This window comes from Furipterus horrens, unplaced genomic scaffold (assembly GCF_987537825.1).
Source record: "Furipterus horrens unplaced genomic scaffold, mFurHor1.1.pri manual_scaffold_5, whole genome shotgun sequence".
NCBI classification, from domain to species: domain Eukaryota; kingdom Metazoa; phylum Chordata; class Mammalia; order Chiroptera; family Furipteridae; genus Furipterus; species Furipterus horrens.
In genome coordinates, this window is record NW_028327175.1 from 70731273 (window position 1) to 70875451 (window position 144179).

The following is a 144179-nucleotide window of genomic DNA, read 5'->3' on the forward strand; positions in this document are numbered from 1 at the left end:
TTCTCAGCAGCTGATGTATACCTCATGATTTTTAACTGCCACATGTGGGTATGGGGCCAGCCTGTTCTGTGTCTTGGTCCCTCCTACCAGTCTTGAGGTGGCTTTGTCTGCATATCCTTAGTTGTGATACTTCTGTTCAGCCAGATTTCAGAATGGTTTTGTATGAAAGTAGTTCTTCGGTTTAGTTATAATTTTGATGTGTTTCTGGGTGGTTGCAAGTACCATGTTTACCTACTCCAGCATCTTGACCAGAAGCCCTACATTGGTTTTCTCCTAAGTTTACATTTGTGAAAACCTGAGGATTCTCATGCTAATACCATGTTTTGATTATTTATTACTCTGTAACAAAGTATCCTGAAAGCACATGACTTAAAACAATCACTTCATTTTGCCAATGATGTTGGGTCATAAATTTAGTAATAATTAGTCTGGATGCCTAGTCTCTGATGGATATACCTTCTTGGGGGTGTCTGGGTCTAGAGACTCTACTTCTAAATCTGACTCCTTTGTAGTCTGGTATTTTTCTTTTACTTTCCACAAGATAAATCGTTATCTAAAGTTCTTCCTGGGGATTAGTTTTCTTAGAACATCACAACTTTAGGATATTTTTGACTTCTTCAAGTGTGTGGCTCAAGGATCTCAGACATCAAATTAACATCTGTCAGTCCTCTGAATTCCTAAACCAGGATATGGCATCATATTCCTTCTGCCACATTCTATCGGTCAAAGCAATTTCAGTCTACCCCAGAGTCAAGGCAAGGGCCAAAAAAATAGACTCCCACCTTTTGGTGGGAATAGAGTCAAAAGATCTGTGGCAAACTTTCATTTGAGATATATAAATGTTTCATGCATTTTTTATAATATAAAAACACACTTAATTTTTTTTTTTTTATTTCTTAGTTTTGCCTTCTCTATTTGAAACCAGTGCTGCATTGGTTAACATATGGCTGACCTTACCCTTTCTAATGAGAAAGCTTCAAAAACTCATTCCCCAAATGCTAGTACAAACATTATCCTGGCAAAAAGTCCCCTGAATTTTTCTCTCTGATATACATAACCTAAGCTGCATTGACTTGTTCTTCCAGCACAGAAAACATTACAGTAAACAAGGGATTTGAATTTAGATATTTATCCAGCTTCTCTGAATCCTGGGCTCTTTTTTTGCCTCAGTCCTTTGCCAGGAGTTCTGCTGGTCTTTTATGCTTTGCTCCCCACCTCCCCTAAGCTAACATGCAGTTCCTGGTGAATTAGAGGCATTCTGGACTGAAGCAGAGATTGTAGCTTAAAGGTAAAATTAGTTCTACAAACCGAATAGATTTCGCTGTTCATCAAAATATGCAGTTGCAGTTGGAGGCTTAAAAACATAAACACACACACACACACACACACACACACACACACTAAAAAAGAAAAAGAAGCTAAAGAGTCAAGTTTTCATGTATGGAAGACTCTAAACACTCCATACTTTTATGTACCACTTAGTCTGTGGTCATTCCTGCATTTGGGCTTTGCTCATTTCTTGAAATGTATTCTCTCTACTCTCATTTTTCAGTTCTTATGTATGTTGAACATTCTTAATGAGAGCTGTAGTAAGCTATCATTATTCTTTTTGTGTTTAAGTATTTGCTCCTTTAGTCTCAGCTTCTCAAATATCATTCATGTTGTCCATGATCCATTTAAGGATAATAGTAAAATGACAGAGAGTGCTAGTCAGTATCATAGCGTACCATCCTTCAGAGGGTTCTTGAAAACTACATAAGAGAGAATTTTATATACTGATATATAAAATATCCTCACAGTATATATATGTCTTGCTATCCTACATTATAATATTTTAGAGAAAATTGCATTCTCATGATTTGCTTGGGTGGTGCACATTTTCTGATCCTGTAGCGTTGGTGTGCTGTGCCTTTTTTTTGGATGTTGTCAACCTGTGCTAATTGAAATGTTTATAAAATGCTGATTCTGAAATATTGCAGCTTAACAGTTCAATAGTTCTTTAATGGGCCCTCTGTTTTATTAATAAAATGATTTATAGAAATATTTAATCTCACTGATTTACCATTAGTATTAATGAGTCTAGTTATTAAGCACTCTATTTCCAAAGGCTATGAAAACAGGCCTGGCAAATGTGGAGTATTTTGCGATGAGTTATTTGTGCTGAGATAGAATCAATGCTGTAGGAAGCTTATTTCTCAAGTGGAACAACATTATTTATGAACATGTAACTTGATGACTCTTTCTGTGATTTCCATACCATTGTTTTCTTATTTACAAGAAATTTAATAGCAATTATGAAAACCATCCCACAGATCTTTTAAAGACACTTAGATGATATATAAATATATTTTTTATATTAATTAAACTAAGCTCTGACAGTAAACCATTTAAAAATACTTAAACTGATCCTTGCAGAATACACAAGTTTATCCTTTAGAGAAACCACATTTGTATTTCCTATAGTCTATTATAAATATTTGAGGTGGGTATTACTATTTACCTAGAGAGTTTTCTTTAAATAACAAACTGAACCCACAAAAAATATTTGTGTTCATCTAAGACAATTTTTTCATATTTAAATATTGCAGATTTTATGGGCAGAATTTACTTAGATACCTTAAGTATATTTATGTGACATATCTTCAAAACGTGATGGCACATTTCAGCTCCCTAAAAAAGATGGATGTTGAGATTCTTTTTTCTGCTTTGCCAATCTTAAACAAAACTATTTTAATTAGCTATTTTGGATAATTAAGAAAATGATTTTTTTAGATTTCACCTTAAATCATTGATAATGTTAGAAATGTTGGTGCCTCTTTGAGATTTTAGTAGCTATTAGAACTCCAAGTTTGTTAAAACACGTGAAATTACGGAGAAGAGGGAGTAAAAATATGTCTTTAGCTAGAAGCTGTCAAAAATGAGGTCTCAAACTATTCAACAGCTCAAAATGGCTTAAAATGGCTTTCCTGCTATTATTTTCTCCTTCCACCTTGTAATGTTGATGTATGAAATGTCATAATAAGGAACTGGCATCATCCAGAGACATAAAATACCAACATTATGTGGTTTAGCCCAGTGAAATGGTATATTTCCTGTTTCTCTTGTTCTGTTTCCTCCTTGGAGCAGAATCTGTCTTTGTATTATTTGGCAGCATATGGATATGATTTATGTTGGAGAGTTTGATGATTAACCAGAAACTTGGATTTTATGAAAATCCCTTTCTATTAGCTAAGCAAAAATGTCCTTAGCTTTTTCGTACAAATAAATTAGTGGTAACCCATGATTTTATGGCTAAGTTTGATTTCAACGTTTTTATTCATATTTAGAAAAGTATGTAGAAAAAGTTATCTGATTCTTTGGCCTTAGTTCAAAGAAATGAGATATGATTCAGGTAATTTTTGGAGAAGACAATTGTACATCTTCAAATTTGCTTTGCTTTCTAGTTATTCCAAGCTACTCAAATTAAGGGAACAATGTAAGTTTTCAAAATTTATTTTTTGCTAGCATTGTAAAGGAACTCTACAAAGACAGTTGCCTGTGTAGTTTCAAATTTATCTGAAGCAATCAAAAGGGCAAAAGAGTTTTAAAATTGCCAATAGTTATTGTAGAAAGGGATCAAAATGTACCCAACATTCTTAGGGGCCTATTGTGATAAAAATAAAATGAGGAATCACAAGAAAATTTGAAACCTGAACAAATATAAATTAGTGTAGTGCCTTTGTGAATCTATGTATGAGAGAAAGATCTATAAAATAACAGAAAAATAGAAACAACTTAGACAGACTCTGAATAATATAAAGTCAGAATTTTTAGACAAACCCCAAATTGACATTTGTTGGTATAATTTTTTTTTTTTTTTGGATAAAATTCTTGACATTTACTTTTCTTTTTTCTACTTACACAGAATGTGGTTAAAAGGAGAACCTGCATGGTGCCACATACAAAATCAAATAAAACTAAACAAAAAATACATTGAAAGTAGAATAAGTAGTAGTAATTTAAGGTCATATTGGTTGGCTCTGGTTTTAATTTATAGAAAGATAAGAAATATAGATCTATGATTTTTTATCTTCAGTTCTATAAAGAAAAGCTCTATTATAACTTATTTTGTTATAAATCCTGACTTGAACCTACAGAAGTCTAGTTAGAGACTTGTTTGTCCCATTTAATGTGAATGTTCATAAATTTTTTCTGAGGAAACATTAAGGTTCTGTGTTATAAATAGTATATGTACCTTATTATAGTCCCCTGGCTGGTTTGGCTCAGTGGATTGAGCGTCGGCCTGCGAGCTAAGTGTCGCTGGTTCGATCTTCCAGTCAGGGCACATCAGAGAAGGAAAACTCTGACTCCAAAAAACCTCCGCTGCCTTGCGGCATACCTCTTCAGGGGAAAGGCTAAGGGAGTAAACCCCGACAGAAAATCCGGAGCCGGAGTCCCTAAGGCGGTTTGACGTTGTAGTCAACACCGGCAACTCCTGCGGCGCACCTGAAGCCAAGCTGTATTGACTCCGTCTTTCCCTTGGACCCTTCAGCTGCGAAGAGAGGGGGGGTCTGCTGCATGGGCAACAGCAGACCCTCCATATCACCCTGCCCAGGCTCTGTAGCTTCAGCTTCACTGGAGAGGACACTCCAGCGTCATCGCAAGATGTCGATTCAACACGGGAGGAGACAGATACCGTGTCACTCCCGAGTCGGACTGCACAGCCATTCTCGGCGGTGCAGATAGTTAAGAAGCTACACCATCGTCTCTCGAGACGGACGGCTGCCGCCGACGACGACCTTATTATACTTCTGAAATAATGAATCCAAGTTCTGAAACAGTTGCCCCAAGAATCATAACTTGAATGTAATTAAACTTTATGCTTTATGTTAAGAAAATTTTCTCTTTGTTCTTAACATCAGCTTTTATTGTGTTTGAGGGGTTCTGATTGTGTGAATCTGGAAACCATGACATGAGTTTAAAGCTGAAGAAGAATGATTAGTCAGCCCATGCTTCCTAAGGGACATGTTTTCTTTTATTATTTTCTTTTAAAGGAAATAAAACGTAGAGTTTCAGAACATGAGCTTTAGAGGCAGACTGACTTGAGTTTGGATATCAGTGCTTTATTATCCAGTGACTTTGAGCACATGATTTTTGACTTTATAAACCTCTGCTATCCTCTCTGTGAAATAGTGATAAAAAGAAAATTATATTCCTTGTAGGTTTGATATAATTGCAATGAAATATTGCATGAGAGAATTTAGGGCAGTGCCTGGTTCTTATATGCATTTAATGAATAGCTATCATCACAATAAATAAATGTGGTGTAAATCAGAACAAAGATATTTTAATGCATCCAAGATGAATAAAATTGTAATGCTGAATAACCTCTAAAACTATTTTCTAAAATAGGTATTTTTATGATTGCCTTCTGAAACAAAAATCTGAATGCTCCTTCACCTTTTAACCTGTGGTAATTATGCTTAAAACTTTAAGCATGTCTTAAATTGCTCATTCTGGGAAGGACAAAAAACTGATATGATGAAAAACCTGTACTATTGAGTAGGATTGCAGGTTGCAGAGGATGCAAACTGTAATGGTTTCCAGTTTAGAAACTCCAGAGGCCACGATTCCCCCAAATCCCTGACTGTGATTAAGCTAAGTTTCAGTAAAAGTGGCTGATTCTTGTCACAACTAGTCATAACTCTCAGTGAGAAAAATCAAGTGAAAATTAAACAAATCATTTGCTGAGTAATTTATTCATAGATATTTTGAATCCAGAAAGGCCATACAGAATTAAATAATGTAATACAGCCATCACTTTATTTTATGTATGGGAGAACAAGAACCAAACATACTAATTTGTTTACCTATTATGACATAGATAATAAATAGCAGAAATAAGCCTAAAAGTTTTCCAAGCTAGCTTTCCACCCTTTCCACAGTAAAACTCTAAATGTATTATTTTTTTAAATGTGTAAATTATAGACAATGTGACATCACAAGAATAAAATAAATGTTATTATTTGATATACGGACAGTTTTTTATTGTAGCTTTGTGATGGCAGATATCATTGTTCATAAATGTAGTTTGTCATGCTAGAACCCTCTAGCAATGCCGCACATGGAAATACTTTACATTTGGTCTACTTGCTTTATATCTCAGCCTGCTTTTATAAGTCAAAAGACAGAAGTAATAGAAAAACCAATACCACGCACTCCAAACATTAAATTTTCTGTTCTCCTAAAAAGATGTCAATAGAATACTTAGATATTAAAATGTTTTAAAATTACACAAAGAAAATACCAAAAGATCAAAATAGCATGTTTTGTTAAATAGATATACAGTAAGGGATGCGTGCATTTTAGCATCCAAACAAATAATAGTTTCTCCAATATATTAGACAAAAAGTTAGATTTCTTTTACTATTTTTAACCTATAAAAGTAGTACTTTCACATGGTTCAATTGAATATATGAGCAAAGTGTTGTCTGTGAACCTTTCTGCCAGAACTTCTAAATAGACTTATTATAGCATATCAGGTATTATAATATGGTGAAGTGAATTTCATTTCAAGGTTCTTTTACATGGACTAAAGTTCTGAAAACAAAAAATCAAAATACATTTTGTGTTTAAAATAACTGTTTAACATGCTCTAAAATAATATAAACCTACTTCTTCAAGTGTTGTGAAAGGACAAAACTATTATCAGATTCTACCTAAATTCCCCAAAATACTAAATCTGTGCAGTATAATGATGATATATCCTATCAGATGCTTTTTGTAGACAATGTTATATCAGCATTATAGCCATGCAAAATTCATCTTTTTAAATATTTTTCAAAACTATACAATAAAGATATTTGTCATATAAAAAATGCAATGCTACTACTCTGCCTCAGCAAAAACATGCAGTAAGCTCTTGAGACCATGGACAGATTAAAAAAATCAATGTACATGTTGCTATTTGTGTGTTTTTCTGTGTAGATTTTATAGCTTCTACAACTCTTTCTTTATAATCCTCAGATAAGGGATTGTGTTGTTATTAAAAGGATTTTTGCGACGTTCCTGAAATGAAATAGGTGGCCTACAAATGCATGACAATTGTAGCAGCATGAGCATAAGGGGACTCGGTAATGCTGAGTGTATTCCAACAACAAGCTATCTCTTAATGAAATCCCTGGGAGTAGTTCCCTCCTCCCCAAAAATTGCAATAAGAAAAATGAACAGAAGTTTTATAGCTTTTATACACAACCTTTAATATGTAAATAGGAAAGATTTTTAAACCAAACTGAAGATGCAAAATAAATTGCAGCAATTTAAAACTATTTTCCCATGAGGCTCCCTTGAACTAATTATGTGTCTGACATTGTCACATAATTTATCACAATGATCAATAATCTCTAATTCACTTATCTGTCTTTCCTGCTAGAGTATTAGTTTATAGAGGACAGGTTTCATCTCTGATTCAACATGATGTATTTCTAATCCCAAACATAATATTTATATATATAATATTTAGTATTTATAGAATGAATTGAATGCATAAATATGTTAGTATTATATTTCAACAATAATACATGTGTATAAATTTGAGTGTGTAAGTATCTTTTTCTATCACCAGAATTGATTCTTTTGAGAAATGATGGTCTGGCTTATTGGTGTGATTTATTGCTTTTCTTTCCCTGTTTAAGAACATATGAATAGTAGATTTGAAACTAGCAGCAATAAAAACCATTTCAATTTTATATTATAAACAGAAAAGCAGAGCTTTTGACCATTTTTGTAATGATACTGTTACTCCTTATTCCTGACAGGTGTAGTGAGCTGGAAAAATAATAAAAGACACAGAGGACCACTAAAAAAATTAAACAATTTGATAAATCAAGGTTTTCAGAAATATATTTAGAAGTCTATTGGCCTTTTGTAACTGTGGCTGTCCTTTAAATATTAATTTTCTTGCTGGAATTTGAAGTTATATTTACAAAAATGTCAGAGTGCATGTGGCAATAATATTCAATGGGAAATTATTTCTGATCATCTTGGTTAAAATTATTTCAGGACATATTTTTAATGAACTTTATCATTTAATTTTATAATTATTTGCATTTGTTTTCAATGATTCTCTATCCCTGTACCAAGCTTTAGTATGAAATATTGCTCAAAGTATGTGAACCTTTATTTAATTCAATTAATTATTTTGAGAGTACATGAAAAAATGAAGTTAAAACTCTAAAGTAAAATGTCTTTAAATTTGAATCCTATTTGGATTGTCTAATTTTTACTATTATAGCATAATAAAGACTACCATAGGCTCAGTAATTTGTTCTCTGTTTCTGTTTTTGAGCTCTCATTAATACCAGTAATATAATTTTTTATAAACTTCATATGAAATAAGCAAAAATTCTTTGCCTTAGTAGTGAGATAAGGTACACATTTATCTTTTCTATTACATATGATAAATTTGGGTTCATTTTTTTTACATCCTAGTAATTTCTTTGAAAGTAGCTACACTCTCATAAAACTCTGAACCCATATAAGATAATATGAGTAAGGTATATCCCAAAATTTAATATGTTAATAATTCTTCACTTAAAATACTGAAATTCAAATTAATTTGTTTCACAAAACTTGTCCCCACCATCTCTTTTCTTTTTCTTAATTTAATTTTGATGATGTCTCTACAGATTTGGTTCAACAAATTTGAACTGAATTCTGTAACTCTCTTGGCAATGAAGTTAATTTTTGAATATTTGATTCCCTCAAGCAATAATTTCATAGACATAATTGCAATTAACCACACCTATGCTATTAATATTGAAGTTAATTTTATATTATTAGTCCAAGTAAAATAGTTCACTGAGTTAAAGAACTCAAGGATTCCTGCAAAACAAAATAGTGTTCATAGATGTCCATAAAAATCTTTATGTTCATTGAAGTTGAAAAAGATAGTTTATAAATTTTCTTTTTTAATTGAAAAAATTGTGGTTCAATAATGGTAAATGACTGGCAGAACCAGAGCTGTGTGTCGTTTTCATTAGGGCGCTCATTTTTCCATCCAGTAAGTGTTAAATATGTTACTGTTTTTCTGATAGATGCTAATCAATATACTTTTCGCATATGGGATTTTGAAAATATAATACTATACAGTTGTTTATTGATTTAAAAATATCTAATGTGCCTATTTGTCTCTTTATTATAACAATATTTATTAAGATTGTTATATTCATATATCAAATGATATTATTTTCATTTTTAGTTTAAATATTTACAATATCATCTATCAAGCCTCCCTTTTTATATTCAATTTTAATATACAATCACCATCATATACATTTATTCTCTTTCACTGGAAATGTTGTTACACATATTTTTAAATGCCCATTGTCCTTTCTTGGTTCACTTCAGTTTCTATAGACAGACATCACCATTTTCAGGTGAAATGCACACAAGAACTTGTATTCCTGAATTTCGAAAATCAAAGATCCTGCCATTTGACTTGACAGAGACTCTATATAAGCTGTCACTTACATTCAGACTTTTACTCTCCTTCTAGACCAACTCTTAAGGCTTTGAAAATATAAGAATATGTGGTTCTGTTTTCTAGTAGCTTATCAATGCCTGCACACTTGTGGAGCAAGACCGTAATTGTAAGTTTTGAGAATTTTTAAGGTGCTTAAAATGCAAATATTTCTTTTATTTTAGTCAACAATATTCCTTCTGAAATAGTATCTAAACTATAAGCCTTAAAATTAGTGAGGATGGCTTTGAAATCAATGTAAACATATATCCCTTTTAACACAGAGAAAAAAATAATATGGTGAAAAAATAAATTAGCGGTCTTTGGATACATATTGTTCCTTCATTCTGACATGTATTTCTGAGATTTCTGACTTAGGTAAGGAGATTTTTATAAGATGGTTTTATTTAAAGTTTCTGTAGTAAAATAAAATGTACATAGTTTTCTCAATATGTTAATTTCTCTGGACTGCTGTAACAAAGTACCACATACTGATCGTATAGAACAATAGAAAATATTTTTCTATCTTAGTTCATGAGCCAGAAGTCTGAAATCCAAACTTCAGTATGGCTGGTTCCTCCTGGAGGCTCTGAATGAGAATCTGTTTTATGACTCTCTGCTAGCTTCAGATGGTCAGTGGCAATTCCTGACATTCATTGGCTTGTACCTGCATCACTCTAATCTCTGCCACCTTTGTCACATAGCCTTTCTCTTTGTGTGTCTCTATGTATCTGTCCTTATGAGAAAACTAGTCCTTGGATTTAGAGCCCACCCTAATCCAATTTGACTTTAACTGACTACATCTGCAAAGATCTTATTTCCGAATAAGATCACAGTCTGAGATTCTGGGTGGACAAAATTTTAGAGAATGGTGGACATTGTTTATTTGGGCTTTCTACCAGAAAGTTTTGTAATTATTGATGGTATAACCATGTGGAACTTGGTACCAGTTAATTAAATATGCTACTCTGTATTCTGGGATGTGTTGTAATATGTTAGAGCATTGGTGTTTCTGTTTGTAAACATGGAAAATAATAATTTCCAAATACATTATAGGTCTTAATTTTATCACGCAAAACAGGAATTTATAACTATTTGGGACTAATGATATTTAATAAAAATATGAATATCATTAGGGGAACTTAATATGTATATCATTAGCGTAAGAACAATGATCATGTTTGCTAATAATCTGTTGTGTCATCTTCTTATCTAAAAACTGTGTGATTTGTATACACAAAGAGGATGAACTAGGATTATACATCAAAAAGCAGTAGACTATGGGTGAGTTTGATCTATGTACATATTTTATTTGGCCAGCAAAATGATTTGATTGCCTTTACACAAGATTTGTACTCTCCATTTAATCACAGTCCTTATCCCTTCTTAAAATTTCATATTTAGAACCCTAGAGATTCCTGAATGCATCTGAGTTTGTGCCTCTACAGTTTTCTGACTATATAGTCTCATAATTCCTAAATCACAGATTACTTTAACAATGATCAAGTCATGTTCTATGACTAGTTTATTACATTAAAATATGTTATGAATTCATCTGACTCTTTAAAGAACAGTTTTTTAATAGGTATAAAATATAATTATACTGCAATCTCTTTCTTACTGCTTAAAGTACCATTATGTAGTAAATGGACATCTGCATTTAGCTTTTTAGCATGATTTCTAGGTTATTTCTTTGAGAGGATAAAACCAATTCAGCTCCTGTCAATGGACCTTAGTAGTCACAATTACCTGGGCCCAAGGACACTCGTGTAAATCAAATGTTTATTTCATCTCTGTAAGGTGCCATGAAAACAACAATAAGCTATCTGCCCATATCTCAGCTTCGTGAAGACAAAGTGCATTGGAATCTTCTTTTTTATGTCATTGGCATTCTGCTCACTAGAGAAATTTCTATTCAGGAGTATTTTTACTGCCAATATCTGTCTTTCTTTGCTGTTTTCAAAGTAATATCCAGTACTAGGAAAAGTCTTAATTAGGTCTGACACACAGGCCAGTAGTTAGATATCTATACTCTAAATACTAATATAATAGAATATCTTAATTATAGATAGGTTTTACATATAAAGTTAATCTAAGACATAGAATTCTCCTTTAAGGAAGGAATGAGTCCTGCATTCCATAAAAGGTGCTTGGGATCTAACAGAAGAGGGAGATGGCTATAAAAATATTTATTAAATTATAGGTGTGGCAAGTGATATAATGAAAATTGTTATTAAAGAGAAGACCTTTTCTAGGTAGAGGGCTTAAAAGAAGCTTCTCTGAAAAAGCACAATAACTTAAAATTTTGATTTAAGCAGAGAGCACATGCTCAATTTTTTTTTTAATTTTAAATTTTTGGTTTTTCAATTACAGTTGTCCCATTTTTGCCCCACATGCTCAATTATAGGGATGAAGAATCTGGGAGTCACCCTCTGTATCTCAGACTTCTTGTCACTGAGCCTTTTGATTGCCTGTGTCCTTGAAGGTTGTGGTAAAGTTTGACACTAGGTAAGAAACTACTGATTATGATGTCTGTCTTCTAACTCCATGATAGAATAAAATCAATTCCTTTCTGGAAATAGATATCATAATCCTGAACCTCTACAATATTTTATACACAATATCCAACATTCAAACCAAATTATCAGGCATGTTAAAAGACAGAGATGATTGAAAAAAAAACAAAAGGGGAAATTTTTATACAGATGTATAGGAAATATATGTATCTACACATTATATAATAATGACATAAAAATAAAGTTTTTTGAATATCTTTAAGAAAATTTATATGACATGATGAATTATTTTACAAGAGAATTGGGAAGATAAAATACTGAAATTCAGTGAGCAATACGTGAACTTTATAATTGAAGACTCAAGTGAAAAGAGATGATTAGTGACTGGAATGTGTATTGGTAAACGTTAGCCAGGCTGCAGTAAGAGGAAAAGAAATTATAGAAACTCAAGAAAAGAGCAGAATAAATTCGGAATCCATGAACAAAATTACACACACAGAAACACACCCAACATTTTTGATAAATGTAAATAAAGGAGAACGAGAATTGGGTACGTCATAATGAAAACTTAAGATAGAGAGAAAAATCTTAAAAGCAGCCAAAGAAAAAGCACAAATTAACTTTAAAGATACAACAGAAAGAATGACTAGATGACCTTTCCATAAAGTAAAAGTAGAAGGAAGTGGGCTATCTTGCAGAGTTCTAAAAGAAGATAACCACTAGTGTAGAATTGTGTTGAGGGAAATGTTTTTTCAAAAGTGAGTTAAAGAGAAACATTTTTTTCTGACAAGGAAGAAGAATGAGTGAATTTGTCATAAGCAACTAGTACTAAAAGGAATACTTAAGAATGTACTTGAGGAAGAAGGAAGATGTTTCTAGAAAGAAGCATGAAAATGCAGAATGAGGTAAACAGACTTGCAAAGGGTAAACAAGATAACTTAAAAAGATACATTGGTAGAATGAAAGACTAATGATAACATTTTATGAAATTTAAAATATATATACAATCAAGTTCATTAATTTCCTGCAAAAGATAAAAGGTAAATAGATGTAAAAGGTTCTAAGGTTTTAGCATTGCTTTAGAAATGGTAAAAATTTTAACTTAGAATAGATGCTAATACATCAAGAATATGTGGTAATTGCGTGTCTACCCACTGAAACAATTATAAACTATACCTAAAACTTAATAGATAAGAAAGATGAAGAAATATTAATAAAAAAAATCAAGGTAGAAGAGAACAGAATTAAGAACAGTTAGGATAAACAAAAAGCAAATAGTAAAATGATAGCAGTAAAATCAGTAATTACAACAAATATAACTATACTATACATGCCAATACAAAGATAAATATTGTTAGTCCTCTAAATGTAGTATACTGCTTAAAATAAAATTAAAATTTTATTGAATACTGGGATATAAGAAAGTCTAGATACATAGGAATTCCATAAATATTTAGATATTGAGCAATACACTTCCAAATATTCCAAGTCTTTATAATGAGAACATATTTATATGTTTAACCTAGTGCTCATATAAAACACATCAAAATTAGTGAAATGAACTAACACCATACTTCAAAAAATTTTATATTGTTCAGTGGATTTATTAGAAACAAAAATGTTAAAAATCAATTATCTAAATATATATCTTAATGAATTAGGAAAAAGGTTAAGAAATCACCTCTCCTTAATATAGAAGGAAACTTTAAAAATAAGTGCAAAAATACATAAAATGAAACAAATGCACAAGGTAGAAAATCAACAATGAATAAGTTAAAAAAAAATAATAAAAGTGATCAACCCCTGAAATCATAAAGGAGATATCACTAAACTGTTTGAAGAAGCCAAAAAGAAAAATAGATATTATGGATACTATTTTACTAATTAACTAAAATCTAGATGGAATAGAAGACTCATATAAACACAACTTGTCAAAACAGAATTAAGCAGGAATAAGAAATTTGCATAGTGATATACATAGAAAAGCTATGAAACACATAATAGAAAACTTTCACACAAGGAAAGATGATTTTTTTCAGAGAAATTTTTCTAAACATATTAGCCTAAACCTAGATGACTTTTACAGTGGATTTTTATAGTGAAGAAATAATGCTAATTTAGAAAAAAAAAAAACTAAAAAGAAAAACTTTAGAAGAGGAAGAATTTTATAACTCATTTTATAAGCCAACATACCCTTGATTCCAAATGTTAACAATATAGAAGATAATAAAATTATTGGCCAGTCTTTCAATAAATAGCTATAAAAAGTCTTGGAAATTTAGCTATTTGAAATTAACAATATAAGAAAAAGAAAACACCTCAAATGAAGTTAAATTTATTCTTAAAGAACAATATTAATTTAACATTTGAAAAAATAAACCAATTTAGTTTTTTACATTTATAAAAACAAGGTGAAAAATTTATTTTATTATATTCACTAAGCATTTGTGATACAACAAACACATTCTTCTAGAAACTTAGAAGTAAAAGAACATTTTCTGCAGGTGATATTTGCTAAATTTATAGCAAACATCCTACTCTATAATCTTTCCCCTGAGATTGGAATTGAGAGCAGAATGCCCAAAGATCCCAATTCTATTGAACAGGCCCTGGCAGCCATGGTAACATTTTAAAGGAGCGAGATTAAAGGCTGGAAAAACAAACTTTGAGGTTCTAAGAGTAATCTTCGTAAAAAAAAAAAAAAAAAAAAAAAAATCCCAACCTGATTAAATCATTCCCTTGTTCAAAACCACTCAGTGGATAAAAATTAAGCTGCTTAGCCCATTGTGCAAGGCCACTCATGACCTGGTAATCATTTACTTCTCTTGACCCTCTAATCAAACCCTCATCCTCTGTCATCTAGCCAGGTACACTGAAGAGAAGTTAAAGCAGCTGGAGTGGGATCCACTCCTGTGACTACCCTGGGTACACTGTCAGTGGAGGGAGAGAAGGCAGACAAACCAGGCTAAACTTAGCAACATGATTACTGGGCCTCAGAAAAATGACCAGATAATATTTATGAAAGAAGGCCTTTTATTTGTGAAATGTTTTTAACATTAGACGTTCTTGTTTGAGTATTGTTTATATTATAGTAATAAAAATGCAGAATCTATGTTTTTGTGATTCATCCTCCCTAAAAAAGGTCTTACAAACTAGAGTATAAAATGAAGATTTTGCATAAATTAACCTCTCTCTATGAGGTAGGTAATGACCTATGTAACTCACTTCATGACTTTGTCTACACTGGGTCAGAAAGTGCACTTTTAGTGCAGGGATGGAGAATTTGGGGACCTACCATCAATGTTCCAGGCCTGTCTGCTTGACTGAGTCTCTTTATGTTCTGGAAAGATTTCATGAAGCTTGATAATGGCTAGGATCTCTGATTTCTATCAGAATTGTTCTGCCAACCAATCTATTATGTTAGTTTACCGCCCTTTACTCATTCATTGTAGGTGCTGTTCTTAACACTTAGGACATGTTATTAACACAATAGAGACGATCTTTGCTATTTTTTCATGGATCTTTAATCTAGAGGTGAAAATAAACAAGTTAGTGTTAGAATTTCAAGTGGTGTTAAATATCAGAAGATAATTAGTACTTGTGGCAAGGAATATATTAGATATGTACAACAGTAAATTGACATTTTAAATAATGACTTTTGAGCAAGTATTTCAATAATGCTCATGTGAGATACTTAAAATGATATGAATGAGGAATGAAAGAGGTAATAATTACAGGGCATTTGGCAAAGCTCTAATGAATATGGCATGAAAGAGTATTCAAATCTAATTCTGGGATTTTAGATTGAGCAATTGTGTAAATGGTAAGATTATTAATTGAAAGTAGTAGGTTTAAAATGAATCATGTTTGGGATTGAAGGAAGATTACAAGTTATTTGACACTGAGTTTGAGATACTTAACCATCATATGAGAGATCTTAAGTAAGAACTTGGATATATGTGTCAGGGGAGTATTCTGATCTGAAGTTATTAATTTAAGAGTCATCAGCATATATATATATATATAATCTAAAGCAATGAGCTGGATAAAATTAATCAGATACTAATGTTTAGATGAACAAGGGAGTAAGACCAAGGACTGAGTGCTGGGTCATTCTAATATTTAAAATATGAGAAAAAAATAAGGGATTATTTGACAACAAAAAATAGACATGTTTTAAAGAGGGAGATAAATTATGACAAGTTACTGAAAATTTTAATGGAGGAGAAGGAATAATTACACTTGGCAAATTGAATGTTGGTGACCTTGCAGAGTTGTTTTAAAAGAACCCTGAGAAAAACTGTGTACTGTAATTTGAATATGATCAAAAGAAAATGGGAGGTGAAACTGAGAAGGAATTAAATAAGTATTCCTTTAGGTATAAAGAGCTGCAGAGAAGTGAAGTAGCCGTTGAGGAGACCACTTGCATTATGTCTATATGCAAATAAAAATGATCCCTTGAAGTAGGAATGTTGTCAATAGATTAGAGAAGGGGAACATTAAGAGAACAAACAGCCTTCTGTTCAGAATAATTGGAGTGAGATCCAAGATCCAAGTTAGTGTTTAGATTTAAGAGAGAAAGGACTGTTGTTGGTCAACATTCACTAGAGAAAAATTCAACATAAGGAAAGACATACATGTACACTTGTTCGTAGGAAAATAAGGTAGATATCCTCTGAACACCTTAATTTTATAAGATAATTAGGGAACAAAGTCATGATTTGAGAGGAAGAAGTATACTAGGGTACTGTGAAAGATTGCGGCGGCGGCAGCCGTCCGTCTTGAGAGACGATGGTGTAGCTTCTTAAGAGTCTATCTGCACGGCCGAGAATGGCTGTGCAGTCCGACTCGGGAGTGACATGGTATCTGTCTCCTCCCGTGTTGAATCGACATCTTGCGATGACGCTGAAGCTACAGAGCCTGGGCAGGGTGATATGGAGGGCCAGCTGTTGCCCATGCAGCAGACCCCCCCCTGTGAAAGATTAGTGACAGAAGAAAAAGCACTTAAGTAATGCTTTGGTTAGACAGAACATTTCCTGGGGAACTCTTAGTGTTGCTAGCTAGTGCTGAGGACTGATTTGAGATTGGGATGATAAAATAAAGTGGAAACAATAATCTTATTTGCATATTGTCTTATATGGTATAGGCAGGGAATCAGAAAAATCTGGTCAAACCAGAATTGTCTTTGTCAGCAGAATGCAATAGAGGAAGACAGGTGTAAGGAAGCAAAGTGTTGGAAGGATTGAATTGAAAAGTCATCAAGATAAGGAGACAATGAGAACATGAAGGTGGTTCTGGACAAAGAAAATATTGTAGGGTTATTAGACACAGATGTTGTAAATGACTGGATGCAATCAGGGCAATAAAGTGATCTAAGAAATGATAACTTAACAGTCAAGGAGTAGGATAATTGTTATAAAGATTTTAGGTCTGGAACAAGGATTCTCTAACAGGGCACCACTGGTATTTCAGAGTGGAAAATTCTCCATTGTGTGTAATTTACCAGCACATTGTAGACTAGTTAGCTTCCTTGGCCCCAACACACCAGTTGCCACAAGAATCCCTCCATTACACTACTTAAATACCATTAACATATGTTCAAACCCCTTCTGAGGTTATGTTTCAGGTGAAACTTCTGGTGTATGGACATGGTGATCCTCTGGATCCACCTCATAGGAGTGGAGTCACTTGGGACTACTTCCCTTCTTAGGTTGCCTGCACTATTTCGCATCCATGTCTATTAACTATTAGCATTAAAATGTTAAGAACCAAATCTGTCTTTTCTGTTTTATGTCTAGTACAATGTCTAATCCACAGAAGTCACTCAGTGGTATTATGAATAAGTTTAAAGAATGATTGTACATGTTTACCCTTTTCACTTCTAAGTTTTGCTGCAAATCCTGCAAATGCTTTTTCATGAATGATTGGATAATTTATTTTCTTAATGAGGAGTTAATAACTGTATAATTTCTAATTTTTAAAGCTAAAGAGACTCTTTTCTCTCTTTTTACCTAATGTAGACCTCAAAGTATATTGGTCTTTATCCATACAGTTAATTTTTTTGTAAAGTTAAGTGCTTTCAGATGAACATGTGCTCTCTTTCACACGTCCCAATTATTCCCTGTTTCTTTACACCTGTCCTGCTTCATTCATTTCCATCACCTCTATGGCCCTTGTAGGTATTTGTGTTTGAGATTCTTGTTATAGTCTAATCTCAGTTTATATTATACTTACATTTGGCTTAACTGCAAAGAATATCTGATACATTGTGGACACAAAATAGTATTAATTGTAAATACCATCCATGTTATTTTATTTATTTTTCTTAAAAATAAGAAAACACCTAATAGAATACTACTTAAATTCCAGATGCACAGAAATATGTGTGCTTAATTAAAAAAAGATCTTTTGCTACAGTGCACAACACTTAAATGCTTGACATATTTTATTTTTAAACTACAGTTTCTAATTTTTATGACTATATCTTCTAAAGACTTCAACATATTAAATATGCATTAGAGATGTTATTAACTATAGTTTGCTTTTTAATAAGAACATATTTTTAAATTCTTTGAATGTACCTAAATTCCATAAATTAGAATAACTTGGATTTTCAACATCTATTACTTTTAGATTTTCTTAAATTTATTTTACTTTATTAAGCTATAATCAGGTTCTATCTTGCTGATTTCTATTCTAAGTCTAAAATATTACAAGAATAAAAAAGCATAAGATCTATGTAATTCAATATATATTACAATATAACAATGTATCCTGATAGGCTTATCTAATAGGGTAAGTTTTGCAATATGAATCCCAACAATGTTTCACAAAATACATTTGATAAAGTAAAAGGAGATTCAGGGTGAAAAGGAAGACAGAAAAAAACATTAAGTTTTAATCTCACACAATGTTTTAATTTTTACTCAATGTTTTTAAGATGTTATTTTAGGTGCTTTGTATGTGGTTATGCAGTTCTGTTTCCAACCCAGATTTTTAAAGAGTTTTTTAAAATTTAAGTCATAAAATTATTCTCTAATTAATTAATGGAAAAAATGAATAAAGTGATTTAAACCAATATGAACTTGTATGAAATTACACTAATTATTGAAATAACTTTGGAATAAAATAAAATTACCCATGTAGTAGGCAATGAATTTATACTTAGTATCACCATGACTTCACAGGTATTATATTAGCCACAAAGGAACTCTTGGGAGCAATCCAAACTTAGTAAAAATGGACAGAAACACTATTTTAAAAGGCACATGGAGCCAAGTATCTGGCATGTAACCCTGATTCAGTCTACAGTAATGTGTCAGTATTTATCTGCTATTTTTATAGATAAGAATTGTATTTTTGCCTCTATTTTTAGTCTTCTTTCTTTCTCAAAGAAAGCTAAATTTTAGAACTGGGCTAGTTTCTTTCTCCTCTCTCTCTCTCTCTCAAAACAAACAAACAAACAACAAAGAAACAAAACAAAAACAAAACAAAGAAAAAAACTATTTTTAGGCTTCAGGTATTTGTGTCATTAAACCCATGTGACAAAACCTATCCTGAAGGGACGCATGACTGACAAAATGGTTTTCAAACTGTGAGATGTAGGTATTTCTTTATTTTAGAATAATACAACAATCAAGTCTCAAAATCGTCTCAAAGTGACTGCCTGCCAGGCTTTAAGCACACAACCCCTTAAAGATATCCCTTGATAGTCAGGGATTGCTGTCTGCCCTAACAAAGGGGCTCTTCGCAAAAGATTCTCCCAGTTTATGGGACTTTGGGAGCCACAGCTTTGGGCTCTGTAGGAGTAGAAGGTTGATTGTCTGCCATACCAGATAGGCCTGGACTTCCCCTGGCAACAGCATGGCCCTGCCTAGGCAAGCACTGTGGCATGCAGGAGTGCCAGGAAACTCCCACAAGGCTGAAGGCTAGGGCACCAGGAGCCAGGCTGGCAACTGTGGCTGCCAGCATCAAACAGTTGATGGTAAGCCACTGCTGCAAAGAAATCTTATGAAAATTTGTAAAAATATCTGTATTTGAAACATCTCTGTACCATCAAGTAATTTTTACATAACCTCTGGATCATCAAATAGCCAGAAGAAATCAAAGTACTCTGGATTAGGGTTGAGAATTAACTAGTCTTACAAGAAGCATACCTGAATTCCTGTTATACAATATTATTCTTTTAATATTAGCTACTATTACTGAACATGCATCAAATGTCGAATTCTATAGCAAGTGCCTTATATACATTACATTTTGTATTCTTTACAATTTCCTAGGCAAGACAATATGCAATTTAAAGGTTGGGAAATTGAAGTTAAGACAGGTTAAGGCACTTGCTCAGGGTCAAGATTAGTAGGTAGAAGAGCTGGAATTTGAATGCAGGTTTTCTAATACCAAAACTGCTGCATCATCCTGCTTTTCTATAGGCTTTACACTTTTTATTCTAATTCTTAGGGCTCATTGGAGGCTTATAAGATTTTCTATATTGTTCTAGAATTCTAAGTCTAGGTTTATTAAGGAGATTTGGACTAGAATTAAAATGAGTCCTGATAAAACTTTTCAATAATTCTTGAAACATCAAGGATGCTGGGTTTGTATTACTCAGGATTATTTTCTTTTAACTCTTCTTAACGTTGGATATGCCTGCCAATGTTTCCATATCATGTGTCATGGTTAGACATTAGAAAAATCAATTATTTAAAAGAAAGATTTAGAAAAATGTGGTACAATTAAATTTATCTGATAACTGACTTTAATAATGACATGAAAAGGTATTTGGAATTTACATTATGTTCATATAATACTATCTACCCACAGAAAATATTGACTACATAAAAAACATGGACATAATCTATATCATGAATATATATACATATAGCTATATAATTTTCACTACTTTGGGTGACAACTGTCATATGTATTAAGAGAGATATGAGGCTGAGAAGCCCTGCTAGGACACAGACACACAGACACATATCATGGCCCAGGGAAATTTCTAGTTTTCTCTTCCAGAATACTAAGTTAAATAAAGTGTATGTTTTTTGAGAAAGTTAATTTTATTGTGGAAGATATTTTTTATAAGGATATGATAGTTCACTTATTCATTTCTTAGTCTAAACATGTCTTTTACAGTACATCTTTATTCATTTTTTAAATATATGTAAATGAAATGTAATAAAGAACATGCACAGGAAACAAACAAATAAAAAGTGCCATCACCTGTACACCCAAAGAAATATACATCAACGTTTCCAGGCATCAGTTACTTCCACACCATGACACTTAACGATGAAGGAAAAACACAAATGTAATAAATATAATAAATATTTGCGTGTTTCTAGATCCTAAATCAATTAGGATTCTGTATTCTGCTATCCACCAGAATTATTTGTTAATGAAATGATGACAGGAAATTATAAAATAAAGGCAGCAACGCTTTATTCAGAGATAATTTCTCTAATCTCTTCACCTTGTGTTGAGCAGCTGAGAGACCATATGCGTGCCACTGAGAAGAAAAACTGTGAAAAGATAGACAAATGGCATAAAACAGAACCCCCCCTTTTCTTCCCTCTTACCATGCCAGTTCCAATTACTTCTCTACCTCATGGTTTTTGCACACATTTCCTATCTGCTTTGAACTCTCACTTCCCTCCTGTTAATTCTTTCATATCTGCATGATGCATCACTTTTGAGAGAAGTTGTGCCTACTGCTCCCAGTCTACACCAACGTCTCTATTGCATATTTTCATAGAGCTGTGAAAATTTTCTTCAGAGCTCTTTATCTGAGTCTGTAAGCTGGATATTCACTGATGTGATTATTTGAATATCTTCCTCACTTCCCTAGGAGAATAAAGACTATGCCTATTAATTTTTATCTACTTTATTCATATCACCAACATCATGTCAGGCACATTGGTTGTCAATCAATCATCCTTGATTGAATTAATACATTAATGAATGATCTAATCTCTTGTCTATATAAAAAAATTAAAGAAAAACTACCCAAATTATATGTGAGAATTTATATACTCATAGTTTAGAATATACTTTTTTTCTCTTTCTGGAATATTATTGTACTTATTCTTTAAGAGTCAGATTAAATATTATCAATACTATGCTTTTGTGAAATATATTTTTATTACCTAGGAAGTTTTGGTTGCTTCTTCCCCAGGAGCTTATGTTTTTGATCATCCTGTTATTCCTGTCATCTGCCTTGAGAGACAGTCACATCTCAAAACGAGAGACATACAGAAAAAACCTGAACCCAATCTATGCCTTGAACCCGAGCTACTCCAAGCAATACAAGAGCAAGAATAATAACCACATGTTATCATAAAACCACTGAAAATTTAGTCGTTTATTAAAAAACACTCTTGTAGAAATTGCTGTCTAATAGAGCTGTTAACACTTTAATATAGCCACACAAAGTATTCAAATCTGGTTTATACTAGTTGTTAATTCAAATACATATGAATAATTATTTGCCCATATTTTACAGGTACAGAAATATTTGGTGTTATACAATGAAATATACGCTAAAGTCATTTTAAAGTGATTAGAACAAATTTAAACTGAAAACTTTTTGAAAATTGGACAAATCTCTTTCCTTTGTTTCCCAATGGAACTTCAAAACTAATTATCCAAGCGCTTTCTAAACTCAAGTCAAAAAGAAAGGACTGTTTAGAAAATATGTTTTACTTTTAGTGATAACATAGACTTAGTGACAGATATTTAGAATTATTAGTCACTGTATTCAAGGCTATTTGATATCACATACAGCCAAGGTTCTGTAAGATCTAGGTTTTGCATGGCAGATTTTTTCTTTAACTAATCCAACTAATACTGTCTCTGCATAAACATTAAATTAAATCTAAGACAAAAACGTGTCATATAAAATGTTCTCAGTGGCATGCATTTAGTAAAAAAAAAGTCTGATTTCCATTTATGGTAAAAAATGTTTTGGTAAATAAGGTCTGGGTCCTTGGTGGGCATTAAGTAGTCATGGTATTGTGAAAAAGTATGATGCCACATTGATGTGGGTGAGATTGGAATGGAGGAATCCCCCATAAATGACTCCATACCACATACTCTGGATTAATTGGGATGGGGTGTGTGCCACTTACCTCTGTTCTCGGGTCATGAGCTAGGAGCCCGTAGCCATCAGCACTCACAAGAATATAGGCTTATGCTAAGGATCTTTCACCTTAGGCATTTATCATTTGTCTATTCTGATATAGCTTATTATTCATTTATTCATTTCTCATAGGCTTGACGTATCAGCAGTTTGATTATTAACTGCTGTATTGTACCTTATATCAGTCACATTTGTATTCTTAACAGTGGGCAGGATTGAAAATGGATGAGCATTCTTTAACTAGTGTGTGTTTGAGGGTATGGTAGTCTGATTTCCTACTGCTATCATCAACCTAAGATGAAGGAAAGATTGAATTGAAGTAATAGTAGCATGTCCCTCAATGATCAAAGTTTAGTTGCTAAGATCATATCTTCCAATTCAAACTGGTATTTAATACCCTTTAGTGACTAGGAATGAAGAAATCAGAACATCAAAAAAGAGAGATTGTATTAACTTTGGCTGATATTTTTTATTTCACCTTTAAGAGGGATGCAGATAAGTACTTTCCTTTCAGGCGTGAAGGAGAGGTATGTGGGAGTGTGTGTAGGGGTGAGGGAAGAAATTAAGAAACTGAAAAAGAGGAGTGGCTTAGCAGTTTCTCTTGCATATATTTTTCATAGTGTCTTTAGGAACTGTACAAGGTAATAAGTTTCTTTATTTTCTTTATTTAAAACAACTTATTTTCTACTAGACAGTCATATGCATTTACAAATATTGTTCTAAGTAAGCAGTACATAGTAGAAAGATGTCTGGCTTCAAATACTTGTGATTTCTTTAATATCCAGTGTCCTTAGGTTCACACCAAAACCACTTTTGGTCTCTCTTTTTTTTTTTTTAATCTACTACACGAGGAAGTGGCATTATAAACTTTCTCTAAGTCTCTTTTGTTACTGGGAGTCCAGCATTTTAGTCCCTCTGTGCATACTGATCCAAAGAAAGGTGCAAGCAAGAGTTTGCAGTATAGAAAGAAAAATAGCTTAATATTGAATTGAGCAATCTAGTGCGTGGGGAGCTAGTGCTTTGAAGATCCTACCCCATAATGGCATGTAAATTACAGATCATACACCATGTGTTAGGGGGTTTAGGGTCATTCTGGGAGCTGGTTGGTCTGAGGTGATTTAAGTGAAATAATTCATTCCTTAAGGTCTTGAGGATGGCTCTGAGGTCTGTTCTGTTTAATGGGAAATTAGCTGGGGGTGGGGGTTGTTATTCCACTTTAGGTCATGACTTAGGTTAAGATGTTATCCTTGCGACCATTAGTCACATCCAGGCTACTGTCTTCTTCTGCCTTGGGGGTTGCCTTGGGGGAAAAGCTAGGTCTATCATATATGTTGAGGGGGGGAGGAGAGGGAGAGGGAGAGAGAGAGAGAATGATTTCTAGAACTATGATTTAGAGCTAATTCTAATCAAAATCATAAAGACCCTCGGTTTCATTTCCAATTCTACCATTCCCCAAAGCCAACCAAATTTTAGCTCAAATTATTTAAATAGAGGCTACATAGCTTAGATATTTGGATTTCATTGGCGTCTTAAGTCAAATACCTCAAGTTACTTAAAAGATTAGGAGAGTCATCAATGTAAATAATTTTACAATAGTAACCAGATTTAATTTAAAAAATATGGTTGAAATGACCAGATAATTAAGTGGGTAATTATACACAGAAATAATGACATATTTTTAGAGCTAAACTGTATTTCAAAAACTAACAGTGTCCCCTGGCTGGTGTGGCTTGGTGGATTGAGCACCAGCATGTGAACCAAAGGGTCTCCAGTTCAATTCCCAGTCAGAGCACATGCCTGGGTTGTGGGCCAGGTCCTCATTTGGGGGTGTGTAAGAGTCAACTGCACATTGATGTTTCTCGCCCTTTCTCCCTCCCTTCTTCTCTCTCTAAAAATAAATAAATGAAGTCTTAAAAAAAAAATAACAGTGCATTCTGGAAATAGACTAATATACTTAAACACAAGTAGGGAAACATCAATGTAGTATATGTGCTATGTAAGTACAGTATCAATACCTTTCTTGGAATTTCTGAGATTATATAAAGAAATTATAACTGATATGAACATTTCAGGGACAAATGGGTTATGCTTCTACAAAGGAATTAGTGACAGAATCATTTTACCAGTTTGACTCATACCCATAAAATAACTTCAGGAATTAATAGTTCACCATAAATCTCTATAATGATTACAGGTATGTGTAGAATTTGTTAGTTTGTAGACTCCATGACCTTATATCAGGCACAGAGCTCTAAAAACCCTTGGATTTCCTAAGTGATGAGACAGACTTAAAGGTATCCTTTGTTATGTTAATTAGGAAAATTTCAGAGAGCCCCAAGGGATGGGGGCTGGTTACCAGAGAAGCCAACCACGTGATTAGAAGTTTGAAGCATTCAGGTCCACCCACTTTACATCCATAGAGGAGAGAAGGGTTGGTAGTTTGGTCAATTGCCAACAACCAGTGATTTTTTTTTTTTTTAATTTATCAATTTATTTTTAACAAGGTTACTTTATTTAATTTTAATTTTATTTTATTTATCTGTTTTTAGAGAGGGGAAAGGAGAAAGAAAGGGACAGAAACATCAATGTGCAGTTGCCTCTCACACACCCCCAGCTGGGGACCTGGCGTGCAACCTAGTCATGGAATCAAACCAGCGACACTTGGTTCACAGGCTGACGTTCAATCCACTGAGCCATAGCAGCCAAGGCTCTGGCCAGTGATTTAATTAATCATGCTTGTGCAATGAGGCTGCATTAAAAATGTAAACATGCAGGATTCAGAAAGCATCTTGGTTACTGAACAAGTGGAGATGTGGGGAGACTAATGCACCTGGAAAGAACATGGAAGCTCTGTACTGTTTCCTACATATCTTAGCCTATCTATCTCTTCCATCTGGCTGCTTCTGTATTATATTATTTTGTAATATAAACTGGCAATTGATTAAGTTAAATGTTTCTCTGAGTTCTGTGAGCCACTCTAGTAAATTAACCAAACCTAAGGAGGGGGCCATGGAAACTCTCCATCTACTGCCGGGGGTCAGAAGCACAGGGAACAGGCACCCTGGGCCTGTGACTGGTGTCTAAAGTGGGGGAAGGGTGGCAGCCTTGTAGGACTGAATCCTTAAGCTGTGGAATCTGATCCCATCTCCAGGTAAATAGTGTCAGAATGGGTTAAATCATAGGACACCCAGTTTGTGTCCTGAGAATTGCCTGTTTGTATGGGGAAGCCTCCCCTGTCCCCCCATTACATACACATGGAATTTGGTGAGTAGAGTAAGAGTCCCCTTACTCACAAAATAGACAAAAATTTTCATTTTGCTGCCAATAGACCACTCTGTCTAAAAGTTGCTTCTAGTTGTCTTTCAGCATTTGTGCCCTGTCTGTGGCGATTATGGGCATTATCTTATTTTAAAACTGAAGAAATTTTGAGTCAACTTTGTTCTTATTCCAGGACTTACTTTGATTTTTGTAAATAAAATAAAGTCAAAATTTTGAAGTGCTGAAGAAGAGCTGTCCAAGGTTTTTGATTTTGACTGTCCCTTCATTTTGTTTCTGTTCCTATGTTCTATTTTAAAATATTACCCATGCTTTTTTGAAGGCAGATTTATTTCCAATACTCTCCAAGTCACTTTCTCCCTCTTTCTCCCTCTCTCTCTTACACACATACACACACACTCCCCTCATGTAGTTTATTAGAAAATTCTGTTGGCTTTATCTTTAAAATATACCTTGTATCATTATTCTTCCTTACGATTTTTTTCTGATTATTTCTCACCGTTTATTGTATTATCCTCTTAACTAGTCTCCCTGCTTTCACTTTTTCCTCCATTGTGTAATATATACATACACAGAGGTCAGATCATGCCGCTTTGTTCAAGATCTTATAGCGCCTCAGATTTTCTTCTCAGGTTAAGGGCCAAAAGCATTATAATGGCCCATAAAGCCCCCCCACCCCCACCCCACTGCCCCATAATCTGCTCAGAACTCTGAAAGCAGGCAGTGTGAATGTCTTTACATCATTGGAGTTAGTATTAATAGTGATCACTAATTCCTATTTTTTACATCCTTTGGGACAGGTATCTCTATTTTCTAACAGAAGCATGATAGAGCATGTAAACACAGTTTCTGGACAAAGATAAATTTATCATGGAAATTTGACAAATTAAAGAAGCCTATATTTGCAATTATGAAATTTATTATTGGAAAGTGAAAGGCAGTTCTGGATATAAGTTGCATAGTAGTCACAGGTAATTAAATATACTGTTTTCCTTTCCCCCAAGAAAAATAAATAAATTATCAGTACAAGATATCTTTAGAATCTTAAAGGTCTATTTGATCTAGTATCTCATATAACAGATAAAAATTTTCTCATATTTTTCTTCACCTGAAATCTATAAAATTGGACTATTATGAATGGTAATATATGCATGTTTGAGCTTTTCATAATTAAGAACAGTACATAAATGGTAAGATATTTAAATTTTAAAAGCTTCAAGAAATAGTTGAAAAGATGAATTTGGTTTAATATAGTTAAAGCAAACATTCAAAGATCTGGTCAGAGACCAACTAACTTTTATATATATGTTCAACTGAAAGATTAGTTCTGAGGCAAATTACCCTATAGGAAGGCTTGACTTTACTAGAAAAGAATACTTTGTTCAGTCTATCCAAATATTTTTGAAAGTAAATTCGCAAATTTACTATTGCTCTTCTTACAACACTTTTGATTTTTCATGACAAGTGTTATCTCTTGATAATGAGCCGAGGAAATAAAATATGTAGTAATAGAGTGTGACAGGAAATTGATTAATTATATTTCAAATACGTCAGCAAGATACTATATCTAAATTAAACCTAAGTTACTAAGAAGTGAGGAAAATTTTTTAAAATATGTGAAATTATATGAGAGTCAGTTTTACAATGTAAAATGATCTAAGATAGGAAGATACTTTTCTTAAGAGGAAAAAAAAGTCCTAAATTAAAATGATCTATTTGCTAAACTTATATATTTTTTGTCAGTCTTTAAGTTGGTTAAGTGAGTTTTAAACTGAATCACACATATCATCCATTAAATCACAATGGTTGTACTCAACTGTGTTTTAGGTCTCAACTTAAAACCTCAAATGTCCTGTAGACTAGGTAAGTTACCATGTGCTTTCTCATAACACTATATACAGTACAGTAAAAATGGCGGTGCCTTGATGCTATATTGCTATTTGGTAATTAATTCCTATGTTCTTCCTTCCACTCTGTTTCCCCTGTGCTTTTCCACATTGCTCTATAAGACCATAGGCTCTCAGCATTAAGAGAGCTTCTGGGTGAATTCAATGGGGAATGTCTCAATATATTTCTCCACTGGAACTATTTCCAGTATGTATGACTTAAATTATTAGGGATGTGTCGTAAAAATATAATTCTGCTAAATCCAGTCTCACACCTCATACCCATTATGGTGTAAAGTCAGACACAGGTACACACACATGCACACAGAACAGATAGTGTAAAAATTTAAATATACTTAAAATTAAACATGCATATATAAAGAACTTCTCTTGAATGGTTTTTTTGAACACCTTTGTTTTCTTTCCTCTCACCCGTACCTATTTTCTTGTGCCCTTTCATAGTGAAAATGCATTGACCAAAATGTGAATACTTCATATTTGCATATAATTTTATTTCCAAAAATTGTTTTGATGAATTGATGAATTTTTCTACACATTTTCACATTACATTTAAATATATATGATTTATAAAGTCTAGTTACTATTTTATATTCTATGAATATGTAAAACATAAACTTGTTTTTTAAGTTGATATTTGGGTTTTAAGCACACAGACACAGACATGCACATAAACTTTTTTACATTTTGTTAAGTCCTTCTACTTTTGACTATGTTTTTCCAATGTATTTTTCATGTTTCCAAAACTGTTAGTAATGACAAGTGCAATATCATAGGCAGATCACCTGTAGATGTGTCTTGGCATAATTTGTTCAACTGCATCCACATGCCTTTTTATTTCATTATTTTAAAAATATTTCCCAATATCAACTATGTGCTAGTAAAGGTGCCAGATGATGTTTATATAGTCATAAACAAGACAACTCTGGTTTCTACCCTCACAGAGTCAGTCTCTAATTTGCATGAAAACATGGAATAAGCAATTACATACATAAAAGATAATAGGTGTTATGATGAAAAAGTGTACAATGTTATCAGGAAACATAATAATAATTCACCTAGTCTACAGGATATTTAATGTTTTAAGCTGAGATCTAAAATATATTAGAATATGACCATTACAATTTAATAGATAATGTTCAATTTATTCACTTAGCATGTTTTAGCATCCAGTATACTACATATCTTACATGTAGTAGACAGTAAAAAAAAATTATGGAAAAAATAATGGATGAATAAAAGAGTTTGGAAGGTGTAGAAGCTTTTTAGTTAGATAGGTACAAGGTCATAGAGAAAACCAAAACTATGAAGGATTGAATGTGAGAGGATACAGAGGAAAAACTTTCAGCATTACTAGGTGAAGAATGAAGAAATAAAGAGATAGATGATGGGTAGATTCTCAAGGATTTATAAGTCATTTAGAACACACTGAAGTTACCTAAACAAAACATTTATCAAATGTTATTTCAGAAAAATCACTGCTCAGTGAAAGATAGTTTGGAGAGGCCACATCTAGTGGAAGAGGTGCTCTAAAACACTGTAAAGGTCATCTAGCTGAGCTCCAATGGTGCTTCAGAAAAGTAAGAAATGTGGTTATATTGCTGAAATACTGGATTAGATACATGTCATGATAGACTTTAGTTATTGATTAATTGTAATAAATGTGGGAGAGGATGACATCATCAATGATGGTTCCTATGTGCTTAGAAAATGAAGATAACAGTGGTAGTTTGGGGAAAAGCAAGCCCACACATGAAGAATATGAGATGCCTGTGTGGTATCCATGTGAAGGTGTCCAGTTGACAAATGAAAATAAAGAATTTGTATAAGATATCAATTTTCTGTTACTTAAAATGATAGCATATATCTCCAAGATGTGAAGGGTAGAATTTATCTAGGGATTTTAATGTCCAATCTGTAGAGAAGTAATCGACTATTTTAGCTGAGAAGACATTTCTGAGGATTTTGCTCTCAAAGAGGCTGGAAATTTTAGGCTGTTGGTAATAGTGGCTGAAGAGTTGGGTCATGGAATTGAAACCTGATAGCTAAGTAAGAAGAGAGAGGAGAAAGTGGAGAAACTAATTGAATGTTCTCCTGAGTCAAAAACAGCACTTATGAGTAACTGAACCATGATATGAAGGAAGCATTGCTATTATTCTAGGCCAATTAAGAGATAATGTGTAGGTTTAAATTATTTTTTTTGAAAAATTGAGAGTAAATGTATGATCCTGTGTCAGTACCTACAGAGACCTGTACTGGTGCTGTGCATATAATTTCTTGGAAGTAACCAGGGTGCAAAATAGGCCTTATTATCTTGTTTATCTTTTCTTTTTAAACATCAAACCAGGGAAGTGGATTTATTAACAAATTATGCTAAGTAGGTGAGAAATAACAAATGGCCAGCATCTCTCCTCTGGATATACTTGACAATGAGGCCAAAGAATCTGCAAGCAATTGGGGGATTATTTTAGTGTAGAAATGATTCTCTTAGGACAAATACAAATTCCTGTATATTCTGTGATACATGGTCATTACATATATTTTCACTTTTATCTTAATCCTGGGCCAAAAAGAAAAAAAAATATGATAGGGCTTTTTGGCTTGATTAACCACAGACTTATTTTTATTTATACAATAAGAAATAACATTATATTATCTATTCAAGAGAACAATAAATTGACAAGGCTGTTTTATGGTCCACAGACTTTAAAAAGTATCATTGATATAATTTTTGGCTTATTAACAAAAAATACCTATTGTATAATAAATTAAATGGGGACTCTTTTTCTACGTAGGCAATGTTGCTTTTGACAGATAGGTAAACTCAGTTTAAGGGGACAATATTGTTATCTCTGTGCACAGTTCTCTAAGATGAATTCCTTGCTGATATAAATGATTTCTATCTCCTTTAGAAACACAGGCATTATGGGCTAGATAAATGTTTGCATTCAGCAGCTTTAGGTAGTGGAATATTATATTTAGTTTTAAATTAATTTAATTTAATATTAAATTTACTTAACTTTCTTCAAGATAAGCAAAAGTTCAGGACTATAAATGCCTACTTTGCTAGAGAGATAATTGACTGTATCGCTGAGAAATCAATTCTGAGATTTTAGTTACAGTGAGAATGAAGATTCTGAAACAAAGAAGATATGGAAAAACCCTACTTAGTGTTGTCAAAACAGAATGAATTGTACAAATTCACAGTCTATTGTGGAGCAAGGGATGATTTTCTGGAAATGTCCATGAGGGTCTGAGCTTATTTATGCTAAATTATACCTCATTATAATTTTAGTGTACCACTTAAGCCTTCCAAATTTCATATGTCATAGAGAATTCAGGGAGAGGCCAATGTATATCTAGCTAGGTAAACTTAGTCAAGAAATAATCAATTTGCCCTGACCAGGTAGCTCAATTGGTTAGAGCATTGTTCCAATATACCAAGGTTGCAGGTTCGATCTCTGGTGAGGACACATACAGCAATCAGTTGATGAATGAATAAATAAGTGAAACAGCAAATTGAAGCTTCTCTCTCTAAAATCAATAAGTAAAAAATATTTAAAAAGCAATCTATTTTATTCCATGTAAATATGTGTATTTACCTGTCTTCGAAATACTGCCTGTTGTCGTAATCATAAAGAGGAGATGGTTGCATTAATAATTTAAACAATGACTTTACCCTATCACATATTTTTTTAAAAAGTATTTTAAAGCTTTAGATGATACTGTCAGTATGATAATAGGCCTCCTTGTTAACCTGACATATGATTTTACAATATTATATATGTTCCATTTTCTTTTTTTAAATTTTATTTTTCACTAAAGAAAATTATGATTTCAGAACTGTGCAACCCAAGAATATAAACTCCAACAGCATCTGGCTTTTAAAATTTAAATTAAAATTAAATTCAATTAAGAATTTAATTCCTCAGTCACTCTAGCCAAATTTCAAGTACTTAATAGCCACATTTGGCTACAGGCTATATTACAGAACATTTTTATCACTCTAGAAAGTTTTATTGGACAACGTTGTCACGGGAAGAGTTAAACTGAAAACACTTTCATATTAAACTATGTGATCACTATTAAAGAACTACATTATCATGGTTATTTTCCAATAAAGCACTAACATGTATTAATGAAAGTTACATTGGTTGAAAATTCAGAATACATTTTTACAGAGACAAAAACAAAATTTACAGTTGTAGCTTAGATTCTCAGTCTAATCCTCATAGTCTATTTAATTCGAATAGTCACTGAGATGTGTTAACCATTAATAGTAGGACTCTCAAGTCTCTCTGAGCTTTTCAGGTTTTTAGCAGTTTGTAAGGAGTGGGACTATATATACCACTGACAAATCTCTAAATATAAAACTGTTTATACAAGGAAGCAGTAAATAATCCAACATATAATTCAGTCTGATAAGATTTATAGATTTATATACTAGGTTTAAATGTAACTAACAGGGATGAAATTTCCCCAAAACTCCATAATTACAGTAGACTGTATTGTGAAAGAAGACAACAATATGCACCCTCTATTTATTTATTTATTTATTTATTTATTTATTTTTAATGTAACCTTTCCTCTCCCTATCAAATGTGGAATCCATCTTCTTCACTCTTAAACATGGGCTGACTAGGTTGACCAACATTGCAGATTTTCCCAGAATGCCCTGGTTTTTATCATTGAACATTCTGTGTCCCAGAAAATACCCTGGCCTCAGGCAGAGGGGTGTTTAGTGAAGACAGCTATTTCTATGACTTCTTTTGAGGAATAGAATTCTGTATAAGTAAGCACCTGCATAACTTCTAGATGGAGGAGATCTGTAACTTCTGCCTTTGTTGCCTGGAATACTTTTTCTTATATTTTGTTGCCATGCTGTGAGAATATCAAAGCCACATTATGAGGCCCACATGGAGGAGAACAGAGGCCCCGGGACAACAGCCCCTAATATCGTAACCAGCAGCTCATCTGAACAGGCAGCCTTATAAATGAGGCCATTTTGGAAATTTCAGCCACTAAGTGCCCCAGATGACACCACATTAAATAAAAAAGAACAGCTTGGTCCACCCACAGAATTAGGAGAGAGAATTCATGATGGCTATTGTTTTATCTTCCAAATTTTGGGATGGATTATTATGCAGCAATGGATAATTGAAAGAAAAGGTCAGCAAGTACTTAGAGGTAAATGTCTAAACATTAAATACTGTGTGTGGTAGAAAATATACTGGACTTGCAATCACTATGTTGATTTTAAGCTCTAGATCAAAATTTGCTAGGTGAGGGATTTTGTACAAATCACTTATTCTAATTTTCCTATCAATAAACTGGAGGTTGCAATGTTTTACAAAATGTTGGGAATTGTCAAATAAGAGGATGCATATGAGAAAACTTTAAACCACAAAACACTGCACAAAATACAAGATGATTTTACTGTAGCAATCATAAATGAACAAGCTAGTTATCCTGTTAGTAAATTTAATTATAACAATACGCTTGTTTAGGATATGAATGTTATTAAAGAGGAGCAATTACATAGACGTGAAAGTTGTAATTGGCAATCATAATACCTTATTAGTAAAATTTTTGACTTCTATCCCAGTAGGGAAGAAAAGCAACAAATCCTATTTCTAGGTTAGCTAAGTATACTAAGGTACTTTGTACTGTGTCAAGAAATAGCCCTAATGTTCACTGAGAACCCAGAAAACTACTTTAGATCTCATACGATTTCTCCATGTTATATTTCCGCATGGATCTTTAGTTTTGCTCTTTTCAAGTTTCAAAGTTTACTTTTGCTTCACCGGTAAATTCTCATTAGTTTTTCTGTTTTTGTTCATCTTCTTTACGACATGGGTAATGTCAAGAGGATAACTTACATAAAAAATCACACAGCTTCTAATTCCTATGATGAGAGAGGAAAAAAACTGATTGTCTTGGCAGAAGGGGCCGTAGGATAATAGTTGAAAAGGGAGTGTTTTGTATTAAAGAGATTTAATGAACATGAGATCTGAAATCAGTTGAGTTTTTTATTAGTCACAAGAATTCTTTTTTATTGTTCTTTTTGGTTAATATATGAAATACTGAGTCATGAAAAATTTAATAGAAAATGCAATAAGCCTTTGAGAAAAGGGTAATCTTCTAACGCCCTAGTCTTTTTACAGAAATGATTATAAAAATAGATCACAAGAAAACCATAATGCTTTATGTGTCAGAGTATATAACATGGAAGATATAAGGCTGAGTCTTAGACAAACATATTCTTTTTATCTTTTTCATGACTAGTGTAATGCTGGGGCATTTTTAAACTTGTTATTGAGGGTCCATTAAATTTCTCTGCTGAACTGGAGAAAGGAAAATTACACACACGAGGTTTTTTAACAGGTTTTATGTCTAACAGCTTTGACACTATCCCACTGATTTTTGTCCCTGCTCTGATGGGCAGCCTTGAGAAGAGCCCGTTGTCTGGAGTCTAATGTCACAGCAATTAAATTCCCACAGGAAGCAGCAGCTTTAGGAGATGTGATTAGATTGGAGACACTGATGCTTGTTTTGATTTTGAAAATGCATCATCGATCAAGGCTACTGATTTCAGCAACAGCTCTAGCTGAGTGGGGGGTGGGGTGTGGGGGCTTAGCTTCTGGCTTTATATTTAACTTCAGGAAAAATGAAGTCTTCCTCTGCTTGTCAAGGCTTTCCTCTGAACACGGCCAATGCCTTTAACAGATAATCCCCCAAAGGTCAAATAACCTTTATTTCCCAGAGATTGTGTTGATCTTTTTTTTTTTTCTCTCATTGTGACCTCAGAACAAACCTATTTATTTTACATCCGACAGTCAGACGGTGAGAAAACAAAGAGGGTCTTAGCTTTTTTCCAGGACTTGTTGGAATGCTTTTTGTTGTTGTTATTAAGCTCCCCCTGCCCTGCAGCAATAGTACTTTGTGTTTATCTATGTGTGTGTGTGCATATGTGATATTATTATTAGTTCAAGCCATATCATGTGAATTGTAAGTATTTCATTAAAGTTAAGTTATTTAAAAACAAAGGACAACATCATTGATATTAGACTTCCAGTCAAGACTAAATAATTAGCAAGTTTGTAGTTAACAGACAAGACTTTCTCCAGTCACCATTTTAGAGTAGTTTCTCCTCTCCCATAAGCACCAACCCCTAAAACTCCTAAGATATACTTCAATGGCTGCACATTTAAAAATGAAATTGAATGATTCCACTCATAAAATTGGATACACGATGTTTTTATTAACACAGAACTGCCCCCTAATACAAATGCCTCTACAAGTTAAGCATCATTTATTAAAATTAATTGGCAGAGTAACACATATAATGAATATGCATATAATGTAATTGTGGAACCAAGTTAACTAATTTATGCTGTTGACAATCCCCTAGCTTTCCTCTAAAAATTATCCATTTACTTTTACTGCCAAATTATCTATCCTAAGATTGATGAGTCTTTCAATATTATTTCAACATTATTTTGGAAACAGGCCTCAAAAAGTTAAAAACTCCTTTTTTTTTTTTTTGCTTCCATAATAAAAAATGTTGAAGAAAGTATAAAATAAATCAGGTCTTATTATTAATATTTATATTGCATTGAAATATATATTCTTCATTACCTGTAAGCTTCATCTCAAAAAACAAAAAGTACTTTAGAATTAGGATAATTCAGTGATCAAGTGTGTATATTATTGATCTATACAGATATGGATTCAGTACCTGGCTCTGCCATCAAGTTTTGTTATTTTGGAAAATATTCTTAATCTCATTAATGCTCATTGCCTAAACTGCAAATGGGGATTATACAATAATAATACTTAATCCACAGGATTATTGTGAGGGTATAATTAGATAATGTATATGCATCACTGTACTTGAGCGAATGATACATCATAGGAAGGCAGTAAATATTTCTGGCTGCTGGGCTAGTATACAAGTGTAATTATAATAAACAATGTCTTTAAATTTTACTTCACTATAATAACTAATCCTTGCTCATTTATTTATAAATGTTTTCTTGTGTACCAACTGTGAGTTGGTAATATACTGGATGCTTATATTAAAAATTAAATTAAATTAGGAACAAAGAGTTTCAGATGGGGCAAAGAAAAATGATGCATACACATACACATGCACATGCACATACACATGCACATACACATACACACACCTAACCACAGAGGAGCACTGAAGAGCTTCACTAGGTATTGCAGCAATGTCAAGGAAGATAACACAAGGAAGATGACACAAAGTGTCACACAAAGTGATCAGGGCTCCTATACATTCCAAACATGTGATGACAAGCTATGTCACAGAGGACGGGGAGTTATGGATCCCTGAGACTGACTTGGAAGTATGTTTAAGACAGAGGCTATCAAAACACAGAGGTGGGAAACGGAATAGTGTGGGACTGTAAGTAAAAGCATGAGACAGAGAGTGTAATGGTCAAGAACTGGAGAGATAGGCAAGGGCTAGTCACTGAGGACCTTAAATGTCCTGTTAAGATGCTCTGACATTGTTCTCTGGGTTATGGGTAGCTAATAAGCAATGGAGAGATGATGTCAAACTTTGCATTTTAAATAAGTTATTATAGCAACAGTAGAATGGAGACATTTATAAGGACCTTTGAGAACTTAAGTCTGGTTTTTTAGTCTTTGTTGCAGAAGATCATTTAGGTCAAGAACTTGAGTCAAATAAAGAGGTTAGATTAATGTTTCGGTCCCATTTTTTGAAGGGAGCTAATACAGATGCCCCTTTCTTTCATAGCACACATTACCATGACTGCTCCTCTTACTCATCAGATGCTACTCCTATTTTACCTCATCCAGCTCTATAATTTTAATGATGCCACTGCAAAAAAAAAAAAAGTTTTTGGTTTTTGTTTTTTAAATTTCTAAGACTCGTCTTGAAGTGCATTGATATTACCTTATTGCAACCTAGCTGCAATTAGAGGTGACTATTTCTGGAGCAGGGAGGTTTTCCTCTGTGTCTTATCTATTACAGAAGAAGAATCCTTTGCAGCCACAGTTGACTTCAGGGAGTAGATTTTAATAATAAAAGAAGATGTGAATGTTCCATTTATGCTGGTCAATAACAAGTCAGATTTAGAAGATAAAAGGCAGGTTTCTGTAGAAAAGGCAAAACCAGAGCCAGTCTGTGGAATGCTAACTATGTGGACACATCTGCTAAAATGCAAGCTAATCATGACAAAGTATTTTTTGATTAAATGAGGGAAATTCAAGTCAGAGAGATGGAAAACATCTTTTGGAGGTGGGAGAGTGAAATAGAGTTTATTGTGGCTCTGATTATATACATGTGAGATGTGCCTGGCCAGGCTAGCTGGGCTCATGTGTTTTGTTCAATACTGTAAATGCATCCATGGCCAGGAAGTGCCTGCACCAGCTGTTTAGTCCAGCTTCTGCCTGGGTTCCCAGCACCATGGGGCTCTTGCCTGCCTTCTTCTTGGTGCCTTTGGCCTTCATCTCCCTCTGACACTCCTTGAATTTCGTCTGAGGCAGATTGACTCCCACTTCCAGCTCTTGGTATACAGGCGTCCCTGTTGGTTTTGCCCAAATCTGGTCTTGGCTCTGTATTCCAGAGACTATGACTTACAATCATTATTCGTGCACACAAAATTAAGCAGCACATTTGTAAACAATGAGAGTTCCAACCAGAGGAGAAAGAGACTAAGGATTTTGTGTCCTGAAGGAAAAAAAATCAGAATTAAGTGAGTTGATAATGGGAATCATTAAGGTTGCACTGATAATGAAAATGAGACTCATTCATCAAAACACGGAGAAGTCATTTCAACATATGGTCAGGAAGCTCTCATGGGTATAAGTATAAAGTTTTGATCAATTCTAAGCATTTATTTTTTCAACTACTCAGTATACATTAGTTTCCAATGATATTTACCATGTGTAAAAATGAACAGAATTAAGAGACATAGCTAATAATCTCAGGATTAATAATCTTAGGATTCTGTGAGAACTTTACCTCTTGGATTTAAAAGATAAAAAAGTCAACATATAGAATACATATATCAAATCAATATACAATCCTGAAATAGTGACAATGTGAATTGTGTGATATTGTTGAATATTTTGTCTGTTATTCAAAAAAGGTATCCAATAATACTAGAGCTATCATCTATGCTTGTGTTAGTTTATGCCAATCTGGTTAGTTTTCTTCCAGAATATCATCCCATATACCACATTGAAAAAGATGCTACATCATATATACACTCAATATATGAGGGGTGCACCCCAAAATGGAATTTATTTATTAAAATTGTGTATATATTCTTACATGTTTAAACTTCAGTTAATTTCAAAGTACTCTCTATTTGATGAAATATACCTATCAAGACTTTTTTTTCACTTCTCAAGACAATTTTTGAACTCATTAATTTTGATGCCTTTTAGTACTTCTGCTGTTTTTTGTTTCACCTCTTCCACGTCAGCAAAAATGTTTACCTTTGAGGACTTTTTTCAAATAGGGAAACAAAAAAAATTGCTCGGGGTGAGACTGGGTGCATAGGGAAGGTGGTGCATGGTGGTCATGGTGTTTTGGGTCAAAACTGCTGAACACTCAGCATGGTTTGAGCAAGTGCACTTGTAAATCACTCATCATGAAATGGGAAAAGGTATTAAAAGAGTCTCCAAAAAAAATCCACAGAAGCCGAAGACAGCTTCTCACAGCAACACCAGCTGGCATGCTAATGTAGAGGGGTTCCTAGAAAGCTCACTTAGCAGAGGGAGCCTGAATTACAAGAGGCCTGTCTTCCACAAGATAATTCCTTTTTTAGTGGGTACCTCCTCATACACACACACATATACGCATATATACATTAACAATCTCAATATATAAATACTCAAATGTGTGTTTATGTGTGTACATACTCTGTGAGGACAATGGAGTCTAGTCAGGCTCCCTCACCCCGGATGCTCAGGCTGTTTAGAGAAAATAATTAGAATCGCATGTGTAGCACACTTTCAGTTATATATAAGCATTGTTGTCATGTTTTGGCTAGTAGCTGGCTTTGTCTATGCATAACATAAAAGGGGAAGGAATCCCCATGGGAGTGTTGGCACAGTGAGTTGGGGTGCGGCGAGCAGCAGGGGCTGCGTGCTGAGCCACGGGAGCATGGCTGGTGGCCTGCTCATGGTCCAGAGCAAGCTCAAGAGTGGAGGGCAAGTGAGAATGCTATAACGTCTGCAATAAAGGAACTGTCAGACTCCAACTTTGCCTTGCATATTCTTCCGATTTCCGGACAAAGAGAATCTGCATTAAGTTCTGTGACATATATATACATATACAAATGCAAATATATTGACAATTTTTTCAAATAGCATGCCTTTCAAATTAAGATATTTTGTAAACAAAAAACATCTTTAAGAAATGTTTAACTTCTTAATAGAGTGAAGAGGAAACAAAAGTATATTCAAACTACTGGGTTATTTCTCATGAATTGGGAATATTGATGTTATTTAGATACAGTAGAAGATGTACTACCCTGAAATTTAGGAGAAACATATAAGAAGGCAGTGAAGTCTTTATTAACAAATAAAACTATTAAATAGAATGCATCTGCAGGTATAAGATGGTTTCATTATGTTGACTAGCAACTTCTGCAAAAGCAAAATTAATTTTTCCGTTTGGGCATGTGGAGACAATTAACTCAATACATTATTTGAAATTTAAAAAAGAATGGCTAAAGGAGACACTGACTTCCATCTCATTGTTGCTTCTTTTGGGTATTATCTGCTATGTTTTTATTGAAATTTAGATGATATTAATTTTTATTTAAATGTCATAGTAATTTTTTAAAATACAGGTCATGTTTTACATCAAGAAAAAAAAGAAAAAAGGAAGGGAGAAGGAGAGAGGGAGGAAGGAGTTAGAAAGGAGGGAGAGAAATTAAAGGAAAGAGAAAAAAGAGATAAAAATATGAAGATAACATTTTTCAATAAATAACATTTAATTGGAATGCACATGTTTTTATGTAAGTACTGTATCACAGAAAAAATACTGTAAGCTTAAGTATAATCTCAAAATGTCAGGAGAACTGATTAATTTTGTTCTCATTCCCATTTTCTTAACATTCTTTGTCTTCAGAGTGGATAAATGCAGTGTCACTCTGGGTTCGCTTGGCAATCTTAAAATTGTCATGAGAATGGATTGGGTGCCATTTTCTCTTCTTGTTACAATCTTTGTCATGAGCTCTCACAGACCTTTTAATGCTTGATATGCTCTCATTCTCATTACATATTCTCAGTCCCATAACAAAGATTACAATGAAAGAAGAAAATGTCATAAAATTAATCCATTCTCATAACAGTCTGTAACGAGGGCAGAAAATTGAGCAAAATTAATCCATTCTCATAACAATCTGAAGATTGTAATGAGAACAGAAAATGGCATGAAATTTATCCTTCTTGTGACAATCTTTAAATTGTAACAGGGCAGAAATGGGATACAAGATTAACAAGCCCTTGGGACAAAGGCTCTAACTAGAACTGAAAATCATACAAAATTAATTTGTGTGTGTGTGTGTGTGTGTGTGTGTGTGTGTGTGTGTGTGTGTGTTTGACAAAGGCCTGACAGCCTGAAATTATAATGCCTGGTTCTATTGGGATGTCATAATAAAATCGGTAACTATAATAATTTGCCTTAAAATGCTAGCGCCTGACACCTTTGGTAAGATGGTGAATTAAAAAGCAATATGAATGTTCACTCTTCAGATAGACCCTGAGGGCAAAGCTGTTTTAGTAAGTAAGATTGTAAAGAAAGTGGGATTTGTTACTGAATTCATGAATTCATGAATAGCCCATTTGTTTTTCAAAAACTTTAAAAATCTCTTAAAATGACTAACAAAATATATTTAGCCTAATGTTCAGTGGTAGTTGTGTGACCACAAATCTTAATACATCTGTATGCAAAACTGATCCATGTATCTGTGTGTGTTTGAAAAACAGTTTACTATTGTGACGTTTCCATTAACAAGCATCAGTGGTCAAGTTTCCAGTTGTTTGTTTTACACTAACTTTTTAAAATAGTTTACCTAAGTATAATTTCTTCACTTTCAGTCACTTAATGAATTGAATTTATGATTGCTTTTTTAAATAATTTAGTTTTAAATATCCTTAATTTCTAGAAAGAAACTTAGGTCAGATAATCCTTTGCATAGGTTTGCAATTCTATTAAAGCAGAACACAAACAGCTTTTTTTTATTTGCCTCTGTAATTGAAGTATAAACAATACAATGAATTAATGTGCTAGTTAATCTTACATATGAGAGCACACATATTTGTGCATAGAATGGATTTTTAAAAATACTTGTTTAATACACACGTTAAAACATCTATTATAAATTATTTTAGGAATATGTGTACACTTCATAATAATTGTTAACTTTTTCCCATAAATACAGGGCTTATTACAAACAAGTGATAATTTAAATTGTGCAAACTGTAGACAGTCATTTTAAACATTTATATTAAGATCTAGTAATAAATCATATTAACATTAAATACTTTTTCAAAGTTTTATTTTTATACATAAAAATGAGAAGCCTGATTAATATTGTTGTTTTTTCTCTTTTATGACCATGCCTCCGATAACATTTTAGAAAACTGAGGTATATAAGTAAAAGTGTAATAAATTATTGGGATAAAAACCCTAATACTTGAAAAGGGAATATATATTAGAAAAACCTCACTGTTATATATAATTATATCAGTGGTTGAAAATGCATTATTGAACATCAATTATCTTAAACATAAAAGATAGTATTTCAATAAATTGGAGGCATAGTTAGCATAATTTTTGACTTGGGATGGTGAACACACAATAAAATATACAGATGATATATTATAGAATTGTACACCTGAAACATATATCACTCCAATAAATTCAATAAAATAGTAAAAAATAAAAATAAAAATAGTCTTATTTGTAGTTGCAGCTGTTAGGTTTTTCTTATCTGGATACTAGACTTGAACGATTTCCTGAACTGTATCTTCTGTTTCTACTGAGAAGAAGAACATATAACTCTAACTACAATCATGAATGTTTTTTTTTAAAAAAAGTAAAATTAGATCTAGGTCAAAATAAGTAAGTAGGAACATGATCATGTCTCTGTATTTTGAGAAACATGCAAGACCTGGGTTTGAATTGCCATCCATTTTTCTACATCCAGAGGGAAGATAAATATAGTGATTCATAGCACTTGTGAAACCTTCAGAAGGTAAACCTTTTGCTTCATGGAAAAATGAGAAATTTGGGAGGTTGCACTTTTCATCATCAACAAAAGCTATTTTTGCAGACCAAAGAAGAAATGAAAAACTTTTCATTTATTTAGCTGTTCCTGAAAAGGTTGTAAAGGGTCCTATCATGAAAGTCAAAAAGGAAGAGCTGTTCATAGAAAGCTTTTAAAGAACAAACATCATAAGCACAGATTCATATGGTAGGTGGAATATTGTAGGAAGGTACAGGGGACAAAAGCACCAGGACATGATCCCAGAAAGAGGAGCCTCTTCTCTGTACTTTTTTCATTGTTCCCACCTTTTATCTACTTAGCTATAGGTATGTTCCAATTTAATGTACTATTCCATGTGGAAATCCAAGCTTTCAAATAAAATGCACACGAGTGGGAGTTCTTTTAAAAATTATTTTTACTAACTAGTACACAATGGGACAGGTTTACAAAGTATACTAGCATAATTCCAGTGTGATGCATGATATTATCAAAATGTACTCATCATTTAGGGTAGGCTCCTTCAAATTGTATTGGTATGATGCTCCAAAGTCTTTTTATCTGAATTTATTGACCAATACTACCAAATAACAATATATCCTATTAAGGAGTACAAATAGCCATTTCTGATATAGGCAAAATGGAGAATTTTTATTATATAGCATAATCATTAAGAAGTTTTCATATAAAATATATAGAGAATTTTTTTTAACCTGTCATTAAAGAACTGCTTTGCAGTGGGAGAAATGCACAGACACTGTGGTAGTTAGAGTGACAAGTAAAAGGGAGCCTTGGTCACAGAGAAGGAATGGAAGGTGCAGCATTGTGCAAGGAAAAGTGGGGAGAGAGTAGAAAACTGCAGGATGGCCGTGGTGTTAAACAAGAGGTTGTGGATTTGATTAAATTGTTTATTCTGTGTGTATGATAGAAATATTTTCCTCTATGTTATCTGCAAAGTATTAAGTATTTTGTATATTACTCACCAACTCACTTGCATAAAAAGAATTCTGTTTTTTTGAGCTTGAAGAACAGGAGTAAGTTATATTGATGATATTGAGTTATACACATATGTAATGAAGAAATGATAATATTCAAAGGAAAAATAAATTAGCATTTACTATTCAGCTAGTGAAAATAAATTTTACTAAAATAGAGATCATTAGACTTGCAATGTTTCTGTGTTTCTTTAGTAAGTGTTACCCTTCCAATGTGAAACTGTATCTGGAAGTACAAATATTATGCAGGATAATGAATAGGTAGTTTACTAGGTGATATTGTGAACTTCCCATCCTATAGGCATAAGGAAACACTGCTTCATCCTAAGAAGACTCAGCCATGTGGCTCGTTTCCCACTCACTGTTGTGAATGGAAGGGTCATTGTCTCCAGTCCTGGATAGTCTTTGTAGACCGCTGGTATTGAGTCCTTATTTTGAGAGTCGTGTTCCCTGGCAACCTTCTCTAGTCTCTAGAACTACAGATTACTTTGTCCATCTGCTTCTCATTTTACTTTTGATGATGATTCCCTGTCATTGTCTTCATGTATAACAGGGAAATTTCTCAGGGGCCTAATCTGCTAGGGCTTGGGCTCTAAGACAGAAAAGTGTTTTCTAATTCCTATGTTATTTTAACATTTCTTTGTTTTCCACATCAGTTTGCCTATCATTGTAGATTACTTGATGATAGTGGTAGAGGCTCCCCTTGAGTTCCTTTAGTTTATCCTGTTCTGTCCCACAATTTTACTTTCAATTTTTTTCTTTTTATTCATCAACTTTCTTATTTTAAGGATTTTCTTTATTTATTTTCACTCCAACATTTTTACTGTGTCTTTCCCATTACCATTTACCCCTCCTATCCCTACCTTTTCTACTGCCACACTCTCTTCCCCACCCTGCAGTCTCCACACTGTTGTCCACATCTGTGAGTCCTTTTTCTTTTCGTTCCATCCCTCAAACCCCTAACCCCACCCCCCAGAGCTGCCAGCCTGCTCTCTCCGACTCTATCCCCTGCTTTTCTTATTAGTTCAGTTTGTTGATTAGATTCCACATATGAGGGAAATAATATGGTATTTGTCTTTCTCTGACTGGCTTACATTTTATTTATTTCTAAAGAGAGGGGGAGGAAAGGAGAAAGAGTGGGAGAGAAACACCAACTTCAGAGAGAAACATTGAATGGTTGCCTCTCCCACGCCACAAACCGGGGCCTTGACCTACAACCCAGGCATGTGCCCTGACCAAATCTAATCTGCAACCCTTCGTTTTGTAGGATGACACCCAACTCACTGAGCCACCCCAGCCAGGGTTCAATCAACTTTCTTTAATTTAAGTTTTACGTTCCTCTGTGAATTTTCAAACTGGGGTATGTAAACTTTATTATTTAGTTATTAAAGTCCCTACACTAAATTTAAATACTGAGTGGGAATATGAATCAAAACTCCCTAAAATATATAGTTGTATACTCTTTCCAAATAAAACCCAGTATAATGTATTCAGCCAGTAAAATAATCGCCGTGTATTCCTTTAGCAACACTAAAATCATAAGTAGTGTAGGCAGTTTCCCCAGGATTTCACTGATGACGTGTAACATTGCACTAATACTTCATTTTAATATGAATGAGACAGGTGACACATTGAGTCCAGCAACGTGAATGGAGAGAAAGTGGTTTGTTTAGACATAGCAGAAAAAATACCACTTCATATGTAGGCATTTATTTAGCCTTCATTTCAGACATTTTAACAATTGTACCCTGTCACTTCTGACAGCTGTTCTTTATAAGGAAAGCCTGTCTTGAAAAACTAGTCCTGAGTCCTAATAGCCTTGAGACTTTATATACTGCTTTATCAGAGATAAGAAAATAAGCATGGGGACTAAAACTGAAGTTTGGGAGGGGAATGTCTCAATAGGATGGAGGTGGGTCACACCTAAAAAAAAAAAAAAAGATCAAGGAGAATCACTTTTTTTTTTTTTTCAGGCTTAATATGTTTTCAGGTTCTGCTATGAAGCCAGAGTTTCTCTTTCCTGTGTCTCCCTTTTCACTTATTTGTAGAACATAAATTGATTTTGTTGTAGGCCAGTTCTAAAATAATTGGAATGAATAAAATTTTAAAGTATATTTCTTCTAATAGTAAAATTTCTTTTCCTTGCAGAACTATGTTGAACATTATGAAAAAAATCTTATTTCAGAACTGTTTTAAAATCTATAGTTGACAAATTAGTAGAACAATTATTTATTCATAGAACATATATGTAGAGACATGTAAAGCAAATGTTCAAGCAATATGATTTATTCATTTATTTGCTTTTTTAAAATCATAAGTTTAGTAAAAGGAACTATTTTTTTTCCCAATCAGTGATGATTTCTTTGTAATCATTAATCTTGTCTTCCTTCTAAGTAAAATGGAAGTCCAGTTCACTTCAGAGTCATCTCCACTAATGAAATATAGAAAATAAAGGAGAGAGGAAAACAATGAGTTTAATGTTTAAACTTTTAATACTTGCACCTAGAGAGTGTAATTATTATACTATTTTGTGAAGACATCTATTATCTGTTGTAATTGGAGGGCTTAGACATTTCTGCATTAGACATAACTTAATTAAAATGGATAAGCATAAATTATTTGATGTGGCTGTTTGTTTTTCACCTTGCTTTAAACAACTTAGGAATTGTACAAAGAGGAAATTATGAAACTATGAAACCATGACTAATGTTGGCAGTTTATTCCGCTGGTCTCATTTATTTTTGATGTGTGCCCAAAAGGTTTCCAAAGCTTGGTATTTTCAGTGTCACCTTTGTTATTGTTTCCTTCTGGGTAGTTCAGGCTCCTCTTCCTCCAAAAACTGTCATTGAATAGCAGAGGAACCATTGCTGGAATACCTCTTCAATTTCATGCAAGTGCCGCTCTCTTACCCTGAACCTGCCACTTTGCTGTAGTCTTTACATGAATGTGAAAAGCAGTGATGATGACTATATCTATAATTTGGTTAACATGTGAAGGCAATATCTCTGTTTTGTTGCTGGACAAACATCAGCATTTTATTAAAACAGTGTGTAAGTTATGCTTTAGAATATTCATAGATTGTAAATGTTTTTAAAACAATGCTAAAACTTTATATTAATCCATTAAATGTGAAACATAATGAATTACAAAAATTATTACACTTCATGTTTATGGAGAAGGATCTTGGCGGTATGCACTTCAAGATCCCTACATAGTGTATTTTTTATTTTCTACTTTAATATTTCTTCAATTTAAAGACTATTCATCATATTTTAAGAAAATGGAGCTTGACTACCCCTGTTTCAATGTTTAACTGTAGTAATTATGAACTGAGAATCAATGAAAGAATCAAAGAAAAAATTTTATTTGTGATTGCCCAAATTATTGCTTAGCTTAATCATGTGAACTATTTAAGTTACACTGGTTATAAAAACCATAATGATAAACTGCAAAATAGCTCATCCATTACTTTGCTTCTATTATATAATTATAGAAACATATCTTTGAGGTAGAAATTTTATTTTGGATATTCCTTGTAAAGCTGTCTCTGTAGCTGTTCACATTTACCCTTTGTGCCAGAGTTCACACCGAAAGCTTTTATTTTTTTACTAAAAAATTTGTTTAATAATTATACAAATAATATATGTAAACATATTTTAAAAATTAAACAATTTATACATGTGTAGAGTAAAAGTAGTGTTGATCAGAGATGCCACTGAAATTTTGTTCATTCATGTACATACACATACATAATATGGTATCACCTCATACCTATTTTTCTTAATTTTTTTCATTTAATATGTCATTTAGACAAAAATAAAGCTTAAATATAAAAATATATGGAAAACTTTTCTTTGAGTATTTTTTTAAATGAGTTACTGTTGCAGTTACTGTTGCTGCATAAAAACTGATTCCGAAACTTAAGGGCTTAAAGCAACAATAATCATTTTATTATCTCTCACAGTTTCTGTGGCTCAGGAATTGGAGAATGTACTGGCAGCATATTCTGGCTTCAGGTCTCTTTTTAAATTAGTCAGATGGTGGACAGAGATGGAACAGCAGGTGCCTGGGAAAGCTAGAGACTTTACTGGACATCTCTTTTTCTATGCAGTTTCGGGGTTTGTTCAAGTAATTTCTCCAGGTGGACTAATGTAGGTGTCCTCCCAGCATAGTGGCGTGAATGCAGTTGGATTGCTTATTGTGAGTTCCATTGCTAGTGTTAACATGAGCAAGGCAGAACTGAATTGCCTTTCATGGTCTAGCTTTGAAAGGCAAGTTATCCTTTCTGCAGGTAGGATGGATATCCATCCTGGTTTGTCTGGAGACTGTCCCAGTGTTAGCACTAAAATGCCACATTCTAGGAGCTCCCCTAGGAGAGTTAGTTACCCTACCCTTAATTAATAGAAGTATTTTATTTTATGGTTATTGATTTTAGGGATCCATATAGTAAACCTTTACCTTTCTTAAACCATGAAGTCTCCAAAGTTACATTCCAGAAGATTGATATTTTTGCTATTGACAATTTGGTTTTCAATTTTTCTTTAATCAATATTTGTGTTATGGTGTAAAGCAGCAGTTAAATTTTACTTTCTTCCATATAATTTATTTAAATTATCAAAAAGTAATCACCCCTACAATTTGGAGTGAAGTATTTGCTTCAAATCATTTCTTACATGATTTCCAATTAGTGGAAATGTCTTGAACTATCATACTTAAAGTCCTTCACTTTGTGCTCTCCTTTTCAATATTGCTTTGGTTATTCTAAATCCTTTACATTTCCAGATTTTTTTTTTTAGTATTTTTATTTAACAAAATGTAAACTTTTTAAATAATTTATCTTTTATTGTATTTTTTCCATTACCATTTATCCTGCTTATACCCTCCATCACCTTCCCCCTCCCCCTTACCCCCTGCCTCCTTCCCCAATCCCGCAATCTGCTCGTCAGTTAACAAAAGGTTCAGGGATTGTGTTGGAACTATATATCAATTTGGAGGGAATGGACAACACAGAGATACCAAATTTTTCAATCCACTAATGTAGTTTTGATGTGTATTGATTTTGGTATGGAGTTTCTTGCAGAAATTCTCTGTATTTTCCAATTTCAAGTTCTTGCTTACTTTTCATTATATAATTTCCAGATGCTTGATACTGATATTTCTGTGAATAAGTATAACTGATATTTCACTATACTTCTTGCTTCATATATATGTACAACTAATCATATATATAATTTTTGTATGAATGTATGGCACATCTATATGATGTTTTTGTATGTTGATTTTGTATGTCTGTCTAAATTTATGTCATTTAACAGTAAAACCAGTTTAGTTCAATTTTTTCCAATTATAGTTATTGCTAACTTTTTCCTTTATTTCAATAGCTAGAACTTTCAGTAAAATTTGAATAACAGTGGTAATACTAGATCCAATTTTTGACCTTGTGAGAAAGCATTAACATTTTATGTTTCAGTATAATGTTAAATACAGATATTTTTAGTAGATAGTTCTCTTTGTAATATTTTAAAAAGTTCTCTTCTATTCCCAGTTTCATGAGACTATAATTTTCAAACATAGAATGGTGTTGAATTTTAAAATAATTTTTTCTGACTCTTGGTTTTATTCAGTTAATTGTGAATATAAAGATTATTTTTCCATAAACAAATCACACTTTATTATCAGGTAGTAAGCAGTTGATATATCATTGGATTAACTCTGCTAACTTTTTTTTTTTTTTTTGAATTTTTGTGTTAATGTTCATAGAAACATTTTGTGTCTATAATTTTCCTGTCTGCTAATGTCCTTTTCGGGTGTGTGTATCAGTATTATGCTAGTTACATAAAATGAAGTAACAAGTATTGCTTGTTTTTCTATTTTATGAGTGATTTGGGGGGAATATTTGGTATTATTTTTTCCTTAAATATTTTGAAGAATGGATGAGTGGAACCATCTGACTCAGTCCTTTTCTTTTTTGACAAATATTTTACATATAAGTCAGTGAATTATATTGTTCACATCTTTCTTACCAATAATTTTCACCTGTGTCATTTAGGGCAATGAGAAATAAATGTGTTTATTAAAATCCCTAGGACAAGCCTTGCACTGAAGCTTGCTCATGGTGGGCGATAGACACACCTGTCTTCAAGACACTCTTTGCCTAAGTGCTGCCCATGCCCAGCACCCAGACCCAGACCAGCTGGGTATGGAAATGGAGTTCCAGAAGGTGGTATGCTGGAAGTCCATAACTAGTCATTTTTGTTTGTTTGTTTGCTAGATTTAAATGTTATATGTTCTAGAATACTGGATTTGCTATTTTTTTTTACAAAAAATTAATTTTTTTTACTGTCATTTAGTGTAAATTCCTTGTAGAGTAGTTTGATCTTACAAAGACATTATTTAGTATTTTCAGGGTTAGTTAATTTCAGGTCACCACTCTTTGCATGTGGTCTTTATTCATAGTTTATGATCTTCCTAGCATTTTAATTGAAGGTCCCGGGTATACACTAGGGCCACTTCATTCTAGCTGGGAATTAAATTCCAAACTCCATCGCTCAGCTTTATATTGCCACTAAGATTTTTGCACATTTCCTGGCTTTTAAGTGGCTGTAGTCTTTTAGGCATGCACACATACCGGGTACTGTTTCTCTGAAGCCTTCTCTCCAGGGCTCTATCCCTCACATGCCACTTGCTTATGCAAAATGTACCTCCTCTCTCCATTGTAGTCTCCTTTTCTTCTTTAGCTTTCTTTCCCCACACTAAGGTTCGGAGAAAGCTGTTGTGAATGTTAGCCTTAGGTTCTAAGTTTGTCTTCTCTCATAGATTGTGAGCCTACTAAATAGATGTTGATTATTGCCTAATATGTAAAAGGAGTTTCTTTTATATATATTTTGTTTTTAAAATAGATTTTTTTTTTTTTTTTTTTTTTTTTTTTTTTTTTTACTTTATAGTGAGAGAATAAGCCTGATACAGCTTCTATATGCTGTCTGGAACTGCAATTTGTGTTGGTTAAAAATAAGAATTGTTTCTTTTTCATTCATATGTAAATGACAAGATTAACAGTTTTTCCCAAAACAGAGATCATGGTCAGACCTGAGAATGTCCTTTCTGAGCGTGGACTGAAACTGGTGGTTAAGCTGCTTCATTTCTCCACAAGCAGAAATAGGTTCAGTTCTTCTCTTCTTGCAGTAAGACTTTTAAATTGAAAATATAGAAGGAACCTAATCCCAAACCCGTTGACTCTGGGTTCTGTTCTCTTCTGATTATATGACAGTGCATCTCTAGCATCACAGCTTATTGAATCATCAGAGAAAGAGCTGACTCACCTATTCAGCTATTATTTATTTACTATTAACTATGAAACAGGCAATATGCTAAATACTAGATTACAACACTTAAAGAATCAAATAAAAATGCTTGTCTTTACAAAACTTATATTCACAGTGAAGAGCAAAAAATGCATAGTGGGAGTGAGTCAAGTGTAATTTGTTGAGACCATGAGGTAAATATATGACTGGCATATGTGAAAAAAAATCAGAAAAATCAATGTGATTGTGAGTAATAAGACAGGAGGAGGATAGTAAGAGATAACGCCAAAAATCTTAGATAACTCTGTTGATCATCAGGAGATCTTTGGCTTTTAACATGGATAACATAGAAAGTTATTACCTTTCCAGGCTACTTTTAATAGCTGTTTTGAGATTAGTTTGGAACACCAACAAGCATAAGTAGAAAAAAAAATCTAGAAAATTATTCAAATAAAAGACATGAAGTGACATGAGGTATCTTGGTACCTGTGGAGGTAGCAATATAATACCAGATTCCCTATTATAATGGTAGAAACAATATTTGCCAGCATATTGGATACCAGGTTTAAAAGAAAGAGAGAGGTCAGAGATGACTCCTGAATAGGAAGATAAATTGACATTTTTTCTGAGGTGAGGAAAACTATGGAGAGCATGTTTTCTTGGAGGAAGACTATGAATTCAATGTGGACTTTTTAAGTTTGAGATACTTAATAGACATTCAATTGTGTATCCTAATCAGTGAGATGAATTCAAGGACCTAAAGTTCAGGAAAAGATCCAGATTGAAATAATAAATTTAGGAGCCCTCAGTGTATATATTACATTATGTCCAGGAATACTGGAAGAAATCATCAATGGGGTAGACACAAAGAAGATGAAGAGATTTCAGGACAGAATTTGAGGATGTCAGGAAGAACCTAAAACGGAGATTGATAAGTATCTAATAATGTGGGTGTAAAACCAGAGAAGTGTGGTATCCTGGAAACCACATGAAGACAATGCTTTAAGGAAGAGAACAACTCTGTCAAATACATATTAGGCAGACTTTACCATTTGATTGATAAGCGTGAAAGTCTGTGGTAATCTTACTAAGAACCATTTCACAGTGTTAATAAGATATGGTATAATAAGGCTGATTGGAGTGGGTTCCAAAAGAGTGGGAGATAAAGAAATGTAGACAGAAGCAGATTTAATAAACTTTTTTAAAGAACATTTAGTTTTAAATGGCAAACAGAATGAACAGTGAATTAAGAAAACAGTTATGTTAAGAAAGAGTTTATTTCAGATGGAAGAAAGAGAGTTTGGTTATATTCTGGTGGAAAAGAACCAACAGAGAGACAAAAAAAGTGTGACGAAATAATGAGGACAGAATCGCTAGGCAATTTTCCTGAAAAGGATGAGGCCTAGTGCACAGAGGCAGGTGATGGCCTTATGTAGAAGGACAGACTGTTTATCTCCGGTAATAGGGCCTTAGACTCAAGGAGACTATGGAAGCAATTCTGTTCTGGGAGCTCATGAAATATCTCTTCTGGTTTTATTTTTTTCAGTGAATTGTGCAGCAAAGCTATAAAGTAACAGTGAGGATCAGGTAGGAGGCGTTGGAAATTTGAACTGAGAAGGGAAAGGAGGTGTGGGATTATGAATGGATTATAAAAATTGTAGTTGGATTACTTTGAACACATTGATTTGCATCATGAATTTAAACTGAAACCAGTCAGCATCACAAGATTAAGTCGTGACTTATGTTCTATAGCCAAAGGTTCAAGTCTTAGTTCCATTCTCTAGGTCTTCACTATACTTGCTTTAAGTCCTTCTCAGGTGGTAGTCTGAGATTTGTAGGAGTGGTTCAAGTTGAATTCAAAACTCTAAGCTTTTGGTACCTTTTTTATTTATTTATTTATTTTTTATCTTTCCTGAGTATGTGCAATTAAGGCCCAAGTTTTCATATACACAGAATTATAGGAATACTTTCTTGGATTATCTCCCCTTTGTGACTGTGTACATTTATAGTAACCTCCACAGGGTCCCTATTACCCCTACTTCCAGATAGATGGAGTTTCTATGAAAGGTTCATCTTCCTTAGTCTCTTTTTCCAGTCCCGAGTCGGACTGCACAGCCATTCTCGGCGGTGCAGATAGACTCTTAAGAAGCTACACCATCGTCTCTCGAGACGGACGGCTGCCGATACGATACGATATGACCAAGACCACAGTCAGGGCAAAGCCACAAGAAGGGAAAAACAAGTAAAACAGGAAACTCAACCCCCTTGTGCTTCATTTCTCTAATGTTTAATCCTCTTCCACAGGTCTTGTTTACTTTTAACAATTCTTCATTAGTAATGTTGACTTTTGTTTTTTAGTTTTATTGAGTTTTACATCTTATTTATTTTATATATATTATAGTTTTGTCAATTATACCTCAGTAAAGCTAAAAGAAAAATTTTTAAATAAAATAATTTTAAAGAAAAGACATTGATAATGAAAACTACAAATAAATATTTATAGAAACTATGCCAGAGGAACACTTCTAGTCTTACATGCACACAGATGTTATATAAGAAGAGGGGATGGAAACATTATAACCACAAAATTAAAAGCCTAAATAAAATGAGTAATTTTCTAGCAAAACTTAAAAAAACTGACTCAAAAAAATAAAAAAAAGAATATATGAGGGGGACCTGAAAAAACAACAACAATTATCTTCTGGAGAGTGAGCACCTTGTAGTAAAGCAGTATTTCTCAACCTGTGGGTCGTGACCCCTTTGGGGGTCGAATGACCCTTTCACAGGGGTCACCTAAGACCATCAGAAAACACATATATAATTACATGTTGTTTTTGTGATTAATCACTATGTTTTAATTATGTTCAATTTGTAACAATGAAAATATATCCTGCATATCAGATATTTACATTATGATTCATAACAGTAGCAAACTTACAGTTATGAAGTAGCAATGAAAATAATTTTATGGTTGGGGGTCACCACAACATGAGGAACTGTATTGAAGGGTTGCGGCATTAGAAAGGTTGAGAACCACTGTAGTAAAGGCTTCACTGCTAGGTGAGTGTTTTTGCAACCCATCTATACAGGTGTACCAGCTGGTATTGTTGTGAGAGGATTCATTTAGTATCAATAAATTTTTTTTGAAGACCCTTTCAATGTGTTTGCCCATTTCATGATGGGTAATTTACAAGTATACCTGCCTACACCATGCTGAGTGGTCAGCAGTTTTTGACCAAAAATGACATGACTCTCATGCCCCATATTTTCTCTTCACCCAATCTTGCCAAAGCAATTATTTTTTGTTTCTGCTATGAAGAAAATCCTCAAAGGGAAATGTTTTGCCAATGTGGAAGTAGTAAAAAAAAAATTGGCAAGAACACTAAAAGGCATCAGAATCGACAAGTTCAAACACTGGTTTGGGCAGTGGAAAAAAACATCTCGATAGGTATTGCATCAAATGGAAAGTACTTTGAAGATGACTGAAGTTGAAACATGTAAGAATAAATACACAATTTTTAATAAGTAAATTCCAGGGTTTTTTGGGTCCCATCTCGTACACTAATTATTAAAGTAATTAAATCAGTAATTAAAACTAATTCGTGGTGGGAAATGGACAAATCCCTGGGCCAGATGTTTATATTCTTTTAAAAAGTTTGTTTATTTTTAAGTATATTTTACTGATTATGTTATTACAGTTGCCCCAATTTCCCCTCTTTGCCCCTCTCCACCCAGTATTCCTGTGCTCTCCAGCAGTACCCTCCTTAGTTTATGTCCATGGGTCATGCATATAAGTTCTTTGGCTACTTCATTTCCTATACTATTCTTAACATCTCCTTGTCTATTTAGTACCTACCAATTATATTTTGTAATCTCTGCACTTTTTTCTCCATTCTTCTCCTTCTTCTTCCCAGCTGATAACACTCCAAATGATCTCCATACCTATGATTCTGTTCCTTTTCTGGTTTTTTGCTTAGTTTTTTTGTTTTGTTTTGTTTTGTTTTAGATTCAGTTGATAGTTGTGAAATTGTTGCCTTTTTTAAAGTATGTTTTATTTATTATATTGTTACAGTAGTCCTAATTTTTTTCCCTTTGCTCCCCATCACCCTCCAGCAATCGCAAACCTCTTAGTTCATGTCCATGGGTCATACATATAAGTTCTTTGGCTTCACCCTTCCTTATATTATTATTAACTTCCCCCTGTCTGTTTTGTACCAACCGATTATGCTTCTTAGTCCCTGTACCATTTCCCCATTTCTCCCCCTCCCCCCTCCCAGCTGATAACACTCCAAATGATCCCCATACTTATGATTCTGTTCCTACACTGGTTTGCTTAGTTGGATTTTGTTTTTATTTTTTAGATAGTTGTGAGTTTGTTGTCATTTTAATGTTCATAATTTTGACCTTCTTTTTCTTAAGTAAGTCCCTTTGACATTTCATATGATAATAGCTTGGTGATGATGAACTCCTTTAGCTTTACCTTGTCTGAGAAGCACTTCATCTGCCCTTCCATTCTAAATGATAGCTTTGTTGGTTAGAGTAATCTTGGTTTTAAGTCCTTGCTTTTTGTCATCTTGAATACTTCTTGCCAGTCTCTTCTTGCCTGCAAAGCTTCTTTTGAGAAATCAGCTGATAGTCTTATAGGCACCCCTTTGTAGGTAACTCTCTGCTTTTTTCTTGCTACTTTTAAGATTCCCTCTTTATCTTGAACCTTTAACATTTTAATTATTATGTGTCTTGGTGTGGTCCTTTTTGGCTCTAGGTAGTTTGGGACTCTCTGTGCTTCCTGGACTTGTATGTCTATTTCCTTTGCCAAATATGGTGAATTTTCCTTCACTATTTTCTCACATAAGTTTTCAATTTCTTGTTCTTCCTCTTCTCCTTCTGGCATCCCTATGGTTTGGATGTTGGCATGTTTAAAGTTGTCCCAGAGGTACCTAAGCCTCTCCTCATTTTTTTCAATTCTTGTTTCCTCATTCTGTACTGGTTGACTGTTGTTTTCCTCCTTATGTTCCAAATAATTGATTTGGACCCCAGTTTCCTTCCCTTCACCATTGGTTTTGTGTGGATTTTTCTCTGTTTCATTTAGCATAGCTTTCACTTCTTCCATTATGTGTTTGCCATACTTAAGCATATCTGTCAAGCATGTGAGCATCTTTATCACCAGTGTTTTGAACTCTATATCTGTTAGGTTGGCTATCTCCTCTTCACTTAGTTCTCCCACTGGACCTTGATTCGTTTCCTCTTTTGGGCCATATTTCTCTGTCTCCTCATCTTGGCAGGAAGTTTTAGAACTGTGGGGGCCCTTTAAACAAGAAGACTCTGCTGAGAGACTGGCTATTTCTTCCTATGCCCCAACCCCCACTGGCCTGAACAGTCAGAAGCAATGAGGCTTTATTCTCCCTGGCTCTGGGACCATGAGTTCTGGGGTCTGGTCTGGTGCTGGGAGTGCTCCCCAGGTGCCCATCCTGACTTTTTAAAATGTGTGACTGCACTTTCTGGCATCCTGCTGCTGCCACCACCACACCACATCCTCCCCGCCCCAGCTCGGCGCCTCCTACCTATCTGGATGAGCATCTCTTCTCCATGTCTTTGTTTGTTGGACTTCCATGCAACTCAACTTCCTGGAACTTCTGGTTGTCTCCAGATTTGAGGCAGTTGCACTCCTTTTTAGCTGTGGAGGGAGACATAGCATATCTGTCTAGGACTCCATCTTGGCCAGAAGTTCTATTGCTTTTTTAATGTTCACAGTTTTGATCTTCTTTTTTCTTAAATAAACCCCTTTAAAATTTCATATAATAATGACTATGTAATAATGAATTCTTTTACTCCTTTAGCTTTATCTTGTCTGGGAAGCACTTTATCTGCCCTTCCATTTTAAATGATAGCTTTGCTGGATAGAATAATCTAGTTTGTAGGTCCTTGCTTTTCATCACTTTGAATATTTCTTGGTTAGTCCCTTCTTGCCTGCAAAGTTTCTTTTGAGAAGTCAGCAGATAGTCTTATGGGTACTCCCTTGTAGGTAACTCTATGCTTTTCTTTTGCTACTTTTAAGATTCTCTCTTTATATTTAACCTTTTGTATTTTAGTTATGATGTGTCTTAATGTGGTCCTCTTTGGGTGCAACTTGTTTTGGACTTCTTGTGCTTCCTGGATGTGTATGTCTATTTATTTCACCAAATTAGTGAAGTTTTCTTTCATTTTTTTTTTCAAATAAATTTGTAATTTCTTGCTCTTCTGCTTCTTCTTCTGATACCCCTATGATTTGGATGCTGGCATGTTTAGAGATGTCCCGGAGTCTTCTTATACTATCCTCATTTTTTTTTTTTTTTTGGAATTCTTGTTTCTTCTTTCTATTATATTTGAATGTTTATTTCTTTCTGCTCTTCCAAATCACTGATTTGAATCTTGGCTTTCTTCCCTTCACTCTTGGTTCCCTGTAGATTTTTCTTTATTTCACTCAGTGTAACCTTGATTTCTTCCTTTATGTTGTCGCCATACTCAACGAGATCTTTGAGCATCCTGATTACCGGTGTTTTGAACTCTGCATCTGATAGGTTTGTTATCTCCATTTCACTTAGTTCTTTTTCTGGAGTTTTGATCTGTTCTTTCATTTGGGCCATATTTTTTTGTCTCCTCATTTTGGCAGCCTCCCTGTGTTTGTTTCTGTGTGTTAGGTAGGGCTGCTTTAAATCTCTGCCTTAGTAGCATGGCCTATTGTAGAAAAGGCACCTGTAAGTTGTGTGGGGCAGAAGCTTAGGTAATTGCCAGGGTAGTCCACCATGCCTCACTGCTTTGTGGTGGTGTGTGTTGAAAGGGAACTGTTTGCTGCTCAGCTTCTGGAGGTTTTCCTGGCCCTTGCCCCATTTTCAGTTATTTCACCCACTTCCTGTATGTGACTGGTGCCCTTCCAGCTATTGCTCTAGTGTTGAATCCCAGGGTAGGTGGGTTTGTGTCCATTTTAGACTTTGTGGGCCCTTTAAGTGGAGTTCCTTGAAAATCCAGCAATTTCTTCTGCTCCCCCAACACCCACTGATTTTTACAGTCAGACATTATGGAGATTTATCTTTCAGACTCTGGAACCCTGAGCTGTGTGGTTTGTTCTAGAACTGGGATCACTTGTCCCAAGGTATCCCTCCCAACTTTTATTCATCACATGTGGATCTGGGACTGCCCATGCCCATTTTGCTGCTGCCATCAGCTCTCTGCACCACACCGCACCTCTCTACCCATCTCCATGTCTCCGCCCCTCCTACTCATCTGGATGAATGTGGCTTCTTTTAATCCTTGGTTGTCATACCTCCATACAGTTCAATTTTCTGACAGTTTTTGGGTGTTATTCTGATATTTAGTTCTTTTTGGGGTTGCATGAGGAGGCGGAGTCTGTCTTCTTATGCCTCCATCTTGACTGGAAGTCCTAAATTTGTTTTGCATCGTATTTTTTCCATTACCTTTTATCCCCCGAATCTTACTTTTAATAGGTGTGAGTTATGGGTTGTAGTGTGTTTATATTGCCAGACTGAACCCAGCATCTCCCAGCCTTGTCTTTTGAATAAAAATAATATAAAATTTTGTAAACTGTGCCCTAACTAGGTTTTCTGTGATGTGAATTGGTTTGAGGGGAAAAATCTATAAAGCAAAAAAGCTAAATAGAGCAGAGGTGAGAAGTGGCCAGATGGACAAAAAGGCTACTTACTTCTTGAATTTTTTATAAACTTAATTAAACAGATTATTTTTTCCCCCATGAAGGACAATCATATTCCTGCTCTTCAATTCATGAAGATTCTTATATTCTTTAAAAATATTAACTTCTTTGTACTTAGCCATACTTACAATTATCTTATTTGTAACCTGGGTTACACATATGGAGGTAAGTTATACAGACTTTAAAAATTATTTATTTTAATTACAGGAGATTTCTAGCCCTTTCAAAGAGAAGAAACTCTGAGATGAATTTAGTACAAATGGGATACTTGAGGGCACATAGTTGGGTCATAGCTCAAGGACTTGAACCTTAGTAAGAAGAAAAAAAAACTTAGAAAACTCATTTTTATTGAGCTTGTTCTGTTTTGTATCTCTTTTTAATCATCTTCCTGTGTTAATGGTTACATAGTCAACTTAATATGAATGTAGTATCTCAAACTTCAGTTTCTACACCAAGTAGGTAGCATAAATATGGATGGTATACTTGAATTGAATGCAGGTTGAATGTTCTCTCTCTTATGACTGCTCTTTAATCCACCAGAATGTTCAGAGAGACTGTATTCTTTCATGCTGTTTCTCTAGATATTCCACAAAATAGGAAACATATTATTGCTAAAGGCTTTATAAAAGAGATTTATGCTTAACATGTGCGGACTTAAAGCATAACTTTTGTTTTCTAGTAGACACTAGCCTCATACCTTAGAGCCAAATTTCAATTTGAAAACTTTGCTAGCTCCCTAAAAGTCAGATTCCTCCTGAACACTGTGGTTTTGCTTTTTTTTTTTTTGACATCTGGAACATCTCCTTTTCTAACTGAACTTTATATTTTTCTTTTAATTTTATCTAATTTATCCTGCCTTTTTATGTAAATAGATAGTGTTGACCTATCAAAATCAGTTGTGTTCATACTATATTTGTCTTGAATACCCTATGAAAATTCACATGTCTGGTTCCAAAATAAATACCATGTAGAGCAAAAGAAAATGATAAGAAAAATCTTGTGTCTTAACAATAAACATACTCCCTTTTTTCAAGTTGGGGCTCCTAGATAGTTTTCCTGGTTTAACAATTAGTTCAGCAAGTAATCCATGGGAACTCCAGCACAATGAGTTCATGAAATTAAATCTTGAAATTATTTAGCTTAGTTCCCATGGTGTTATAAAATGTTTCTTTCTTTTTTTCTTTAAATCTTTGTTCTTTTTTACTTGAAAAAAATGGAATTCAATTTTCTTGATGTCACCTTTGTGAGAAAATTCAAGTTGTTCATTGAGTCTTGATAATATTGATCAGTTCTGAACACATTAGAATGGGAAAAAACAAGTAAAGGAGAACACTTATCTGATATGCTTAGCACCTAGATATGGGCTTGTATCTACTTTTATTAACCCTACTCCTGCTTTCTGGGATGCACAGTAAATTAAAGTTATTTAAATATTTGAAGTAAGATATCTTCATTTCCCTCTCCCTTGACTTACAAGTATGCCAATGGAAACTTCTTGACAGACAACACTGAGATGTTCAACCTCATTTCTGCTTACCGTGCAGCCAATACAAGATTTTAGATCACTAAAAGTTTTGTAAAGCAACTGTAAACATAAATGTAAATGGTTAGCTCTTCAAGAAGAGTTCAGCTGCTGTTGGTGACGCTTGCCTCCTGGAAAAGTCTGATCTCCCTTTTAATAATGAATCTCCCCAAGTTATCTTCTCTGAGGAGATTTCACCTTCTGTAGAAAAGATGGAAGTTTGGAAAAGTTAAAGGCAGAAGTCGGATTAATAAGGGAATAAAGCCAATGTCTGATATTGGCAGAACAAGTCAAACGTGACTAAAGAGCTAAAAATAAGACTGTGGTTCCTTGGTGTGTTGTAGGTCATCTTACTATTTTTGAACTTAACAATTTGCATATATTGGCCAATGCTTTAATATTTATAGGTGATTTTATATATAGCAATATAATTGATGTCTGTACAAAGGCAGGTCTTATTATCTTTATTGTACCTGGAGGAAATCTTACAATTTCTTTCCATTTTATTATCACTTGGACTTTAGAATGGAAAAAAAGAAAAAAAATCTAGAGGATCGAACCAGTTTCCTCATTCACAAAATTGTTTTATGACTCTTATCAAGGATGGAACTAATCCCAGTACTATGAGCCAGAGATAGCAGCAGAGAGGAAGAGTTTTCTTTCCTGGAAGCCAGAATTGGCTTTCATCTGGGGGATACTTTTATCAGAGGAGAAGAATTTTCACAACTTCTTTCCAGAATAGACAACCTGGGCCATATTCAGTTATTTACTGAAGCATGGTATTACTAGTGACTCCTTGGTGAATGCGAATTATTTGTGGAATACATGGGATTCTTAAAAACATTCTAGGTGGGCTGAAGGGCAGTTCACAATATATCTAAATGTACTGGCAAATACACTATTTCAGTTCTACACTCTGGGAAGACTTCAAGGGCCCAAAGCAAAAATTGATGTATTTATTCAAGATAAGGAGCTATCCTAAATATTGATCCTGCTCTGTCTTCATGTTCAATGGTTTTTTAGATCAACACTGTTTGGGGACAAAAACAAAACAAAACAAAAAACAACCAAACAATAGACCCTCAACTTTTCTTCTTGTGGTTTTTGCTTTCTTGCTTTGCCCTGCATGTCTCCTCTACATACCATCCTGCCCCTGAGCTCAGGAGACTTTTCATACAGGAAATTTTTAGATTCTGATTATGTATCATAGGTCCTGGGTAAAGATTTATGTTGTCTTTGGTTTTACTCTAAAGTAGGTTTACTGGCATTTCATTGTTGTTTTCTTAATTTAGAACAGCTGGTATTCTTTCTACCTTATTGATTCATTCTGCTTTTACTTATTTATAATTATTGAAACCAGTTATTATTTCTTTATAACATAATACATAAGTTGGTAAAAATTCATTGTGCACTGATAGCTAATTTATGAAAGTACAATTGCCATAACCATCTTTATATACTTTTTATACAATAATTACTACACAAATAGAGGAAAGTGATGTACAGTGTACTTAAGTATACTTTTACTTAAGTATATCATTGGGAATGTTCCAAAACAAAACACTTGGAGGTTTAGATTTCTTAAAGGCATCTTTGCATTTCATGGTTTTGATGTACATAATATTAAAAAGGTCCCTCCTTCCAGAATTTTATAATAATAAATAATAATTAAACTTGTACATATATCTTTGGATCCAGTAAAAACATGTATGTATGGTAAATCCTTGATGAGGAATAACTAGGTCAAAAGTCAGATACCTTTTAAATTTAATATACTATCTAGTTGCCCCATCAAAGCCAGAGACTTGTTTTCTCTCCTGTGGTAAGCCAGTGCCTATTGCTTCATGTCATTATTGTGCACTATAACTCTTTAAGTACATAATAGTCAGCAGGGTAAGTTTTATTCTAATGTGTTTCTAATTTAAATTTTATTTATGTTGAGTATTTCTCATGAATGTATGTTTGTGTACAAATTTCCACTCTGTGCTTTATTCACTTATGTTTTAGGTAGTTACTTTTTCTCTTACAAATTCATGTCATGTTTTTGTATAAATAAATAGCTCTGTGTCTATCATATTTGCTGCAAATACTTTATATTTTTGCTTTGGTCAGAGTAGTTTTACTTTGTAGAGATTTTTGAGGCATATAAATCTATTTTAATGTAGTCACATTTATCCTAGTAAGCAGACAAAACTCTACCTCCCTTCTTCAGATTCTACTGAGGTGTCTCTTAATTTAATATATCTTATATTTTGGAGTTCCACATAAGATTTTGTTTAAAAACAGTATATATCTCAGTAGAATATATTAAAAAAACCTCTTCTTTCCTTTATTAATTCAGTAGCACCTTATCCTTATATTAACACTTCTCTGCATTATGACCACAGACTATATTTAGAGTCTCTCATTAATAGAAATCTATATCATAAATTTGAACTGTACTACCTGTTCCTTTTTCATGGTCCTTATTTCTTGCTTTTATTCTATTCCTTTCTTCCAAAAATATCTTAAGTAGTCTTTTTTTACTAAAATCTTACCAGAGTCTCTTTTTGAAAGGCATTACAAGAGGAAACAACATGGAGATTCAACAAATATTGTTGTTCTGAATTGTTTTATTCTGCTAGCATAGACTTAATGAGTGGACTGGATTCAGAGAGTGTGGTTTGTGTCCTAAGTAATTATCTAAAGAAGTATGGCTTTTGATAAAACTCAGTTACTTTTCTGAAAGTGCAATATTTTTAATTTTCAATTTCTTTATCTACAAAACATAGATTGTGCTGTCCGGTACATGTAAAATTAAGTCAAATAATTTTAAAACAAATAATAATGTTTGCAAGAGCACTTTTTTATTACAAATTTCAACAAAGTATTATTATGCTCACTTGAATATATAATTGGACAGTTACGTATTCAAATGTTTATGTTTTTTTCTTTTGCATATTAAACATATATTTTTAACAATTTGTTAATTGAAATTGACTTGAAGATTTGTAAGTATATATTGTTCAGGGTCATTGGTAAAATTTAGTAGGTCATTCAAGGACAGCATCCATTTTTTTCCCCAAGTATTACACTCTTATTGAGTCATTCAGCACTAAAAGCTGCTGCACTAAAGTTTGTTAATTATTTACATAAGCATAGTGATTGTGATCTAAAAGTATTTAAAAATTTTCAAGTTATCTATAGGTTAAACCTATAAACACTCGTGAAAAATACCTATGACATAGCTAATTAATTATCTAAATCATAGCTCTATATTCACTTTCTATGAAGAAGATAAAGCTAAATTTCTAGCAAACAAGAATAAAGAATATTTGTAATTCTAGAAATTTCACTTCTAGATTTAAAATTTAACATTTATCTTTCTGCCTGATATGTTTAAATTTCTTTTTAAGGAAACATAATATAGTCATTTATGCAAGAGCAAAATTGTAGTAGTCTCCATATCCTGTCTCAATCAACATATTACCAAGTTCTGTCAATCCTATTTCTTCAGTGAATTTACCTTTCATTCACCATCCATGCTGCCACTGTCTTATTAGAGTTATAATCATCTCTTTCATCTGGATAATTATAACACTTTTCTAAATAATATAATTACCTCCAACTTTTTAAACCCTTACCCATTCTTCACAGTGCCACTAAATCTTTCTTATACCCACATTTGCTTCACATTCCCTATATTCATATAATATCCATATTCCACTATGAGGTCTATAAAGCTGTTCAGAAACTTGGCACAGCATATTTTTTCAGTTTCAGCATTATAAACAACAAATGCCCTTAACAATCAGATTATTTGTTATATATTGCTTTGGCTGACCCATTTAGTTGTGATTTCCTTTTCCCACTTCTGAGCATGACAAAATCCTGCTCTGCTATTACAACATATATACACGACACTTACTATGTGAATATTTTCCTAGCTAGCTTCATGGTTGCAATTACTTTCTTCTTTTTGTGTGTGTGGATTCTCCACATGACAACATTATTGGTGTTTCTGTATTTGTTTTGTAGATGCTTATTATTTATTTTTATATCAAATTTGGGTCTTTCTAAGATCAGACATCATATATTTTCCATAGCTGTACCTTTTAGCCTGTGGCAGATATCTGGCCCTCTGAGGATATTTGCTGTGTTTGGAAAAAGGAATAATGAAAAAGAGAGCTCAAATGATCTGCGAAGAAGGGAAGGGAGATAGGGCATGTGAAAGGGTATCCTTCACATTGGAGTACTTTTTAAAAAATTCTTCTCCCACAGCACTCTTGCTATTTGCAATAAGTCTCATCACTCATGGGTTGTTATTACTGAGGTCCTCGCAGGAGAAATATTATTCCATTTCTGGCTGCTCTCCGCAGCACTTGTACGTCGTTATTTCCCCACGGGCTTCATGTCCTTTAGTTTTTTTCACACTCCTTTTTTCTTCTGTAGTATCTGTGTTGAAGGACTGATGCCAAGTAATCAACTTCACTCCTTTTGGAAAAAAAAATCCCAGTCCAAACCAATGGTTTATTTTATAGACAAAAGCATCCATCCATATTTTCTGGAAAACCTCTGAAACATTTCAGCACAGTGTGGTGGTGTATGCCAATTGATGAAATGCCAAAAGCTCCATAATGGAAAAATAAGAAAAGGATCAAAATTCTTTTCTCCAAAGAAATTTCTATTAGTTCAAGTAGCACTTAACTGGTGAAATGAATACATCCTGGAGCAGAAATTTCATCTTTGGTAGCTGCAGTATGTAAGATCCACTGACTGTCCTTTGTTCCTACCTTTTCAGAGAGTCTCCTTTTCAAAGGAGGATGATTCAATTTAGATTAAATTTCTGTTCATTTTTTAAAATCATGAAATGAGGTGTTGGGTGGATCATATAAGGTTCTCCCACTTGCAAATTTCTCATTATTTAATATAATGTCAGTTTAGCTTACTGACAGCACCTCTGTATTCTGCCACCCACTTTTATTCAGGCAGACTTCAGTTTTACAGCATAACAGAGAGGAAGTGAATGTGGGCATAGGGTTTAGGAGGCAAAACAGACAAGGTTGGCAGGTGGTAATGATTCTTCTAGAAATACCCTCAGGAATAAAATGTAAAAATATTGTACCTTAACATATCACTTTATACAAGAAAAAAAAATGAAGCAACATATCCTGAGTTGAGGGAGACATTGTGGCATTTACTATACAACAACTGGGGGAAGGATCATTAACATCTGCCAACCTTGTCTAAAATAAGAAAAAATTGGGTAAAATATATACATCTGTCTACTTTCACTTGAATAAAATATAATGAGTTTTGAAAGACAGAGAAAAGACTGCAATCCTGTTTAATATGTAGGTAGATTATGTGGCATCCCATTAATGGCATGCTGTCAACATGCCTAACACTAACTAGGGGTGGTTCTTTTGTTTATTCACTACCCAGTGGATGGCTTATCTGTAGGGTTCATAAATTCCCTATTCAGATGAAAAATAACTTATGTACAATATATCCCATGCAATATACTAAAATATTTATTGTTTCTCAGAATTTCTATTTTAACAGGAGATCCTACATTTTATGTAGTAATCCCATATTAAGGTATGAGAAGTCTTGAATAGGCATAGATCCTGTTGTAGAAGCATGCATTAAAACATGATAAGCAGATAATACCAGGCACACAAGGCAGTTTCTTCCAAACACCACAGGCTTTTAAGTTTTTAACTAGATGGGAATATTGTCAATTATACTTTGGACTTATTGATCCCCACTCTGTGGAACTAGAGGGGCTAGTACAGGACTGGCCACTGTTGGATAGTTATACCCTGAGACTCCCAAATAACCCACTTGAGCCTCTGCCCTGAAGGGTCTCTTATAAGGAAACCAGAGACATATTCAAGACTATTTATTTCAAGATTGTTTACATGGATAAAAAATTGGAAACAGCTGATTTGCCCATCTATAAGAAAATAAATATACAAACATATGGTCTTTTCTTTGGTGTTGAATACAGGGTAATGTGGTTAATGTGTGGGCAATGGATCCAGATAGCCTGGGTTCAAATTACAGCTCTATCCTTTACTTAGCTGTGTAGCACTGTGTGAGTTACGTAACTTCTCTGTGCTCTGTTTAGATCATCAGCAAAATAAAAATCTTTTAAAATTATAAATATAATATAGAACATAAAATGAATTTAACATAAAATAAAATGTAGAAGTAATAAAAAGTCTCCTCCATGGATGTGTTGTGAGGGAACACTGAATTAATATACATAAAGTATTTAACTTGGCAATTGACACCTAAATCACTTAGGAAACCTGGAAATGTTCAATAAGTATTAACTTCCATCAAAATGAAATACTTAATACAGTAAGATAAATAAACAAAAATAATGGACAATTACAGAGCATTTATGCAAAGCAGTTAAAACAAAGCAATGCTGTAATTACCCAATGCTTAATAGTTAGTGAATATGTGAAGCTATACATTGAATAATAAATACAAAATTATGATGGTAGATAATTCCTCAGAAAAGGAGAGAGAGGCCTAGGGAATAAAGTTATTTATTAAATTATAATTATTTTGTTTATAAAACATGAGAGCATATCACAAAATGTTAATGTTTTTAAATTCTTGGCTTACAGATATTTGTTATTACTTCCTCTGTAGTTTGCTGTAATTTTTAGAACAAATTAAAATAGATTGCTTATGTAGAGAAAGACTTGTAGTTTGTGGAAGTTCTTTGTTAAAGTCTTACTTTTTATGTGGCATCTGCTAAATTCATGTGCAGATGTCAAACTGATGAACTTTATCAAACAATTTAAGTGGTCTAACATTTATTAATATTATAAAATATGCCAGGTGCATTTTAAACATGACAATTATGTGAAGTTTACTGCTTCAACTTCAGAGAAGAGGCTACCAGAGAGTAACTTGCTAATTGTCAATCTAGGAAGTGCTGGATTTAGGAATCAAGTCTACATCTTCCTTACTTCAAAGCTTTTTCTCTTTTTCTTTCATTTAATGCAACCCAGTTCAACAAATATATGTCTATCCCATTTATAATAGATTGGTAATCAACTTTTAGGAAATTTAGTCTCACATTTAGGACTGTGTTGAAATTGTACTTGTTCTGTATGATTTATAAATATTGATGAACATGTATGATTTACTTTTTGGATCCTCATTAAAATCTATATTACATAAGGATAAAGTAAATGTATGATTAAATATAACTGACAATGGGCATAATCCAAATAACATAGTTTGTAAGAAGTAAAAACATGATTACATTCCACTTAGTAAATACTTTTAAAAAACATATATTTTATATATATTTAATATATATTTTTTTCAGTTTTATTCAACATATTAGCAGATTTTTCAAATGACCTGTCAGTCAATCAGGGGTAAGGAATATAATTTAAGACATAGGGGGAGTGAGTAATGCAGTTGAGCATAGATTTTGGGATCAGGATCTTTCTAGTATGTGGTACTTGTGCCTAAGAGCAATACCACATAAACTCCTGTTTTTAGAAAAGACCCATTAAATTATATTAGTTATGTTTTCATCAAATGTTGTTAGTTTAATTTTAGAGTTTATTTCTGAAGTAGGTGTTTCTGATATTGCAAAAAAGTCCTAGTTAATGAAGAGTCTTGTATAGTATGCATCATACCCTATAGGTGTTCTGCATGAATGCAGAACTTTAAATAAAACTTTTCAAAAAGCTCTGTTTTGATGTAGGTAAAGTTCCCATTTGTCACCAAAGTACATAACCATAAAATCTAATGTTGGTAACAAAATACATGTATTATTGTTTATTAACAGATTTTAAATATATAATCTTTAGAAAGAATATGACAGGAGATAATGATGAAATGCATCTGAATCTGTAATATTTAAGATAAGGAGGGTACTCATATTCTCATTTGAAAATGAGGATAAGAAAGAGACAGAAATGTCTGGTTCTTTGGTTAGTTTTGAATGCTAGAAATAAGTGGAAATTTAATAATATAATAAGAAATGGATAATATGTTTTCAAATGCATTATATTTGTGCTTAAAGTAATGAATTAAGCTTTGGGAATAGGGAATGTTCAAGATGAACTGAAAGAAATGTAAATTTTAACATAGGGTATTTATCTTATATTTTTTAAATGTCACATTCTCTCAAAATGAAATTAATAGATATACTCTTGCAATGCTTTTTCTCCTAGGCTTAATTTTTAGTGAAAAAATTGATGCAACTTCTTTTATAATATATTGCCTAAAAATGTTTTGAAAGGATTTGAAGTTGTTAGACATGTATGATTTCCTTATTGCCTTTACATTAAAAATCTACATTTTTATATGTTACTAATTTAAATGTATAAATATAACTAATAATGGATGTGAGACAAATAACAGAGTTTGTGTAAAAATAAAATAATGATTATATTCCACTTTGTAAATATTTTTTTAAAACAAAATTTAAGTGATAATCCAGACAGACTGTATGTGATATAGGAGATTATTTAAATTAAAATTATTCATTGATAGCCTTTTTAAAAGAAGTATTTAAACTAATGGTTAGCTTTTATATTTTATAACAGAAAGAATAGAATTATATTTTATTCTAATAAGTTATTTACAACTCACAAAAATTAATGTCAAAATATTAAGTATATTAAGATAAAATATTATGACATGTATTTTCTGATGTGAAGGAAATGGGCATTTTATTTATTAGCTCATGTTATTTCTTATAATCTGTGAAGAAAAGTAATTTCTTATAATTTGCTTGAAGTGCAAGAGAACTCAGTGATAAAGTTTTCATTTATCAAAAGCTATTTAGTAGACTTAGAAGTGAAATTATGGATGACTGACCTAAAAAAATAAATAGATCTGAAAATAAAAGGGAAAACTGTATAAGAATTAACTAACTGTTGGACTCTTTGGCCCCACTTTACACTATCCTTATGGATTTCTGAATTTTGATTTGAAATATCAGGTATGCTTTCCTTACACAGTAAAGGTAAATTAAAAAAGAAAAGTAAGTTTCCATTATTAGTTTGTATGAACTATTTTATATACAATCTAAATATCATTAATATTTTATTTGTGTAAGAAATCATTAACCATTAGCTTTTGCATCCATGATTATTATCTTTCTCTACTGCAATGTTTATTATTGTTAAAATGTATTATAGATGATTGCATATTAATATTTGTATTGTAGGTGGTATTCATCTACCTTCATATCCATGAATAATTATTAATATGCCAAAGAGAGAAAATAACTATAGAAATTGAGTTTTTTATATGTATGATGCATTTAATCCTGAGTTACACGAAAATATAATCTTTTCTTTTTGAATCAAATACAAAACTTCAAATAATTATTACCAAATAAAATAAATGCATAACTATAAAATGTTACACAGAATGCACCCTTATGATTTAAATTTTTGACTCAGTTTTGCATAACATTTTTGGTAGTATGCAAGTCCAATATACTATGGTTTAATAGGCTCAATGTATTGGGTTGGCCAAAAAGTTCGCTGGATTTTTTTCTGTAAAACAGCTCTAGTAGTGCTTAGCTGCCTTTAACTTCATTCAAAACAATTTTGCTAATTGTATTGTGACAGCTGTCATATTAGCATGCATTTAAGAAAACATAAAACTGGTGAATGTATAGCTATTTTAATACTGAAGATGGAAGAAAATACACACATATTGGCATACAGATTATGCTTTATTATTTCAAGGATGTAAAAATGCAACTAAAAAGCAAAAAAAAAAAAAAAAAAGGATTTGTGCAGTGTATGGAGAAGGAGCTGTGACTGAATAAATGTGTCAAAAGTGGTTTGCGAAGTTTCATGCTGAAGATTACTTGCTGGACGGTGCTCCATGGTTGTGTAGATCAATTGAAGTTGATAGCAATCAAATCGAGACACTAACTGAGAACAATCAGTATTATAGCATGCAAGAGGAAGCTAACTAACTCAAAATATCCAAGTCAATAAAGTTATTGGTGAAAATGAAAATGTGTCTTATTTTACGGTGAAATCTAAGTGAACTTTTTGGCCAACCCAATAACATAAATGATGATATAATTTCTATATCAGAGCATATGTATGCAAAATTACATAAAAATAAATTTAAAATGAAATTATGAGTGAAGTTGCAAAATACTTAAATTTAATGTAAAGGAAAAATAAAATTATATGACCATAAAATTTCACATCTTGGTCATCTTCTCAAATTTTCTACAAAACCCCAAATAGTAACATTTACAAAGGCAAGCATTATATTGTCTTCCAATTTCTTATTCTAATGCCAGCATCTGGCACAGGACTTGACATAGTAGTCAATCATTAAGTGTTTGTTAAAGAATGAAGGAAATATACAAATCACAGTTCTTCTAGGTTTATATATGTTCAAATATACACACGGAAATGGTTTTATGTTTAGACAGAGTACACATTGGAATAATTTTAAAAAACTTCCTATACAATCTGGTAGATTATTTTATAAAAATTTAAACAATTTGAATAATTTTCTTCAAGTGAAACTGTAGGTTTTAGATTAATTGTTTTGCATAAAAACTTTCTGAGAATAGTTAAAAGAAGGATTTTTTTTAAGTTTGTTACGAATGTGTGAAACTGTACAGTGTATGCCACAATTGAAAGGGTTCTATAATAGATGCTTGGTGATGAAGCATTACCATTTAGTTTAATTAAATTCCACTGTGGGCTAATATGTAATCTATTTAACTGCAATTCTAAATTAATTCCTTTAATGAAATATATCTGTGCACAGTATCCCTGTACTTAGCCTGTGATTGTCCATTATCATTCTTTTACCAGCTTTGTGAATTATTGTGTTTGGCTAATTAAATTTTGTATTATGAGTTGTACATTAGTAAGTATGGAAGACAATGCATCTTCTTTTTTTATATAGAGATAATTTCTTGATTATTTGTTTAGTGCCTACTTAGCAAAATACACAAGCATCACAAAATTTTGTTTGCTTTCAGAAAGTCAGCACAACAACAAAAAGAAATGTAGAAAATAAATTTCAAAGAACTCAATTCACATGGTGATAATATCTAACTGACCTCTAATTTATTGTCTGTTCCTATTAATGGAATATACACTTATTACCAAAAGATCAGAGACCACATTAACAATTAAACTCATTACTGTGATAATAACCCAAAAGTGTGATTTGCAAGGAAAAGTAGAGTGTCGGTGGAAAAAATTCCAGATGATGACTCTTCAGAGTGATCAAGAATGTTATTTTGTACCTTTAAATTAATTTCAAATTCTAAATACAGAACTTTTAACATTTACTTAGTCTTCTTTTAATTTTTCTGAAATATGTACAGAAAGATCACAAATTCAGGGGTTTTCATTTCATTTTAAAGCAGCCTTCTTAGAATTTTTATTCCTGATATTTTCTCACAAGAGTATGGCAGAAAAACCAGCACAAAATTAGAATGAGCAGATGTTTTATAGGCTCTCTCATCAATGTCTCCTGGATATAATGAATTCTACATCCACCATTCTCTTAAATTATGGTTTCCTAACAAATTCCCCTCTTTAAGCCTGTGTTTGAACTAAGGCCCTGAGAAGTGTAACTCACAAGTCATACAAACCAAACTAAACTAAAACATTTACATGAGTATATTCAAATAAATATTATCTCTTAATATCAAAATGATACACAATGGATGCCTTTAAACTTCTGTAGTAAGGAGAAACTTTTAGCAGTGATTATTTAGTTCGATTTTATTGAAGGTATTCTCTCTGAGACTGCCAGATAGCTCTGCTGGTTTTGAACATTCATCTTATTTCTGACTTACATCCGTTTTGTGTTAAATGAACAATATTTTCAACTGCACTAATATATCAAAGTTATTGATTCTTTCAAAGTGAGTTGCATGAATGTTTCACTTCAAAGCATTTTAATACATACATAATACTTCTCAGTCTCCATGCCATGAATAAGTAGTGAACTTTAGGCTATTGCTTGTTTCAGTATTGCTTTCACTTCACAATTAGTTCTAATTCCAGAGAGGGAGTATGAGCATGGATGGCCCAATGTTTGACAAGTACACACACAATTAAAGTCAAGGCTACCTCTCTGACATCCAAGGTACAGAGAGATGCATTGAAACTAACAAAGCGATAAAAGGGGCCTGAAACTGAGGCAGTTTAAGAAATGACAGTTTAATGAAAGCAGTGTGAAAATACTATCACTCTGATGGAAAACATCTGTCCTCCACGAATCTTGAATGATGGAAGGTTGTGCGGCTCTTGAGAAATGTGTTGCCAGCCTGTGGTTATATCAATAGCAGGTCAGGCATGGCCTGTCTCCTTTAATATCATAGTTATGCCTGTCCAAATATATACCATTCCAGCCACTATTTTGTCTTCAGCATTGCAATAGGTTGCTTTAAAGTCCATTTCTTTTCACTGCTTGTTGGTCTTTTCCAATGGAATAATATGAGAATATTGTTACTGAATTGTAAGGAGAAATAATTATATCATCGAAAGCTGTTCGTAATGCAGAAACTTTAAAAATATAATAATTTTGGTTATTACAATAATCATTTAAGACATATCCTGCTAGTTTGCTTTAAGATTTTATTAAATTATGATTGCAATCAACAGTGTATGATTTTTTTTAAACAACAGCATTCACCCCTCTTACCACCAAGTCATTTATTCTAGATAGAAATAATTGATGTGGGAAGGTAAATGTTTATAAGAATACTAAAGAACTTCATTCTGTGATGAAAGGGTTAATGTGTTTCTTCATGGTAGTATCTGAATTACTATGGTAGACTTTTACAAGAGAGAAGAGAAGAGTTTATTTGTATTTCAAATTGACAACAAGCATGTCACAAATTTGGAAATCAATGGACGCTAAGACTTTCATTTAAAAATCATTTTTTCCTAGTTTCTTATTTATCAAAAAGTAATTTTTTAGATTAAATTTTGCAGATGAAAGTCTATAATGTGGAATAAACAATTTCCTTGGCAATAAAAAAGTGAATTGCTTCTTACCTGCAAAAGTAGTTAATCTGGATGCTATTCAGACATCTTAAATATAAACATTTATTTATATGTGAGTTCAAAATAAATATGAAAGTTTTAGTTCTTCAGTTAGTTTATTTCTCCATTTAGTCTGTTGATAAAAATGTTTTCCCATTTCTCCCCTAGAATGAACTTATCAGGTCTATGGTAGTAATTATAAACATTTATTCAGTCCTGTCTACCACATATCTAGAACCACATTCTATTAAGTGTTCATGAATTGAGGGCAGGACAGAGTAGGACAAAAATACACAATTATGGTCACTATATACAAGATAACATTTCTTTATTTGTCTCTTGGTCCTTTTTTCTTTAGAGAGAATTAAAACTGTTATTGTAATTTATATGGTTTTAGGTTATTAGTCTTTTTGCTGCGATCCAAACTTCACTGTTATCACACGAAAAGCTTTCCTATGCAAGTTTAAGAAAGCTTACAAGGTGCTTGAGTTATTCATATACTGCACCAAATTTTTTTATGGTACCTTCAGGAAACTTTATATTATTGAAAACTTTATTTCAGAGGGAAGTTCACTTGAATTTTCTAGATTATATGCAATGGTAATTTGCATGTTAAAATTATTTAAATGAAACTTTGGTTATTTGGAGACTTCTAAATATTCATATATTATGTAGTAAATATGGTGTGTGTGCTTATGTGTGTAACTCAAGATGCTTATGATAAGTAGAACAACCCAAGTGTGAAACTAGGTCAAATTTCATATCAATATATATTCACGTTTGTAATTCTGCATAATCATATATTTTCCAAAACAAATTTAGCTTAATATTTATTGAGCTTCAAATGCCTTTCATATTTAGCATCAAAAATTTCCATCAAGTGTTTAAATAGAAAAATTTATAATTTTTCTGACATGCTATTGTCATTTTTTATTTAATACTCTTCCATTTCTAATGATATTTGAATTTTTATGATGTACCAGGAAGAGAAACTTAACTAGGTTCTAAATATCTTTAAAAACACTCTATTTTCTGACCTTTAGTTCAAGGCAGTTTATAGTATTTGTCAGTTCAAGTAAAATGGATTTTCTGAGAGCATGTCAATCGATAATAGAATGTATACAGTTTATAAATAAGCTATTAGTTTTCCAAAGCCATATTTAAACATGAACAGTAATAAAAAAAACCAAAGAACTGGTTAATAAATGATATTTTCTGTATACCATTTCAATATAATATTAAATATAAAAATGATAGTTAAATATATTTTAAAATTCTATTATTTATCTCCAGAAATATTAACATTTTCATCAGACTTATTCTTATATATATGTCATTTATCTTGTGTTTTTTACTAGAACTTTTAGTTCTTTTTTTGGGCCACCTGACCCTTATCATTTAACATTTCCTTTTACATAATTAAGGATTCATAATTTTAAGTACTATAAGCTCAATATATCATCTTTCATTCTAAATAAGCTGTAGTCTAGAGTTAGACTTTTCACTAATACTTGTGTTTTCTGTGATGATCTTTCTTTAAGCTTTCTTTCTATAGATTAGACTAGAGAAATGTTTTACACAGAGAAAGTGTGGTATAGAGTGTATAATTTTAGTCCAATACACCTGACTTACAATCCTAGCTCTCCCAATAATGTTGGGGCAAGAACCAATATTTGATAGATTCTCATTAGTTTCAGTTCTTTCTTGCACTACATACACTTTATCCATTTTCATTATTTGCAGGATTAAGACAAAATCTCATAGAGGTCCACATAGTGCAAAAAACCTGTTATAGCATTGTGATTTCACCACAGTCAGAATAAAATAACTCAAAGTCATGACCAATGAAAATTTAATTTTTATTATATCATTTATATAAGCAAAAAGAAGTATCACTTTCCCAATTTCTGTCTTGCTTTGTAAGCCTCAAAATTTATTTAGTATTTGATGTTTTTTCCATATCTCTAATGAAGTCATAATAATAGCCTACTTATTAAGATTATTATGGTATTATATTTCATGACTCTCTCTGAGACTACTAAATAGGCAATTTCCACATGCATCGTTATGCTTTGGGTCCAGGGGCCAGATGCCCTATGGGGTAGCCTCTGCTTAATCTAAGATTAATATAGTGACTATTGCATAGCATGTTGCCAATCTAGAATCATTTAGAGCTATCAATTTTTTACAGCCAACACACACAGAGAAACACTTTCACTCCATGTGAGATGCTAAAGCAGAAGCTCTCATTGACTTGAATTGCCTTGAAAGATACTCCCTGAAGCAACGACTGGAGCTCACATAGAGGGAAGGGAAAGCACAGGAGGACCCTGAGAGGCAGTAAAAACAGTTTCAAAACCCTGGCTTTAAAGATAACTTCTAGGTCAAATTTCACTGCAGATAATCATATCCTTAACATAATATTCATCCAATGAAAAGTGATAATAGAAATTAAGTAAAAAAATACAGATTAGAATAACTTCTTTTGCAGCTGGACCTTAAAATAAGGTATTTTATTACTGTGAAATTATTTTTTAATGTCTTTACTTATTACTGGGGTACAAATACTGTAGCTTTAAATTTTAGGACTTTATTTCCATCAGTATGTAGAGTCAATTAAAACAAAAATATAATAACATAGAGTCCCTGATATTATATTTTTAATAAGTTATTTAATGGTACCCTGTCATGAATAACTGTCTTTTCCTTCCCTCTCCTACCTTTTTAAAGCTGTCAAGTAAATCTTGAGATTTTAATAAACAGAAGATTTTCCTCAAATTATGAGAACCAATACCACATTTTATGTCAGGAAAATGTTACTTCTTAAAGATATATTGTATTTCTTCTTAATTTACCAGGTTACATTTTCCTAAATAATTAATAACTTCATACTATTTTGAAGGTATATAAACCCTTCTTAATCAATTATTCTCTTTACATGTAGTTGTCTATATACATTTGAAGCTTTTCTTCTACCTTGGAAAATGTTATGGCATCTAATACATAAATGTTCTATGAAAAAACCTGCATTAATCTCCATATCCTTCTGCACAATAGCTATTAGTCATGTGAAAAATTTGTATTTTCTCTAACCCATCGAATTTTATGTAAATGTGACTAGTCTCATTAAAAATACCAATTTCAAGTGCATTTTAAACCTCATGGTTTCTTTGTTTACTAGTTTATATCTCAGCTTTGGCATGGTGTAAAGGAACAAAGCATCTTACAACAGCTATGTAATTAAATTACTGCAATCAATTTATTGTTATGGGAATCATGTGTTTAAAACAGATTTTACTTTGTAGCATGTTTCTATGAATATAGTGGTTATAAGTTTTGGTATGCGCCATTAACAAAATTTGTTTATCTTACTACCTAGTGATTTTTACCTAATTATAAAAATATAATATTTAGCAGTTATTAATATATTTAGTTATTAAATGAAGTCACACACTTTAAAGTCTTCTCACAAAAGAAAATTACTTTCTATATTAGTATAAGAGAAAGAAAGAGAACAGCATATGAGATATAGCTATAGCTCCTTTTTTCAATTATTCAACATCATAACACAAACATTGGACTGAGATCAGGAAAGGATAAAGTTACTTTTATTTTTTCAGATTTCTGAGCACACATACACCTATAAAGTTAGTCTTTCTCTTAGAGAAATGTATTTCTTTGTTTCAACATTTCTGATACTATTTATAAGTACTTGCCAGGTATTAAATTTAAGTACCCACCCTGAGACTGGTGTTTATTTTAATAAATCAGTTTGGGCCTATTTGATTGAGAGGGAAAAAGAGTAAGCATAAGAGTGATAACTAGAAGATGGAGGCACAGACAGACATGCTGCATTTCCCTCCACAACTGAGAAGGAATACAACTACCTCAAAACTAGAAACAACCATAAGTTCCAGAAAATCAAGTTGCATGGAAGTCCAGCAAACAAAGATATAAAGAAATACTCACCCAGGCAGAAGGAATACAACTACCACAAAACCAGAGATAACCAGAAGTTCCAGAAAATAAATGGAAGTGCAATGTATGAAGTTATAAAGAAGTGGTGCTCATCTGGATGGGTAGGAGGGGCGGAGCCAGGGCAGAGAGGTCAAGCTGTGCTGGTGGTGGGACAGCGGTAAGCATAGACACCTGTATTTAAGGGGAGGCGAGAAGGGCCTGGGGTGCACCCTCAGCTGCAGAACAGACCCTCTAGCTTGCGATTCCAACACCAGGGAAGGCAGACCCCCATTTCCTTGGACTGTGAGGTCTGGAGGGCATGGGGATGGAGGAGGAGGCTCCCAGTCTCTCATCAGAGAGTGAATGGCAGAAATGCATCTTGGACACCACCCCCACAGAAAAATGCCACAGTGTGGTGAGAAGGGTCACCCGGTTGTGACAAGTGCACAGGGCTCTGCCCCCTATAGTGTAGGAGATTTGACAGCCCCACCCAGGAAGGAAAGGTAAACACAAAATGGTCAGGATGGCACAGGTCATGATAGAGATCCCAGTGACGCAGCTGGTCAGACTGTAAACATCTAATCTAACAAAGCAGTAGATAGGAAATCTTTCTGAAGCTCAGTTCAGAGATTTGGTTATAAGAATGCTTACAGACCTAACAGCAGATCTTAAACAAGACAGGGAAGGAATGAAGGCTAGTCCTCCTGAAATGAACAAAAACACATACAAAACTAGTGGTGAGGGAAAGAAAACCAGAGGTCACATCAACAAATAGGAACATAGGGAAGGAACAAACAGTCAACGAGTGCAGAAAGAGGAAACAAAAAGTGAGAAAAATGAGGAGAGGCTCAGAAACTTCTGGGACAGATGTAAATGGAACAACATCCCCATCATAGGGTTGCCAGAAGGTGAAGAAGAAAAGCTAAAAATTGAAAAATTATGTGAAAAAGTAATAAAGCAGAACTTCCCTAACTTGGGGAAGGAAGTAGACTTACAGGTCCAGGAAGCACAGAGAGTTCCAAAAAAACTGGACCCAGGGAAAACCACACCAGGACACATTATAATCAAAATGTCAAAAATAAAGAATAAAGAGGGAATCTTAAAAGCAGTAAGAGAAGAGAATTACAAACAGAGGGGTCCTAATAAGATTCTCAGCTGATTTCTCAAAAGAAACTCTGCAGGCAAGAAGGGACTGGCAAGAAATACTCAAAGTAATGAAAAGCAAAAACCTACAACCATGATTACTCTATCTAGCAAAGCTGTCATTCAGAATAGAAGGGCAGAGAAAGTGCTTCCAGGACAAAGTAAAACTGAAGGAGTTCATCAGATCCAAACCACTGTTATATAAAATGTTAAAGGGACTTGTTTAGGAGAAAGAGGATCAAAACTATGAACATTAAAATCAAAACTGTATCACAATAACCAACTACAAAAGCTAAGGAACTGAAACAAAGGCAAACTAAGTAGGCAACAAGAGTGTGAAAAGAATTATAGGTATGGGGAATATTAGGGAGGGAGTTCAGCAGGGTGGTAAGGGGGGAAAGGGAGGGAGATGGTACAGGAATTAAGAAGCATAGTAGGAGGGAGTGGAGTAGACAGGAAGATGTTGAGAAAAACTATATGCACAACCAATGGGCGTGGACTTGGGGGGGCACAACTGGAGGAAGGGTCATCACTGGGTGGAGGGGAACAAAGGGAAAAGAAATTGGGACAACTGAAATGGCATAATCAATAAAGCATATTAAAAAAAGAGTGAGAACTAGTTCAAGGGTCAGAGGGAAAGAGAACTAAAATAAGTAACTGTAAGTCATTTTCATTGAAATGATATAATTTTATTTTTGTAAAATGGAATGTAAAATTATAATTATGACATAATTGTATATTTCATCTAGAAATATTTTTAATGAATGATGCATGGAAAATACTTGTGACTAAAAGACTGAGAATAGCCATCACAACACTGAAGTAGAAAAACTATGTTGAAGAATTGACATTGTACAACTTTTACTCTAAATCTATGGTAATTAAGACAGTGTTGTGCTAGCGAAAGAATAGACAAATAGATCGGTGTAACATAAAAGAGAGCCAGGATTTAAACCCACATACATATAGCCAAATGATCTTTGACAAAAAAAGTCAAGGAAGGACAATGGAGCAAAGATAGTCTTTTCAACAAATGGACCTGAAACAGCTGGACATCCATGTGTGAGAAAAAAATGAATTTAGATACAGACCTCATGACCTTCACAAGCATTAACTCAAAATAGATAATAGGTCTAAATGGAAAATGTAATCTATGAAACCCCTACAAGATCACATAGGAGAAAACCTATATGACCTTGGGCATAATGATTTCTTTAGATATAATACCAAAGGCACAATCCATGAAAGAAAGAATTGATAAGCTGGACTTCATTTAAAAAAAACTAAACTAAAAAACACCTTTTGCTCTGCAAATGATGGTGTCAGAAAAATGACAGGACAAGTAACAAACAAGAGAAAAACATTTGAAAAAGAAACATCTGATAAAGGTCAGTTATCCAAAATATAAAAGGAATTCTTAACACTCAACAATAAAAAACATAAAAACTGATTAAAAGATGGGCCAAAAACCTTAACAAACACTGCTATAGACTGAATGTTTGGGTCCCTGGAAATTCATACGTTGAAACCTAATCCTCAATGTGATGGCATTTGGAGGCAGGGTTTTGGGAAGATGATTAAGTCCTGAGGGTGGAACCTCAATAATGGGATTAGTGCTCTTATAAAAGAGCTCCCAGAGAACTCCTTGCCCCATTCTAACAAGTGAGAACAAGCAAGAAGATAACTGTCGATGGACAAGAACACAGGCTCTCACAAGACACCAATCCTTCAGGGATCTCGATCTTGGTCTTCTCAGCATCCTGAGTTGTGAGAAATAAATCTTTGTCACTTAAGCAATCCAGTCTATAGTATTTGTCCTGTAATAGTTTGAACAGACTAAGAGAGAAATCTCACCAGAAAAGATATACAGATGACACATAAGCATATGAAATGATGCCCCACATTGTATATGATCAGGCAAATACAAATTAAAACAACAAATAAAATACCACGACACACCATTAGAATGGCCAAAACCCAGAACACTGAGAACATCAAATATTGGTGAGGATGTGGAGCTACAGGAACTCTCATTCTTTACAGTAAAAATATAAAATGGTACAGCCACTTTGGAAGAGAGTTTAGGGGTTTATTACTAACTAAATATATTATAACTATACTATCCAACAATCACATTCCTCTGTTTTTACCAGAAGGAGTTTAAAACTTGTATTCACACAAAAACTTACATCCACACAAATGTTTGTAACAGCTCTGTTCATAATTGCCAAAGCCTGTAAGCCACTAAAATGTCCTTTAGTAGTTGAATAAACAAACTGTGATATAGCCAGACAATTAAAAATTATTAAATTTTAAAAAGAAATAATCTATTAGGACATAAAAAGATATGGAGAAACATTAATTGTATACTATTAAATGAAAGAATCCAAACTGAAAAGGCTACATATAATCCAAATTATATGACATTCTGGAAAAGAAAAACTATGGAGACAATAAAAAGGACAGTGGTTGCCAGGATTGGATTGAGGGGAAAGATGAATGGACAGAACACAGAGGATTTTGGGGATGCTCAAGTACTTTATATGATACTATAATGATCGGTACATGTTATTATACATTTGTCCAAACCCACAGAATGTACAAGAACAAAAGTGAAGTGTAATGTGAAGGCAAGGAGTATCTAAGAAATCTCTGTACCTTCCCTTATTTTGGGTGTGAACCTTAAATTGTTCTAAAATTATAGTTTTTTTAAAAAAATTATTTTAGAGAGAGAGGAATGAAGTGGGGGAGGAGAGGAGAGAGGGAAAAAGAGTAGAGGGGAGACAGGGGAGGGGGGAGGGAAGAAGGAATAGGGGAGAGGGGCGAAAGGAGAGGAGAGAGATCAGGTGCCTCCATTGTGGGCCCCAACTAGGGATCAAACTCAGAAACTAGGTATGTGCTCTGACTGGGAATCAAACCTGCAACATTTTGGTGCATGGGATGATCCTCCAATCAACTGAGCCACCCAGCCAGGGATAAAATTATAATCTTCATAAAACATTAAAAAAATCATGATTGTAATTTTGAATATGCATATATTAAACATTTAAAAATATCCTTTCCAATGGCATATAATATAGGTATGGCACCAAAGTTCTACTTTACTAACATAAGAATCTTAAGAGAATCACATTATTTTCTGGGAAATTCTTTCTTCTTATCATTCCCCAATTCATGCACATAACTTTATCAATAGTATACATGGGTCTTAAATGGAAATGGAAAAGACTAATTTATTTAAAATCATGTCAAAGGGCAGATATTTTGCTTTTTAATGATGTGTGAGAGAGAGATGGAGAAATGAGATATCCATTATTTTTAAAAGACTGTAAATTAATAGATTTTGGATATTTCAAATTAAAATTCACAGGTTTATGTATTTGTACTTTGGGTATACCCTTATATATTACATGTAAATATATTACAGGTGATAAAAAGGATGGCTATAGTAGTTCATTTTTATGGTCTACCCAACACAGATTTTTTAATTTTATTTTTTAGTCCAAAACATCCTCTTGAAAAAGTTGCTGTTACTCTCATTTGAAGATGAGGAAATCGAGGCACAGAAAGAATGTCACCCAGCTAGCAAATAGCAAAATGTGGGTTTTATCCCAAGTATTATGAATAGCCCATGCTCTTCACAAGAATGCCACTCAATCTCAAGTGAATGTTTCATGTGAGACACATTTGGAATCATTTCTAAAATCCAACAGATGTTTAGAATCTCATCATTTTGGTGGTATTGTGGGTGGTGGTGGCGTAACCCTTGTAGCAGAAAACATTATCCAATCCTCCTTTTGTATTTACATCTGTGCTTTCACAATTACCTTAGTTTTCTAAGGAAACACTTTTCAGTCATTTTAGTCTTACAAAACTGTACTTCTAATCAGAATTTGAAAAAAGATGTAGCAAGAGATTTGCAGTCAGTAATTTTGAAGTAATCATATATACTGGCATTGGATATACTATAAATTTTCTAGTGAAAGTACCATCAAAATTACCACAATTTTATGATTACAGTTCTCCTGAGTCTTACTTATTTACACGCAGGCTATTAATCATATTTTAGTTAACAGTATTAAATATTTTTTATATTTACATTTAAAGGTAATTAAGTTATGTAAACACTTTAAAAATGACATCAATCCTATAAAGACTACACAATATAGAAAAATATATACTAATAATGAAAACAGAACATATACTGTATTATTGAAAATAAATAAAAATATGAATAAGAACTAGAAGTGAAAATATAAAAAGTAAAATTGATAAGGTCCAATTTATCCAAATCCTCTTGTGTCTAAAGCTCATCACCAAATCCTAGGTCATGTATACTTTCCTTCATTTTCTTTTTTTTTTTTTTTTTTTTTTTAAATATATTTTATTGATTATGCTGTTACAGTAGTTCCATTTTTTCCCCTTTACTCCCCTCCACCCAGTATCTCCCTCCCCCAGCATCCCCCCCCCAAGTCCATACCCATGGTTCGTAAAAAATAACTATCCCTCCCTCTCAGATATTAAGACCCTTTGTAATCTTGTAAAGGACAATGGGCGAAGGTCTCAGGCTCCTCTAGCTGCTTCAAGCTGGACATGGTCGTCGTCCTACCTACCCTTGGGTCCAGAAATCCCTAATAAGAGTGGGGGTGTGGAGGGGATTTCATTTCGCAGTTTTAAAGTTTTATATTTTACATATAAATCAATAATTATTTTGATTTAAATTTTGTGAAAACTGTAGGTTCTCTGTCTGTGTTATTATTGTTTTTTGTTTTTGTTTTTTTTTGCATGTGAATGTTCAGTTTTCACCTATCATTTGTTGTAAAGATTATCCTTTTTCCTTTGCACGCACACACACACACACACACACACACACACACACACACACACACAGTTGACTATATTTGGGTGGGTCTACATCTGGGCTTTCATTTCTCCTCCATTGATCTGTGTATCTATTCTTTAGTTTAACAACACCATCCTGATTACTAAACCTTTATGGTAGCACATAAAATTAGGTTGTGTGAAATCTCCATTTTTTTTCAATATTGTCTTGGTTATGCCAGGTATTTTGTCTTTCCATATAATCTTTACAATGAATTTGTCATAGCTACAAAATAGCTTACTGAGGTTTTGTTTGGGATTACATTGAATCAATAGATTAAGACTTGACATCTTGACAATATCAAGTCTTCAAATACATGTATAAAAATCTCTCCACTTATTTACATATTCTTTAATTTTTTTTCAACATTACCTTTTAGTAGGTAAACATTAGGTAAAAACTAAGGAAATATTAATAAAGTATGGCCTTTACTTAATAATGGAATATTAATATTGCTTCATTAATTAAGATAAATGTACCATTATAATGTAAGATAGTGTTAATAGGGGAAATTGGATTTGGGGTATGTTGAAACTTTTTTACTATCTTTGCCATTTTCAGTATATCTGAAACTGTACTACACATTAGAATAATTGGATTGAGGTAATATTTTTCATAAGTTTTTAAAGCTATTATTATTATATTTATATTATTCAAAATTACTTTAATATTAGAGTTTGGAAAGTAGTGAAAATTGCATGATTCTTACTATCTGTTCTCAAAAAATATAGTATTTGCATATAAAGAAATATAGCACTAATCTACTATGTGATAATATTAAATGCCAACTAAATCTTACCTTATAACCCTGAAGTACTAAAAAAAGTTACAAAAAAATTACAGATGTACTGAGAAGAATTTACAAACCAGGAGAATTTGGATCAATATTACCTAAGTATTTTCTGAAAGCAAATCCTTTTACTGTTTTATTATTATCAAATGATAAATGACAATTAAGCTGTTTTTTCTATTTTGTTTTTTTTTAATGTGTTTTATTGATTATAATATTACATTTGTGCCAATTTCCCTTCCCTCTGCTCCCCTCCACCCGGTGGCCCCCCTCCCTCCAGTTGTCCCCCCCTTTTAGATCATGTCCATTAGTTGTGCATACAGTTCTTCTCAACCTCTCTCTGTCTATTCCATTCCCTCCTACCATGATCCTTAATTCCTATATCATCTCCCTCCCTCTCCCCATTCCCCCTCCCTGTTGACCTCCCCCCAATATGTTCCCCGTACCTATAGTTCTTTTTCCACTCTCATTGCCTGTTTAGTTTGCCTTTGTTTCAATTCCCTAGCTTCTGTTGTTTCTTGTGATGCAGTTTTCATTTTAGATTTCATTGTCTTGATCCTCCTTTTTCTAAACCAGTCCCTTTAACATCTCATATAACAGTGGTTTGGATCTAATGAACTCTTTCAGTTTTATTTTGTCCTGGAAACACTTTCTCTGTCCTTCTATTCTGAATGACAATTTCGCTGGATAGAGTATTCGTGGTTGTAGGTTTTGGATTTTCATTACTTTGAATATTTCTTGCCAGTCCCTTCTTGCCTGCAGGGTCTCCCTTGAGAAGTCAGCTGATAGTCTAATTGGGACCCCTTTGTACATAATTCTTTTCTTCTCTCTTGCTGCTTTTAAGATTCTCTCTTTATCTTTAATTTTTGACATTTTGATTATAATGTGTCTTGGAGTGGTTCTCCCTGGGTCCAGTTTTTTTGGAACTCTCTGTGCTTCCTGGACCTGTAAGTCTATTTCCTTCCCCAAGTCTGGGAAGTTCTCCTTTATTATATTTTCACTCAATTTTTCAAGTTCTAGTTCATCTTCCTTGCTCTCTGGCAAACCAATGATTCTTATGTTGGGCCTTTTATAGCTGTCCCAGAGGTTTCTGATCCTCTCATCGTTGCTTCCCATTTCCTCTCGCTGCATTGGTTGACTGCTTGTTCCTTCTCCATATTCCAGTTTGTTGAAATGAACTCTGGATTTTTTTTCCTCACCATCTGTCTCGTATGTGGTTTTGTTCCTTTCGTTATGAGTGTTTTTCGCTTCTTTCTCATCTTTTTCCAGATCTTTTGTGAATTCTGTAAGCCACCTGATAACAATGGCCCAGAACTGAGCATCTGACAGGTTTCTTATTTGTTCATCTGTCAGGTTCTCCATCTGTTGCCTGGTGAGCTGTGTCACCGGGATTTCTATAGCTGTCTGCCTCATTTTGACAGATGCGTTTTGTTTTCTTGGGCCGGCTGTCGGGGGCAGTGCCTGTGTACTCGTAATGACCCAGTGACCGGCGCCGTTTGGCAGCCTTTCTTGCTGTGCCGTGGTGCTTTGTCGTCACAATCCAGCGACCGGTGCCTGTCCACGACCTATTTCGCAGCCCTGTGGCGCTTTCTTTGGGGGCGGGGGTCCAAGATGGATTCACACAGTTATTCCGCTAGGAGACCGGGATCCGTCCTCCCGCCCCCCTGGGCCTCACTGTTCAAGGCGATGTGGTGGCTGCTTTCCCCAGCGTTGGGGTCGCGAGCTGCCGGGGGTTCGACTGTAGCTGGGGTTGTTCTCCCCACCGCTGTCCCAGGTGCGACCGCAAACAGCGCAGCCCCCTTTCGCTCCCCTTACCTGCCCAAAGGGCGCCGCTGGTTTATAACTTCATATGTTGGGCTTCCGTGTAGTTTTATTTTCTGGAATTTCTAGTTATCCTTTGTTTTGAAGTAGTTGTATTCCTCTCTAGTTGTAGAGGGAGACCTAGCGCGTCTGTCTAAGCCTCCATCTTGGCTGGAAGCTCTATTTTGTTTTTAAAATATAACTTCAGTATTTGTATTACAAATTGTTATCTACAAGTCACCTAAGTGAATAAGTTTGCTATATATAATAAAAATATGCAGAGCTCTTTTGATGGGTGGACCAGTTTCCGGTGGCTGCAGAAACAAATTGCCACAATCTTGGTGGCTTAAAAGAACAGAACTTATTCTTTCTCAATTCTGAAGGCTAGAAGTTCAATGTTAATTTCAAGGGCAGAAATCAAGATGTCAGTAGGGTTGTATACTTCCTTTGAAGGTATAACAGATAATTTGTTCCTTGCCTCTTCCAGCTTTGGGTGGTTGGAGGCCTCCCTTTGCTTGTGGTCCCATCATTCTGATCTGTTCCTTGTGGCCTCACTACCTTCTCCCCTTCTGTGTATATATCTAATCTCCCTATGCTTCTCTCTTATAAGGACTCTTGTGATTGGATTTAGGGCCCATCCAGATAATTCAGGATAATTTCCCTATGTCAAAATTCTTAAATACATCTGCAAAGACCCTTTTTCTTTATAAGGTAACATTTAAAGTTATAAGGATAGGGGTCTGATATCTTTGGGTGGTTATTGTTCAGGCTTTGCAGAGGATGAGAAGGACTATTTAACAAAATAAAAAAAGGGCTAGTGGTTTTAGGAACCATTAAACAGTGAAAATATAGCATTGTGTAATTTCTTAGGTGACATTTAGAACATCTAGCATTATGCTTTGAATTTTTCCTTAGTGCTTAAAACAAGTATGTTTGCATTATGGTTCAATGAAAGATTTTCAGACTATTATGTAGTCAAAGAAAAACTATCCATATAAAATCATCTGAGTCTGCCTTATGTGTTTCTGTAGGTTTCATTGTTCCTTGAATGACTAACTGAACTCTGGACAAATTTAGGGACACTTGGGAAATAGAAAACCTATTAAAAAGAGAATCCTGAAATGCAGTTTAGTTTTGCTTTGCTGGACACCCAATCAATATAAAGGACCACGCTTCTGGGATATCTAGCAACTCAATAAAATCATCTAAGAACCTGCTTGATAAATCCATCTCTGTTGTTATGGTCTTAAGAATGCTGCAGTCATGGGTAATGAGAAAGTATGTGAATGTCTAGTTTTGGTGGAGAGTGAAGAAGGTGAGATGGAAAGATAGGATGCTCTGCTCTTATAATAAATGGGATTTATTTATGTCAGACACATAATAAGTAATAGATTTACTGCATAATAGCACAAAAATAGACATACTTAAGTTTTGTTTTTTTGTTTTTTTTGCAATAACGAAGTGATCTAATGATGTGGGTATTTATTGAATATCAACTACATACTAATAGAGCAAAAAATTAAAACCCGGATTGTATACTAGTTTTATTCTGACAGAAATAGGAAATAATTCTGAAAGAGTGCACAACTAGTAAGCTACAAAGCCAGAATAATCCAGATTTTCTGTAAAATGAGTGCGGCCCTGGATGGCATGGCTTAGTGGACTGAGCGCTGGCCTGTGAACCGAAGGGTCACCGGTTCGATTCCCAGTCAGAACACATGCCTGGGTTGTGGGACACCAGGTCCCCAGTTGGGGGCATGCAAAAGGTAACCACACATTGATGTTTCTCTCCCTCTCTCTCTCTTTTTCCCTCCATTCCCCTCACTCTAAAAATAAGTAAATCTTTAAAAATAAAAACAGTGCCCACACATGTTTGGAAAACTCTATATTTTCTGTTACAATTCCCTTAGATACATTTAGTAATAATTTTACTTTTATTAACAACTCATTGTATTATATTATATTTCCCTTTCAAGACTTGAGTATTTTATTTGGTTTTATTTATTTCCTGAGCACTTGGGTGATATTTAGATTCTCTCTCTATTTATACATATGTGAACATCATAGAAGATAATTACATTTAGCATTTGGATTACTACAACTTTGTCTCAAAATGGCTACTATCTGCCAATTTCAACTTTCACATAGATAATCTAAAAGAAAGTTCAAATGAACCTTTTAAATACACACATATAAGCACATATACATGCGTGTGCACACGTATAAAAATGTAATGAATATACACATGTATATGCTTGCAAACACATATTTGTATACATTAATAATGTTAAAAATCCTCAAAAATAATCTTTTAGAACTTATTATTCTTATGAGGCATTGCTGTTAATAAAAAACAGAAAGGAGAAAATTATGAAATAAGAGTATTTGTGCTGGTTTATATATATGTATTGTACTGGTTTTCTTTTGCTACCATAACAAAATTACCACAAATATAGTGACTTAAAATAAAACACATTTATTATCTTATAGTTCTGTAGGTCAGAAGTTTGGATGAATCTCTTCTAAGATCAAGGTGTAAGCAGGATTATATTTCTTTCTAGATGCAATGGGGAGAATTAATTTCCTTGTTTTTTTTTCTAGAAGCTTCAAGAAACTATTCACATTCCTTGGCTTTTGGGTCACTTTAGTCTTAAAAGCTAGCAATGACCAGTTAGTTCTTTCTCACATCACATCTCTCTGACCCTGATTCTTCTTTTGCTCTGCTTTTACTTTTTAAGACTCTTGTGATTCCTTTTGGTCGAACTTATCTAAAATTATCTCCTTATTTTTGAGATCAGTTGATTAGCAACCTTCATCCCTTTTTGTCATGTAACATAAAATTCATAGGTTCTATACGTTTTGTCACAGACATTGTTTGGGATATTATTTTTCTTAACACACCTATAATGCTTCAATTTTCTGGAAATTCCTTTCACTAACAATAGCTTATATTTTTAATGATACATAAAAACATCAATAAAATTTTATGAGTATATTGTGCTAGTAATAATTTCTGTAGTGTTATGGCAGCCATTAAAGGTGGACAATGTATATCTCTGATATATTACATCAAACAACTTACTCTTTTATAATGACAAATTTAAAAAAGTTTAACCTAAGTTTTTGGATGATAATAGATCCTGTGCAATACAGTACAATATTTGAGAAAATATTTATGTCTATATCATCAAATATTTTGTACACTATAATTTAAAAATGGTCATCATCGGCAGCCGTCCGTCTCGAGAGACAATGGCGTAGCTTCTTGAGAGTCTATCTGCACCGCCGAGAATGGCTGTGCAGTCCGACTCGGGAGTGACAATCCCTGCCGCACTTGTTACAGGTGAAGGCAGATGGCTGTTGTTGCTGCTGTTGACGCTGCTTCTGCCTCGATCTTTTCTGGACCGCCTCCTCGTTGCGCGCAGCCTCTGCGCGTGACGTACCTTGCCTGACCGCGAGCCTCCAGGCTAGGTGGTCGTCTGCTTGAACTTCCCATGTGTTGAGATTGATGGAGCATTGTGTCATGTCCTTTTTGCAGATGTCTTTGAACCGCAGTTTTGGGCGCCCTGTCATCCTCTGGCCTTCTGCTAGCTCGCTGTAGAGGAGGTCTTTGGGAATACGGCCTGCATCCATTCTTTTGACATGGCCGAGCCACCTGAGGCATCTCTCACTAACAACTGCATGCAAACTGCTCATGTTGGCTCGCTTCAGCACCTCGGTGTTGGGGACCTTATCCTGCCAGGCGACATGCAGGACGCGTCGCAGGCACCTCATGTGGAAGCTGTTGAGTTTCCTTTCATGCCTTGCGTAGGTGGTCCACGTCTCGCTGCCATAGAGGAGAGTGCTGAGTACGCAGGCTTGGTAGAAGCGCAGTCTGGTTTTCTCAGTGAGGCTGGAATTGTTCCACGCTCGCCGGTTCAGTTTGGCCATAACTGTGGCTGCCCTGGCGATTCTCAGATTGACCTCCAAGTCAACTGACAGAGAGCTCAAGATGGTGGACCCGAGGTAAGTGAAGTCGTTGACAGCCTCCAGGGTGTATCCGTCGATGGTGATGCATGGGGGAGTCCCCGTGCCTTGAGCCATAACGTTCGTCTTCATCAGGCTGATGGCTAGTCCGAACTCCTTGCATGCATGGGAGAGGCAAGTGACTAACTGCTGGAGTCCCTCTTTGGAGTGTGATGTCAAGACTGCGTCGTCGGCGAAGGGCATCTCACGGATGAGCACCTCTTTGACTTTGGTCTTGGCTCGTAGACGGGCCAGGTTGTAGAGCTTGTCATCGGATCTGGTGTGAATGAAGACACCCTCGCTGCAGTCCTTAAAGGCGTATTGGAGGAGCATGGAGAAGAAGATTCCAAACAGCGTAGGCGCGAGGACGCAGCCCTGCTTTACTCCGCTGCTGACTGGGAAGGCCTCAGAGGTTGCGCCATTGTAGGACACCGTGCTGTGCATGTTGTCGTGAAAGGACATGACCACAGCAAGCAGATGTGGTGGACAGCCAATCTTCCGTAGCAGGCTGAAGAGTCCGCTTCGACTGACCAGATCAAACGCCTTCGTGAGGTCGATAAAGGCGAGGTAGAGTGTTTTATGCTGCTCGTGACACTTCTCCTGCAGCTGGCGTAGGGAGAAGATCATGTCCACTGTTGATCGGCCAGCTCTGAAGCCACACTGGGACTCTGGGTAGACGTGGGAAGCAAGGGTCTGCAGGCGGGCAAGAGCGACCCGGGCGAATACTTTGCCGACGACGCTGAGGAGAGAGATGCCCCGGTAGTTGTTGCAGTCGCTGCGGTCTCCTTTGTTCTTGTACATGGTGATAATGTTGGCGTCTCTCATATCCTGGGGGATGTAACCCTCCTTCCAGCAGAGACAGAGTAGATGGTGGAGCGGCTGTAGCAGGACTGGTTTCCCGCTCTTTAGGATTTCTGGAGGGATTCCGTCGCTTCCTGGTGCTTTCCCGCAAGCGAGGCGGTCGATGGCTTTGCCGAGCTCTGCCGCAGTAGGTGGGGTGTCTAGCTCCTCCATGACTGGTAGGTCTGGGATGGCGTTAAGAGCAGTGTCTGTTACGGTGTTCCTCGTTGCGTACAGCTCGAGGTAGTGCTCGGTCCACCGCCGCATTTGCTGTTCCTGGTCAGTGATGACCTCACCTGTCTTGGACTTAAGGGGGGCGATCTTGGAGGGGATTGGGCCTGTTGCCTTCTTGATACCCTCATACATTCCTCGTGCGTTGCCTATATCGGCGGCTTCCTGGATGGTTCTGCACAGGTTTAGCCAATAGGTGTTGGCACAGTGGCGGGCGGTCTTCTGGACTTTGTTCCTGGCAGCCCGTAGAGCTTGAAGTGTACTGGGAGTGGGCGTGGCCTTGTAAGCCAGTAGGGCCTTCCTCTTAGCCTCGATCACGGGTTCCATTTCTTCCCAGTGAGCCTCGTACCAGTCAGCGTTCTTCCGCTCTTTCTTCCCGTAAGCAATAATGGCAGAGTTGTATATGGCGTCGCGGAGACGTGACCAAATGGATTCGATAATGTCATCTGCCGCCATTCCCTCGCCGAGTGCATCTTCCATCCTGTTGATGAATTGCTGGGTCTTAACTGGGTTCCTGGCACAACTGGTGTTGATGCGTGGGCGACCCTTCATCTTGGAGTGGTGCAACCTCTTCGGCATTATGCGCACCTTGCTTACCACGAGGGCATGGTCCGTGTCGCAGTCTGCACTGTGGTAGCTGCGGGTGAGGAGGGTGCTGCCAATATCCGTTCTTCTGGTGATGACGAGGTCAAGCTGGTGCCAGTGGCGAGAGCGGGGGTGCCTCCATGACACCTGGTGGATCTCTTTGCACTTGAAGAATGTGTTTGTCACGCACAGGCCGTGGTGACACAAAAGCTCAAGCAGTCGCTGACCATTCTCATTGATCTTTCCTCTCCCAAAGTTTCCGAGGCAGGTGGGCCAGGCCATGTGGTCGGCTCCTACTCTTGCGTTAAAGTCTCCAAGGAGATAAAGAGCGTTACTTCTGGGGATCTTGGATAACGCTTCGTCCAGTGCATGGTAGAACTGTTCTTTCTCTTCGGTGGTGGCACAGAGGGTTGGGGCATACACGCTAAGAATGCTGACTGGGCCGAAAGTTGTTGACAATCGGAGGGTAAGTAATCTCTCTGTGCCTCCTGTGGGTGGCTCTATGGAGTTAACAAGCGTGTTCTTCACAGCGAACCCAACACCGTGCTGTCTTGGTTGGTCCGGAGACTTCCCTTGCCAGTAGAAGGTGTAGTTGGTTTCTCTGATAGTTCCGTTGTCAGCCAACCGGGTCTCCTGTAGAGCCGCAATGTCGATGTTTAGTCGTGCCAGTTCACTGTCAATGACGGCGGTTTTCCTGGCACCATTGATCCACGGAAGGTCTGCAGTAAGTCTGGGACACATGGTCCTGATGTTCCAGCTAGCGAGGCGAAGAGCTGGAGGCTTCTTTCTTGTTGTTTCCTTGGAATTGCCTGGTGCGAGTGTTTTGTGGCCCACTTTTCAAGAGACGCCTCTCTGATCCCCACGCACCCAGTGGGGCAGGCGAGCCATGGCGAGACGGCACCTAATTGGCTGGGGGCTGCCCAGCTTGAGGTGGGCGGTAGCTGTCCAGTGAGGTGCGATGACCTCTCCCACCATCAGAGGAGACCCCTGGCGCTCGTTTCCTTCGCCAATCGGATGAGCTTATAACTGGTAACTGTCTCCTCCCGTGTTAAGTCGACATCTTGCGATGACGCTGGAGTGTCCTCTCCAGTGAAGCTACAAAGCCTGGGCAGGGTGATATGGAGGGCCAGCTGTTGCCCATGCAGCAGACCGCCCCCTCTCTTCGCAGCTGAAGGATCCAAGGGGAAAGACAGAGTCAATACAACTTGGCTTCAGGTGCGCCGCAGGAGTTGCCCGATTTTCTGTCGGGGTTTACTCCCTTAGCCTTTCCCCTGAGGAGGTATGCCGCAAGGAAGCGGAGGTTTTTTGGAGTCAGAGTTTTCCTTCTCTGGTGTGCCCTGACTGGAAGATCGAACCAGCGACACTTAGCTCGCAGGCCGACACTCAATCCACTGAGCCAAACCAGCCAGGGAGAATTTAAAAATGGTATAGATGTAATATTTTACTAATTTGACAGATTGATTTTTGAAATTTACACAAAGAGTAAGAATGCTAATAAAATGCATATACTGATCCATAAAATACATTCACCCATATTTCATGATCATATTTGATAAATATAATTTCTAATGCACTCATAATTCTTATTATCAATTATAATTCTGCTCTTTCTACTTTAACTTATGGTTTCTTATTATTACTATAAATACCACTTAAATACCCAATCTTAATTCATGATCATTTGTATTAAGTCTCAAGTGATTTGACATCTTGGAGACTAAATATTTTTCTCTTATTAAATTTTGACATTAAAATGTGCACATAAGTTATAAAAATTATTTTAAAATAAGAACTTTAATTTAAAAATATGCTAATGCTTTTATGTTTTTAAATATAACACCTGGCAGCTTAACAAAAATGTTACCAAGTTTCTCTCTTTTATTAATTTACTGGTATTAGTACAGCTCTCAAATTGATTTTTAAGACTTTAAACTAGTTTTGTTCCTGATTCCTGCCTATTTCCCAATTAATGTTTTAAACCTGAAATGAAATTTATTACAAAGTAGAGGTAGATACTGCTTATCATAGAACATCTCATTATAATATTCTTACAGTAAAAAGAAATGAAAATGATATATTTTGGCATATTACTGTTATTTTAATTCATATATTGCACATTCACACCTGTTGAATCAGAGGGAGACTATTTAATGAATTACTTTTCTTAATAGCATCCATTACATGACTCAGGCAAAAAAAATTAAAGTATGTCCACAGATATCTTAATTTGTATGTACAATTTTTACTGAGCATGTCAAAATTATTTTTTTCTTTTATAAACTAAATAAAGCATGAAGTGTCCTTAATCTTTAGAAAATAGTGTTAACAAAGAAACCTCCTTTCATAAAGAATCATATGATTTTTACTTATCTAGATTATAATCTTAAAAACATGGCTACCAGTTCAATCTTTGTTTCTTTTTTCATAATCAGAGTACTTGAAAACTCATTTTTAACTTTTTAAAAATCAATCATAATGGTTAGAACTTTGATAAATTATCTATGAAGACTGTACCAGCTCGTAAAGTACAATTTATCTTAAATTAAAACGCTCCCTTATTTGACAAGACAATACAACATAATATGTCATTCCATGAATTATATGAGTATACTTGTCAGTATAAATTTTCTGGCATCGGTAATAAGGAATTCTATCATTCATTTTACTGCTGGAGAGAATCATTGTGTCTTATTCATACTAATGCAGCATTTCCATTACTTCTTACAAAAGCATTGGCAATGCTTCAAAATGAGTCTTATTACAAAATATTCTATTACAGCATGGTAAATATATGACTTTCTTTCCCATTATGTTCACAATTCTCCAAAGAGGACTTTGATTATGCTGATCTACTGTCAAGTGTGAAAACCAACTTTCAGATTTTGCCTTACTGAAAGAATGGCTTATTTTCCTAGAAGTCCTCTCATACTCCATACTGCATTGTCATACTGCAGGCTCTGTTACTGATTTCTCCTTGTTCTCACTTTAGCACTTAATGTAAAGCTTCTTTGGAAAGGCATTAACTGCCTGGACATACAGTAACATGGTTAGAACAAAATATAACAACACGTATTAAATATTGTAGTAAGAAAAAAATATGAACTGCATTCATTTTTAGTTACCAACAAGAATGAATGATAAAAGTAACTTTACCAAAGAGTTTGTTTTCTATCGCTAATGGTAATGATGAGTACTTTTCAGCAAATGCTTGACAGTGCTCACAAACATACAATATTTTTGAATGTTGAAATAATGTGGTTTAAAGGTTTTCTTAACCTTGATTAAAATAACATTAATTATGAAAAACCCAGATCACAGAAAGGACTTTTCCCAAAGTAGTCATTACTGATAACTACTGTAAAATGCATTTACATTAATCATGTAAATTTTCATGTTAGTAACGTTATATATAATTTTTATTTAATTACTGGGTTTTTGTGAATTCATCAAAATATACAAAACAAAAAAGGCAATAGTTTTGTGTGTGTTAATGAAGGAATAGGGTGACAAAATATATATGCGGACTAAGAAAGTGTCTGCGTATGTATGCTTTATGTAAGAATCATAAAATCTGTGACATGATTTCTCAATCATATATTGACCATTATCTTGACAGGATGCATGGAGGGTAAAATGATAACTAAGATATTCAATAGGTTCTTGAAGCTCACCATTTAGTTTTTCTCACCTTGGGGTTTTCATTCTTAACTCAACCTCCTTTATTTCTGTGATTTCCTCTTTTTTTCACTCTGATTAAATTTTTTTATCTTCACGATAATCTTTAGTAATTTGATTCCTCTTCTCCTATTACTCAGTCTTTTAGACATTTATACACTGCAAGATGTCCACATTAATCCTCCAGGCTTCTTGCTTTTCTACTTCAGGAACACCAAAAACTGTATCATACATTCCATTTGATAGTCCTCAATCTAAAGTCATTCCCTTCACCAACTTTCTTCATTCTCCCTCCTATTAACTCCATAGTGCTTTGGGAAAGACTTAATCCTCTTACTTCCTCACTTAAAAAATGAATACAACAGTTTATCCCATATACAGAAAAAACAAGACCAGAATGATGTCAGCTTCCTGCATTTCCAGTACCACAGAAGGACACCAAATCCTATGGGTCAGGTAACAGATTACATGAGAAATGGAGCATTTTGTACATTGAGTAGTCAGCTCCAGTAGTTTTACATGGAAAAGAGGGATGAGATAGAAAGCAAAGGGGAGCAAAAGGGACATATCCTTGTAGCAGCCTTCCACAGGACAGAAAACCTCTGAAAGATGGGGATGACTTGTACGTTGCTCCCACCACGTCCCAGGATGATTACAGGACATTGATGGACTCAGGATGATTACAGGACATTATGTCAATATACGGATTAGGTTGTGGTTAAGCCTTGCATATGTCTGGCTTATGCAGAGATGTGCAAGGTTGCCATAGTGCCATGATGGATTTATTTTCTTACACTCAAGCAGCAGTTTCTACTCTTCCTTTTAAATTTTCAGTCCAAAGCTAGGCTTTCTTTATTTCCTGCATATTATCTATGAAGATAGATACCGTTTCTCTAGTGGTTCCCATAACTAAAAATTCTATCCATTTTCAAAATATTCTTTCTGCTGACCCTAGGGCCAATTATACAGAGATCAAACATAGGGATAAATTTAATCTAATCAAGAACTGTTTAATGGTTTTTTGCATTACTTTTGAAATAAAGTAAGATATCTATAATTTTTAAGGATTTCACAGTTTTGCCCCAAACCACTTTTCTAATCATTTTCACACAAGTGTATTATTCCAGTTAATCTGATTGATTCACCATTTCCTGAGGATTCATACCACTTCACATGCTGTTATGCATGTTGATATTCTCAACAATAAAAAATATCCATCACAAATGGTTCTTTCTTCACCATTTCTTCTTTTAACATAGAACTGAACTTTCTCATTTTCAACCTTCTGAGTGTCTAGTTATATCATTTATATTACTGCTCACTTTTCTTATTGATATTTTTCTATATGTATCATGTATTTCTACTGTACAAAATATAAAAACCAGGTTATGTTTTATTTTTTTCTTGTTTGTAGTACAGAGACTAAAATTAATAAAAATAGGCTTAGTGAATTCCAAGTGACTTACTATTAGTTCCACATTCAGGCAATATTTGTCACATTTATCAGTTGACCTTCCAAATATGGTTTCATAATCAAGAGATCAAGTTCATGTTATGTAACTAACTCACAGAGAACTGTTATGTATGCTTTCATTCAGTGTATATTATAACCAACTTGCTTTCTAATTATTAATTTATACATAAATTACAACTTAAAAATATAGTTAAAAGCAGAAGTATTGCTTTATTCCATATCTAGATTCCTAAATTGTTACAGTTTGAAATTGGAACATTGATGGACTCAGGCCTTGTACGTGCAGCTAATATTTTATTGACTCTTTCTTTCCCTCCAATGAGGAATTCTAGCCCTCATTTAGATTCTCCAGTGCCAATAGCATTTACTGCAAGATAATCTCTGGAAGTCGAGAGGAAGCAATAAGGAGAAATAGATAGGGGACAAGGAACAGATCTGAAATAGAATACATTATTGATCAGTTACTCCTCTGGGCAGCTAAGAATCTATTATGATGAGGCCCCTCTCAGGAACCATGTGGAATGCACTTAGGCTGAACATTTATTTACAGGTTCACATCCTTCATAGTTTAGAGAGTTCATTGGGAGTGTTAATGCTTTCAAAGGGACAAGCTAAGCAAGTTCCCAGGAATTCTGAAGCTCCAAGGCAAAAAGCTGAGAAGTGTACAGTTTTAGTGAGAAAGATGTTGTAATCATCGTGGCAACCTTAGATAATCTAAGAGGTGACCAAAGGAGAACTATTGTGGTTCTCAGTAGTGTCAGTAACACCAAAAGGACTTCTAGGTAGTTTGGGAGTTTCTAAAGGATGTTTTACATGTTCCAAGATGCATCAATTATCTGGTGCACTCAATTTCTTAAAACCTCTATTTTAGCCTTATAATATGTTACTACTCCAATTAATAAGCACTGCTGGGTTTTTAAAGCATCAAGCTAGCCACACCTTGTGGTTAAAATTCCCTTTGTTGGGCACTTCTTTAGTTGGTTTATTAGTGAGCTCATGAAGAATTAACTGTATCTTGACATTGCTGACATTTCTACTAGGTGTCATATAATTTCTAACAAATCACCATGGCCAACAGCATTAGTAATGGACTTGTGCTTGGCAGTGTCTACAATAATATTGAAGTCAGTTTGTGTCACTATGGAATTGAAAAAGAAAGTTCTTTTTTTCTTTCCTTTTTTCTTTGTGTTCTTCCCCCACTGGGTACCATAATTTGACTGCATTTGTGATGTTATAAGTTAGTGCCAGGAGAGAAGGAATTTCTCTTTTTGTTCACTGCTATATTTCTAGCATATATAAAAGTGATTGGTGTATATTAGGCACAATTTTTGAATGAATGAATGAATGAATGCATGTTTCCTAATTTTTAGTGGAATAGACCCTGCACATTTTTGCTCACAGTCCTCTTTCTCTCCTTAGACCCAGACATTAATCCATGTTGTCAGGGGTGGAAGGGGGAAGAGAAGAGGGCATGCCAAGACACCAATATTAAGTGATACACATCATTTAAGTTCCCAAATTTTCCACCCCTGAAATTGCACTAAAATGAAGAAGGTAGGCTCTCCTTAATTTTCATAAGCTGAAGTTTCTTCCTAGAGATTCCACCCTTGAGCAAGTAAATTAATCTTAGTTGGGCTGCCACACTATTTGGTCAGATAGATCACATATGTCTGTATTCCAGTGGTGGTGACAAGTGGGTACAAGCCAAATCTGCTGTATCTCAACCACATTTAGTATTTATTCATTGCTATACTTTGTGGCTTTTCTGCTTTATATATTTTTTAAAAAACCTATTTGTGGAGGAAAAGGTTCAAATTACTTCATAACTTATCTTCCTATAAGTGGAATCCTGCATTTTGTGAGTGTTAGGGATCATTACAACCTCTGAAATTTTCTATGTGAGGTAACATAGTCCCAGAAAGAAAATTTATTTTTCTAAGGACACATCACTGAGAAATAACATGATCCAGTTTCTACAATAAATTTCCTTATCACTTTTGCACTTCTTAATATTTCCCCTTAAATTCTTGGAATTTTACAAAGCATGTAAACAACAAAGAAGTCTGACTTAATAAAAAATATCAAGTGATAAATTTGTACTATTGGTAATCTAAAAGTTAAAGGTAAAATTTATGAAAATATGAATTCTATATATCGAGAGAATAATAGTATAAAATACTATATGTCTTTTGTTAAAATTGGCTTTAAAATTATGGAAATATAAAAACATATTAGTAGTTGCCAAGGATTAGAGACCTAGTGGAGAGGAGGGTGGTATGTAGGGGTATAAAAAGACAATAAAAGAAATTAAGGTTGTGATGTGACTCTTCTGTGTCTTCACTATAATGTAAAACTTCTGACTGTGATTATATACTGTAATCTTGCAAGATGTTGTCATTATTGGAAACTGGGAAAAGGATACATGGAATTTATTATTTTTTATAATTTTATGTAGATCTGCAGTTATCTCAAAGTAAAATTTTTATTTTAAAAGTTTAACTTAATTAAATATGGTAAAATTTAGAGTTTTCTCTGTTTGAGTACATGCTGTAATAGAAATAGCTAAAAATGGTATCCAGAGTATTAAATTTATTATCTGTATAAAATGTTTGGGGCAAGATATTGAATTTATTTATGGAGGTCAATATAGTTTATAGTATTCTTAATACTTTCTTGGAATTTTCTATTTTCCTTTTTCATTTATCCATAGCTTTAATGTAAATTAGTGATTCTCATGTTAGTCATTTTTATATTAATATTTTTTTGTTCTGCTGTAAATTCATATTCCCTCAAAAAAACAAAGAAATTATGCCATTATTTCTATGATGTATTTATGTTGTTATTTAGTTCTTAATGCTAAAATATCACTCCTGGTATACTTGTATATGATTTGACCATCCAGGTAGGAATGTCCCCCTTCTGTAAAATGTGTGTGTGAGGATGGGTGATTTCTATTATCTCTTCTTTATCTAAATGCTATGACTCTCTAAATTAGATTCTTACATAATTTTGTTTAGGCTTCTATAGTAGAGTAGAGGCTGCAAAAGTGTGACAAACTGAAAAGTGTCACACATATGTGCTAAGAAACACTCCTGAATGATATGTATTTGGAGAAACGGGAGACAAATTTTTAAAACCTCTTCCATATCAAAATATTGTAATTATCTGAAACATAGGTTATCTATGATACCTTAGCAGCAATTACTATGGGTTATGACATAATATTTACATTTTCACAGAAAATTAAAAAGCACGTCCCAGAATTTTGTGGCTAAACCTTTTGTTTGCTTTGTGTATCTATTTTTCACATCTAAATATAAAAATAGAAGTATTACTTATTGTTTGACTGTTCTTTTAATATTAAACATTTTCATCATTGTATGTGAAGGGAGAAAGAATTATGAAGAACAATATCTTCATTCAGAATATAAAAATAATTGTTCTCTGATAGAAAAAAGAGGAGCATTTTGAAGGAAGATGTGAAATAAATTTTGAGAAAGAAGTTCTCATTCATATTTCTAAAATTTAAAGACCCTTTGTCACCTACTTCATTATATGGGAGATAAGTGGTAATGAAAAAAGTAACTAATTTTTTTTTTTTTAAAAGGAAGTGATCTTGAGTATCTACTTAATTTCTGGCCACTTCAGATCAGGGCTTTTTCATTTCAAGTACATACCTGTTGAAATGACTACTCTTTCTTTCTTTCTTTTTTTCTTTTTCAAGTGTGTCTCATGTCCAAAGTATTGTATTTTGAGCTCTTTGGAAAACTTCATATTCTGTAACTGACCAATTTATGCTCTTTCTGGTTCAACTATTTTATGAATAACAAGACAAAATAAAGCTACTTCTTCAGGTTTAGATATTGATTTTTTTTCTGCCAAGAATGCTATTTATTTCAGATATGCCACCTTTAAAATAACTTCCTTCCTAGACAATAATAATCTACAAGGCATAGAGATCAATATCAATTATTTCAATTCAGAAGTGAATAATAAATCAGTAAGTCTTAAAACATCATCAGATGGGAGAACCCGTCTAAGCCTGTAAAGGTAAAAAGATCTAAGAAATTGTGAATGGAAATTCTTAGGAAGCTATTTATTTACTCAGAACAATTATATTCCTTGTTTAACTAATTATTCTTGTGTATTTATGTGTTTATGCCTGTAAATAATCAGAATTGTTTAAAATCCAGATAGCTACAATCATTCAAATACCATTGTTTACTGGTTAGAAAATGAATAGTTGATATTTTTAAAATAACTTGAAATGGTAAACATGGCAGTAGCATTAGATTTATTAAACAAAGGGACTGACTGCTCATTTGATTTTGTCCATAAACAAACAGATTCTTATGAAAAGCCTGATTATATGACAGTAAGTTTTTCCAAAGTGTATATTTATTTAAAAATCTTTACTATACTGCCATTAAAAATATTTCCCAGTGTCTGTCCATCATTTTATTGGTCTGATTAAAATGAAATTTGCAAGTTAAACTTTGTAATCAAAAGGGCCAATGACATGAAATGTATTCTTGAATTCAAAAAGTATTTGTATTTATTATAGTAAAATAAGGCAAGCTACAAACTCAGCTTGATTCATGATCTTTTGTTATTGAATTGGTTTTACTGGATGTCAAATATTACAAACTCAATTTGTCCGGAAATGCAGCCCTATTTGCCCACTAATTATTCATTGAGTTAAACATAAATATATTAAACTCCTTTCTTCTTTTAAGACTATTAAAACTGGTAATATAATTTGAGGAAGCATCTTGATATCATGAATTTTGATAATGCCTACTTATGGCCAAGAGGCAACACTTTCCAGATGTAAAGGTATAGCTAGTCTCATCATATTTACAGCAGAAAATTAATATTATCTAGAAGTCACACTGATGTAATCACACTGAATTTGCTTTTCCAAGTGCAGTGTAAAGGATTTGCATAGCTTCCTAAAAAGAAGACAGGGGAAATTTTTGTTGGTCATCATAGAATTTAGTATCTTAAGTTTTTTTTTTTTAACAGTAGAAACTTTACAGAATAAAAAATTATTTTGAACATTATATTGTCTTTGAGCAAAGATAACATTTAATATAGATTATTAGGTCTTTGGGTCTACTTCCAGAATTTTTTAGCTCTATCAAATTTCTACAACCTGACAAAATGCCATGGTTCCTGATCAAATTAAGCATGTCTGCTATAAACATCTGTACTGCAAACAAGAGATATTGCTAATGATTAACTGCTGGTTTAAGTTTGATTTTTCCTCATATGCTTGCCTCTATCTTCCGTCTACCACAATCCTCTGAATAAAGATGTTGTTGTGATCAGGAGTTGCTGTGGCACCCCAGACCCTATATTCTCTTTCTTGCCACCTTGATTGAACCATGGATGGAAATTTACTTTGCAAAAACTACTTAACTAGCCAACTATTCAGGTGCTTCTTGGTCATATATTAAAGTTGTTTAATGTTTAAATAGGAACATTTATTTGAAATGATAAGCATAGTAAAGTTGCACTTCAGTGTGTCCTGGATCATTAATGTTTTTCTAGACCCATTATTGAATTTATAACATATCATGGTTGCCATGAAAGAGAACTTACATACTTAAACAATTCAAAATAGCAATTATGTGCCCTGGAAATGAAATAGTAAGAACTCTGTTGTGCTTACTTCTTACTTATTTTGCTAATATGACCCTAGCTATAGGTTTGAGGTTGGATGCATTCCATAAAGTACACATTCTTGTTCATCCTCATTTAATTTTTCACACGTGTTCTTTCTCACATCTGGATGTTTTTCCAGGGATGAAGGGACAGTCTGGGAGAATGACTACCAAATAGAGACTTGAAAATGAAAATGGCTTTAAACTATTACCTGTCTTCTTTTATGTATAATGTCTTCTTTCATGTTCTAATGTTGTCATTGCCACAGAGGAAAAAGCAAAGTACCTATGTGTATGTCTGAAAATATGACTTCAAGGCAAAGAACTAAAAATTAAATAGATCAATGAAAGGAAAGACACCTTGGACAAGGTCACTTAGATTTGATTAAATATATTAAATTATTTAATAATATTTTGTGGAATTTAACTTATTAAAGTCATTCCTTTGATCATCACACTTAAAAAGTAAAAAAGTATGCCATGAATACTTTTAAGGAAATAATGTTAAATCAAAAAGCAGAAAAACTTTCAAGTCGAACAGGTCAATAGTAAACTGTGTTCTCTCTTGTAATTAATACATTTCCTGTAATTCCTACCTAGCTCCTGTGTGAAAGACACATCTTTTCTCTTTGTTATACAAGGGATAAGAATTATCTTTGTCATATTAGAAAACTAGAAACAACCATTCTCTCTCTCCCAACCCTACATTTCAACTCTTTCATGAGTATTTCTTGATTTTTTTCCCTTTTCATTCCTCAGTTATAATCTTAGTTCCCACTCCAATTATAATATAACTGATATACTTTTCTAATAAATAACTACATCTCTATTTTTACTCTTTTACTTTCAATTCAGCCACTATGCCATTGTCAGTATGGTGTTTCGCACATATAAATATTATTGGCCTTAAAAATCTCAGGGGCATACTATAGCTTCAAAATAAAACCCTTTGAATGGTTTGGAAGTTTTTTTGTGGTTTGATTCTTTTCTAAATCAGTTATGCTTCTCTCAATCTTTTCCTCTGTAACTCATGACTCAGTTATAGTAAACATTTAAAGATTGCCTAATAATATAGGTTAATATTTGACTCCTTCTCCTTGGTGTTACCCCTAGTACCTAGAACAATTTGTCTTTTTTTTTAAATTTTTTAATCCCATTCATTCTTTGTCAGTTCTGTCAGGAAATAATTTCATCATGCCAGTCTTCAAGTGCTTCTCTTATTAGCTTCACAAGAACCCTGCACTTATATTTTCCTGTTATTTATTCACACTAAAATAGTGTGTTTGTTATTAGATATATAAAGGTACCTGCTGTGTCTCAGCACTTATGTATGATATTTAGTATATAATAGGACATCATCAAAGAGTAACAATCTATCAGAAAATAAACTTGAAGGTAGACATTATGCATATCTCTTTTTTGATGAATTTCTTGTATATGTTCAACCTGGAACAAAAGGTGCTCAGTAATATTTATTGAGTGAATGCATAAGTATGTGTATTAATGAGTAAACTTTATATATTCCATTTCTATTTTCTGGATCTTTATGTTAGTAATATTACTTATTAAACATTTTTTACAGCTCATTTAAAATTTTAATAAACACCAGTACAGAATATTTAATTACCCTATAATTTTAAATAATTATTGTTTTATGCACACAAAGTAATATTAATTATAACAACAGAAAAACATGTATAACTCATATAAATTATTATATGACACCTTTTCTTCCTATAATTATTACACACTTTTATATGTGTTGCTGAGGTCCATCCAACATACAGACATACATAAACAGACATGTAGCATCTTCTGAATTTCTAATTTTCATCTATTTTTCTCTACTTAATATCTATTTGAAATAATAAAACAAAACATATTATCACTATATGCCATGATAGAGAACCCAAACTCTCTAGATCTTAGTATTTATATTAAAATTAATTTAACATTCATTATTTTTAATTAAATTTATTGGGGTGACATTGGTTAATAAAATATAAGTTTCAAGTGTATATATCTATGATACATGATCTGTATATTGCATTGTGTGCCCATCACCAAACTCAAATTATCTTCCATCTCCATATATTTGGTCCCCTTTACCCTTCCCTCTGGCATCCACCATATTGTTGTCTGTGTCTATGAGTTTTAGTTTTATATCCCACATATGAATAAAATCAAATGGTTCTTAGGTTTTTATGACTGACTTACTTCACTTAGTATAGTATTCTCAAAGTCCATGCATGTTGTCACAAATGGCAGTATTTCATCTCTTCTTATGGATGAGTATTATTCCATTCTATATATGCATATCACATCTTCCTTATCCAATCTTCTATCAAAGGGGACTTTGATGGTCTTCATATCTTGGCCACTGTGAATAGTGTTGTAGTGAACAGAGGGGTGCATATATCTTTACAAATAAATGTTTTCAAGTTTTTTTGAAATTAGAGGCTTATTTACACAACAATTTAATACCAAAATACAGTTTACTTAATACTGTATAATTCTATGCTTTTTCTTTCTAGTTGTTAGTTATTATTGAGTTTAGATATTCAAGGTGATTAAAATATTAAATAGAACAAAAATATATGTAGGAAAATATCTAATCATGCCAAATATAACAAATATTCTGAATATAAACTAAATTATTTGAATTACCCATACCTTTACAAAAAATTTGAGTTGTTGGGAAAATCTATAGTAGCATAGACTATTTATTGGTCAATTCTCCTCCTCATCTTCTTAGATGGACCAGCAAGCAAGTGTATCATGGCAGACAAAAGTGCGACAACAGTTTTTACATTCTTCTTTCTCTTAAGATAGTATGAGCTTCCTACCTCTCTCTGTATATGAATATAAGTACAGTTCTCACCCCAGGCTTTAAGCCATAGACCCAGGTTAAGGCAATCAGTAATTGTTTCTTGATAAGAATGATAACTCATTTGTTCCAATAAGAAAGCAAATTCTAGGATATAAATAGGGTGTATCCTAGAAGAATTTATTATTCAACAATCTTAATGTAGTAAGCATGCAAATCTGAAGCTAAGGATAGATGAAATGGGATGAAATTGGGGTAGAACATATAAAGCCCAGAATGCTGCCTACATAGAGAAAACAGAGCTAAGAGATGGAGATGGGCAACCTTGTTTGAAACCTGCAACAAACTATACATGATGCCAGAATTACCCATGAGTTATAGTGTATAGTTTGGGTAATTCTGGCATTTTGGAGCAGAAATCTGTTCAAATTGGGTTTTATTTCACTTACCAAGGAAATATCTTGCCTTTTATAAAACCCAAGTAATAAAAATTTTTTGCTTAGCCAGATTTCCATAAAAAGCTTTCTTTATTATGTCTATTAATATTTAGTGTTTAAGTATATATCTTTATATCTAAAGCTATTTTTTAATTCAGTATTTATGAAAGTACTACTGTGGTCATTTTGTCTATCTCATATTTCCTATTGGAAATTACTATATTCATTTCACAGATAAGCACATTGTGGTTAGAGAGTTGAAGTAATTTATGCACCACCATGCAGCTCTTAAGTAAGGAAACTAAGATTTTAAGTCAGTCTATGTGAACCCAGAGTACGTGTCATCTTAATTGTGATAAAATACTTCTAATACAAGTATCCATATGATAAATCCAAATGAGCAGGAGAATAGACCATAGGTAGTACAACAGAAATCTAAGGCAAAAATGATTGTCCATGGAAGCAATTGCCAGGTCATTTCCATTCAGGAATCACGGAAAAGCTAGGCCAATTTTACCATGGAATTGTTAGTGCTAACCTTGCTTTTAGGGAAATAAGCAAATTGATTAGGAAAACAAGTTTGAAATCACTTTCTTTATCTATGAAATCTTTAGCCCAATTCTACAAGTGAAACCGTTCCTGGCTGAAATCCAAACCTTGGTATTCTTAAACCAGCCAAAAATGTCATGGCCTCTCTGGGCAGAGGGGTTTACACAGACCCTCTGTCACTGCTCTCTCTGGAGCTGCAGTTAAGTTTGGCTTTAGAGAGCCATCCCTGGGTGCAGAGGTAAAGTGTGGGTTACCAAAATATTTTCCCCAAATATTGTCTACCAAAGGTTTTTTGTAGAGGAAGAATAGGCCTTGGAGGAAAATGTCTGAGGAATTTGGGAAATACTGCATTAAACACCTTCATTTTGGGAAGTATGGTATATTAACAGATTAAAGGCTATGAGATGTACTTCAACAATATTCATTTAGCAGAGTTTTTCTGAAATAATTTGACAATATTTTTTCTGTGCAACATTGATTAGCATTTTATGCTAAGCAACACTGACACAAACATCAATATGAAATATTATAACACTTGTCATTTCTTGACATTTATTCTCTAATAAAATCACAAGGCTCACACTCATATTAGCCAAAGAACAAGGAAATGTGAAATCACAACATTTTAACATTCTTATTGTTTAAGGCTATGAAGTGCTTTTGATTGCATTTAATGAAATTTGCATATTCTGTTATTAAAACACTGATTTGATCAATGCATACATGTATCAAGTATCTGTATAAAATATATATATTTGTTTTAAAGGTCACATTGTTGTCCTTCCAAATGCCTGAACAGAGATCTACATATTTTTCTTTCTTTTTTAATTTATTTTTATTATTTTATTTTATTTTATTTTTTTAAACAATTTTATTTATTTATTTATTTATTTATTTATTTTTAGAGAGAGGGGAAAGGAGAAAGAGACGGAGAGATACATCACTCTGTGGTTGCCTCTCATGTGCCCCCAACTGGGGATCTGACGTGCAACCTAGTAGTGTGCCCTCACTGGGAATCGAACCAGCAACACCTGGTTCTTAGGCCGATGCTCAATCCACTGAGCCACAGCAGCCAGGCTTTTTTTATTATTATTATTTTTCTATTACAGTTGTCCCATTTTTTCCCCTATTGCTCTCCCCTACCCTGTCTACCCTCCTTTCCCGCAGTCAATCCCCACCCTGTTGTCCATGTCCATAGGTCATTTATATTAGTTCCTTGACTAGACCCTTCCCCTTCTTTCCCTGCTTCCTCCCCCACCTCACCAGTCACTATCAATCTGTTCCTTGTTTCCATGCCTCTGGTTCTATTTTGCTCGTTTGTTTGTTTTGTTCATTAGTTTCCTGTATTAGGTGAGATCATATGGTATTTGTCTTTTGCTGCCTGACTTATTTCATAAAGCATAATACTCTCCAGTTTCTCTGTTAGCTTCCTCTTGTGGTATCTGCAGATTCAGTTTTCCTCCCCTACGCCTTCTGCTTTTCCTCCCCAATACTCCCACTAGCGTCTTACTACAGGCTGTGTTTAATTGACCATTCTGTGTTTGTATTATTGTGCCAATGTCAATATTGTTTTGGATAAGCGTTGTAGTCTATGGATAATTATTTTTGCTTTCTTGTTTTTTTTTTTTTTTTTTTTTTTTGTCTTTTCCTGCAGTTAACAATGGTCCATTTTTAATTTGCTTACCTGTGTTCTTATTTCTAATTCTGTCTACACCTTCCAATGGCTTCTTGGCACGCCCCTTCCAAGTCTAATCATATTAGGAATAGTTGGGTTCCGTTTTGGCTTTCCTAAAATTATCAGTGCTGGACATCGTCTCCTTTACCATGTGCTGGTTTCCCTGTGGCCCGCTGCAGAGAATGTCTGATACTGATGAATCAGAGTGCGATACACATATTATTTAGAATTCTGTCAATGCCAGGAATAAAAAAACAAAATTGTTACAAGTGGCCAGGGAGGACTGAGGGGAAGTGTATGATAAGAAACCTCTGTAATTTGCAGTAAGCTCTGTAATAACATTTGACTTTTAAACTATGTGCCTATATTACTTTAATGAAACAGAAATTAATTTTTGGGGAGGGGCGGATGAAGAAGGAATGGTGCCTTGTTGTCTAAGACAGCAGTGACAGGGTGCTCCTGTATCTTCCTGTGTTCGATTCCAACTCAGGGCTGCAGGATGCAGGTTATATATTCCCGAAACTAATGGGACGGCGCACACTGAACTTACTTCTTGGCTTGTGCCTGCGTCACAGTCTGGTAGTGACCTTATTTCCAAGGATTGTGTCTAATGGTTTATTAATCCTTTTTCTGGTAACACTGTTTTCAAGCTTAGCTGAGCACACTTCTCCCCTAACACCAGGTAATGCAATTTTAGTGCCGGCAGAATAAAGTGCGTTCTTGAGTCATGTACAGCAAACTTCTGCTTGATTTGATTTGATCATTAAGTGTGTTCCTGAAAAACGTTAGATTCGTAGCAAATCATTGCTTATTAAGTACTCTAGTGTATTTTTCCCTGGCTGGTTTGGCTCAGTGGATTGAGCGTCGGCCTGCGAGCTAAGTGTCGCTGGTTCGATCTTCCAGTCAGGGCACATCAGAGAAGGAAAACTCTGACTCCAAAAAACCTCCGCTGCCTTGAAGCATACCTCTTCAGGGGAAAGGCTAAGGGAGTAAACCCCGACAGAAAATCCGGAGCCGGAGTCCCTAAGGCGGTTTGACGTTGTAGTCAACACCGGCAACTCCTGCGGCGCACCTGAAGCCAAGCTGTATTGACTCCGTCTTTCCCTTGGACCCTTCAGCTGCGAAGAGAGGGGGGGTCTGCTGCATGGGCAACAGCAGACCCTCCATATCACCCTGCCCAGGCTCTGTAGCTTCAGCTTCACTGGAGAGGACACTCCAGCGTCATCGCAAGATGTCGATTCAACACGGGAGGAGACAGATACCGTGTCACTCCCGAGTCGGACTGCACAGCCATTCTCGGCGGTGCAGATAGACTCTTAAGAAGCTACACCATCGTCTCTCGAGACGGACGGCTGCCGCCGACGACGACGACGACGACGACTCTCCAGTTACATCCATGTTGTTGCAAAAGATAGGAACTCCTTCTTTCTTTCTGCTGCATAGAACTCCATTGTATAAGTGTACCACAGGTTTTAGATCCACTCATCTATTGATGGGCACTTAGGCTGTTTCTAGCACTTGGCTATTGTAAATAGCACTGCTATGAACATAGGGGTGCATAGGTTCTTCTGAATTGGTATTTTAGGATTCTTTGGATATAGTATTAGCAATGGAATCACTAGATCAACAGGGAGTTCTATTTTTAGTTTTTTGAGGAAATTTCATACTGTTTTCCACAGTGGCTGCACCAGTCTACATTCCCACAAACAGTGCACTAGGGTTCCCTTTTCTCCACATCCTCACCAAAACTCATTGTTTTTCAATTTGTTTATGATGGCCATAAACAAATCAATAGGTGTGAGGTGGTATCTCACTGTGGTTTTGAATTGCATCTCTCTAATGGCCAGTGATGTTGAGCATTGTTTCATATGTCTAAGGGCCCTCTATATGTCCTTGGAGAAGTGTCTGCTCAGTCCCTTTTATCATGATATGCATGCCATCTTTCTGGCAAAATAACCTCAATTCGAAGTTCCAAGTTTTCCAAGGAGCAAGAACACTAAATACATACAATTAGAACAGTGTGAAAAGCTAAGCTCAACTATATTTCTTAGTATGAGTGATATGCAGCCCTTCCCAGGTTTCATTTTCATGAGCTTCTTCCTGTTCGGCTACTGTTTCAAAAGAGGATGAAAACCTGAAAGATACTGAGAGTGGAACACACCGGTGCCAAGGGAACTCTCTGAGGACTAACACTTGAGAATATTTGACCCAGATATAAATGATTGTCATATTTTCTAGAAGAAACCTTGTGCCTGGACGTGATCAAAACCTGAGTTTACTTCTAATGGGAAAAAGGAGAGATAACAAAAATGAGCTTTTCTATTTGAATTTGGTTTAACTTTGGCCAATTAAATTATATATCCTGTGTTTTATCAGTCAGTATGTTACAGACAAAAATGATGTTTAAAAGGTTATGAGAAACTTATAATTTCTAATACAGCCCAAATATACATGCATTTATATTAACTTTTGTAAACTTAATACTAAAATGGAAATACCTCATAATATTCTATGACTACAATTATACTGTATCTCTCCAAATTTATAAGGTCAATTTTTATCCCTGAGTGTACAAAAGGACATATTACCTTTATTATAGGTTAATAAATAAAACCTCTATTTTCCGATGTTTAACACTGGAAGGATTATTTCTAAAGTAAAGTACCAGGAACAATTAGCACTACCTTTGTCACTCTGAATGTTATCTTCTCTTGAAGTCTTTCATTTGTTTTTCTCAGCCATTAACAAGCAGACTGCCTGGGACACTCAACTCACCCTTGAACCATCTGTCCCGCTAGTATACAAAAAGTACTTTGTTTAGTAGGAGACATCTGAAACACTTGAAGGACTTTTTATTAAAGACAATGAAAAAAAAATAAGCATTAGGAACTAACCATATATGTATAAAATAGATGGACTTCTGAAATAGTTTTGAGACTTACCATGTTATGCTTGCTCCTTAGATACACAAGGACAACACAGATTTAACTTACTCTCTAGAGTAAATATTTTTCTTAGGCTTGCAGCTGTGACATAAACTTTGTGGTTTCTTGCCTTGATTCCACCCAAATATTAATCCACTTTCATATCTAAGATGCTGTTTTGACACATACTAATCAGGAATTATTACTATTAAGCTATTTTGACACCTTCACAACTGCGGAAGATCATATTATTTTTCCTCAAATATTTCTGTTTTCTCTGTGGAAGGATTACATTTCCCACCCTGTTGATGTTGTGTCTGGCCATGTGTCTATGTGTTTTGTAGTGCTTCTCCCTGGGAAGACAGTGCTTAGCCACTCCACTGATACCAGTTTTATCCATATGCCTTCCTTAGGCCAGTACAGCATGAGCAAAGGGTATATTTGCGACTTCTCAGCACGGTACTTAAGAGACATCAATTTCTTCCATCATTTTTGTTTCTTTCAACAGTAATGAAGATAAGATTAATTCATAGCTCTTGATCTCAGAATAAAAAATGTCCAGCTGACTGGTAGTAAGTATGTAACATGAGTGAGAAAACACAATCATGTATTATTGAATTCCATTATAAGTATGATGGTCATTTGTTACCACATCCTAGTTTATCTTAATTTGACCAATATAATGATCAATACCAAGGGAGGCAGTTTCTACTCTGGAGGCTATCAGGTTGGACTTTTACAACGTATTTTACATTTTTACTTAAGAAGCTTCTGCAGTAGTTCATCATCATAATATTGGAACAGTGATAATAACTATTTTTCCTGCATAAGATTGATATAATGACAGATAAGAAAATAGATTTTTAAATGCTATTTACATTTTACAGTCCTGAATAAACATTACAATAGTTGCAACAGTGACTGTTGGTAAAAAGAAATGCAATTTTAAAATATGATAACACATTGATTTTCATGGTATAATCATTAAAGCTTTGTTTGTAGAAGGCAAAATATCCATTGAAGAAACCTGTTTTTTTTTTTGTTGTTGTTTGTTTGTTTTTTTTTTTTTTTTTTAGGAGCACCACTTACTGGCAGACTGAAAAGCCTACTGGCTTCCCTAAACATCTGGCAAGGCATTTTAGGAATTATTCTGCTTGAACTGGTCAGTCCATTCACAGTGAGGTGAAGCTTCCCACTGATACAACTGATTGCTCTCTGGTAGTTGATGCAGATGCAAAGAGGAATTGATGTAGCTTTTTGCTTGCAGCCAAAGCCTGCCTGTGGTTATTAGGCATGCCCAGATCTGACAGTGTTTTTAATCTTCTATACATGATAAGAGAGAGGTAAAACTTAGAACAAATACAATTCAAAGGGCTTTAGTTCCACCATCAACCCCAGTATGAATAAGGCTTGTTCTGGCCTTCTATCACCTTTCACTTTCAATGCTTCTGATGAATGAAATAGACTTCCTTCGGGTTGACATGGTCCACTCAATGGACTTCCCTGCCACTTTTTCCCCCCACTCGGTATACTAATTCCTCCAGACACCCCCACACAACCATTTATTTGTAAATCACTCTATTAGTTTTCTGTACAGAATTGTAAAACATTGTTTTAAAGACATATCTGCTTAAGCAATAAGTATTACTTATGTTCTTTTTTTTTGTGGTAGAATTGTTTAGATAATACAACAGAGACAAAAGAGGAGATGTTTCAGCAACCATGGTTTGCAGTAGTCTTTATGCTTAAATCCTGCCCTTGCAATAAAATATAGAGAACTTCCGGTCAATATGGAGGCGTAGACAGACATGCTGCGTTTCCTTCCACAACTAAGAAGGAATACAACTACCTCAAAACTAGAAACAACCAGAAGTTCCAGAAAATCAAAGTGCATGGAAGTCCAGCAAACAAAAATATAAAGCAGAAATACTCATCCAGACAGTTAGGAGGGGCAGAGCCGGGGCAGAGAGGACACGTTGTGGTCATGGCAGCAGTGGCAACAGCAGCAGGCCAGTGAAAAGCGCAGTTACATGTTTTAAAAAGTCAGGAGGGACACCTGGGGAGCATTCCCAGCTCCTCACCAGAGCACACAGTTCACTGTCCCAGCACCAAGGAAAATTAAGCCTCATTGCTTTAGACTGCAAACCAGTGGGGGTTGGGAAACTGCTGAACTCAGCAGAGTCCGCTTGTTTAAAGGGCCCGCACAGACCTAGAACATCTGCAGACCCACCCACTCTGGGAACGACAGCCAGGGCAACAGCTAGAGGGGCACCAGTCTGGTGTGGAAGTGGGAGAAGTGCCTGGAAAAGGGACGAGTGCTGGGCAAGAGGCACTGTTCCCTCTCAGACCCCTCCCCTGCATACAGTACCACGACGTGTTGAAACAGGTCACCTGTTACTGATGAATACCTAAGGCTCTGCTCCTTACAACATAGTAGGAGCCACAGCTCTCCCTGGGACATGGAAGCAAACAAACATAGGAGACTTCCAGCCAAGATGGAGGCCTAGACTGACATGCTCTGTCTCCCCCCACAACTAAGAAGGAATACAACTACCACAAAACCAGAAATACCCAGAAGTACCAGAAAATAAATGGAAGTCCAACATATGATGTTATAAAGAAGTGGTGCTTGTCCGGACAGGTAGGAGGGGTGAAGCCGGGGAGGCAGGTTCAAGCTGTGCAGTCCGCAGCAGCAGCAGCGACAGCAGCAGGACAGCGGTAAGCACAGATACCCATATTTAAGGGGAGGCAAGAAGTGCCTGGGGAGCACCCCCAGCTGCAGATCAGACCCGTCAGCTTGCGATTTCAAAGCTAGGGAAGGCAGACCTCCATTGCCCTGGACTGCAAGGCCCAGAGTGGGTGGGGATGGGGGTAGAGGTTCCTGGTCTCTCAGTGGAGAGTGAACAGCAGGAATACATCTTGGGCCCTCACCCCCACAGAAAACGCCACAGCGTGGAGAGAAGGGTTGCCCAGTAGTGACAAGTGCATGGGGCTCTGCCCCCTATGATGTAGAAGGTGTGACAGCCCTGCCCAGGAAGCAAAGATAAACACAAAACGGTTAAGATGGCATAGATCATGAAAGAGATCCCGGTGATGCAACTGACCAGACAGCAAATATCTAATCTAATGAAGCAGCAGATAGGAATCTTTCTGAGGCTCAGTTCAGAGATTTGGTTATAAAAATGCTTACAGACGGACAGCAGATCTTAGACAAGACAAGGAAGGAAGGAAGACTAGTCTTGCTGAGATGAACAAAAACATATACAAAACTTGTGGTGAGGGCAAGATAACCAGGGATCAAATCAACAAGTCGGTACATAGGGAAGGAACAGTCAATCAGTGCAGAAAGAGGAAACAAGAAGTGAGAAAAATGAGGAGAGGCTCAGAAACTTATCAGACAGCTATAAGCGGGCCAATATCTGAATCATAGGGCTGCCAGAAGATGAAGAAGAACTAGAAATTGAAAAATTGTGTGAAAAAATTATGAAGCAGAACTTCCCTAACTCGGGGAAGGAAATAGACTTACAGGCCCAGGAAGCACAGAGAGTTCCAAAACAATTGAAACCAGGGAGAACCACACCAAGACACATTATAATCAAAATGTCAAAAATGAAGGATAAAGAGAGAATCTTAAAAGCAGCAAGACAGAAGAAAATTATGAACAAAGGGGTCCCAATAAGACTTTCAGCTGATTTCTCAAAAGAAACTGTAGCTAAGAAGGGACTGGCAAGAAATATTCAAAGTAATGAAAAGCAGAAAACAACCACGATTACTCTATTCAGCAAAGTTGTCATTCAGAATAGAAGGGCAGAGAAAGTGCTTCCAGGACAAAGTAAAACTGAAGGAGTTCCATCAGATCCAAACTACTATTATATGAAATGATAAAGGGATTTGTTTAGGAGAAGGAGGATCAAAACTATGAACATTAGAATGAAAACTGCATCACAACAACCAACCACAGAAGCTAGGGAATTGAAACAGAGGCAGACTAAGTAGGCAACGAGAGTGTGAAAAAAATTATAGGTATGGGGAACTTTTTGGGGGAAAGTCAGTGGGGAGGGGTAAGGGGGGAAAGGGAGGGATATGGTACAGGAATTAAGAACCATAGTAGGAGGGAGTGGAGTAGATAGGAAGATGTTGAGAAGAACTATATCCACAACCAATGGGGATGGACTAATGGGGGGCACAGCTGGAGAGAGGGGGGGGTCACTAGGTGGAGGGGAACAAAGGGAAAAAATTATGACAACTGTAATAGCATAATCAATAAAGCATATTTAAAAAATAAGATAAAATAAAGCATACATTTATAAAACATTTAGTCCTCAACATAATGTACTTCATATTTCCAATAAATATTTTCAAATTAATTAATATTTACTTTATATACTTCATCCAAAATAAAATTAATAAAATAAATGAATATTAGTGGCCATTGAATATGCACATTTAAGTCAATAATGAGTTAAATTCTTAAAGCTGAAGGAAGCATATGCTAATGTGGTTTCTGATAATATATTTCAGAATTTGGAAAATTTTAATTTTTTATTAGTATTTGTAGAGTGCCTCTCTTCAAAACTGTCATGTTTTTGATAAAGTCAGGGATGTCTTACAGTAACAGTTTTAATTATAATGCTTTTCTCAATCTTACTGATTAAAATTTGTTGATTTGCATTAAATAAAATTAGCTTAAAAAATAAATTGAAACAAAATCGTTTTATTTTATTAGAAAGAAAGCCAATAGCAAACATCACATTATGATCTGTCCTCTTTTAAAATATATAAGCAGTTAACATAATTGTATTTTAATTTAGAATTTATTACTTCATGTATCATATTAAGGTGATGCTTCTTTTCCTTAAATAATACTTATAAAAACACTTATGATTCATATATTTTTATTTAGATGGTAAAGGCTTAGAAATTATATTGAAGTCTTGATTTCAATTTTTGTAATTAAGGTATAAAAATAAAATATTGTTATTTCCCTCAATGACCAATAAACAAAACTAATAATTTCATTGATTATGGAGAAGAGACAAAAAAAATACTGATTTAATGGTCCAATAATCTTTAATCAATTTCTCCCTTCAGGTAGTTGTGTTTGTGAGTGCACGCACATGCATGAGAACAAGCATCTTTAAGATTTAGAAACATATTTTGAAGAAACTAATTTAGGATATTAGGTTCTTACTAGCTTTTTATTTATGTTTATTTGTCTTAAGGGGGCAGCAAAGGCACACAAAGCATTTGATAGTATTACATTCATCTGCTGTGTCTGGAACTAAAATTAAATGCAAACATTTCTGTGATAATACAAGTTAAAGACAATGTGGTAATGTTTCTCATTCAAGATCTCTATGAAAACAAAGTCTAATGTTTTAGTAGGATAGCACCTTTTTCAGTCACTTATTAAAGATGTTCCATTTACCTATTCATTAAAGTATTTGTTATGTGTCACCAGCAGTTTAGTTGGGCAGGTATAAGGTGGTCATTGCTATGGTGAATTGTGACTTTATAAGAATGTTTTCATAAGCAAAATTCATCTACTATTTTTTCCTTTAGTCATTACTAAAGCCTGGAACATTTGCAATGTTAAAAACAAGATGCAAAATTTGTACACAATTTCTTAAGAGCCATAGGTTCTATACTGATATGCTGGTTTCATAAATGACTTAAATACAACTCAGTTAATCTAATACAATATATTTTTTCAATAACTTTCAGATTCTTTTCAAAATAACATTAAACATGTGTGTCCAGGACTAGACAACAATAGTTGTGAAGTAATTTATGCCCTCACAAAAACAATGACTTAACCATTGGGAAATTATTGAATCCTCTTGAAATTGCTGGATAGCTACTTATAGTAGCTTATAGTGTTAAAACATAAATTATAAGAGACAAAAACTTATTATTATGAACCTTCCCAATCGACTCAAATACTGTGCATAAAATGTATAAATTGATGTAAATGCCCTTGAGAATGAGTATAATACACGTATATGTTTATACATATGCACAAAGTGATGAGTAAAAACTTAAGTATTATACCATTACTTCAATCAGATTATAAATTTATGTTTATATGTAGTTTGATCAAGCCTGGTGATCTGTCTTCTAACCTTCAGCATATTAGAAGCCATACATTAGAAATAGCAGGTATGCACACAGGAGAACATGAAATGTTAACATATGTACTATGTATGGAATTAATGAAACTATTTCAAAAATCACAATAGAAACTTGAACACATTCTTGGCCAAAACATATAATAATTTTAGAAAGCTAAAAATTGTTGGTTAAAAGCAGAAAGCTATTGCATAATAACTGAGATTAAAGATGATGTCATATTCTAGAAAAGCTTGATAAAGCAGGAAATATCTAACCAGGCATTATTTATAATAGTTAAAAATTATAAATAATACTAAGTTTTTAAACAATAGACAAAAAAATAATGTTTGGCATCTCTATATGTTAGTATACCATGTACCCATTAATTATGTTATTTTTCAAAAATAATTAATTAAAATAAAAATTAGTATTATATGTTAGGTAAAAACTGCAGACTATAAGAATGTATTTAATATGATACCTCTTTTGGTACATATATTATATTTAACAATTTATTAGAAAAAAATTTTTATTTTGGTTACAAAAAATCTGGTCTGAGAATATATACAAATGATTTAAAGAACATAACTAAACTGCAGTTTCATAAAATGGTATTAATCTAAAAAAATAAATAGAACCTAAAAGTCATTGATGCATTTTAACTTATCAAATAAGTACATGTTGCTCATTAATTCTTTTATGATTTTAGCAAACATCTGTTGAACACCCACTATGTACTATTTGCTGTTTTAGGTCATGGGGAATATGTTACTGAGAAACACAACTGTCTAAGAGCTTAAAATTATTCTTTAATTTCTTTTCTAATTGTTCTGTTACAGTTTGTCTCAATTTTCTCCCCATTACTCTCCACCGTCCTGCCCCTACTACTCCCTTAGTCAGTCCTCACCCTGTTATCTATGTCCTTGGCTCATTTATACTAGTTTCTTGACTAGACCCTTTCCCTTCTCTCCACCTTTCTTCCCCTCCACTATGCAAACATATTATCCTAACACACTGGGGACAGTGCCTTACAATAGAGACCACAATGAGCTATTGAACCGCATGGAAGATCCTGGAAAAGTAGCATATCAGAAGTAACAGTTTGGAAAATTAAAAAGAGTGGTGGGACTTATGGATAACAAGAGAGCAGGACAAGAAAGAGAAACATTTGTGGCAGCCCACAGAAGGATGACATGGTACGGCATAGAGAAAGGTCCTGTATGTCTAGTTAAACAGAGTAAGTAGGGAAGGGGTAAGAAAATCTGAACAAGATGGTCTTGTATGGATTTTATCTATAAAGGGAAAATTAGGGGCTATGATAAATCTTTAACCAGTCAAATGGCATGATCATATTTGAAATTCAGATTGGTTATTCTGTTCACAGGATCTAAAATAGGTAGGAGAGATACATAAACCAAACAAAGAGTAATTTAGGTAAGGTACGGGTGTCTAGACTAGGGTTACCACAGTGAATGAACTGGAAACTGAGGACCCATACATAGTTAAAGAATTGAGACATTGAAATCATCCTTAGGTGAACTGACCACACTGAGTTTTATTATCTATAAAGCCAGATCTGTGACTCTGTGACACCATAAAGGTCCTCCCACACTATTAGATGCTAGCTGAACAGCCTGCTAGATTTCTTTTCTTCTTTTCTTTCTAAAATCCAACACCAACTCTTTTTAATGCTACAGAACAGAGGTTAAGTCAAAGATTCTATTTTCTAGCTGATGTTACCTTCACACATAGTTCAATGAAGCAAGCCGGCCCCGATGCAGTCCTTTTTGGAATCCTTCACCTGCTAATAACCGAGAGCTCTGAAATTCTCAGTTGAGAACAGAAAGAACTTGCTCAAAAGGTATCACTTATCACTCGAACATGCTGTTGCCAATTTCCTCTTCTTTAGCTAGAGCTCAATCGACTTCCTGCAGGTGATAACAACCTGGGATGGAGATTTTCTCAGGAAGAGCACATATAGCTAGTACAAGCACTTTCTGAGTTTCAGTTTTAAGCTTTGTGAAATGTACTGGCCATGAACTAACTGCTTTAGAGGGACATGGGGGCTAGAAGGAATCATACATTTCAAATATTGCAGCAGTTCATTAAATTGACTTTGTACATATTAACGGTCTGTATGCTTGAGCCAGTATAGGCCCATTTAGTTGGAGATGAGTTGCTTCATTCTATCATTGTGGTGGCATGAAATATTTTCTAAGAGAATATGATAATCCTTAAAACTGAACTGAGAATGGGTTCTTAATATTAAAAGAAATATCATCCTGTTTTTTATCAAATAAAAGAAATAGAAATAATAATAAAGAATTCTTGATAAAGAAAAAAATAGATACATTTTAAAACATACCTTGAAGTTACCATCAACAGAGTAAATATTTTGTTTTTACTAAGCAATATAAAACCATTGCCTCATATAACACTGTACATAACTGGTGATGATCGGATAATGATAGTGTTGCTTTACTTGTTAATCATCCAAAAAAAGAGAATGTGAGTTACTGATCAATGGCAATTCCATTAGTATTGCAACATATGGTAAACTGAGTGTTTTTGTACAGTGGCATTTTGTTGTTTGGGACCATGTACCAAATTAATGGGAACATCAGGTAACTTTAACATCTTTACTGTTTAATTGATCCTAAGTAGGTAATTACATTGTCTATAAAGTGAATTTGTCTTTTTTTTTTATTATTTATAATATGCAGTTGTGCACCAGGCATACACCAACACAATGCAATTGCAGCCTTTATAGTTGGAGTCTGTACCAAGTACAGTACAAAACATGAAAGAGGAATAAACTGGAAGTTGCAGTGTAGCACATTTTTATTTTACTAAAAGATTATATTACTACTTCTGCTTTAGCTACACTATGGGTGGAGTAAATATATCGCATGTATCAATCTTTTAAAATTTCTAATACCTAGAGAATAACCTAGAGTTTTTCTTTTGGATTGTGTAGTTTTAAAGTTATCCAGATTCCTCCAACTCTTCAATATCCCAATGTCTCTCTTAGTAAATTCAAAACTTTTACATAATTGACAGTTGCTGAAATTTTTTGACACCCCTTGGAAGGAGAGGCAGTTTTTTAAAATTGTCTCTTCATCAGCGATTCTCAACTCTAGAACCACATTTGGATTATCTGTGGAGATAAGACAACTAACAATCCCCAGACTCTCCCCTTAAAGATTCTTCTTTATTTTATTTATTTATTTATTTTCACTGTGTAGTTGCCTCTCACTCGTGCCCCCAACTGGGGACCTGACATGCAACCTAGTCACGTGCCCTGACTGGGAATCGAACCAACGACACTTGGTTTGCAGGCCGACACTCAATCCACTGAGCCACAGCAGCCAGGGCTTCTTCTTTATTTTTTAAACTTTTTTTTTTTTTTATTGTTTACCCTTAAAAATTCTGATTCAATCAGTCTGGGAGTGGATCAGGGTAGAGGTATTTTTACAATTTCTCCAAGGGATCCTGATATACAGTGAGAGATGCTAACTTTAAGTTTGAGTCCTACTAAAACAGAAAAAGATAAGGAGTTCAGTTTACAGCATCTTGTATGACTATATTGACCATAAGATTAGAATTTACAGAGCAAAAAGAGACAAAAGACTTGCTGACATCTGGAAACACAGTAAGAGCATGGCAAAGTTCCAATCGTGCAACTAAAAAATAAAACAAAATGATAATATTTGGCTCACTAAAAGAGCAACTAAGTGGTGAATAAAAATTATCTTCATTCTAGTACTTGGTGTTTACACATTAATATGCCTAAGATAAATGATTTCTGCTTGGAATTGAAAATAATATTGACAGTCACTGAGTACTTTCTCTGGTAGGGATACTTCATAGCTTAACTTTGTACCTCTCAGAGTAATACTAAGAACCGGGTACTACTATTATTCCAATTATGCAAAGCAGAAGCTAAAACACAGAGGTTCAATGATGTGAACAAATCCCTGAAGCTGCCAAGTTCACTAATTCCATCCTGCCCAGTTTGACTCCAAAGCCCACATTCCTGACCCTTCTACCAGCCTGTGTGATAAGTGATCTAGGTCAGTTTCACTGTGGTCAATAAGCCAAGGCATGGACTGGCATGAAAAAGAAGGACCTCACTCCCCTCTGTCTTGCAAATTTGTCTCTTGTCTTCTGTGTGCATTTTGCAGTGATCTTGCCTAGTAACTAACCCAGAGAACAGAAAGCCTCCTTGGCTGCCTGCCCTTACAGAAGCCTTTGGTGGTCCCTGGAAAAAAATAAAGAGATATAATCAAAAGATTACCATTAAAAACACATAGCCTTTTGTTTCCACCCTTGTGAAAAATATAAAATATTATTTGATATTTGCCTATTTAGGTGATATTTTCCTATGAGAATTTTTCATGTTACAAGAATTCAGAATTATGAAAAAATTAATTCTCGGTTAACATAATTATTACTGTTTTTTAAACTTTTCTATCCTTTAGTTTCTATATGTGAAAAATAAAGGGATGTGATCTCTGAATTCCAGCCTTTAAAAATTAGGAATAGAAGTAATATTTACACACATGCAGACCACAAGCAAAACCTAATGAATGAATAAATCATTCATTATACTCTAGAGTTTATAGCAAAAGTATAATATAAATAGAAACATTAGTTATATAAAAAGAAAGCTGGTAGACACTTTCTATTTTGTATTTTTAAAAAAAGTCAATAGAAGAATTGTGGACTTGGAAATAGATACTGAGTGAAGTTGAGTTTTGATAAGAACATCTAGCTGGAGTGTTACCTGGGTGTAAAATAAGTTGAACTTGAGAGGTAGATGGACAGAAACCTTAAGGAAGAAATTCTCACCTGTGACCCAAAGAAAACAAAAAAAGAGAGACGTGGACACCACAAAGAGAGACAGAAACAGAGAAAGACAGAGACAAGAGTGAAAGAGAGAAAAAGAGATAAAAATGGAAGTTGACCATGGAGCTGAGTTCCAAAAGAACTGCTGAAGAAGACAATGAAGTAAACCAGGCGAGTCAGTGACTTCTAATACCAGAGAAAGTATCAGCAATCTAATTGCCAACAGTTCTAAACTATGCAGAAAGATTAGAAGAAGCCGTAGGAAAAGGCAAGAAAGTGCTTTCATTGAACTTTGAAATTCTTGCATTAAACATGTAATAATAACTTTGAATGGAAGACTGAATTTTTCAGGATGTCAGATGATGTTCTTATCAAGAAAAGCTATTTAAAGCAGATGTATACAGCGGCTAGCAGCCTCCCACCACCCCCTTATTTGTGGTTTTGATTTCCCACATTCAGGCATTGTCTGAAAATATTAAATGGAAAATTCCAGAACTAAACAATCCATCAGTTTTAAATTGCTCCACACTTTGAGTAGCATGATGAACTCTCTACCGCCATTCCAGTTTGTCCCTCCTTGGAATGAATGATCTCTGTGTCTAGTATATCCTCACTATATGGGCTACTGCCCTCTAAGTCACTTAGTAGCCATCTAGGTTATCAGATTGGTTATGGGACAGAGAAAAAGGGAGACAGAAAGAGGCCATGTTCATATAACTTTTATTACAGTATATTGTTATAATTGTTGTTAATTTCATATTGTGACTAACATAAGTTAAACTTTATCATAGGTATGTATGTTTAGGAAAAAAACATAGTATATAAGGTTTTGTACTATCAGTAGTTTCAGGAATCAACTAAGGGTCTTGGAACAAATCCTGTGAATAAGGGGGGAGCCACTATATACTTTAGGGAGCAGTTTCAGTTCCTATAAATGCAGTAAATAAAAATATGATGAATTTATTTCTTTTCTTTCTCTGCTGCTTTAAGTAACCATGCCATTTTCTCTTACAGAACTTTTGTTTTTATCTTTAAGCTCTTTACCACATAATATCAAAAGAGGATTATATATTTATAATGAAAAGTAAATTTCCTAAGTGCTTATAAGATTGTGCCTTTTTAAATATTTGTTAAGTCAACCATCATAATATATTTAGGAATAAGTCAGGAAACAACAGTATATGTTAAAATCTAAGTGCTTCATTATTTTTCATTTCCCCATAGCATCATCTTGTGGATTTAATTCACAGACAATAGTTGTATTCATAAGTTGAAATAAAGTTAAATGGTTAGTTAAAGCTGCTTTATCAAGTGTATTAATCTTGCAATTAAAATCCTGTTGTAAAGTAATATCTGATGCTATGGAATAGTATTCATGATATATTTATATAAAAGTAGTAAGTTAAAAACTTATATAATAATTTTCTTTATAAAAGTAATATACATTATATGTATAAATGATGAGGAAGATCTCAAAAACTATACCTCACAGTGTTAATGTTATTTAGCTTTGGATGGTGAAGTTAGGGTATTTTTACTTCTTTTTATCTATCATTGATTTCTAAATTATATAAAAATAAATACTTAACATAATAAATAAAAAGTTTAGTTTTTAAAGACATCAGATGAATAATTAATCCTCTTTAGGAAAGGAATATGAAGTCACTAGTAGATATAAGAAACATTGTGGATTTGTGTGTTTATCTCCTTTGAGGATTAAATTACCACATTACCCAAACTTTATATACTTGTAAATGGCCCTATATATATATATATATATATATATATATATATATATATATATATATATATATATAATGCTGTTAAAAGCAGAACTGTTTTTTAATAGTCATACTTTAATCTCTTCACTGATTTTCTGCCAATATGATGAAAGCAGATCACTGTCCTTGGGTACATGCACAATAAAGCATTTTCAGACTGTAGGGATAGATATCAAGCTACCTCTGACCAGGAGTTAATCTTAAATGTGAATTGCATTATTCTTAGCTACAAAAATCCTTTGATCTTTTTTTTTTTATGATGGGATGAGGAAGAAGCTAACAATGTTTCTATTCAAGAAGTTTTTAGAAAAAATACCTTGACTGATATTTCCCTTTTCATTTACCTTCAAATTTCTAAAAAGTATTTACCTAAAAGTATTTAGATAAGCAAAAATCTTTATAATCATTTAACTTTTATTTGTCACAAAGTGAAATTTTCAAAAGGAATGATGTATTTTCTTTTGTTAAGGAAAATAAAAATAATCAGTTAAATAAAATTTTGGTTTATTTGAATGGAAGCTTTACAGTAATTGTAAATAAAAAGCAAAATACCAACAACAAAAAAACAAAAAAACAAAAAACAAAAAAACAAACAACACACATTAAAAAGCAGTTATAAAATGTGAGATCAGACTGATGTGTTCAGGCAATATCTATAAAACATTAAAAAACAAAAACAGATTTTAGCCAACCTTGTCTGCCCTGCAAAAACTCACATAAGTTTAAAAAACTGATGCAATAGATTGCAGATTTAGTCAAGACAGTCAATCTTCTAACACTATGAGGACACAACCTAAATCTACATATTTTTAAAGATCAAGGCTGTACTAAGACAGTTTGGAACTTTGATCTTTATGTGACTGTGGCGTTTCAGGTAGAACTATAGGGTTTTCCATCACCACTCTAATTTTCCTACCAACCTGTGTTATCTGTTGAAGTGCAAGTGCAGGGATGAGTGGTTGGGAAGAGTACAACAATTCTGTAAGAATCTCAGGGCAAGGACAGCTCTGGGGGGAACACGTGTTCTATTTGATATGCAGTATAGAAATGATTTTCCAACATAAAGATGGATATTTTAAAAACACTTATGTTCAACTGAATAGCATTAAAAATACAGAATTTTATTTTTAAAGTATTTTTTAGATATATCATGTCATGAATAATGTAAGAGAATTTTATTCAGAATGTTTGGTATTTGAGTCTGTTCTGCGTTAATTATAGTTATACAGATATTATAAATATTGCTTATAAAGGTCTTATCAGCACATACTATGTGCAAGTCATCTCTTTAAATAATTATCACATGAAATATAAAGAAACTAATAACTTCATATAAATCCTGTTTTACCAGCAACACAGTGATTGGACATTTTATTAGGTACCTCTCCATGCACTGAGACTTATCATTATTCATAGCTTAGTAGATTACTCTCACTTTGCTTCCCACAGTATATTATAGTATAGTACAGAACAGTATAATATAATGTATAGGCTGTCCTTTTAGAATAATTTTGTATTCTGTATAAACTCAATTTATATTCTCCTATTAATAATAACCTATTCTATTTATATGTGTTAAATATTTTACTATTTATTCATATCGATGTAGTATTTCTTTCTATCTTGTGTCAAGGTGATCTTCAGGCTAAAACAGGCAAAACTAGTCAGGGTAATAGGGAAAACATTTCTAAGACCAATTAAGCAAATTTCAAAGTTATCATTTAACTCCTTCAAATAAATATTGGATAAATCCTACTTCATTTTTATGATGCAATCTTACAGAGGAGGATGATAAATCACACAGTCAAATTTACTAAGTTTTGAGAAAAGAAGATAAATAATTCAGGGAAGAAATTGATACACTATTGATTTTAAATATAGACCATTAGCTTGGCCTCATTACTAGAGAGTACTCAGAGAGGGACAGTTGATCCTGAACAACACAGAGGTTACAGGCACCAACTCCTGCACAGAAAAAATCCAAGTAGAACTTTAAACTCTAATAGACTACTATTGACCAGAATCCTTGCTGATAACATAAACTTTTTATTAACACATATATTGCATGTTATATGTCGTCGGCGGCGGCGGCGGCGGCGGCAGCCGTCCGTCTCGAGAGACGATGGTGTAGCTTCTCAAGAGTCTATCTGCACCGCCGAGAATGGCTGCGCAGTCCGACTCGGGAGTGACATGGTATCTGTCTCCTCCCGTGTTGAATCGACATCTTGCGATGACGCTGAAGCTACAGAGCCTGGGCAGGGTAATATGGAGGGTCTGCTGTTGCCCATGCAGCAGACCCCCCCTCTCTTCGCAGCTGAAGGGTCCAAGGGAAAGACGAAGTCAATACAGCTTGGCTTCAGGTGCGCCGCAGGAGTTGCCGGTGTTGACTACAACGTCAAACCGCCTTAGGGACTCCGGCTCCGGATTTTCTGTCGGGGTTTACTCCCTTAGCCTTTCCCCTGAAGAGGTATGCCGCAAGGCAGCGGAGGTTTTTTGGAGTCAGAGTTTTCCTTCTCTGATGTACCCTGACTGGAAGATCGAACCAGCAACACTTGGCTCGCAGGCCGACGCTCAATCCACTGAGCTAAACCAGCCAGGGCATGTTATATGTATTCTATATTATATTATTATTAAGTAAGCTAGAGAAGAAAAAATGTTATTTATGAAATAATAAGAAAGGGAAAATACATTTGCAATATTTATTGAAAAAAATTCACATGTAACTTGCTTGCCCAGTTCAAACTCAGGTTGTTCAAAGTCAACTGTATTATTTTTGGAATATTTAATACAAAATAATTCTGTTTAGTGGATTCAATATGAATAGTTTTTTTCAGGCTCGTTAGATGAAGAAGTGAGGTCAATGGCATTTCATGATAATCTGAGATAGTTTATTAGTGAACTGGTAATAAGTTTTACTCTGAAAGTAAGCTTTGAGGGAAATGTGTCTATTGTGTGTGTGTGTGTATAAATTTTATTAATTTTATTAATTTTTTAGAAAGATAATTTTCATGCTTATTGGATTTGCAGAGGATATGATAAAAGGAAGTTTAGTTGATAAACTGGATAATCAAACCAGAATCAAAGGATTTTTTTTTTCTCTTAGAGTACTGTTTTATTTTTAATTTTTTTCATTTTTTATTACATTTTATAGATTATATTGTCACAATAGTTTCATTTTTTCCCCCTTTGTTCCACCCACCCCAGCACCTCTCTCCCCCAACAATCCCACCCTTCCCCAGTCCATGTCCATGGTTCCTGCATGCAATCTCTCCAGTCTCTCCCTTTCCTATGTTACCATTATTTTAGAATTACTTCATTAATTTATTTTTTTATAACAATAAAAAAAGTAACATTACCCCTCCCCCCCACCCTCCAGACCTCAGACCCTTTGTAATCTTATAGAGGAGAGTAGGCGACAGTCTCCTGCTCTTCTAGCTGCTTCAAGCTGGGCATGGTTGTCGTCCTACCTATCCTTGGGTCCAGAAATTCCTAATAAGAGTGGGGGTGTGGAGGGGACGGTGGCTTTCCCACATGGGGAAGGGTTGTGCAGACTCCAGGTCAGCTGGCTGTACCCAGACCACGGCGTGCTTGATTTAACAGGCTGGCATCCTTGTTGTATTCTGGGGGCAACAGATATGGCAACAGGGTTAAAAGGCATCATTCAATCCATAACCACTAGATGACAAAAGGCAGGGATTAATTTTTCAATGTCCCCAATTAGGGGAAAAAAAAAGAGGGGTTTCTTTGGAGGAAGGTGTGCCAGGCACATCATATCCGTCCAGAACTCTTTTGTCTACTATATTTAGCTTGAGCTGAGGGAAATATTTTAGGTTTCCCTCCTCTTAGACCTCTGGGTCTTTTCTGTCCAAGCCATTGGAATAGAAAAGAGAAACCTGTTTTAAGGTGAAGCCCACAGACCATCCCATTCTTCACCAACCCAGTCACTTGGTACAACCAAACCGTTCAGTCTCAGGAGGCAGCGATGCAGACAGGATAAGTGAGGCCTATACGTACAGACAATCACTCAGGTAGTGAGATCCTAGGCTTATACCCTTTGAAAACAGAAAACACATGTTAATTTATATAGTATAACACACAAACCATTCTCTAATTTTGTAAGCCTGTCTTAATAGGGAGACATCCAGTTGCAAGGCGTTTGACATTCTTCTTGCTTGTAAACTAAGCATCTTTGATGATGTCACAGATCTAGTTTAATTAAAAATGCTAGATAACTTGAAATGAAGAGACTTTAATGATGGTTAGCTGTATTACTTTATAGGCTACCAATGGGCATTGTGATTTTCGTTGGGTCACCATTTTTCTCCCTCAGCTTACCGCCCCCCCGTCATTAAAGGGACTGCATTAAGTCCATTTTTAATTTATCCTGTTCATTTGCATGAACTCAGAAAGAGCAGCAAATGATCACTTATGATCTTTAAGTATTCTTTGCTGGAACTTACACATGGAACACTTAGGGTGATCTTCAGTCTGCCCTTCAGGGCACTGAAGTTGAGCCACGTACCTGCCATTCAGCCTTGTCTGTAGACACCTGTCTTTTCCAAGTCCTTCAGGTTTTCCGTTGTGCTTTAAGGTCCCTTTTAGCCATCTCTCGGGAAAACAACCTTCGTTCCTTTCCTGGAAAGATTGCCACGGACTGCACATTCAACCTAGGTACCAGGCCTTTTTCCTCATGGACTTTTATTACTTTCTAAGGTCACCCTTGGTTCCTTAAGGCTTTTCGTAACAACCAGAGCCCAAGCATGTCTATTTTTTAGGCATGACATTCCAGTCAAAGTCTTGGTCAACAGGACCTCTATTAACGACTGGTCTTATTATTTTCATGCAAAGAACCTTATGTCATTACTTACTTCTTCAGGGTTCCAATTTCTGGAGGGATCTGGTAGGGAGAAAAATATACAGTGTGAAGGAAAATCTTTGTCCTTCTAATTTTCACTGGAGTTGCATTTCCATTCTTTATATTCTCTTTTTTCTCTCCTTCCTCCCTCCTCTCCCCACTAGAGAGGGAAAGAGGGAAGAAAGAAGAAAAAATAAAATAAATTAAATAAATAAAATAAATTGTTTGTTTATCTATTAAATTTGTCCCACTTTTTTTTCCTATTGTTTCCCAACTCGCTGCCCACCCTTTCTCCCACAGTCAGTCCCTACCCAGTTGTCCAGTCCATGGGTCATTTATACATGTTCTTTGACTAGACCCTTCCCCTTTTTTCCCCTTCTCTCCCTCCCCTCTCCCCCTTGTCATTGTTAATCTACACCTTGTTCACATACCTCTGTTTCAATTTTGCTCATTTGTTCGTGTTATTCATTAGTGTCCTGTAATGCATGATAGCATATCTCTCATTGCCTGGCTTATTTCACTAAACGTAATTCTCTCCAGTTCCATCCATGTTGTTGCAAATGGTAGGAGTTCCTTCTTCATTCTACTATGTAGCACTCCATTGTGTAAATGTACTGCAGTTCTTTGATCCATTCATCTACAGATGGGCACTTAGGTTGTTCCCAGTACTTGGCTATTGTGAATTGTGCTGCTATGAACATAGGAGTGCATAGACTCTTTTGGATTGGTGTTTCAGGATTTTTCAGATATAGTCCTAGCAATGGAATTGTTGGTTCAAAAGACAGTTCCATTTTTAGTTTTTTGAGGAAGTTCCAAACTGTTTTCCATAGTGGCTGCACCAGTCTGCATTCCCACCAGCAGTGCACCAGGGTTCCCTTCTCTCCGCATCCTCGCCAGCACACGTTGTTTGTTGATTTGGTGATGATAGCCATTCTGACTGGTGTGAGGTGGTATCTCATTGTGGTTTTTATTTGCATCTCTCTGACGGCTAGTGATGTTGAGCATCCTTTCATATGTCTATGAACCTTCTGTATGTCTTCTTTGGAGAAATGTTTGTTCAGGTCCTTTGCCCATTTCTTTATTGGGTTGTCTCTCTTCTTGGTGTTGAGCTGTATAAGTTCTTTATATATTTTGGAGATCAATCCCTTGTCTGAGATATTATTGGCAAATATATTTTCCCATATGGTTGGTTTCCTTTTCATCTTGCTGATTTTTTTTTTTTTTTTTTTTTTTTTTTTTTTTTTTTTTTTTTTTTTTTTTGCTGAGCAGAAACTCTTTAGTTGGGGTGAAATGTTTTGTATATATCAACTAAGTCCATTTAGTCCAGGGTGTTATTTAATGCCTCAATGTCTTTGGTGTTTCTTTGCTTCGAAGATGGGTCTATTGTTGAGAATGGTGTGTTAAAGTCTCCTACTATGTATGTGTTGTTGTCTATATCCTTCCTGAAATCTTTCAAAATTGTCTTTACATATTTGGGTGCTTCTATGTTGGGTGCATATATGTTTATAAGGGTTATATCTTGTTGATTGATGTTTCCTTTAAGTATTATGTAATGTCCTTCTTTGTCTCTTTTTATGGCCTTTGCTTTGAAGTCTGTTTTGTCTGATACAAGTGTTGCTACCCCAGCTTTCTTTTCATGTCCATTTGCTTGATAAACTTTTTTCCATCCCTTCACTTTCAGTATGTGTAAATCTTTTGTTTTGAGGTGTGTCTTCTGTAGACAGCATATATGTGGGTCCTGTTTTTGTATCTATTCTGTCACTCTATGTCTTAATTGGAGCATTTAATCCATTTACATTTAAGGTTATTATTGACAGGTATTTATATGTACTTGTGTTCCTCTTTTTCTCTTGTTTTCTTCTTCTTTTTTTTTTTTTTTTAACTGCATTCCTTTAGCATCTTTTGCAATGCTATTTTGGTGGAGATGTATTCTTTTAGTCTTCCTTTGTCTGAGAAACTCCTTATTTCACCTTCCATTTTAAATGAGAGCCTTGCTGGGTAGAGTATTCTTGGTTGTAGGCCTTTGTTTTTCATTGCTTGAAATATTTTTTGCCATTCCCATCTGGCTTGTAGTGTTTCTGTTGAGAAGTCAGTTTCTAGCCTTATCGGAGCTCCCTTGTATGTTATTTGCTGTTTTTCTCTTGCTGCTTTTAGGATTCTCACTTTGTCTTTGAATGTTGCCATTTTAATTATAATTATAATTATAATGTGTTTGGGGTGGGCCTGTTTTGGTTTATCTTTCTTGGGACCCTCTGTGCTTCCTGGATTTGCATGACTTTTCCTCTCATCAAATTAGGAAATTTTTCTATCATTACTTTTTCAAACAGGTTTTCTATTCCTTTTTTTTCCTCTTCTCCCTCTTGTATCCCTATGATTCTAATGTTGTTTTGTCTCATGCTGTCCTGCAGTTGTCTTAAACTCTCTTCGTTCTTTTTTAATGTTTTATCATTTTGTTGTATTGTCTGGGAATTTTTTTCTACATTGTCCTCTAATTCACTGATCCAATCTTCTGCTTCATTTAGCCTGCTTTTGGTTGATTCTACTGTGTTCTTCAATTCAGAGATTGTATTCTTCATTTCTTCCTGGTTCTTATTAATATTTTATATTTCCTTTTTTATGCTGGTGTAGTTCTCTGTAAGTTCCTTGTAGCTTCCCTGCAGTTCTTTGTAGTTTCCTTGGAGTTGTTTGTAATTTTCTTGAAGTTTGTTGTATTTTTCTCTGAGGTTGTCAAGGTCATTAAGTTTCATAATAACCATTTTTTTTTGAATTCTGTGTCTGATAGTTGGCTTATGTCTGTTCTATCTATCTCTCTTTCTGGGGATTCCTGTTTTCGTTTCATTGGAAGGTTGCTTCTGTGTCTCCCCATGTTGATTTATTCTTGGTTTTTTTGTTTGTTTGTTTGTTTTGTTTATTAGATTTGTCTGCTTTGACTTCTCACTTTTGTGATATGAGATTCTTTATAAGAGATCTGGGGGATTTGCTGGTGCAGTTTCTTTGATCTTCTGAGCCTGATGCTCTTGTGTTTCCCTTTATGTTGTTTGTTTAATTTGTCTGGTTGTATTTCAGCTACTCTTTGGTGGGTCTTTTCCTCTGGTTAGTTGATTGAGAGTCACTCTGCCCACCTTGTCTTGAGTTCTTTTGTGGAGGTGCTGTTAAAACGTAATCACACAACCCAGGCAAGAAACCCACACCTTCCAATATCTCCCCCAACTACAATCTCACTATCGGCTGCAAATGAGCCAGTATTAATATACTATAGAGATATTAAGACTCTTATTTCATAGGATAAACAGATAGGAGTTGTTTTAAATGAAGGAAGGGTGATTTTTGAGAGGAAAGGTGATAGAGTAATATTAGCAATTGGGGTCAAGGCTATGCAAGACAGCAATTAACATTTACACTATATGTTTGAAAAGGAGGAGAGGGTTGCAGTATGGAGTGATAAAGTGGAAGTGTATAGTAATAGGTTTATTTAGTAGGTAAATGCTATATGTTTAGTGTGGAAGGGAGGATAGACACAACAGACATCCAAGCAGGCAGATGGCCAAAAATTGAAGCAGAGGGATGTGGTGGTTAGAAGGTAGGCAACAGATTAAAGAAAGAAATTTTCAAGAATAAAAATACAAAACAGAAAATAGCAAGAAAGGAAGAGTGAGAGGAAAAAGAGAAAGAAAATAGAGAAGAGGAAGGTAGAAAAGAGAAAAAATAAGAAGGGGAGGGATAAGGAGGGGAAATAAATTAAAATTAAAGTTAAAAAATTAAAAGATTACAACATGATATAAAATAGAGAGATAGAAAGAAAGAGAGAATATAGAGAGAGAGATGGGAAAGGGAAGAAAAAATAAATAAGTGGATAGGGGGAGGAGGGCATATAAAGAAAAAATTAATAAAATTAAAAGTACTTAGAAGGAAAGAAGGAAAGAAAGAAGAAGAGGAGGGAGGGGGACAGAATAAGGGGAAGGGAAGGAAATAGAAAGGAAGAGGAGAGAGGGAAAAATTGAAATTAAAGAATTGACAAAAGATAGGATGAAGGAGAGAAATACAAGAGAGAGAGGAAAGAGAGAAAGGGTGGGGAGGAAAGAGAAAAAGGGTAAGAAGGGGAAGGAAAAGAGGGAGGGAAATAGATTGAAATTAAAATTTAAAAATTAAAAGATTAGAAAATAAAGTAGAATAGGGAGAAAGAAAGAGAGACTATATATAGAGAGAGAAGGAAAATAAGGGAAAGGGAAGAGAAAAAAACGAATGGAGAGGGAAGGGGATGAAATAAAGAAAGAAATTTAATACAATTGAAAGTACTTAGCATGGAAGAAGGAAAGAGAGAGAAGGGAAAGGGAGGGAGGACAAGGATAAGGGGGAGGGAAGGAAATAAGAAGAAGGGAATAGGAAGGAAAGGGAAAAATTAAAATTAAAAAATTAAAAAAGAATAGTTGAAGGAGAGACATGCTAAAGAGAAAGGAGGGAAGGGGGAGAAAAGAAGAGAGAATAAGAGAGGAAGGGAGGGGCAGTAAGAGAAAGAGTAAGAAATAAAAGAATGAAAGGATTTTAACTTAATTCAACTTTTAGGCACAGTCTCTGATTTTTGTTTTTTTCCTTCCTTCCTTCCTGGGTCCACTCCTATTCAAAATTCCATGGGTTTTAAATCTTTTCTGGTTGGTTGGCTGGTTGTGGGAAGATCCCGCTTGATTCTGGGATTGCTAGTCTTTTATTCGTGGGCCTACCACTGCTCTGCTGTGAGCTGCGTTTAGTTGTCCCCTCCTGTGGCACCCTCAACCCTCCTCAGGCTTGTCCAGCTGTGCCTTCCCACGGTTGGACCATCCTGCGCCTGCCAGCAATCCCCACCCTGCCTCCAGTTGTGTCTCTATTCCCAGGCTACAGCTTCCGCTCATTTCCCCGTCTATATGCCTGCTTGTGCTACCTCTCTCACTGCCCCAAGACCGTCCCTTTGTTCTGTAGGACTCTGGCCTGGTCGGTCAAAGCGCCAGCCCCAGCAACACTCTCCTGCCCGGGAGCTCTCCCCCAGTCTGGAGGTCCACAGTGGCCTTTCCACATGGGCCCTTTTCCCTGCCCCAAAACCATCTCCACTCCTGAGCCACAGCCTCCGCTCGCCTCCCTGTCTACTCACCTGCATGTGCTACCTCTCTCCCTGCCCCAAAACCATCCCCCTGCTCCCCAGGACTCTAGTGGGACTGGTCAGAGCACCTGGGCTAGCAGCACTCTCCTATCCAGGAGCTCTCCCCCTGTCCACAGTTCCATGGCGGCTCTCTCATGTGGGCCTCTTTTCTTGCACCGGGCTGAGCAGCACTCTCTTACCTAGGAGTTCTTCCCCTGGTGTTCCACAGTGGTCCTTCTGTGCCAGCCCTTCTCCCCACCCCAAAACTGTCTCCACTCCTGAGCCACAGCCTCTGCTCACCTCCCTGCCTACACGCCCTGTGCAATACCTCTCTCCTTGCCCCAAACCCAACCCTTTGTTCTGTGGGGTTCTAGTGCGATTGCTCAAAGCACCGGGGGCATGCAGGGCTCTCCTGCCCAGGAGTTCTCCCCCAGTCCGGAGTTTCACAGTGGCTTTTCCGCACCAACCCATCTCCTTGCCCCAAAACTGTCCCTTTGTTCTGTAGGGCCCTAGCACGAGTGCTGCGCGCACCCCGAATGCTGAGCTTTCGGTCGGAGGTTTCAGCTGAGGAGGTTTCCCTCTAGACTCAGATCACACAGTTTCTCCCAGTCCTCGTTGTTCTCTGTAATCCCACACCTCTGGCTTTTTCAGCCGCATCCTCTCCCTAACTCCCTAGGAGACTTCACTGATCGGTGCACCCCTAGCAGGGGGAGCCTGCAAACAGCTCCCGGCTAACCAGCCCTCAGGCATGGTACGGACGCACAGGGTTCCGAAGTGACTCAGCCTGTAGTGTGCAGTAGACCCCTCCACCCCCCTCCACACTGCTCCCGCGCTCCCCTCCCTGTTCACGCTATCCAAGATCCACACTCACTCAGTCACTCCTCTCCGAATTTACTCCTGAAGTCCCTCCATAACAAGAACAAGCAGAGAACACTGCCCCTACTCCGCCACCATCTTTCCTTCTCCAGAATCAAAGGATTTTGATTGGCTGGAGTTATATGCTTATAATCTCTCAAAATGAAGTTTAACTGAGATAAGTAAAAAAACCCTATATTTCAACAAAGAAACAAGCAAATAATTTATCAACACAGGTAGAAGACAGATAATTATTCATAAAAAGCAGGTGTACTGAAGTCTGTAATATAACTGACACACTTGTTTTGAAATAATTTCCAAATAATCCAAATAAAACTGGGCCTATCTGTGGTCAATTCAAGCATGTTTCATATTTAAAAGAAAAAAAAGGACACAAATATCACAAATCTTAATAAAATCATTACAATACAAACAAAGGATAGTTTCTAACAACTGTCTATAAATTAGTCCTACTCCCATCTCTGGAGTGTCCTCTCCAGTGAAGCTACAAAGCCTGGGCAGGGTGATATGGAGGGCCAGCTGTTGCCCATGCAGCAGACCCCCCTCTCTTCGCAGCTGAAGGATCCAAGGGGAAAGACAGAGTCAATACAGCTTGGCTTCAGGTGCGCCGCAGGAGTTGCCGGTGTTGACTACAACGTCAAACCGCCTTAGGGACTCCAGCTCCGGATTTTCTGTCGGGGTTTACTCCCTTAGCCTTTCCCCTGAGGAGGTATGCCGCAAGGCAGCGGAGGTTTGGAGTCAGAGTTTCCCTTCTCCTTAGCCTTTCCCCTGAAGAGGTATGCCGCAAGGCAGCGGAGGTTTTTTGGAGTCAGAGTTTTCCTTCTCTGATGTGCCCTGACTGGAAGATCGAACCAGCGACACTTAGCTCGCAGGCTGACGCTCAATCCACTGAGCCAAACCAGCCAGGGGGAATCTAGTATCACATGGCAAGAAAATCAAGAATAGTCTTGTTCTTGAATTTATGAGTAGATATATAGATTATATAGATTATAGTTATAGATTATATATATATTATATATTATATATTATATAGTTATATAGATTTAGTTATTTGCGGATTTCTGTTATTAAGTCTTATGCTCTTTGAAACACCTATAAACACATATCCTTGCCTCCCCACTACCAAACCAGGCTAGTTTTAGGAAAGTCAGAGAAACCATTTCCCTACTTTCCTAACACAGTTCAGCTTTACCAGCAGCTGCCAATCATTCAATCTTATTGGGGAGGTCCTTTCTGTGCTGTGGTGCCCTCCAGCTCTCAATGCAGAACCACCTGGATTCTCAGTCTCCTTGCAAACTGCCTTCTTCCTGCAAACCGCGTGGATCTTCTCTCCTTCTCAGAACTGCATGGCGAGAGCCTCTTAAAGCAGCCTGGAGACCCCTTCTCCAAGCCACATGGAGAAGGCCCCTTCAGCAAGCCACGTGGAGGGAGCACACGAGAGAGCAAGAGAGCGAGAGCGAGCGCGAGCAAGAGCCCGAGTCAGAGAGCGAGAGAGTCTCAGAGTGATAGCACGAGCGAGAGCCAGAGAGAGTCAGAGCGCCAGAGCCAGAGCGCGAGTGAGCGCCCGAGTCAGAGAGCGAGAGTCTCAGAGAGCACGAGCGAGAGCCAGAGAGAGTCCCAGAGTGCCAGAGCGAGAGCCAGAGCGCCAGTGAGAGCCAGAGCCCAAATGAGAGCTTGAGAGAGTCTCTCAGAGAGAGAGCACGAGTGAGAGCCAGAGAGAGTCCTGAGCTAACATAGTTTCATGAAATATAGCAATGAGGGGAATGATAGGTTTGTGCAGTGCCTCAAATATGTGAACCTTCTGAAATATTACATTTCTGTGATTCACAACTCTAATTCCTTACATAATGGTCTCAGTTCCTGTTCCTTGCTCAACTTATCTCAAGAATGACCTCAATCAATCACTCTTTTATGTAGTGCAACAGATATGAAGTGGAAGAGCATGGTAATGACTGAGATAGAATTTTCTGGCAATTGTGATGAGTCAAATGTAAAGCAGATTTGATTTGATTGTATAAAATACTGTTAATTGTTTTAGTAAGTTTAATAAATAAGTTGGACTCATCTGGATGAAAACTGACTTTTTTTTTTTTTTTTTTTTTTTTTTTTGGTGTGTTCTTCTAAGCTCTCTAGATGATATCTCAGGCAACTCCTAGGGTTTTCTTGATCATTGTCAGGTGTTATATAGAACACCAAGCACTACAGTTCCTCAATTTTTAAACTTCTATGGACTCAATATGCTGGAGTCTGCCCATACTGTCTCTAGAGAAGTCTGTTAAATATTAAGGAATTCTGTGAACCAGTCATTAGACTGTTCATCTCCATAAGTTTTTCATTGTAAGTATATTTATATATCACTGAGATCATCAAATACTACAATTTGGGCCTAATTATTTTCCAGAGAGCTGGCTCATTATAAGCACAAAACTACATGTAGACTTTTGGCCAAGATGGAGGTGTAGACAGACATGCTGCATCTCCCTCCACAATTAAGAAGGAATACAACCACCTCAAAACTAGAAACAACCAGAAGTTCCAGAAAATCAAACTGCATGGAAGTCCAGCAAACAAAGATATAAAGAAGAAATACTCATTCAGACAGGTAGGAGGGGTGGAGCAGTGGTGGAGAGGACAAGGTATGGTGGCAGCAGCAGTTGCGGCAGCAGCAGGCTGGCAGAAATCACAGTCACATGTTTAAAAAAGTCAGGAAGGACACCTACGGAGCATTCTCAGCTCCTCATCGGACTTGGAAGGCCACAGTTCCAGCCATGGTGAAAATCAAGCCTCATTGTCTCTGACTGTGCAGACCAGTGGGGGTTGGGGTGGAGGCAGAAACTGCTGGTCCCAGCAGAGTTCATTTATTTAAAGGGTCCCCACGGTCCTAGAATGTTCTCAGACCCACCCAGTCTGGGAATAATGGCCAGGGCAGCAGCAGCTAGAGGAGCACCAGTCCAGTGTGGAAGTGGGAGAGGTGCCTTGAAAAGGGGCGAGTGCTGGGCAGGCTGCATTGTTCCCTCTTGGACCCCTCCCCTACATGCAGTGCTGCAGCATTGTGAAATAGGTCGCCCTGTACTGATGAGTTCCTAAGGCTCTGTCCCTTACAACATAACAGGAGTGACAGCTCTACCTGGGATGCAAACAAATACAGGAGCCTGTCAGAATGAGGAGACAGAGAACTATGGCCCAAAAGGGGAAATGGATCAACATTCCAGTGGGAGAACTAAGCAACAAAGAGATAGTCAACCTCACAGATGAGGAGTTAGACAACCTAACAGATGAAGAATTCAAAACACTGGTGATAAAGATGCTCACAGGGTTGACACATATGCTTGAGTATGGCAGACACATAAGGGAAGAAGTGAAGGCTATGCTAAGTGAAAGGAAGGAAAATCCACACAAAACCAATGGTGAAGGGAAGGAAACCGGGGTTCAAATCAATGATTTAGAACATAAGGAAGAAAAAAACAGTCAACCAGTGCAGAATGAGGAAGCAAGAATTGAAAAAAATGAGGAAAACTTCCCAAATTTTGTGAAGGAGATGGACATACAGATCTGGGAAGCACAGAGGGTTCTGGGTGAGCTGGACCCTGAGGGGACCACACTAGGACACACCATGATTGAGATGCCAAAGGTGAAAGATAAAGACAGAGTCCTGGGGGCAGCAAGAGACAGATGGAGAGTAGCCTACAAAGTGGTGCCTATAGGACTATCAGCTGATTTATCAGAGGACATTTTGCAGACAGGAAGGGACTGGCAAGCAGTATTCAATGTTATGCAAAACAACCTATAACCAATACTACTCTATCCAGCAAAGCTATCATTTGGAATGGAGGGCAGATGAAGTGCTTTCCAGACAAGACAAAGCTAAAGGAATTCTTCATCACCAAGCTATTATTATATGAAGGGTCAAAGGGACTTACTTAAGAAAAAGATCCAAACTATGAACACTAAAATGACAACAAACTCATGAGTATCAACAACTGAATCTAAAAAATAAAAACAAAATCCAACTAAACAAACCAGAATAGGAACAGAATCATAGGTATGGGGATCATTTGGAGGGTTATCAGCTGGGAGGGTGGAGGGGGAGAAATGGGGAAATGGTGTAGGGACTAAGAAGCATAATCAGTTGGTACAAAATAGATAGGGGGTAGTTAAGAATAGTGTAGGAAAGGGTGAAGCCAAAGAACTTATATGCACGACCCATGGACATGAACTAAGTGGGGTGGGACTGCTGGATGGAAGGGGGGTACTGGGCAGAGGGGAACAAAGGGAAAAAATTGGAACTACTGTAACAACATAATCAATAAAATATACTTTAAAAACAAAACAAAACAAAAACAAAAAAAGAAAACTACATGTAAAGCTTCCAAAAGCTAACTTGAAGTAACTTGACTGAGTTTGAAGAGAGAGGACTCTTCTCTCTCCTCTTCCCTGAAGCAGGTGCACAGTACATTGATTGTTTTCCTTAGGCCATTATATCCCATCTCATTTCCCAATGAAGACTTCATTTATTCTCCCTTTCTTTCATTTTATGTTTATTTATTTTTTTTTTAATTTTGGGTATTGTTAGTGGCATTTGATGGACTAATACCACCACAGTACAATTTTTATCACTTCCAAGGTCTTCATGATTAGTATCTAGAACTTAGGACTGGTAATATATTTTTCTCATTTTTACCTAATTCTTATTTATCCTTTGTAAGTTAGCTTAACTATATTTTTCTCAAGCATCTTAAATAGGTAGATAATATGAGTTAAATTAAACTAATTAAATGTATAAAGTAGATTGTAACTTTGAGTAAGTGTATGGTGTATTGGAGAGAACCCAGGATAACAAAACAGGAGAACAAATTTTGTCTGGACTACAAGACTTGGTTGTGCAAATTTGAAAGAATCCTCCTATCACCTTAAAGAAGCTGGCTATTCCAGCCTTCTCACTTTTCAAAGGTGCCCCATCAAGGAGATGCAGCTGTTTGTGACAGAAAATATAACCTTAGGTTAAGACTAGCAAACTTCTTCTATAAAGGATCTGACAATGAATATTTTAGGCTTTGGGGTCATACAGTCTCTGTTGCATTTACAGAAGAGATGAAAAATAATTTATAAATTAAAGTAGCCAAAGACAATATGCAAGTGAATGAACCTGGCTCTATTTCACTAACACTTTACGAAAACCAGTGGCATGTTGAATTTGGGTCATAGAATGTAATGTGCCAACACTTGATGTACAGCTTAAGGTAGAGAGCCAGGATCCTCTCCGTTGTTCTGACAATAGCATGTTTTGTAGATGAAAGTAAGGAGGGATGGTGAAATAGTAACTAAAAAACAAGAAACTAGGAGAGAAAGTAAGACAAGAAAATGTGACATGTTTGTTTCTGTGTTGGCTTCTTGGGTGGTTAATCTAAAATACATGTATGTTAGTTAATTTTTTAACATGAATTTTCAGAGCTTTCTTTTTCACATTAAAATTTTGTATATAAATTTACACTCATATGTTAGTAATAAAAGGTGTTTTGAAATTTAATAGCTTGCATACTAAAACTTTTGAAATGATAGAACCTCCATGATTTTTGAAAGAATATTCCAAACCATTTCAAAGAGCAGAAAAGTAGGCAAAAGAAAGAAAAGGAGGAGAAAAGTGCTTCAAAGATAGATGGATTTGTTTCATATGGGAAAACTTAGATCAATTCTTATTTACACAGGCTAACTTTTACAACAACCTCCCCCGGTGTGATTTCTCTTCTTGCCATATCATTGCCAATAATTGAATAAGACAGATAGGATTAAGTTATGTTAATTGAATAATAGTCACAGTCATAGAATCAGGATCTGTTCTGTGGCTTATGATGATAGGAAATATAATGACAATAGTTAGTTATCCTTTTTCATAAAATTATTCTAGAAACTAGGTCCTGCGCTTTGACCCACTTGAGATATAAAGTGACAGAATAAGGCTAAACTAGCGAAGATTCCTAGGTGAAGTTTTCTTGCATAATGACAAAAAGAATAAGATAGAAGAAAAAATCTTGGAAAAGGTGAGGCACCTGGGCTGCATAATGAGAATCAGTTGTGTCACAGCAAAATGAGTATAGATCCCACTTGCTAGACTGGTGTTGACATTCTATGTTATAGGTTGTATGAAAGGCAATCTACAGGGGAGGCTGTCTACCTGCCGAAGGTCATGAAGTTAAACTGTCCACCATGCTGACTCGGCACAGTGGCATTTATCACAGCACACCAGTGTCTTCTATGGCAAACAGAACCTTCTCAGGCGTGAGAAGAAACCTGGCATTTTCTGCTACCTGCGGGCTTCTGATTTCTGAAGCCAGGAAGGGCATCTGTAAAAGTTGGCTGCCTGCATGGCAGACCATGCAAAATGCCAAGGAGAGTGATTTATGTCCCATTTACTGAGACTAAAGAAGAAATGCACCCAGATTTTAGTCATGAAAGGTCAGGACAGTGAAAGATAGTCATTATAATCTTTTCAAAGTCCTAGGGCAAAAGATACACAGTTATTTCCACAATTTTCATATTTCCACATCATGTGACACTTGTATCTCTTAAGTCCTAAATTGTGATGGCTATTTAAATGTAATACCCCTTTCCATTTCTTTAAAATAATCTCAGAGCTTCAATTTGTTTCTCAAGGGTAAAAAAGGTAGACTACATTTCTTTAACCTATCCCTAGTTTGTGTAATTATACAAAGTATAATCATGTGATTTAAATACAGTCAGGACACACAGCATGGATAATCACTGAACTTAGACTATAAAGTTTTAAAGTTGGAAAAAACATGAAGATCATGTAAGATTCAGATCCCTTCTTTTTTTACAGTGTTAACTTGTGCCTTGGAGGTTTGACTAATTGCTGACATTTCCCAGAGAGGAAATAAAAAGCAAGTAATAGAAATAATTGACCTTTCCTATATTGCTTCTAATTTTCATAACATGTACTAACACGGAAGTAGGAAATATATAATGAATGGCTAGTAATGAGGCCATTTTTATCTAGTTTGAGTGTGAAGGGCAATCTAGTTTCTTTCTGTGTCCAAGTGCTCTGGAGTCATTCCTTGACGGCTCCTCTCAGTGGCACTGTGCTAGGTCCCATGGAGAGCAGAGAGGAACAAGACACAGACCCTGTCCTTTTAAGAAAAGAACTCCTGAAGCTTTGCTAATTGTCTCGAAAATCATCCATCAAACATAGCCATTTGAATAATTTATGTGTTTATCATTATTCTATTTGTGCAGTTTCTGAACACATTTATAGGAGAAAAGAATAAAGGGAGGCTCTGTTATTGTGGTGCACAGTTTAATGGACAAGAGAACACGTGATCATGCACATGAGTGCATTTTAATTCTTAAGTGGAGACAGTCTAGCTGGAAGAACAGAAGAAAGAAAGGAAGCAAAATAACTAAATATATGATTCAAGTTGACCCAAACAAAATTTATTTTGCCCTAATTAGGTAGAACTAAAACAACAGGATTCTCATGATTTTGTCTAACTAAAAACAATGGATTGATCAGAATCTAGTTTATTTAATTTCAGTCTAGTTAGAACATATTCATAGGGGGATGGGATTGCTGGAGGGAAGGGGGATACTGGACAGAGGGGAGCAAAGTGGAAAAAAATTGGAACTACTGTAACAAATATAATCAATAAAATATACTTACAAAAAACATATCCATTTAAAATTATTAAGTAAAAATAGGAGTTGTTTTTACATTAATTATTTTTTATTATTAAGCTTGTTATGTATCTCATTATTTCAGTTAATGAAGTACATCTAATATATATGCTCTTAGCCGCTTCTTTTTTATCAGGAAAAAAATTCAAAGGAAACAAATATTAATGTGAAAATAACAACAACATGGCTTACATGTATTTCACAATTATAATCTAGCTTAACTTATTTGGCAATTTTATATTTAAATTACAGCAACCAGAAATACAAAAGCAAGCAAGCACACACACATACCAGATTCTTTGAAACTATCCTGAAAGCAGAAAACACTTTTAAAGCTGTTAGAATATATGTTTCTTATTCTGGATGCAAAAAATCTATTGTTTCTCAAAAAACTATACTATATAATTTTAGATAGATGCAAATTCACAGAAAAAGAATTATAGTATTGTTATAAATTAAGAAAGCGTATTTAATATAATTACAAGAAGAGTGAGTCATTTATTTTTCTTAGGCTTCAATTTTCTCATATTTAAGCTGAGAACATTGGAGTATGTCTAAGGTTTTATCCAGTTTTAATATTATGTGTCTTAGGATTTACTACACTTGCTTTTCTTGCTGTTGCTCTCTGTTTTCCAGCATTTCCCACAATGAAGTTGTACCTCAGAACCAAAGACATTTCAATTGATAATAAGAACAGTAGATCTAAGAACTCCCATAGATTTCTGGCAGAATTCTAAGCTAAAAACTGGAAAGAAACAATTATAATTTGGAGAAAAATACATAAATGCATAAGACAAGAGAGAATGATTAGGAACGCACAATTAATTATTTTATGAACTTCAAGTGACATCCTATATAATAAGCAAATGAGGAAGATAAAGGGGCAAGGGAGAGGAACAGAGAAAGAGATTGAGATGGAATCTATATCTTAAGGTCTGAAATATCTCTAACAGGTTGATTTTTTTTTTCAAAATTAAAAAAGGAAAGAAAAAATGCTTTTTAAAAATCTATGAAACAATATAGCATTCATGTTTGTGTGTTTTTCCTAACACATTTGATCATATAAATATTCACATGATTTGTAAAGAAAAAAATGTTTAGATTTTATAGTAGAAACCTAGGTTCATTCTGAAATAAAAAGGAAATAGACTTCCCATTTCAGCTCCATGGAGGATATCACTCCCATCTGTAAGTAAGAAAAGCTGGACAAAGTCAGTGACTTCTCTTGTACCCATGGGAGAACTGAAGTCACCAAATTACCACTCTGAATTCTAGAGGGACAAATGAATTCAGACAGCCAGAACAGAGATATGCTTACCTGGATCAGGAGGTGAATGAGCTACAAACTGGTAGGAACAGTTAAATAGTAATTATAGTTGATGAAGTGCTGGAGGCATTTAAAAAAAAATCTTCTAGACATCAATTCTGATGCCACAATACATTTAAAAATGAATTTCAGTACTGAAGTAAATGGATGGAAGGTGGTAGGAGGCAGGGTGTTCACTTTGGAGTGGGTAGTTGGGCAAGCAAAGGAAGACAACTGTAATGATGCATGTGGTCTACTGCATTCTCAGTAATATCAGCATTTGGTTAAATCAGTAGTTAGCTTATATTTTGGAGGACTTAAGTATTGCTTCTTTTAATGCATGATTTGACTTTTCTACTTCACTTTCTTTTGTTCATTTTACTTTTTCCTTCCATTCTTTTTGATTGCATCATATTATTATTATTATTATTTTATTCTCTTAGCTTGAGAGTTATACATTCTTCTTATTAGTTCTTCTTTCCTCCTTCTTCTTTCATCCTCTTCCCCTCTTACTCTCCTCCCCCCCTTTTTAAAAAGATTTTATTTATTTTTAGAATGAGAGGAAGGGAGGGAGAAAAAGAAGGAGAGAAACACTGATATGAGAGAGAAACATTTATCCTTTGCTTCACATGCATGCCTCACCAGGGACCAAACACACAACTGAGGCATGCATCTTGACAGTGATCAAACCTAAGACCTTTTGCTTTGAGGGGCAGTGCCCAACCAACTGAGCCACAACAGTGAGGACCCTCCTTTTTTAAAAAATAATTTTTAAGGTTTTTCAATTATAGTTGACACAATATTATATTCGTTTCAGGTGTACAACACAGTGATTAGACATTTATATAATTTATAAAGTGATTACCCTGAAAAGACTATTACCTGTCTGACACCATACATAGTTATTACAATATTATTGACTATATTCCCTGTGCTGTACTTTACATCCCAATGACTGGGACTTTTTATAACTGGCAATTTGGAATCTTA